Source organism: Carcharodon carcharias, chromosome 11 (assembly GCF_017639515.1).
Source record: "Carcharodon carcharias isolate sCarCar2 chromosome 11, sCarCar2.pri, whole genome shotgun sequence".
NCBI classification, from domain to species: domain Eukaryota; kingdom Metazoa; phylum Chordata; class Chondrichthyes; order Lamniformes; family Lamnidae; genus Carcharodon; species Carcharodon carcharias.
Genome location: NC_054477.1, coordinates 59896236 through 60040414, shown reverse-complemented (window position 1 = coordinate 60040414; position 144179 = coordinate 59896236). Strand labels below are relative to the sequence as shown.

General features: G+C 42.2%; 1 protein-coding gene across 2 annotated transcripts; it reads right to left on the bottom strand.

Moving 5' to 3' along the window:
• Positions 1 to 24703: 24703 nt before the first annotated feature.
• On the bottom strand, positions 24704 to 139669 carry LOC121284249 (rho GTPase-activating protein 20-like). 2 transcript variants are annotated; one of them, XM_041199572.1, is made up of 15 exons: positions 139394 to 139669; positions 124567 to 124649; positions 101045 to 101215; positions 82202 to 82351; positions 81391 to 81432; positions 74557 to 74641; positions 72030 to 72107; positions 70128 to 70194; positions 57306 to 57494; positions 50704 to 50882; positions 46510 to 46671; positions 42344 to 42453; positions 35886 to 36075; positions 32908 to 33025; positions 24704 to 31172 (listed from the first exon to the last, which is right to left on the bottom strand). In XM_041199572.1, exons 1-15 carry the CDS (start codon positions 139487 to 139489, stop codon positions 29347 to 29349), a joined length of 3546 nt encoding a protein of 1181 aa, XP_041055506.1. In that variant the 5' UTR covers positions 139490 to 139669; the 3' UTR covers positions 24704 to 29346. The 2 variants fall into 2 exon arrangements, with proteins under 2 accessions (XP_041055506.1, XP_041055507.1); XM_041199573.1 differs by lacking the exon at positions 101045 to 101215 and having other exon boundaries at positions 139394 to 139660.
• Positions 139670 to 144179: the final 4510 nt, after the last annotated feature.

Genomic DNA, 144179 nt, shown 5'->3' with positions numbered 1-144179 from the left:
ACTCTGTCCAGCGCCTGATGCCGATTAAAGTGCGCTGCACTATTTTGCATTAAGCTGAGCTGTCTGATCATTTCACATTGTACACAGACACAGATTAACACTGAATCAAGACATAAATTGAGCCTTTGACAAATAGCACATTTGCAGCTGCAATAGGTATTCAGTGCTATCAAAAAGATAGGAGAAAATTTCAGACACTTTAAGAGGTTTTGTAAAATTCTGATTTCTGGCCTGAGTGCCAGAATTTTTATTTTTTCTCATCACTGATTACTGCTTTGCCATCTACCTTTATGCTTTCCACTGTGGGACTCCCATTTTTTGCCCTTTTTCTCAGGTCATAGGATCCCAATGGGTTTCTCGTTAGAGGTACCCTAGTATTTTTGTTTTTGGAAGTAGATTAAGAATAACAACAGAAAAGTCAAACTGAACAGGCGCCTCAATAGGCATTTAGCACACATCTGGCAATGTTCTCAGTCCAGAATATAAAGTCTGTGACATTACTACCTCCTGCTGACCCAGCAGCATTACTTGTGGATGATGTGTTTCATAGGAAAGGATATCAATAAGTTATACCATATGCTGCAATACAATTTACTGTATATCTCCATGGTTAGGATAGCATTGTTAGTGCCTGTGAATATATGTGCTGCAGCATCATTGCTGGCTGGCAGTGGAGAGATGAGTGGTTTGGCCAATCAACTGTGCATAAATGCATAAAGCAAGTTCTAGATGCAATATTCCCTAGAATCAGCTAATTTATTAGATTCCCATGGCAGCAGCATGCCCTGACATCTCAATTTCACAGAGTGACAAGTTTCCTTGAGGGCATAAGAGTCATAGATTGCATCATGTGCTGTTCTTGCTGTGTTAGCTGCTACAATGGGAAGACCAAACATGGATTGGGTGATTGTTTTGTGTAGCAGCTCTGTTCAGTCCACAAATGTGACCCCACGCTTCTGGTCACCAGTTATTTTAATTTTCTGCTCCAGTCCCACTCTGACCTTTCTTTCTCAACCTCCAATAATATTCCAATAAACCGTATTTGGTAAAGGCTGAGTTGTTTAAATCCCAGAGGGAAACTTGAACAACTGTCATGACCTATATTTTCAATTGGTATGTTTAAGATGCAGCTCTGAATTCAGGAATAAAACCACCAAGCCTCAAGAGGTTTTTTTTTATAAAAAACTAAATTAAGCATTTATTAATTTAACAACAAATTTAAACACATACACATGTCTACAAATTACTACCATAATAACTTTTAAACAAATCCCCAAATTAATCACACCCAGCTAAATCTTCACCAAGGCAACAATAACCCATAGACTTTAAACAGACAACAGGCAAAGCACATTTGACCTTATGAGTTCAAAATGAACTTCCTTTGCGGACACAGTGTAGGCTTCCAGGCTGAGTAGATCTTAAATGCCTCTGACTCACACACAAATTCCTTTCTGTTCATAACTAGCTTCCCCTTTGAATGTAAATTTTCCATTGTAATACCAGGTTTTTTAATTTTACCTCTCCTACCAATAAACCCTTTCATTCTACCAATTTTATTAGTAAGCTGAAAAAAAACATTGCTTGGCGTCTTCTAGCTAGATGTAAGATTTCACCCATTCTTTTGAATGGCTTATCCAACGAATACAAATATAATCTTTACCTTCTATTCCTACTGTACACCCAATTAACATCTCAAACTACTATACATCAACGCACCCAGACTAGCTGGCTTTAATCTAATTAAGGCACACACCTTACTACAATTCCAATTTAAAAATAATTTCCAATAACATTGTAGACGTTAATATCTTTTCATGACAACCGCAATATAAACCTGAGGAACAGAACTTCATGTTCCAATTAGGCACATTACAGCTTTCTGGACTCAACACTGAGTTCAGCAATTTCACACATAACCACTGCCCCTTTGTCATTTTTTTCTTTTTGTTTTTTTTTGTTTTTGGGTGGCAGTTGTTGGTGATGATTCTGCTTTTCAATTTACCCCCTCTAGACCCATCTTTTGTTTCTTTACTTGTTTCATTACCACATCCTTCTTCATCTTGTGCCATCATCTCTTTTTGTCAATGGGCTGTAATTTCCGAGCTCCCCAGAGTCAGATTGTGGGAGTGCCCCAAAGATGCACTGGGGAACCCCTCTCAGAAGTTCCCAGGTAAGGTTTGCACGCCAATGCCCAAAGCGCAAACTTCCGATGGGCAATTGCCCTGCATAGGGAACCATCCGAAAACACGACTTAAATCACAAACTTTGGATGGTTCCGACTGGATTACATTAATAGTTACCCAGAAAAAGTTAAAAGAATTAAAACCTCTTACCCCTGCCCCAACCCCCACTCCACCCAACACCCAACCTCCCGCATGGGACTCACCCAACCCCCAAGGGACTACACCAGCTGACAGGAATTCCCCAACCCATGGGATTCCCCGCCCCTTAGGACTCTTCCCCTTGCCCTCCCCGCCTGGCCTGACTCTCAACCCCAACCCCTCCCCCAGGCCCAACCTGACCTAACTTGATACTACACCCACACCTCCCACCCATCACCCCCCCCCCCCCACCCCCCCCCCCTCCCCCCCCGCCACTGTTAAGGCCCGCTGGCACCCACTTCCGCATGAGGTCTAACACCCACCCCTCTCTGAAGGCCTGACACTGCACCGCCCCCACAAGGCCTGATTGACCTGAGGCCCATTCTCCATCCACCCGACACCTCCCATACAACCCCCCTCAACTCTCACCCCCAACACCACCCCCCCAGGCCTGACCCAACTCTCACCCCAACCCAACACCGCCACCAGCACCCATCAAGCCCGATCCGACCCAACTCTCAACCCCACATCCCCAGGCCTGACTCGACTTGACCTGGTCCGACACCACAGCCCCGCCCCCGACAAGCCCAAACCATAACCTTCCCGACGACTCCCCAATTCCTCCACCCACTCTCCAAATCCTACCCACTTGACTTATACACTTACCTTCTCCCTGGCCTGTCAAAGACCTTTAAACTTCACTGGACCTTTAACTTACCTGGTTTACAACAGCTAGTGTCATAAAAAAGGGGGTGTGGCCTCCTTCACTTTGACAGAGCTACGCTCGATTCTGGGCCCCAGGGATGAGCTGCACTGCCCGGATCTCGCCTGGCCTGAGTCAGAACGTTGGGCGAGACATGGACAAAAATGAATGTAAAAAACGAAGAGTGGAGTGGCGTTCCGCCACTCGTAGCAAGTTCAGGCCCAAATCCTCCCTGCTTTTCATTCTAAAAAAAAGCAGTGCTGTTGAAAGGTCATCAACCTGAAACATTAACTCTATTTCTGTCCACAGATTCTGTGTATTTCCAGTATTAGCGTTCTTATTTCAGATTTCCAGCATTCATAATTCTTCCCATCTTTGTCTTTCTCACCCTGTTATTCCTGACAGTCTTCTCCTTGTTAAAGAGTGGAAAAATTTAGAATGACCTTTGGGTAGTATGATTCTTTGCAAAAACTGAGGTATCAGCCAGTAACCCCTCACAGGAATGATCCATCATTCAATCAGAGTCCATACGAGATCTTTACTGTGGTGATTGTATGTAAGGCTACGAGTAAAGGAGCACTTGGAAAAGAAGGCTGAGGCTGGAATTTTCTGACCCTGTTGGCTCGGGCGTCATGGTGGGTAGTGGGGGGACAATATGGTGAGAAGACCAAAAATCAGTTTTACGCTGTTGTGAAACCAGTTTGCCAACAGTCACTCCACCCGTCATCGGCCTGCTATATTTCCTGCCATCGCACATCAGGAACATCATTTTAATACATTTGCATCTCATCATAAGCCCTGCTCACCAGAATCATCCCTTCATGTCGGTGTGACTTCAGAACGGCGTGCTTCATGACTCCCTTTAAAAGGCATGCACCTGGCGACATGAACTTTGAGGTGAGTGCACACAACCTTGTGTAGCGTTCATGAGCATTGCCCATAGGATATCAAGGAAGGGATGCCCCGCATTCAAGCGGGGGGTGTGGGGGGTGGTGCAGGGGGTGGTGCGGTGGGGAGGGTGCGGTCAGGAGCATAGGCAACTCGCTTTTTCCCAGCTGGCTTTCAGTTCGGTGCCGTGGCAACGGCTCCAGTGCAGGTGAGGCCTGGGCAGAGGGTGGAGAGCAAGGCAGCACAGACTGAAGGAAATACTGAAGCACATGCCATGGGTGTGGGGGGAGGTGTGGGTAGGGGAAGTGGCCACACACTTGTTAAAGCTTGTCAATAGTGAGCATTCTTCCGTAGCTGAGACCATTCAGCTGCAGTTCCATTGACATGCTGGGAGTCGGGCCTCTGAAACTTTTCTGCCCACTCAAGCAATGCAAAAGCTTGAAGGTGCCACCAAATGCTCCAGAACTTTTCACCCCTCGGGCGCAGACTGCAAATTAATGTGTGTTTTCGGGGGAGCAAAGCAATTGGCCAATTGGGTAACTTGTAGAATCCCTTTGTGAAAGCTGGACATGGAGCAATAACTGGTGGAGGTGCTCACAGCCCCTTGCAATGCCTTTATTAAAGTTTGAACCAGAATCCATTATGGTTCAAGCTAACAGCACAGCCTTGCAGTGCAGGTTAGGAGAATGCCCATACCTGAGCTGAGAGTACAGCATGCAGTCCAGTGGCCAAAGCTGCAGCCAATCGGTCAAATGGAGCAGGTCAGAGGTGGGTGGGGCTTCGGACAGCCAATGAAGCACTACACACTGGCCATCCAAGTGGTGACCAGCACTCTCCTGCATGCATGAAGGGGCCTTCAGACATAACCAAGGGAGGTTCTTAGGACACGTATGCTAACCCATGTGTCTCTCTTTGTTCCTTCAGGAGGACAACATCAGGATCATGGAGCTTGGTGATTTAGCATATGCCTTATGGCTTACAGAGACCAGAGAAGAAGAAGAGAGTGATGGAGGCACGTGGCTCAGCAATGGGAGGAGCATCTCCTTCAAGATGAAGAGGTGGCAGGGCCTGCTGCACACTCAGCTGAAGATCCACAGAGAGCCGTCGCTTGTATGCACCTTGCTGGACTCAGGGACCATTGATGGTGCCTGTCATTTCTGCAGATGATGAGACCCAGTGTCATCCCACCTGCTGCAGGATTTGGCTTTTTCCTTGTCGACAATGGCCAAGTCTACCTGTCATTTTAGATGTTACAGCAAATACACAAACTTTGGTTTGACATTATGTGGTCAGGAGACATGGTGATAATATTACTCAATTGAAGAGTGCAGCTTGGATGGGCCCTACTGCCATATTCTCTCATTAAAAAGGTTGCAACTATGGAAAGATAAGAGTATTGCAGTCCAGATATGTTTGGCGCCACAGGGACATGGAGGGCATCCACTGCCAGTGGCCATGAAAGTGACCTTGGCACTCAATTTTTACATCAGTGGCAACTTCCAGGGCTCCACAGGTGACCTATGCAGGATCTTGCAAGCCTCTATGCACAAGTGTATCCAAGAGGTCATGGACATCTTTGCGAAGACACAGAATTTTGTGCATTTCACCTGAGATCAGGAAGGCCAGGAAGCAAGAGCGCTGGGATTTGTGCAGATCTCTGGTTTTCCACAGGTGCAGGGTGCCATCGACTGCACTCACATAGCATTTAGATCTCTGTGGCAACAAGCAGTTTCCTACATTAACTGCAGTGTTCAGCTGGTGTGCAACCACCACAAACACATCCTACAGGTCTGTGCATGATTCCCAGGGAGTGTCCACAACTCCTACATCCTCAGCAGCTCTCAGATCCCTGACATTTTCCAGGATCCACGGAGGCTGCAGGGTTGGCTCCTTGGGAACAAGGGCTACCCACAGAGGACATGGCTGATGATGCCCGTGTGACAGCCTCAGACTGCAGCAGAGAGATGGTATAACAAGGCTCATGCCGCGACCTGGGCTTTGGTGGGGCAAATGATTGGCATTTTGAAAATGAGGTTCCGGTGCCTCGACAGGTCTGGTGAAGCACTGAAATATAGTCCCCAGAAGATGTCACACATTATCATCTCTTGCTGCATGCTCCACAACCTGGCGCTGCAACAGGAGGAGAACCTGGCTGAAGAGCAGATGGAGGAGCTGCACTTTTCCTCTGATGAGAATGACATCGAAGGGGATGACGATGATATCCTTGAAGGCGAGGATGCTGGCGGTGAGGCCATTGCACTGGCTGGCCAGATGAGGCAGGCGCGATCGGGAGGCCCTCAAAGCCGTAAGATTCGTGGGGGATGATGACGACATGTAGTGAGGACAGTCCATAGATCTTCACATTGCCACAGACTCCTGTCTGGCTGAGGGCACCACTTGCGCTCTGTGGTGCATACCATGGAGATGCAGCTGTGAAACTTTAAAAGCACCTGATCCTTTGTCAGCCTTCAGCACCTGACCCCTTCAGGAGCACAGCACCACTGGTCACAGATGCTGAAGAGATGGCGGCCAGTTCCAGAGAGAATGATGGATCTCTGTGACACCTGCCCACAACAATCTGGCAGCAATGACCAGCACCATCAAGGTGCAGGCATCAGTAATGTGTCCAGTGAGTGTGAGGTTAGACCATCACTTTGGGCTGAAGGCTGCACAAAGCACAAGGTAGACGTCCTGGACTGAGACACCTGCCTTTATTTTGTGTAGGAACCAAGGTTTCACATCTGAGTGACACGAACACTGCTCATCAGAACAAGGAGCCATAGACAAGGAGACATTCTTGGGAGTTTATTTACAATAGTGAACATTGTGTACAAGTGATTAACACCCGTGCCCATGCTGTGCAACTAATTCTTCTTAACCTTCCTAACCCTGCCGCTACGTCTTGGTGCTCCCCCGACATCCACAGTGGAGGTGAAGGCAGCCTGATGACTGCTATGCCCTGTCTGTGATGACCTTAGCCGGCGGCCTCAGGAGGGCCGAGACCTGGAGGACCCCAGCCCGCTTTCGGGGTCCTGCTGTATGGCAGTGGCACCCTCCTCGGCCTATGGAGCTAGAACACTGGAGTATTGGTGCTGACCACCACTGCCACTACCTTCCATGCTGGATTGGTGACCTTGCTTGCTGGTCTTGGCCCAGAGCTGGGCTTAGAAGACTTCACGGCGGGCCTCCACTATGTCCAGTAGGTGCCCAAGGGTGGTGTTGCTAAATCTGGGGGCAGCATGTTTCGTCCTTTTGGCAGCCATGACTTTGCAGCAGCTTTCAACCCCTTAGACCATACTAGGTCTGTGCAGGGCTGCCTTTAAATATGGCACCAGGATTACTGGAGGCCTGAGGTATCGGTGAGGTGGATGAATCATCGGCCCCTACCAGTGATCCGGCGTGTTTTCCGGGAGTGCATTATTCATGAGGTGGAATGTGCTGGGAATGGGACGATATGGCGTGAAAGCCTGCCATTGTGACCAGCGGGTGAAATGTCTTGTTTTCCTGTCTGCTACTGCACTTTGTACAAATCTGGGACAATTCAGCCCTGACAGTCTTCTTCCAAGGCATTGATGTCAGATAATTCACTCAATTTAGCATAAAATGAGGAGTCGACAAGTAGCTGACATACTTAATAAAATATATTCTTGGAGAGTGTGGCTGATTCCTTTTAGGACATAAGAAATAGGAGCAGGAGTAGGCCATTCAGTCCCTCAAGCCTGTCCTGCCATTCAATAAGATCATGGCTGATCTGCCTCAGGCTTCAACTCCTCTTTCGTGCCAGCTCTTCATAGCCCTCAACTCCCCGATATTTCAAAAATCTATCTACCTCCTCTTTAAACACTTTCAGTGATCTAGCCTCCACAACTCTCTGGGATGGAGAATTCCAGACATTCACTATCCTCTGAGAGAAGAAATTCCTTCGCATCTCTGTTTTAAACGAATGCCCCCTTATTCTGTAACTATGTCCCCTAGTTCGAGATTTCCCCACTAGTGGAAACATTTTCTCAACATTGACCCTGTCAAGCCCCCTCAGAATCTTTTAGGTTTCAATAAGATCACCCCTCAATCTTCTAAACTCTAATGAGTAAAGGCCTAACCTGTTCAGCCATTCTTGATAAGTCAACACCTTCATTCCAGGAATCAGCCTAGTGAATCTCTTTTGAACTTCCTCCAATACCAGCATTTCCTTTCTTAAATATGGGGACCAAAACTGTACACAGTGCTCCAGGTGCGGCCTCACCAACACCCTGTACAATTGTATCAAGACTTCCCTATTTTTAAACTCCAACCCCCTAGCAATACAGGCCAAAATTCCATTTGACTTTTTCATTACTTGCTGCACCTGCATGCTAACTTTTTGTGTTTCATGCACAAGAGCACCCAGATCCCTCTGTGCTGCACTTTTTTGGAATCACTCTCTATTTAAATAATAGTCTGCCTTTTGATCCTTCCTAACAAAGTGCATAACCTCACACTTTCCTACATTAAACTCCATCTGCCAAGTTTTTGCCCACTGTTCCAACCTGTCTATACCCCCTTGCAGATTCCTTATGTCCTCATCACAACATGCCCTCCCACCTATTTTTGTATCATCAGCAAATTTGGATACGTTACACTTGCCCCCTCTTCCAAGTCATTAATATAGCTGACCTGTTAATGTCATTAAATATCTTTCGGCACTGACATATATGTGGCATCCTTGAGGAGGAACTTTAGTCCATATAGCAATCTCCTTCCATTGATGCCTCAAAAAATTGAGGGCTATATGCTTTCCAGCATGTCCCTTAGGTTTTTAATCCCGTTTATCAAAGTAAAAGGCTGATTGCCTACCTCCTTAAGCTAACGCAAGCATTTAAATCGTATATCATCATGCCATTTATTTTGCTTCCAGTTCTGATTTCCCCATCAAAAGCAAGGATAGAGCACGGAGCCCATCTGCATTATTTAAATGAAACTGAATCTGGAAGAATTGCTGGGGTCAGTGCTGTGTCAGGTGGGCAGCAATCCTAGCCCATTCCGCATAAAAATAATCCCACCGGAAAGGATAATCTTGCCTGCGATGTGCTAATATTCTCTATTTATCACAGAAAGCATGCATTCTTCCATGATATCCAGATGAAGACTCCTCCAGGTGTTCATCATACAGAACACCACAGCAAATTTACCGCAGTTCACTTATTCGCCTCACATTGCAAAGTCTGCTGTCCTTTGACTCAGACCAGACAGTCTTGTTTAAGTAAAAACTAGTTGTACAATATGGCAACATTTCTGATCTTCTCAGATGCCAGTTTTGCAGTTAATCAACCGCTCAAATAAGTAACAATACAACTTTTTTGAGGATATCCATTTATCATTTCTCAGGGATTTGTCATTCATTCCAGAGAGGCGTATTACAAATTATCTGTACGCAGAGGGATAGAATCATTATATTTGGTGAATACCATTGGACTGATCATCCGTATCTCCACGTACATACAATGAACCACACCAAGAGCCAGCAAAGCATAAACCTTTTGTTGCCTGCCAACCGTCATTCAGAAATTCCTAGAAAAGTTACATAGCTTCCACAGCTTTCCAGAACAGTGTCACCTCTATGAATGAACAATTCCATAACCAGGAAATTTATAGTTATTGTCACCTTCCAGTCCCATACAGAGCAGCTGGAGTTAGTTATTTAAGGTCCCTTAATAGCAGTTGCTGTAAATGGAATGGGTTGATAATTGAATCCCTGCTGAGCCTAAACTTTTTTAAATCTGAGATTCTCTGGCAATTGATTGAATGTTCAGGGTAAGATTGGCTTATCAGCTCTCCCCAAGGCATCTCCATTTCAGATGCCTGTCTTGGTTCAGTGGGAGCACTCTGACTTCTGTGTCAGAGGATGGTAATTTTAAGCCCTATCCCAGAGACTTGAGCACATTACCTAAGCTGACACTTCAGTGCAATACAGAGTGAGTGATGGAATGTTGGAGGTGCTGTCTTTCTAATGTTAATCTCAGCTCCCATCAGCCCTCTCAAATGGATGCAAAATAAAACCATGTCATTTCCTATACAAATGGTAACTAGTTATCCATTTGCATTCTCTTAGTGCTCATTTTCTGTGTATTTTTTTCCTGTCCTAGTGTTTCTAGGCAATGCTGCAAAGGCTACAACTTACAGTGGAGGAAACTGCAGATGGTTTTGCAGGATGACCTCAAATGGCTCTGGGTCTTCACAAAAGCATTGCCACTCCCCCTGGGGTGGTGCCTCAGCAGTTCTAGCAATGTGTTGAAGGACAGTTTGTTGAACTGCTGTAACACCTGGCACTGTTTGAATACTGCTTTCCACTACTTTAGTGGCAGCAGTTCCAATCTCTGTGGCAGCACTGCATGGGTGAAGTCTGAGCTACCATGACAACCAACTGACCTCAATCTGATTATCCATTACGACACCAAGATGTTGGGTGGTTTCTGCCTGTGCTGCAATGGAAGCTTGGGCTTTGGCTATCGTATGTTGCATCATGGTTAGGTCTCCAAGGCATGGAGTTGGCCATCCATTCCATGCTGGAAAGAATGGGTTTCAAGCTCTGTGCAAAAATGTATGCCAAGTTGGTGCAGGATGCTTCCATGCTCTTTGACAGTGACTGCAAGCTTTCTGGCAGGCCTGCCAATGCAACCAGAATTTCAGCTTTCTCTTAATCCTCATCTGAGTCTTCTGTGTGACTTTGCCCTATAGTAAGCTGGCACCTGTGCTACCCTTTGTCCTCTTCCCTGGCTGCAGGCCACTCATGCCCAGTGTCACAACAGGTGCAGATCCGTCTCTAAGCTCCCTTTAGAGTAAGTGCAGTGTCAGTCTGATCTGTTTCTTACATTACAACAGTGACTACACTTGAATAGTATATATTTGGCTGTAAGGCGCTTTGGGACATCTGATGGTCATGGAAGGCATTATATTAATGCAAATCTTTCTTTTTTCTCTTTCTGGTGGCTGGTGTGAAAGCAAGTGATGGTGTTTCCTCTTCATCAATTCCTGGTCTTCCATGTCTTCCTGTTCTACCACTGCCTGGCAAGTTACAATTCTTGGGTATCTGAAAGGAGAATGCCACAAGGCTATGGTTGTGATGAGGAAGTGGGGGAAAGCGAGAAGTGCATGCTTCTGCCATCTGCAGCCTGTAAACCAGAAAAGATTGTGGGATGAGGGGGAAATGGGATGTGAGAGGAGAATTGGGTGTGATCAAAGCATCACCTTTGATGTTTTCAGCCCTGCCCCCAGCTAAGTACATGCAAGCCACTCACAAATGCAGGACCAGGGAGAGAAATCATTGGCCCTGGTGTTTCTCCCGTTTCTGGGCCCTTATTCCCCCACTGACCCCACCACCCCCTTAACCCACCCCCTCAATCATGCATGATAGTTTTTCTCCTTTCAATGTTCACCAATCAATTCACCAACAATCACAGAAAGGTCCTAGTAAAATGATAACTCCCACTGTTGGCATCTGGTTACAAATATTGTACAATATAGCTAGAGAATGGGTCATTAATATTAAGGTCAATAACAATATAATACAGTGTTAGTTTGTGTGCACCCTATAGGTGATCCCACCGTGACTACTAAACAAACCAGAGAGTAAAAATTTTTAATTTAACAGCATTGTGCAATATTGTTAATTTGACAGGAAAATATTTCGTTAGTCACTTATAACACTGTTCAGACAATATCACTGATTTTGGTGACTGCCTCAGCCCTCATTAACATGTTCTTTGCACTATATGGACACAGTGACAGTAAGTTCATATTTGGAAGAAAGATTAATTACTTGAAACGCAAATAAACTGCACAAGATCTTTTCCATTCTGTAGAAGTGGAAAACTTTCTCTTGCTTGGGCGCACAATACTCTTCACTATAATTATTTCATACAAGAGTGTAATTGGTTTCTAATTTATCTGTAATCTCACAGGGTAGAAAGATCAAGGGACTCCTGAGGAACAAAGTGGAATAATTGAACAACATACGTCTTCATTGTCAGTGAGAAGCATTGGAGCCCTCAGGCGTCTCTGTGTGATGCAACTTTAAAGAAGACAAAGACTGAATGGTTCACAACTGTATTTGTGTTTTCTTGATCTGCAAGTCTGAATTCTTTGCTGATAGCTACTTCTCACTACAATATATTTTCAATATCTACAAGGTAACACAGCTTTATCACAATATTTCAATACCCCCAAATACTCATAAAAGAACCAAGATAGAGTGGGATAATAAGTAAGTAGACAAAAGGACAAAGTTGAAGTCAATGGAAAAGACTCTTGACAATCATGTGTAGTGTAAAACAGGTTACTGGTTCACTATGAGCCTATTACATACTCCTGTCCTGTCAACTCTACCCCACAAAGCATGCTCACAGTAAACTTCCATTAGCAACAAAATAAACAGAATGCCAGCCATGATTCCACCCTCTGTTCACAAGATAATTATGGATGACAAAGGCCATCTAGCCCAGCGCATCTCATCCATCTAAATGACATACAAACATACGAATATATGTATTAGGAGCAGAAGTAAGACATTTGGCCCCAGTGGCTCTGCCATTTGATAACATTGCCTACAATATACCAGCAGCTACAACTCAAAAGTACTTAATTGAATGTAAAGCAATTTGGGATATCACAAATGGCATCTTTCCCTTTTACGCTAATGATACTATGCCCAGGATTTATCAATCAGATATCTAACGGCAGCTCAGGAAAAAATATAGATTGAATTCTTGAGCTGAATTTTTCAGAGAAGAATGATGCATGGTACAAAAACTCAGTACAGCCTTAACTCAAGACCTGTTTCCCCTTCCCCCAGAAGCTGTCATACAAGTTGTGTTGTACACTGTGAATTTACAGCCTATCAGGGGTGAACCTAGGATGATGTCTAGATTGGAAAACCTTTCTTTAAACAGTGCCCTAGTGACAAATATGGATTTCATTCCCAGACTTTAGAAGAATAATAAAACAAATGATAGTTAGTCAACACCCTGTATCATATCACTCTTTCTTACATTCATTTGGATGAAGCCCAAGATTCTCCAGCCTGTAGTACATCAACAGAGTAGGTCATCAGAATAGTGTCAACTTTAGGGCTTAATGAAAATTTAGACTGCCCATTATATGCTGGTTTAAATCTAAAAGAGAATTTTGAGAAGTGTACAGTATTTAATTTTGTGGTACTAAACCGGGCTCGTCCAACTAGCAGCTCACGGGCCAAATTGTGGCCCCCAGAGCCAGTTTCCAAAATGCCGGTAAAACAGGTAGGTAGAGTGGATGATTCTGCAAAGAGTTACTCCAACAATCACAGGCTGTTCCTCTCCCACCTATCAGCAGCAAATGCAGGAGAGAACCAGTCTGTGATTGGAGAAGCAGCAAACACCAGTGGCGGTGACTTTGCTGGGGAGAGAGAGGTTTCTTTCGGGTGTGGCAGGGCAGGGAGGTGTGGGGACCACAGTCCCCAGAGGCAGGCCAGAGTGCTGGGGCCCAGGGACAGAGCAGTGCTGGGGCCCAGAGGCAGACCAGAGTGCTGGGGCCCAGGGACAGAACAGAGTGCTGGGGCACAGAGGCAGATCAGAGTGCCGGGGCCTGGGGACAGACCAGTGCTGGGGCCTGGCGGCAGACCAGAGTGCCGGGGCCCGGGGATAGACCAGAGTGCTGGGGCCCGGGGATAGACCAGAGTGCCGGGGCCCGGGGATAGACCAGAGTGCCGGGGCCCGGGGACAGACCGGAGTGCCGGGGCCTGGAGGCAGACCAGTGTGCTGGGGCCCAGGACAGAGCAGAGTGCTGGGGCCCAGGACAGAGCAGAGTGCTGGGGCCCAGGGACAGACCAGAGTGCTGGGGCCCAGAGGCAGATCAGAGTGCCGGGGCCCAGGGACAGACCAGAGTGCCGGGGCCCGGGGACAGACCAGAGTGCCGGGGCCCGGGGACAGACCAGAGTGCTGGGGCCCGGGGACAGACCAGAGTACTGGGGCCCGGGGACAGACCAGAGTGCTGGGGCCCGGGGACAGACCAGAGTGTTGGGGCCTGGGGACAGACCAGAGTGCTGGGGCCCAGTGGCAGATCAGAGTGCTGAGGCCCAGAGGCAGATCAGAGTGCTGAGGCCTGGGGACAGACCAGAGTGCCAAGGCCTAGCGGCAGACCAGAGTGCTGAGGCCTGGGGACAGACCACAGTGCTGGGGCCTGGGGACAGACCAGAGTGCCAGGGCCCAGAGACAGATCAGAGTGCCGGGGCCTGGGGACAGACCAGAGTCCCGGGTCCCAGAGGCAGATCAGAGTGCCAGGGCCTGGGGACAGAGCAGAGTGCTGGGGCCTGGGGACAGACCACAGTGCTGGGGCCTGGGGACAGACCAGAGTCCCGGGGCCCAGAGGCAAATCAGAGTGCCAGGGCCTGGAGACAGACCAGAGTGCCGGGGCCCGGGGACAAACCAGAGTGCTGGGGCCCAGGGACAGAGCAGAGTGCTGGGGCCCAGGGATAGAGCAGAGTGCTGGGGCCCAGGGACAGACCAGAGTGCCGGGGCCCAGGGACAGAGCAGAATGCTGGGGCCTGGGGAGAGACCATAGTCCCAGGGCCCAGAGGTTGACCAGAGTGCCGGGACCTGGAGGCAGACCAGAGTGCTGGGGCCTGGGGACGGACCAGGGTCTCGGGGCTCAGAGGGTGGCCAGAGTGCTGGGGCCTGGGGTCAAACCACAGTACTGGGGTCTGGGGACATTCCAGAGTGCTGGGGCCCCAGAGGCAGGTCAGAGTGCCGGGGCCCGGGGACAGACCAAAGTGCTGGGGCCCAGGGACAGACCTGAGTGCCGGGGCCCGGGGACAGACCAGAGTGCCGGGGCCTGGGAACAGACCAGAGTGCTGGGGCCCTGAGGCAGATCAGATTGCTGGGGCCTGAGAACAGACCAGAGTGTTGGGGCCTGGGGACAGACCAGAGTTCTGGTGCCCAGGGACAGACCAGAGTGCTGGGGCCTGGGGACAGACCAGAGTGCTGGGGCCCTGAGGCAGATCAGAGTGCCAGGGCCCGGGTGCAGAACTGAGTCCCGGGACCCAGAGGGTGGCCAGAGTGCCGGGGCCTGGAGGGTGGCCAGAGTGCCGGGGCCTGGAGGGTGGCCAGAGTACTGATGCCTGGAAATGGAGCAGCATGGTAGGGCCTGGGCATGGAGTGTCAGGGCCCGTGAGCAGACTAGAGTACCGAGACCCAGAGGGTGCCAGAGTGCCGGGGCCCGGGCGCGGACCGAATGCCAGGGCCTGGACGGAGAGCAGTGCCAGAGCCTGGGCACGGACCAGAATGCCAGGGCCTGGACATGGATAGTGCTGGGGCCCCTGGGGAGAAGAGGTGGAGCAGAATGCCAGGGCCCGATGGTGTCCAGAGTGCCGGGCCCTGGTGACGGATCTGAGTGCCGGGGGCCTGGGGGCGGGTGGGGGAGATGAGATTGTCGGGGTCCAGGGTGGGGTGGGGGAGAGTGCTGTTGGGGGATGGGACCAAGAGTGCTGGGACCCAGGGGCGGATGAGGGTGCTGGGGCCCCTGGGGAGAAGAGGCTGGTGAGTGTCTTGGAGTGGTGTTCCCATGTGCCTGCTGCCCTTGTCTTTCTAGATGGTAGAGGTCATGGGTTTGGAAGATGCTATCTAAGGAGCCTTGGTAAGTTCTTGCAGTGCATCTTGTGGATGGTGCACACTGCTGCCACTGTTCATTGGTGGTGGAGGGAGTGAATGTTTGTGGATGGGGTGCCAATCAGGTGGGTTGCTTTGTCCTGGATGGTGTTGAGCTTCTTGAGTGTTGTTGGAGCTGCACTCATCCAGGTAAGTGGAGGGTATTCCATCACACTGTTGATTTGTGCCTTGTAGATGATGGACAGGCTTTGGGGAGTCAGGAGGTGAGTTACTTGCCTCAGGATCCTAACCTCTGAGCCACAGTATTCATATGGCTAGTCCAGTTCAGTTTCTGTTCGATGGTAACCCCCAGGATATTGATAGTGGAGGATTCAATGACGATAATGCCATTGAACATCAAGAGGGCGATGGTTAGATTTTCTCTTGTTGGAGATGGCCATTGCCTGGCACTTGTGTGGCAAATGTTACTGAATCGTGAATCGAATGTGGTGGGGTGGGAGGGGGGGGGGGGGGGGGGTGGTGGTGGGGGGTGCTGGAGTGTGTATAAGGGGAGTGAGAGTGTGTGTGGGGGTGCTGGAATGAGAGAGTGAGTGTGTGTGTGTAGAAGTGGGAGAGAGGGAGTGAGGGATTGAGTATGTGTGTTTATGGCAGTGAGAGTGAGTGTCTGCCGGCCTTACTCCCAGTCTCAGATTTCTCACTCACTCACACCACCACACACCACTCACAGTGGGTAAGGGTGAGTGAGCACCCTGAGACTGGGAGTGAGCCTGGCACAAACACTCTGACCCTCTCACACTCTGGTCATTTTTATTAAATACTATTTTTTAACTTAACGATTTATTGCTATAACATTACTTTATTTTCAACAATTGTTTCTTTTCTTAATACCTCAACTTTCTTTTAAATTTAGTTTGATGTTGTGCCAAACCTTATCTTTCCAAAATTTGACCTTTGGCCCATTGAATGAGAAAAAAATGGAAATGTGGCCCATCAAATGAAAAGGTTGGACAAGCCTTTTATAAATCGTAAAAGAGAACTTCCCAACCCCCCAAACCCCCCGACCCACCCCACCATTCCCCCATCCCCATGAAGCTATTGGATAGTTGTAAAAACCTACCTGGTTCATTAATGACCATTAAGGAATGAAATCTGCCGTCCTTACCTGGTCTGGCCTACATGTAGCTCCAGACCAACACAATGTGATTGACTCTTATTTGAAATATTCTAGCAAGGCATTCAGTTTCACCAAAATGCCGCAGTAAAGTTAAAAAGGAATAAAACTGGACCAACTGTCTGGCATCACTTAAGCACCAGAAATGACAATGACACACTGCCCTGTTGACCCTGCAAATTCCTCCTTGCTAACATTGGGGTCTTGTGCTAAAATTGGGAGAGGTGTTCCACAGATTTGTCAAGCAACAGCCTGATATGGTCATAGTAGAATCATACCTTACAGACTCCACCATCACCATCCCTGAATATGTCCTGTCCCACTGGTAGGACAGACCTACTAGAGATGGCGACATAGCGGTTTACAGTCGGGAGGGAGTTGCTTAGGGAATCCTCAGTATTAACTCTGGATTCTATGAAGTTTCATGACATCATGTCAAATATAGGCAAGGAAGACTCCTGCATGTAATCCTCCAAGTTGAACACAACCTAGAAGAAGCACTGAGGATAGAAAGGGTACAGAATGTACAATGGTTGGCGGGGCTTTAATGCCTATCACTTCAATGCCCAAGAGCAGCTCGCTAACAGGCTGAGACCTGAAGGACATATCTGCCAGATGGGACTGCAGCAGGTGATGAGGGATCCAAGAAGAGGGAAAAACTTACTTGACCTTGCCCTCACCAATTTACCATTTGGATCTGCATCTCTACATGACAATATTGGTGGGAGTGACCGCCACACAGTCCTTCTGGAAATGACACTAAGGATACAGCTCATCATGTTGAGTGGCACAACCACCATGTTAAATGGGATAGATTCAGAACAGATTTAGTAGTTCAAAACTCAGCAACCATGAAGCACTGTTGGCCATCAGCAGCAGAAGAATTGTATTCCACCACAACCTGTAACTTAATGACCCAGCTTATCCTCCACCCTGCCATTACCACCAAGTCAGGAGGTCAGCCCTGGTTCAATGAGTGCAGAAGAGCATACCAGGAGCAGCATGAGGCATACCTAAAAATGAGGTGCCAGCTACAACACAAGCATGCCAAACAGCAGAAGCAGCAAGTGATAGACAGAGCTAAGCAATCCCACAACCAATGGATCAGATCTAAGCTCTGCAGTCCTGCCACATCCAGTCGTGAATGGTGGTAGACAATTAAGCAACTAATCAGAGGAGGAGACTCCACCAAAATCTCCATCCTCAATGATGGAGGAGCCCAGCATATCAGTGCAAAAGATGAGTTTGAAACATTTGCAACCATTTTCAGCCAGAAGTGTTGAGTAGATGATTCATCGTGGCCTCCTCCTGAGGACCCGAGCATCACAGATACCAGTCCTCAGCCAGTTCAATTCACTCCATGTGATCTTGAAACACCTGAAAGCAGTGGATAAAGCAAAAGCTAAGGTCCCTGACAACATTCCAGCAGTGGTACTAAAACCTATGCTTCAAAACTAGCTGCATCCCCTAGTCAAGTTGTTCCAGTATAGTACATCACTGGCATCTACCCAACAATGTGGAAAATTGCCCAGGCATGTCCTCTGCACAAAAGGCTGGACAAATCCAATCCGGCCAATTACTGCCCATCAGTCTACTTTCAATCATTAACAAAATGATGAAAGGAGTCATCGGCAGTGTTATCAAGTGGTACTTACTCAGCAATGATTTATGCACTGACACTCAGTTTGAGTTCCGCCAGGGCCATTTGGTTCCTGATCTCATGACAGCCTTGGTCCAAATATGGAAAAAAAGAGCTGAACTCAAGTGGTGTACTGAGGGTGAGAGCCATTTGACCGAGTGAGGCATCAAGGAGCAGAGCAAAATTGAAGTCAGTTGGAATCAGGGGAAAAAGTCTTCACTGGCTGGATTCATACCTAGCACAAAGGAAGATGGTTGTAATTGTTGGAGGTCAATCATCTCAGCCTCAGGGCATCACTGCAGGAGTTCCTCAGGAAAGTATTTTAGGCCCAAACATCTTCAGCTACTTCATCAATGACCTTCCTTCCAACATAAGTTCAGAAGTGGGGATGTTCATTGATGATTGCACAATGTTCAGCATTATTCATGATTCCTTGGATACTGAAGCAATCCGTGTCCTTATACAGCAAGACCTGAACAATATTCAGGCTTAGGTTGATAAGTGTCAAATAACATTTACACTATACAAGTGCTCGACAATGACCATCTCCAACAAGAGAGACTCTAACATCTCTCCTTGATATTCAATGGCATTACCATTGCTGAATCCCCGACCATCAACATCCTGGGGGGTTACCATTGAACAGAAACTGAACTGGACTAGCCATATAAATACTATGGCTACAAGAGCAGGTCAGAGGCTGGGAATTCTGTTGCGAATAACTCACTTCCTGACTCCCCAAAGTCTGTCCATTACTTACAAGGCACAAATCAGGAGTGTGATGGAATACTCTCCACTTGCCAGACCTGCTGAGTTTCTCCAGAATTTCCTGTTTTTATTTCAGATTTCCAGCACCCGCAGTACTTTGTTTTCACCTCCCTGTGCAGTTGGAGCATTTTATGTTCTGCATCCACTCCCTCCAGCTCAACAAAGAATCCCATAACAGACTAAAGAATAAGGTCAGAATGTGGATTCAGGGGACAAGTGGTGAATGGATTGTTAGCTGGCTTTGAAACAGAAAGTAGAGAATGGAAGTAAAGGGTAGTTGTTCAGAATAGCAGAAGTTGGGAACTGGTGTGCCACATTGATCAATGCTGGAACACTGCTGTTCACAATCTACATTAACAGTTTGAACTCTGGAATCAAAAATACAATTTCTAAATTTGCAGATAACACCAAATTGGGGGAGATAATCATTACTGAGGCTTGAACAAACTACAGGAGGACATTAATAAATTTGCAGAATGGACAAATAAATGGCAAATGAAATTCAGCAGTGATAAATGTGAGGCAGTGCATTGTGGTAGGAAGAATAGGAAGATCACTTTTTACTTGGAAGGTGTAAGTACAGGTAGGAGCTAAGGGATCTCAAAGTACAAATACACCAACCACTAAAAGCAGTGCCAGAGGTTAGCAAGGCCGTCAATAATGCAAACCAGCTTTATTTCTAGAGGGATAGAATTGAAAAGCAGGGAAGTTATGCTAAACTTGTATTGAACCTTGGTTTGACTACAGTTGATGTGCATGCAATTCTGGTTACCGTATTATGAAAAGGATATATAGGCACTAGAGAGGGTACAGAGAATATTTAAAAGGATATCAGAAGTGTGTGGATACCAGAAAAGGCTGGATCTCTTTACTTTTGAAAAAAGACTGAGGGGTAACCTAATAGATTAAAATTATGAAAGGGTTTGATAAAGTGGACACAGAGAGAATGTTTCCATTTGTGGGGAAGATCATAACTAGAGGCCATCAATATAAGATAGTCACCAAGAAATTGAATTGAGAATGTGAAACACACTGCCACATGGAGTGGTTGAAGCAAATAGTATAGATGCCTTTAAGAGGAAGCTAGACTTGGGAGAAGGGAATAGAGGGTTGCAATGGTAGATTTAAATGAGGAAAGATGGGGAGAATCTCGAATGCACCACAAATATCAACATGGTCTGGTTGCACTGTGTTCCTTTGCAGTATATCCTATGTGATCCTAAGCCTCCTCTTCCTCCTTCTCATCCACTTCCCCCTCTCCTTCCTTGAATTCTGTCCTTCCAGGGCCTCACCGCCCTTAAGGTTCACACTTTTCCAGAGGACCATGTTATGGGGGAGCACAGAACACCACCTCAATGAGTGAGACCCTTGCAGGAGGATATTGCAGGGTGCCACCTACCTAACCCAGGCATCGGAACTGCATTTTCAGAAGCCTGGTGAGCAGATGGGTTTGGTTGTTTCACGTCTGTCTCAAGCTCTCATGGAGGAGTGAGTAACCATCTTTTCAAGGGATATTTCATGGCCCCTAGAATCTATCCATGGAGTTTGGTGGGAGGAGTGAAGAGTTGTGGCAGCCTGGACTGCCAAAGGATGATGGAGTCAGCCAGGAAAGCAAGCGGGCACATGGAGGAAGCTCTTGCCATAGTTGCAGAACAGGGGAACTTGGAGGGAGTGAAAGTCCTTCCTGTTGATGAATCTGTGTTGCCAGTCACTGGGTGCCTGGATAGACACATGGGCACAATTGACGATGCTTTCCACATGGGGAATCCAATGATGGCAGTGAAACCCACTGCCCTCTGTGCCTGCCAGGCAGTATCTGTCTGGAATTGAATGTACTGAGCAGCTTTGGCAAATAGGCCATCAGTGACTTCCGAGATGCTACCAAGGTCCAGAGCTGATCCTTAGAAAGAGCCACGCTGACCAGTGCTACAAGGTGCAAGGCCACAGATGGCTGTGACCATCTGCCTGGAGAGCATGGTCGCCTGCAGCACTAATTCCGGGTAATCTCTACGTAGCTCCAGCTTCAGTAGTAGATCCTATGCTGAGAATTTGGCCTCCTTGTCCTTCTTGACCCTTGTTCTTCTTTCCTGCCCTCCTGATGCTCAGGGTGTCACCCTTCCTGCAGAGTGTGTTGTTCCTCACTGCCTCTGGACCCAAAATCTGACAGTTGTGCCCCCATTGCCAGCTGGAACCTTCTTGTGCTCAGCCATCTGCCCAGTTGTGCTTGGCGGCCTTGACCCCTGCTCTCACACCCTCACAACGCAAGGGTGGGGGTAGGAGGGGCACGTTCCTCTTAAACTACCCAAGCTCTTACTGCCCAGTCTCCTCGCAACCTGTGTTGACCTGATGACACATCTCTAAATGGCAGAGTCCCCCTCGGTCCCATTCTCCTTTTCATGGCTTCATCCAGTTCTCTGGGGCAGCTATGACTGTGTACTCACCTCTAATCAGCTGGTCCATCCCAGACAGTGCATGTAACCCATGCATCCTGTGAAAATCATAACATCCCTTGTTAATGAGTTCTTAATGACCTCTTCAGCCAGTTTAATCAGCCTTAATCATGGATCGGGCCAGATCGCAGGTCTGCCCTCTACCCATTCTGGTGAAAATGGCCGGTGCTGGGAACAATCCCTGCTCACCTCCATTCCCACCATTGAAAATTCAGCCAAAAGGGTTTTGAATCTTTGGAATTTTCTACCTGAAAATAGCCAAGGATTTTCAGTTGTTGAGTACATTCAAGACAGATATCGATATATTTTTTAATGCTAAGGAAATCGATGGATAGTGCAGGAAGGTTGGCTTGAGGTATAAGTTAAATCTGATCTTACTGAATGGAAGAGCAGGCTGAAAGGACAGAATTGCCTATTTCTGCTTATATTTATTATATTCTTTAACAAGATTGACACACCATCCTTCTTCAACACCTCTCCTCCATCATCCAGCTGCAGAGGGGGCGATGCCCTTGCCTGGTTCCATTCTTAACTATCCAGTTGCAATCAGAGAGTAACCTACAAAGGCTTCTCCTGCTGCTCCTGCACAATTACCTCTTGAATCCCCATGGATCTACCCTTGGCCCAATCCATTTCTCTTTTACGTTGTCCCTTGGCGGCATTGCTCGAATACAAAATGTAATTTTTCAAATAGTGACCACACCCAGCTCTATCTCAAAATTGTCAAGTTGCTTGTCCAAGAATAAATGCCAGATCATCAGAAATTTCCTCCATCTAAAAATCAGGAGGATCAAAGCCATTGTTTCTTTTCCCTAGTCACCAACTCCATCCTCTCCCTGATCATCGTTTGAGACTAAACAAGCCCTTTTTCAAACCTGGCCCCCTTTTTGACCCCAAGACCAGCTTCTGAACACATGTCCATTCCAATAACAAGACCACCTACTTCCATCGCTATAACATTGCCCATCACCAGCCCTGCTTCAGCTCATAGAATCATAGAATCACAGAGTACAAAAGAGGCCCTTCGGCCCATTGAATCTGCACTGACACATGAGAAACACCTGACCTACCTACCTAATCCCATTTACCAGCACTTGGCCCATAGCCTTGAATGTTATGATGTGTCAAGTGCTCATCAAGGTACTTTTTAAAGGATGTGAGGCAACCCGCCTCCACCACCCTACCAGGAAGTGCATTCCAGACTGTCACCACCCTCTGGGTAAAAAAGTTTTTCCTCACATCCCCCCTAAACCTCCTGCTCCTCACCTTGAACTTATGTCCCCTCGTGACTGACCCTTCAACTAAGGGGAACAGCTGCTCCCTATCCACCCTGTCCATGCCCCTCATAATCTTGTACATCTCGATCAGGTCACCCCTCAGTCTTCTCTGCTTCAACAAAAACAACCTAAGTCTATCCAACCTCTCTTCATAACTTATATGTTTCATCCCAGGCAACATCCTGGTGAATCTCCTCTGCACCCCCTCCAGTGCAATCACGTCCTTCCTATAATGTCGCGACCAGAACTGCACACAGTACTCCAGCTGTGGCCTCACCAAGGTTCAATACAACTCCAACATGATCTCCCTACTTTTGTAATCCATGCCTCGATTGATAAAGGGAAGTGCCCCATATGCCTTTTTCACTACCCCACTAACATGCCCTTTCGCCTTCAGAGATCTATGGACACACGCACCAAGGTCCCTTTGTTCCTCAGAACTTCCCAGTGTCATGCCACTCATTGAATACTTGTCAAATTACTCCTTCCAAAGTGTATCACCTCACACTTTTAAGGGTTAAATTCTATCTGCCACTTATCTGCCCATCTGCTGCTAAGAACCACGACAACCCTTTGTTACCTTTAAAGTTGACTATTCTAATGTTCTCCCAGCCAGTCTATTTTGAACCCTTCATAAACTTGAAATGATCCAAAACTCTGCTGCCTGCATTCTAATTCACATCAAGTTCCATTCACTCAGTCACCATTGCTTGTTGACCTACATTGGCTCTCAGTCTAGCAAAGCCTCGACTTAAAACTTCTCATCCTCAGTTTCAAGTCCCTCCAAAGCCTCACCTCTCCCTACCTTTGTAACCTCTTGCTGCATTGAGTTCCTCTCATTCCTGCCTCTTGAACATTTCCAATTTTAATCACTTCCCTTCACTTCACTATTGGTGACCATGCTCCACCTGCTTAGGCCCTGAGCTCTGGAATTCCCTTCCTAAACTTCTCTACCTCTTTACCTCTCTCTTTTCCTTTAACCTTGTAACTCTTTCGAGTACAAACCCGTTTCCATCTGTTTCAGATGAAGTTACATTGTTTCATAGTTTGCCATTGTGAGATTTGAACTCTTGATCTTGGGGTTACAAACCCAGTACCATAACTACTTGGCTATTTAGGCCAAGCTCTCTTTTCCTTTAAGATGCTCCTTAAAATCTACCTGTTTGATTGAGTTTTGGGTCACCTGACCTAATATCTCCTGAAGTGGCTCATTATTTTAAAAATCTTCCTGTAAAGTTCCTTGGGAGTTTTACAGGGTTCAAGGTACTACATAAATGCAGGTTGCATATGTTCAGCCAACGGTGCAGTTTGTCTGCTCTGCTTCTGGTACAGGTTGTTAAAATTTTACACCTGGTACAAAGATTTTTAGCCAGGGTGTGCATTCAATGGAGTGGAGAGGCAGGCGCAGGTGAAAACAATCTGTTTTGTGATTGGGAAGCCCAGCTGAATGGATAGCCTTTTATTTATTTATTTTTTTCATTTTTCTGTCTTGGGCAGCCTGATAGACAGGCTAGAGATCTTTAAGATGGGGAAACCTGGAACACGAGGCCACAGCTGAGAAGTGCAGATGGGTCTTGGGTTGGGGCAATGGGGTGGTCTCAGGGGTAGTTCCGATTGCAGAGTGGTCCAGTGGTGGTCTGGGTGATAGGTGGGGGCCGAGGAGTGTGGGGGAGGTGGGAGTTGATGGTGATCAGGCAGAATCCAATGGTTATGGAGAGAGCATGCAGAAACAATCAAAACTGAAAACTGAATAAAATAATTAGCAAAAGCTCTAATGCCTCCAAAGTGGGACATGCATTAACTATACAGAATGAATACAATTTCCTTGAAAAGCTAAAAAGTTAAAAACAGAAATGCAAAATGTTTTCTGAAAGTTCAGACTCACTTTATTGTATAAATAAAATCACATTGATACACTTAAAGAGGAGTATATTTGTCATTAAGCATTTCAAAGAAGGGAAATGTGCCTTTTCTATTTACTGGTATCCATGTCTATGGAATACATACAATATAGTAACGACACAAAAGCACATAACTCCCCTTTTTGTTGCTTTTAATGCAATAGTAAAAGCAAATAATGTGTAAAATCATTTATTCATTAGCCTCAGAATTATTTAATTACAGAGCAAATGGAGGTGACTTTTTGTCAAAAAAATCCACAAATATACATCAATCATTTAAATCCACGCCATCAAAATGTCAATGTTGTATTCTTCAAAAATAAAAATACTTGCAGTATTATAACCTGGCTGTGAACGTCTACTAAAATGCCACGATACCATATAAAACTGGAACACGACTAAATGCAAAAAGTATAGATCTGACAGTAGTTAAAGGCATTTGTTTGGCAAATTTTGTGTTTTGACAAAGCCTTTCATCAGCTGAAAGTGATGTATAAAGTAAAATGAAGTTTTGTTCAGACTATGCATTGTTGACACCACAACAAAATGAAACAGAGGTAGAAATCATTGCAGTTAAATGTCACACTGACATGACTTGGGAGAACAGTTCTTATAAAATATGATGGTGGACCGGGATCCCAGTAATTATAATGCATCTGTCAAGAAAGGTACTCTTTTGGGGGTTGGGGCTGGCAGCAAACCTTGGTGGCATGAGAGCCAGGAGATTGCAACTCTCATCAGTCTCTTGCCTGAATCCAGCAGGTCAATGGGCAGGTATTAGACATTGGATAGAGGAAGCCCACTAGTGAGGATCCAAAGGAATGATTCTTAGAAGTCAAGTGGTTGGGAGAAGATTTGGGAGAAGGTATGAGAGGGCCTGACAGTAGGGGGAGAGGGGAGGAGCCCAGAGCATTAAAGGCCTAAACTTGCTTTGTGGAAAAATCCTGCTGGCTTCCAGCGAATGTCCCTCTCACTTGCTTAGATGAACAGGTTAAGATCAAAAACCCCAGAAAGCTGCAGCAGGATTGGTGCGGATAAGTTCCATGAGCCCTTCTTACATCCCACCCCCTCAGGTCGGTTCTCCTCTAAGCTTTGGAGCTGTCAATACATTTTCTAGCACTGAGCTGCAGAATGGTTTCAGGGCAGCATCATGTATAACTCAATATTCAAGTCTTAAACTAAGAGCTGCCAATTGCACCATCTGATTGGTAGCACATTATTAAGTATCAGTGGTATCGAATCAAAGGCTATTTTACTCGTTATCTAATAACCCTGTTGGATCATAAAATAAAACATTATACACTGTAACCTCTCTAGACCAGAAATATATTGTTCGGAAACAACAATTGTCCGGAAATGTTTTGAGGAGAATCACCTGTTCCCTCGATGCCATCAGCATCATTTTAGTACAGTACATTAGGAGAGGGAAAACTGGAAGATACATTATTTGGGTAAATAAAGCAATTTTTATTACTGCTTTATAAAGTTTTATTAGTGCTTTATGCTTTAGGTAAATATTTATATCTAGGGTGTTTTCCAGTTCACACACTTGTGGTTAGGCATTCTATCATCCTATAATCCAGAAAATTCTTAAATCCAGAAAAAACGTGGTCCCAAGTATTCCAGACTGGAGAGGTTACAGTGTACTTAATATAAAAAAAATTGTATCCTTAAGAGTGGGAGCACCATAACATGAACTGAGAATAATTTGATTTTGTTCATGGAATGTTTTATTTGCAAGAGTAAATGTTCCTCTACCATCAGCTGCCATTTCTATCATGAGTTGAGAGCCGTACCCTCATTTTTCTGTTTATCAATGTTTTCCTCTCTCCTCCTTATCTTCATCTCCAGAATAACCAGTTGATATTTTGTACAGTTCTGCAATCATTGGTCACCAACCCATCCCAGCCCCTGCAGTACCTTTCCTGGCTGCCATTATTCATGCGAGTCTTGACAGTGATTTTTCAGATTATTTGGCCAATAGGAAGTGTCATAACCAGTTCTTTCCTCACACATCTTGCATACATATATATTTCCAGTCGAGGGTCATAGCAATTTGGAAAAGGAACAGATTGATTTACCCCCTTTGTAGAGAGACACTGCTACAATGGAGATCAATTAACTCAGCATGAAATGGAGATTATGGCTTCTACCTGTAGGGCCACTTTTGGGTATGGAGCCCCATTCAATGAAAGCGCACACTGGAGAATTCCAAGTCACCTGACTGGAAAAATCATGACAATCACAAATTCCGTGCACTGACTCCAATCTGTAGTCCAGTCAAATGAGCTCAAAATCAGGAAAGGAGCTTTTTAAACTGGAAATCATTGTCTTCAATTTATGGTAAAACTAGCATTAACTTCAAACACAGGAGCAAGCAATTAAACAATTTCACCGATAATATAATGCTCAGCCCATCCTACACATATCAGCAGCAGCTCTCACATTAATGTACTTTAGCCTAATATTGTTAGCAGGTCTTTTAAAAAGGAAATAAATATTATCGCTTATGGACCACAAACGGTGCATTTTAAAGCTACAATATTTAACTTTTAATAAACAAATGACACATTGTCTATTTTCAATTATTTATCATTTTCCTACTTAATTTAAAATTATTTACAATGTATTGTAGCAGTTCATTGACTAAAGACCTCTTCTTCTAAGCCAGTCCCAGGGCACTGGCTCACAGGTGCAGGGACTCTGAATGAGAGGGAAAGATGATGAGAGAAGTTGAACAAATCTACATCAAACAGAATAATGAAATTCTCTGGGAAAGAAACAGTGCAATCACAGATTTGGCTTTATGTTACTAAAAGTGCTTCAATAAAAGGAGGAAAGGAGAAAGTGCTCAAAATCTGTAATAATTAGCCAGATGCAAAGCAAAATTTCAGTCAGGAGGGTTCAGGTAAAATAAAAATGTGAATCTATCATCTAGGCAACCTGGTTGTACAACATATCTAAATCTTTGGCAGGATATGCTAAGAAATGAACTCATGATAACATCATGAATTCAAACTGTGATATAAATAATGGACTAACCCAGCAACCATGTAGAATACAAAACAAACCAGACTTAGCCTATTGCATTCATACCTTTCAGATTATGCTTTTTTCCATATGTCTACATGAAAATAGATGTAATTGTTGCATTTTAAGCAGAATACATATGTTTAAATAGAGATGATTTGTAAGTTTATTTTAAAATTTATTTTCAGTCCCTAAGCTTTCTCCTTATCAGGCACTGCTCCTTGTCCAATGGGTCAGACAGAAGGCAGCCAGCTCCCAGACTCTTAAAATGATGCCAGATGTTGCATGACAGGGCTCAAGGGTAAATTGTATCTGATTTCCTCCATTCCCTGCAAAGGGAACCGTCTGACCTAGTCCCACAATAACTTCTATGTTGTTGCAGCCTAGATTTCAAGCTTACCAATTTTGTGGAAATATAAGGTCGGAATTCATGCTCAGTTAGTCCATGCTTGGTGCATTGAAATATCAATGTACTTATATTGCTACCAAGTGTCTACCAAGCCTACATCCTCAGCCTCGAAGGTGGTGAGATCTGGACAATATGTGCTAGGCAGGAGAAAAGACAACAGTTTTCATGTTCACCATCTCAGACATATCCTTGGAATCTCTTGGCAGGGCAAGATCACCAACTCAGAGGTCCTTGAGCATGCTAATTCCATCAGCAGCATACACTCATTGCTAAGCTAACGAGGTCTGTGCTGGCTCAAGTCACACTCATCGGATGGATGACAGCTGTAATACCAAGAGAGACCTTCTGTACAGTGAACTGGCTACTGGGTCATGACCCCCTGGGTGTCCATATCTCCGCTACCAGGACACCTGCAAGTGAGGGATGACACAAACTGACAACTGTCAGAGACAGTCGCTGACGGCCATGAATTCTGGAGGTTGACTGTTTGGAAGTGCATTGGAGGAAGCGAGCAGAAAATGAAAGCTCAACTGGCTGAGAAGAGGGCCCAGAGAAACAGGGGCCAGCACATTATGCACCTTCTCAGCCCATTCTCTTCCTCTGCAGCAAGTGCAGCAGAGACTGTTATGCCAGAATGAGATTGCTGGGCCACACCAGGTGATTCTTAACACAGAGTCAGCCACCACAGCGCAACAGGATGGAAGATTGCCACAGAACACACCGTTCAATGCATTCACTTTTCTGTAGCCAAGGGGGTGGATGTTATTTCACTGGGTGTGGGTCTGGGAGCCAATGTTGATAATTCATATATATCCTCTCTAATGTTATTTCAGGGTAGGGCAGAAGTGTCAGAACAGTTCTTTGCATATCCCCACTTAGCAGCCATTATTTTTAGAATATAATAGTATTTCTAAACAATTTATGTTTTTTTAAATGTATATATTTTTTTGTTTTGCAGAGGACAAGATTACTTTGTACAACAGCTGTAAATATCATAAAACATACCTGTAAAAAGTCAAATTTGACATTACCCCAAAAAATGTACTCACAGCTATTTAGACTGTGTTACGAGCAATGTTGTACTGTTATAATGCAGCTTGAATTGAACCAGAGTTGACATTTTCAAATAAATTTTTAAAGAAATAATATGACACCATTTCCAAACAAGTCTTTACACATAAGACTCCTCGGAGAAAAACACTTGTTCAAAGTCTTCAAATTTTGGATCACTGCAGCACTTCTTTTGCCATTCCTTCTTGCTCTGGAGCATGGCATCAGTCACTTCTTGTGTTTTTATCAAACAGTTCTCAGCATCGATCTGAAAAAAATAATCCTTAACTGCTTTAGCTGCACTATGGGAAAGCGCAATGGAGCACCTACTATGAAACTCCTGCTCAGTTGTGTATGGTCCACTTGTTGATGCAAATGGTTTCTTCTCTTGGAGCATCCCACCCCTTTTTGTAGATAGAACTGTATTAGGCACATTCTCACAGATCTCCCCAGGGCTCTGAGGGTCTGTGTGAGCAGGAGTTACCAATTCAGACGTGCGTTGATTAGTTTTTCTTTGGGCAAACCTTTCTCCCAGCATGAATGAGCGTGACTGTTGACATGGTGTCAACTGAAGACATAACTCTGAATTCTGCCCATAAAAGACAGTCCGAGGAATTTGATTAAGTTCACTCTGTCCTGAAGGAATCTGATCAGCTGTACTCAAAGGAGGAGATCCACAAGCAATGGAGCTGTCCTCAAGTTCCTGAGAATCAGAATGTCCCTGTTGGAGGAAAAGCTTTGAAGACTGGACCATCAATCCTTTTCCCTTGGCTACTGTATTTTGCAATGGTGACCTGATTGGCTCGTGAAAGGAATGTGGTTTACCTGATTGGCTTCTGTTCACATTTTGAGCCATACCTTCTGCAGTCACTGGGGAAGCAGCTAATTTGCCATAGGCCAGTTCTTTATCTGCAAAGGGTGGATCACGCCTGCCTTTAAGCTTTTGTCCTTTCTCCTTTCTTCTAAGTGTCCAGCTTCCATTTTTCTTCAACCAGCTATTGGGATGCAGTGTAACTGGGCCCTTCTCATTGATGCATTTAGAGCTTTCCTCGATCACACTAGTAGTTCTCTTGTGTTTTTCTACTGCACTGGAGGAGGAAGTAATAACTATGTCAGGACCCTGAACAGGAGATAGGCGGCCAGAAAAGTATTTAAAGATCCTGGGGCTAGCTAGCAGAGCTGGTTGGCCTTTCTGATCCTGCATGGCAGAACAGGATGGTGAGAAGGTTTCAGCTGGGCCGAACACATAGTATTCTGTGTTATGTGTGAAAGCACCATCAAGTGAGCTCAGCGAGGAGCCTGAGGGTGAAGTGCCAGGCGAAGACAAACTAGAGCTGCTAGTCTTTGAGGGGATATTAAGTTTGAGGGGTGGAGGTGGCTGAAGTTGGTTACTGCAGTTTGCCCCTTTCTGTGCAACGTTATGACTGCCGTTGCTGGGCTTGTCCAGGTCAAAGCCCTTGCGTAGGTTGTTGCTTATGAGTTTCTGGCCCTCAATCTGTAGCATTTGCAATTGAGCAAGGTAGTTCTCATCCGACTGCGTCATGACAGCATCACAACTAGTTTTACGGACCATAATCTCATGATTCTGGCAAAGTTGAGAAAACTGTGAACCAGGAGGAAATATATTGGGCTCTGAACACCGTCTGTCTCTTCTGGAGCCTTTGAGCCTCTCACAAGTGGAGTATCCATAAATGATGGAGCCCAGGAGGTCATTTTTAGAAAACTGACAGCTCACATTTTTACTCTGGGAAGCTGGAACCTTTACATGACTTCCTTCATCTTCAGGTTGATCAAGATCACAGTCACTCCAGGTCAGAACAGAGTCCCTGCTTCGATTGTCTTCATTTCTCTTTGCTATTAGGTTAGATGATGGAGAATCAGCATCATCATTGAGCTCATTTTCCAGACTATCATAAGAGGAGTCATGCATTTGAATTGAAGAGAGATCTGCAAGAGGAAGTAGAAAACAAACTTTTGTCTGACAGTGTTATAACAGAAGAACTATAAAGAATAAGATAAGTTCATTTGTCCCTAAAAGGCTGTCCTTTTATAATAGATCAGCCCCAATATTCCATTTTCTCATATCTCTCCCTTCCTAACTTGAGAGATGCACTTAACTCCTCCTTGTAATAATTTACTAAATCCATTCAATCATCAGTCCTGTTAATTTATACAACAAGCCTATTGCCTTTGGATGAACATGCTCCTCCCAACTTCCCTTCCTAATTCTTGTTTCCAAATGTGGACCTTAGTATTTGAATCCTCCACTATCATAAACATTTTGCTTAGGCCAAGTATTCTTCATAATCTTGAAACTCTCAGATAACATTGATTTTTTTCCTGGCAAATAAAGAACCTGCATTCCTATAAAACTTTTCACATCCTCGGATATCCTAAAATGCTTTAGAGCCAATGAAGGACTTTTTGAAGTGCAGTCACTGTTGTAATGTAGGGAAACACAGAGGCCAATATGCATGCTGCAGGTTTCCACAAATGGAAATGAAATAAACGACCAGATAATCTGTTTTAGCTATGTTGGCTGAGGATTCACATAAGATTCATATAATGCCATGGGGTTTTTACATTCACCTGAGGTGGGAGTTAGGACCTCAGTTTAACCTCTCATCTGGTAGACTACCCCCAGCAGTATAGGACCCCTTAGTACTGCACTGGAGTGCCAGCCTAGATTATGTGCTCAACTCTCTGGAGTGGAGGTTAAACCCATGGCCTTCAGACTCAAGAGGTAAGAGCATTATCAAAGATCAAGGCTGATGCTGTAATATAAACTAATTTTTAAGAAGTCAGAATTCTTTCCTGCTCTACTCAGTACAAGTTTGCATGTGATATTGATGTCCATAAGTAGGTTACCCACAGCCAGCACATAAGACTACCTTATGTAACATGACCTTCATTGCATTATACAAAAGGCTTTCGCTAAGTTTTTGCTTTAGTTACCAGAGCTCTCTAGGTCATTAAGATGCAGAAAAGGAGTGCAGCTAGAATCTGCAGACAAATCATGCCAGCTTCCTCATTCTCAGGATTAAAATTCTGCTTTAGTGATGAACACCATTTCAAAAGAAAACGACAAAATGAGAATTTTCAATCTGTATATAATTACATTTCTACATAACATTTTAATAAGCCTTAATACAGTGATAGGGGCCTTTGTATTTGGTGCAATACTGTGTTTGGTACATCAGATCACAATGGTGCCCCTCCTCTGCATTTGGTACGCCAATATAGTGAAAGGTCTAAACATTCTCTCCTTTAAGAAATTTCTACTTATTTTAATGTTATTCTTCAGCTGGTCATCTAGTTAATTTTGCATCAGTTACCAGCCTTGGGGGGAATTGCTGCAGGTATGCTCCTAGAAACGCCACTGAATCAGTCAATTTCAGGTAAGCAGCTTATAAGCAATCCCATGTTCTCTGGTAAATAAAATAAAAATTTAAAGGTGATCTGCAATACCCAGGATCACTTGCTTGTTATTTGTAACTTTGTGCCATAAGGTAGTTCAGGAAAAATATTCTTCATCATTGTATAGGCTCGTGCCAGAGGGAAGGAAAATCAGTGATTAATTGTAGGTTGATTGTGACCCTTGATCTAAACACAAATTTGTTTTTAAAAATTACTTTATGTGGCATTATTTTAAATATTGTTGACAGGATAACAGCTTCTTTACCTGACCCATCATCTCTACTTTCACACTTCCTTGATGATAACGCTCCAAAAGGGGAAGTGAAGGCATCTCCAAAGATCCTGCAGCAGTTTTCGATTAGAAACTGCACAAACAAGGCAACCTGCAGAAGGCGAAAGGCCAGAAGTGTGAGTTCATTGTTGTAAAATTCTGCTCCAAGAACTCATGCTGGCACCACATGCTTCACATTGTCAGCAATCAGATGACAGCAGGACACGGAGCATTTGCACGGAGTCAAATGCGCAATTGTTCTGCCTTTTCCAAAAGTAGGAAGGTAGTGCAGCAGATGTGGCACGTCCCTTCAAGCCACAATATGAAGCTTGAAGCAAAGAGAAGCCAAGTGCTGTTAACCTACACATTCCCCATTAGCAGAGCTGTACAAAAACAAGTAGAGAATTCTTGGAAAAAATATTTTAGTTGGCTTGCTTCAAAAATATAGATACTTGAAATCCCAAAGCAATTTAAGGCTAACCATATAAACATTAAACTTGCTTCTCACAGTTTTGAGTCTTCAGAATGTGTGAAAAGCTGAAATTGGGAATAATTCACACAATATGGATGTTGTTTAACCATGTCCTACAATCAAATAATTTTCTTCAAATTCACCTAATGTAAAGGGAAAACACATTGGGAGTAAAATTCAGCTTTGGCAGGGGCACAAGGACGGTATGAGCAAATCGGCTGTCTGCAGTGATCAGACTTCTCCAATAGTGCAGAGCGTCTTCAAGAATGTAGGTCCACTCAATACTATAGGATTGCTCAGAACCACCCCAATGCATATTAGTGCATTGAGTGCAATGAACAGGAAAATTGGGCTGAGTGTGTAATCAGTGGTGACAGACCCACTTCTGTCTGTTTTCTTCCCTTGCCATACTTTACCCTCAATTCTTTCCAAATATACTTTTAAATTAAAATACTTGATTTAATTAATCTCTTGGTAGTGAGGTAATCAGACGATTGTCCATCACTTTTCTTCTGCAGAGGCTGACCTCTATTCATTTAGAATTGCAGAATTGTAATGCTGCTAAAGTTTGAAACATAAATGTATGCTATTGGAACAGGAGTGATCCCACATTATATGAATAGACCATCACCCTTGAAGAGGCCTCTCAATTATTGGAGCCGTCCCACCCGCAAGCAGAGCGGCGGCCCTGTCCCTGTTTCTTGCTGAGTTTCCTGAAGGGAAATGGCAGGTTCTAAAGAAACTACAACTTGTTTTCAATGTCATTGTCTTGAGTTACTCTTTCATTTAGTCCATGAATAATACTGGAGAACAATTGCAAGTGGCTGCAAGGAACAGATACCCAGGATGCTGCTCTTCCAGTTCAAGAAAAGGAAGAGAAATGCAACTTCTCTCAATCTTCTCCATTCCTCACTTAAACACAGACACTATTTCTTTCCTGCAACAAGGATCAATAGATGCCAAAAAGCATTGGGAATCCTGGCTAAATATCCTGGGGTAACATTGAGGCTAATTGCAGTACTAATTCTGGAACTGCTGACAGTACAGATGGAGACTGAACCACTGCTCTTCCTTGTCTATTTAACTTCTAAGCAATAGGGACAACTCTATAAACAGACTTCTATTCACTACATAGACCATTTCTTCAATATTTAGCCTGTAGCACATATTCCATTTTACCTTTTCATTGAAACAACAAAAAGAAGCTTTGAAGTGAATGTTTTATGCTCACCGAGTAACTAACAATTGATTGCTCTGGGTGAGACCAGCATTTGTCTCCATCCTTGGTCATATTTCAATTACGTAAAACTCTTTGCATTTCTGAGTTTAAATTCATTTATTTTTGATCAGTGTGTATGATAATCATTAACAATTTTACAAAATGCTTGATCCTGACAAAACCTCACCTCCTTATGGGTTGATAGTTGGGATGGATTGTACTAGCTTTGATGTGTTGTATGGGGAATTCTGCACCTGTACCACTATTAGCACCTTCTACATTTTCCTGCCCTTTCCTTTTATATTTTCCCTTTTCAAATCCTTACCCAATTTCTATTTAATGGATGTTCTAGTCTCTGCCTCAATAATCACTTGTGATAAAGTATTCCACATAATAACTCATGGTGTGAAAATGTCTTCTAACTTCCCTCCCATGTTCTTTTGATCTTGAGATGATATCTTGCTGTTACCAATTTGCCAATCAGGGGAAACAATCTTTCAATGACTACACTAATAGTTCTTTTGGTGTGAGGCAAGTTACTTGGGGGAAAATGCTGTGTTATTCATGACTTTTGAGGTACTACTGGAATGAGTAGAGGTGATGCTTTATTTGGCAAGGATATTGGGAACATATGCAAATAACTTATCTCTTGAATGTTTTCATCATTTATGCCTTACAGCTGAGAATTTTCTGGTTGGGGTCACTTTCCTCACTGATTGCTGCTTGCTCCATGGGAAACTTCTTTACAGGGCAATATTATGTAAGCAGCAAGCAATAATAATTTCAGACATTTTAGCCAGGCTATAAAGCATATCTTCTCTAATGGCGTCCTTCCTGCTCCTGAAGCAGTCAACATCTTAAGTTTACATATTAAGGAAAATGAAGCAAAGATAAAATTAAATGTACTTATCTTATTCAATAGCACAACCTAAAGTGAAGCTTATTTATTTTCAATGGCTGTATTCCCTGATGTAATCAGATTTCCCTTTTCCCCATGTTCTTAACAGTAACATTGACTCAACCTTTTGTACCTTATGTGACTCAAATTACATACAAAAAATTCTTCTGGCCTCAGTGTTAAATGAAACAGGGTTCCACTGTATGTGATAGATGAGCAACTTAAATAAATGTAGATGTTGAGAATCTGGTAAAATTGTTAAACGATCTCGTACACTGAAAGCACAGCATGATTTGGAACACTTTACACAATGCTTTCATTGTGAGCTTTGTGTGTCACACCACCTTGTGATCACCTGACTGTTGGCAGTAACAACCTCTCACCTTTTTTGTTGACTCGCTCTCTATCTTGGGACTGCAGGGTGTGAGAGGCCACAAGATGCTGGGCGTGATGCAGACTGCCAAGTTAAAGGCGTTCATCTGGTTTTCGTCAGCCTGCTGTTCAATGTTGTGAAGCACTCTAAACACATGATGTAGGAGGAGGGTATTGAGTTTTGGAAGTTGCTCCAGCAATCTGGAGAAAATGAAAAGTTAAATCAGAACATTGAAAGACTCTGGATGACACTGTCACTTTAGGGAAGACAGGAAGGGCCAACTTTTTAATTGATCAGTGATATTTTTCCCTTCTAGTAGAGGCATCAAGAATTCTTACACCATAAGAATGAATACTTCTAGAAATTACTTTTGCACTTGCTTTCTTTATCATTTAATATGTCTGAGATATTATTTTTATTTTCAGTCCTTCAGAAGTAATTCTGCAATCCAATGCTCGAAGTGGGGAGTGATACTCAGAGAGCAAATCAGGGGAAAAAACGGGCCTCCACTCCTTTCCTCAGGCATGCTATGGGGAGCACAACTTCCCGTTGTGGATCACGGAATCATGCAGATATGTCTCTTTTTAGTTGTAAAGAGGATTATACAATGAAGTCTTGTTATGACAAAAATTTGTTAATTTGCTGAAAAGTTAAAAAGATTTGAATATCGAAGAGCCTCTGCTGTGAGTGCTACTGGGAATTACTATTGTTGGATTAATATTTTTACACCACTGAGGCACAACTGCTGTATTTAAAAGTTAGAGACAACCCGACACTCTAATACATATTAGAATTACTGGGAGGGTCTTCTCAAAACACATTGAAACGCTTATGTCAGGTTAATCAGTGGAAAATTCCATAAGTGTCATTTAATTGCAGTACTTGTTACACCTCTAGGTGGCAATGTCATAAAGTGTCTTTTTTAAAAATGTTAAATCTCATCCAACCTTTAATGCCAAAACAGCTGCAACTTTGTATATTGAGAATTAACACCAGAAAAACTAGTTGAATCTGCTTTCAGTTTCATGCCACCAAGTGTGACTGTGAAGATTTGAGTTTCTGATGCAGTCACCTGCAGCCATGTTGGTGCTGAAAAGTATATTTGGATCTCTGCATTCTGCCAATGATGGCTTTTTGCACATCTCCAACTTTCACTGCTCCCCCATTGGCAGCCATGCCTTTCAGCTCTGGAATTCTCTTCCTAAACCTTTCCACTTCTCTACCCCACTCTCTTGAAGGTGCTTCTTTATAGTCACTGGTCCTAATATCTCCGTACGTGGCTCAGTGACAAACTTTGTTATGTTAACACCCTGTGAAGCACCTTGGGATGTTTTATCAGTTGTCCTGGACTTCCTCCCATTTCACTCCGCTAGCTATCTCCCCTTTGCGTTTCTCATCTTCAATTCGTTCCCTCTCATTGTTCAAATTTAGCAGACAGCGACTCAATCACTTGATCCAATTGTCTCTTAAGGCTCCTCTCCTGCCTGTCCACCTAAACAACGCATTTGAATACACAGTCCAGTTGGGAACCCGATTTAAATTCAGCAGCTGTGGACGGGTTTCCCAGAGCTCAGGAAATCCAGGGGTTAAATGGAGATGGAAGCAGCCCGATCTAGCAGGAGAAATAGGAGTGCTTCCTTTGGCCCCATGAGCAAACCTTTGGCTTCGCTTTTGTTGATTTACAGCCACTCACTCCAGAGATAAATCTAACAACCCTCCACCAACCTCAGATCCACCCCTTCCCTACCAAGTCGTTAGATTTCTCACAAGCCACGGCAGCCTCCTGTCATTGGCTTTCCTGCCTGGCAGCTAGCGTGGCCAGCTGCTGGGTGAGATACAGAAAATGATAATGAGGAAATGATAACGAGAGGAACTCAGCGTCCCCAAGGTTTCTGGGATTCCCTCAATCGTCACATTCCCCTATGTTTGAGTCACATACTGTGGCTAAAAATGCAGTTTATACAATTATATAGCCTGCCTTTACTAAAAGTTCTGTTGTAAAATGGAGGTAAAATACTTCAAAGATTGGCTGAGTAGTGGATAGTGTAGAGGATAGCCATAATCTCCAAAACGATATAGATGGGTTGGTGGAATGGGCGGTAAAGTGGCAGATGGATTTTAATATAGAGGAGTGTGAGTTCATACATTTAGGAAGGTCAAACAGTTACCGGGATTACACAATAAATGGGAATATACTAAGAGGGGTAGATGAAGTGAGAGATCTTGGCGTGCAAGTACACAGGTTCCTGAAGGCAGTAGTTCAAGTAGACAAGGTTGTAAAGAAGGCATATGGAATGCTCTCCTTCACTGGCAGAGGTATAGAATATAAAAGTAAGGATATAATGTTGAAATTGTATAAAACACTGGTGAGGCCACAACTGGAGTATTGCGTGCATTTCTGGTCACCACATTACAGGAAGGATGTAATAGCTCTGGAGAGAGTGCAAACGAGGTTTACAGGGTTAGAAAAGTGTAGCTACGAGGAGAAATTGGATAGGTTGGGTCTATTTTCCTGAGAACAAAGAAGGCTGAGAAGTGACTTGACTGAGGTGTACAAAATTATGAGGGTAATAGATAGAGTGGACAGGATAAAATTGTTTCCCTTGGTGGATAATTCTTAAGTGCTATAAGCTGCAGGGCTCAGGAAGGTGGGATTAGAAAGGGCACCCGGGTGTCCTTGGGCTGGCATAGACAAGATGGGCCGAATGGCCTCCTTCTGTGCTGTAACTTTTCTATGGTTCTATGGTTCATATTTCAGACCCAGATCTTCTCTTTGCTTACTTATATATTGGACTACTAACCCAGAGGCCTGGATTAACGATCCAGAGACTCGAGTTCAAATCCCACCATTGCAACTGGGGAATTTAAAATCAGTTCATTGAATAAATGTGGAATAAAAAGCTAGCATCAGCAATGGTGAGACACAATTACCAGATTGCCGTTAAAAGCACATTTAGTTCACTGATGACTTTAGGAAAGGAAACCTGCCAGTCTGGTCTATATGTCACCCCAGATCCATAGCATATGGTTGACTCTTAATTGTCCTCTGGCCTAGCAAACCACTCAGCTGTACCAAACCACCACAACAAAACAGAAGAATAAAACAGAACTGACCACCTTGCATCAACCTAGACATCGGAGTTAGGCACAACAAAGGCATGCCCTACCTGGTCAACCCTGAAAGTCCACCCACTAGTATCTGGGAACTTGTGCCAAAATTGGGAGACCCATCCCACAGCTTAGTCAAGCAACACTCCTGGGTATGCCCTGTCTTATCGAAGGTGGCAGTACAGTGGGAGACAGTTGAGAAGGAATAGACCTGGAGCCTTCAACACTGATTCTGCACCCCATGAAGTATCATGGCATCAGGTCAAACATGGGCAATGAAACCTGAGGTATGAGTGACTGCCCTTAAAATCACATCATCATTTGGCCAGGTATGGCATCAAGGAACCCTAGTAAAATTGAAGTCAATCTTCTAACAGCAGCGGATCACAGCCCCAAATTAATTTTGGGCATATTGAACCTTTTAAGGAAGACGTGTTTTTTAAAAAAACATCCAAGCAACAGTAGGCATATAAAGTATCCACTTTCTGGAAAATTCCATGTGGATTATATTTGACCGACTAGTCCAGAGACAACTTGGAATGTCGCACCTAAAAGGTGTCCAGGCCTACTTCAGACAGAGACACTTGAAAGGAAGAGATGCAATGCAAAAGGCTGAACTTTAATCTCCTGGGGTTGCGGAAACAATGGAAACTAATTACACATCTCAGCAGAAACCACATCATGTTGAGTTATATCTCAGAATGTAGAAATGGTCAGACTTGAAAGAAAGCAGATTCTGGATAAAAGACATATTTGTTTTGTCCCTCCCAGGAATACACAAGTAAAGGGGTGAAAAAGCTAGCTGAAAACCTGACCTGTGTGATCTAGTTCTGGTGTGCTAGTGTGTGCTGTGAGAGTCACAGCGGAAGAACAGAAACTAGGCGTCCAAGCAGCTTGCAGGTAAAAGCCTCTCCTGGTGCTCTGTAGTGGAGGCAAGTTAGGAAAGCCACAGTCAAGAAGAAAATAGCACAGCTCCTTCAGCTAACGTGCTGAACCAAGTGTCTCCAAACCAATTGCTCAAATGCCAAAGGCAGCTGCACCAGAATCACCCATACTAACGGCCGCAACATTCTGCCATCTACTCCTCACAGAAAAGCCAAAGACTGATTCGTATATCTTTTTAAACTTTTATTTTTTGACTCAAATTCTAATTTCTGATCTGTGTGTATGTGTGTTGTGTTTTTGTTATTTTGCTTGGGTTTTTAGTAACTAATAAACTTATTCTTTCATTGACTCAAGGAAGCCTGGTTAAATTGGCTCCTCCTAAAACATAAATACATTTGGACTGGGAAAAGGTATCCATGAGGGAAGGGATATTTTTTAAATTTACTTTGTTGTGACCATCCGAGGGGGCCAAATAACAAAGAGGAGTCAGCTCATTCCTCCTCATCCAGGAGCATAAAAAAATTGGTGGCCCTGTTCGGGAAGTTAGCAATTTGGGGTATTTCATCTGGAATCATAAAAAATTGGTGTACCTCGCCTAGAGACCGGTCGTAACATTGTGAATCAAGAAGAAAACTCTCCAGTAGTTGGAGTCATACCTAGCACAAAGGAAGATCATTGTGGTTGTTGGAGACAAATCATCTTAGCCCCAGGACATTGCTGCAGGAGTTCTTCAGAGTAGTGTCCTAGGCCCAAGCATCTTCAGCTGCTTCATCAATGACCTTCCTTCCATCATAAGGTCAGAAGTGGGGATGTTCGCTGATGATTGCACAGTGTTCAGCACCATTCATGACTTCTCAGATACTGAAGCAGTCTGTGCCCACATGTAACAAGACCTGGACGATATTCAGTATTGGACTGATAAGTGGCAATTAGCATTCATGCCTTGCAAGTGCCAGGCAATGGATATCTTCAACAACAAAGAATCTAATCACCTGGCCTCAAGATTCAATGGCCTTACCATATTTGAACTCACTACAAGATCAGGTGAGAGGCTGGGTATTCTGGGGTGAGTAATTCACCTCCTGACTCTGCAAAGTCCGTCTACCATCTATAAGGCACAAACCAAGAGTGTGATAGAACATTTTCCACATGCCTGGGTAAGAGCACCTCCAACAATACTCAGGAAGTTTGACAGCAACAAGGACAAAGCAGCCCATTTGATTGGCACCCTATCCACAGCCACCAGTGCACCATGGTTAAAGTGTATGCTACCTACAAGATGTACTGCAGCACTTCCCAAACCCGTGATCTCTACTGCCTAGAAGTACAAGAGCAGCAGGCAAAAGCCAACACCATGATCTCCAAGATAAAAGCGAAAAACTGATGCTGGAAATCCAAAACAAAAATAAAAATACCTGGAAAAACTCAGCAGGTCTGGCAGCATCTGCGGAAAGGAACACAGTTAACATTTCGAGTCCGTATGACTCTTCAACAGAACTAAGTAAAAATAGAAAAGAGGTGAAATATAAGCTGGTTTAAGGGGGGTAGAGCTGGATAGAGGGCTAATGATAGGTGGAGATAGCCAAAAGATGTCATAGACAAAAGGACAAAGAGGTGTTGAAGGTGGTGATATTATCTAAGGAATGTGCTAATTAAGGGTAGAAAGCATGACAAGCAAGGTACAGATAGCCCTAGTGGGGGTACCTTGCTTGTCCTGCTTCCAACACTTAATTAGCACATTCCTTAGATAATATCACCACTTTTAACACCTCTTTGTCCTTTTGTCTATGACATCTTTTGGCTATCTCCACCTATTATTGGCCCTTTATCCAGCTCTACCTGTCCCACCTCCCCCTAACCTCCTTAAACCAGCTTATATTTCACCTCTTTTCTATTTTTACTTAGTTCTGTTGAAGAGTCATACGGACTCGAAACGTTAACTGTGTTCCTCTCCACAGATGCTGCCAGACCTGCTGAGTTTTTCCAGGTATTTTTATTTTTGTTTTACCATGATCTCCAAGTTCCTCCCCAAGTCTCACATCCATTCTTGGAAATATACTGCTGTTGCTTTATCATTGCTTGATCAAAACCTTGGCACTCCTCCCTAATAGCCCCATGGGAGGACCTTCATCACAAGGACTGGAATGATTTAAGGTGGCTTCTCACCACTATATTTTCAAGGGCAATTAGGGATGGGAAATAAATGCCAGTGAAACTAACACACCATGAATGAATAATAAGAGATTTACTGAGCTGTGTGTTAAGTGAATAATTGACTATTTTTTCCTTGTGTCGTGGTTGGAAGCGGAGGAGCTTATTTTTTTGCAACACAGCTTTTGTCTGTGGATCCTCAGCTTTCAGTATCCTACAGCCCTCTTCCCTCCTTGTATCTGCCTCACTGGTTTCAAGATCTACTGGCTTCCCATGCAGCCATACATCACTGAAATGGCATTCCCATTAAATAACTTTACCAACCTTTGAATCTCCTTTATCTTCTCCTCATGATTTCCCTTTTCTATCGCTGCCATCCAATCATCATAGAGGCCTGAAGAAAAGATGCTTCCAGGAATATTCCGAAGAAAGTCCTGAATTTGCAATAAGTAAAAATATATTCATGAACAAAAATAACTAAAGGTTAAATATTACAGCCCTTGAAATTTCAGTTTTGGAACTTTTCAAACAATCTTTCAAGCATACTAAAGGTCACCTCACCACCAGGCAGCCATATATTTGAAGCTCATACTGCCATGTTCACTTGCCCTTGTCTGTACAGTGGGTGACTGCCATTGATACTCTCTCATCTCAGAATTGCCCATCTCAGGACACTGGATTGATACAGCTAGGCTGTTAAGTGGTGTCTGAAACAGCTTATTGCTTCCTGAGGGATGGGCAAGTAGTCAGACAGGAATTTCCTGAGCTCACTCAAAATATTTTTTGTCTGGTAAATCAGAAAGCATTTTAATAATTGTCATATAAACTTGGTCATGGACACCAGGACCCTTCAGAATGAGAATGGTTATGCACATTGTATGCTTTGGTAGAGTACCTGCCAAAGGTTCTGCAAATGGCTCAGTATTCCTGCTCCAAAGAAGAGACAAAAAGATCAGGCAAGGCACCTGTCCCTCACCAGTACTGAAATAATCTTACTGGAGAGTATGCACGTGTGAATGGGAGATGAAGCTAGAATCAGACATAGCTGTGATGCCCCCAAAGTCCAACAGCCTGAAAAATCTCTGTTTGGGTTCACACTTGACGATTGATTACTTGGATGTGGTAGTGGAGGATTGCTGCCTGTAGACTGGATCTCCAGAAGCAGTTAGCAAGTTCAAGAGAGGGAGAAAATTGTGCTCATTTTGTGAAAAAAATGTAAATATTTACCAAACCCCAACATGAGTTATTTTTTGGTATGGACAACATTTCAGAGCTTATCTCCTGTTGTTATCAAAATGAGCAAGACTGCTTAAAAGATTATTGTAAGAAGTTCACCAAAGTTGATGTAAAAGTGGATGATTCACTAGACAATTAGATTAGGGGTGGGGGGAAAGGGAGAGATATACACAATATGATACACACTCACACACACACACACACACACACACGGGTTGTAGGTTCAAGTCGACCAAAAAATTTAAGTGTGTAACTTTGGCTGGCACTTCAGGAAGGAATGTTACAATGTTGGATTGTGTCTTTCAGATGAAATGTTAAACAAAGGCTTTGCCTGCCTGTTCTGGTAGATATAAAAATCCCATGGCACCATTCAACAAACAGGAAAAAAATTGCCCTAGCTAAATTTTAGTCCTCAAACAAAACAAATTATTTGGCCTTTTATCTCTGTTGTTTGTGGGATCTTGTGATGCATTAATTTGCTGCTGCATTTGCCTACAAGACAACAGTGAACGTGCTTCACAAGTAATTAATTGGCTGAAAAGTGTTTTGGAACATTCGGAGAAATGAAATTCCTTCTGGAGTGAAATGGCCTTTCCCTCATCATAAAAATGCTTGTGTTTGTTTTTTAAACTTTTTCCATTTCAATGCCTGAGTCACAGTTTGCAGTTATACATGTTGCAGACTCAAGGAAGCCATTTAGAAGAAAAACTAAGATTATTTTCTGAACCACTTTGATCAAAACAAATCTTCCCAAATTTTCTTTTTACTTCTATTGAAATTTTCCACAGCTAATGATTTACTATAATCTACACATAACTCAGGAATCAGAAAATTGTAAAAATATTTACATTTTTAAATTCTTGATGTATTTAAAATTATTTTACCTCTACAAAATGAATGACACCGCAATTACTCATTTTCTACCAGACATGATTTTACAAGCAGCCTGTGCTGATGGAAGGTGCTTATCATGGTCCTATGCCAAGAAATGCATGCTTAATAGGTGGATATCCATTTACCGAATCAGGCAGCAGAAGACATTCTGGGAATCACAACTGTTTTATTGTTAAACTATAGTTCAGTACAAATACCAGTTTCCACTCTTCCCTTCTGGATCCTTTCCCTGTCCAGAGGCAAAATCTCCCTTCTAGGGAAAAACTGAGCTCTTAAGTATAGGCTTCAATGAGCATCACCTGCACTCAATTCACTCTGAAGCTTGTCCTGGTTTACTCTTAAAGGAACCTGCACTTCTAACATTGTGAATGCAAACTATCTTTAATGAAGCAGTTGCTCTATTCCTAAATTGAAATATCTTTCTTGACATGTATGCTGAAAATGTGGAATTCAAGTTTTATTCTGTTTTCTCTGAATTGATTGAACAGTTTGATATATGCTCTTCATTTAGTGAATAAAATGGAAATTATAAACATTTTTTATATGTTTTTCTTAATTGCTCATTTTTTTCCCTATTTGCTTTCCTGTCTCCTATGTGGCCAATCACCTTCATGGGCTCTTCCTCTAGCTGACGATAGAGGAGGAGAAATAAATTGATCAAGAAATATATTTATCAGTGATTACATGCAGAATAGTTTAATATGTATGTATTCAATTGGCAAGATAAGCAATGGGAGTCAACTCACTGATTAGTTATTGTGCCATCATTGCAGCCTTTGGCCAGTCAGACATTCATATAGCAACTGGTAAAATTCAGAATACTTGCAGCACTGTGACCTCTATTCCCAATCCCTCTGGAGTACCTAAGTTTAGTTGGCATCAGGTAACAAATATTTTCAGGAGTACCGTACCCATGTGGCCGTTGCTTGGAGGCCCGCATTGGGAACAGAGAAGGAATACATGGCATTGTCAAACCACATATGGGGAAAGAAGCACAACCAACTTAAAATAATTTTAAAAACTGGCAGTTTATAAGAGGGTTGATTCACTTGATACTGTAGGCAGGCCTCTGGGATGTTTGAGACACAAGCCTGTATTGACCAGGATACTGGCATCTAAATCATTAAGAATTTAGAGGGTAGGAGTCACAAGAACTCCACCAGGCTCCTTCCTGCTGGCCCTACCTCTTTCTGACATATCTGCCTCTACCACCTGCAGAAATTTCCTTTAGTGTCTCTTCTAGCAGGGCAACCACTGTTTACAGGTTTGACCTGATTGCCTGTCTCGGCTAGGGCTCTTCTGCCCTCTTTCCCTGGATACTGCTCAACACACCCTGAGGAAATTGGGAACTCCATTGTTTGGACTCAAACATGGTGAGAGACAAGCTGCCGCCACCAACTGTGAAATCAGGCCCCAGTCTAAGTTGACAATTTCAGCAGAGTCAGAGAGAAACGTAGAAAAAATATAATCGCAATGTTCCCTTTGAATATTAATTTGATATTTTATCCATTTTTCTAAAATGTTTCACTGAGCTTTGATTTAAAGAAGGCCATATATTTCATTGAAAAAAAAGTAATGGATTAATGCTGTGTGCTGTTTTGGCCAGGTTTATATCAGTAAATTAGAATGGATGGAAATCTCCTTTATCCACATTACCTCCTTGCACATTTTCTGCTGCCTTTCACTGACCAACATGAAAGCTGCTCACTCACAGCGGGAAACATTTACTGAAATACTTCAATCCAGCGTTCTCAATGAGCCGAGGCAGCTGAAACCAGAAATCATCATCTGGAATCTACAAATTAACACAATAAGCTCTTTGTAGACACTTACGAATAAGTTTAGATAAATAGGAGCTCAGAAACTAATTTGTTCAAGCCTTATTTACATAATGGTAATTAAAGACCATTTTATGTTCAGTAAGTTTATTAATATATCTTTGAAGACAGTAGGGTCTCTATACATAATGATTGCTATCTTCATTTTACTCAGGATAAGTAGACAGGCCAAACCTTAATAGAAAAGCTAACTTAATCCTTGTCTCAGTTTAGCTGATCTTAGCCAATGTGATAGTTGGGGAGCAGCAATTGGCCTCAGCAACTTGGTCACTGCTATTCTATTCCACCTAGGGGAGAACCACTTGGTCTTAGCTTTCTGACTTCCATTGAAAACTCATCCAAGTTTGGGAGGAAAATATAGAGTCCTTAGGGTGACCCTGATGTTCTAGCACAGCATTAGTGTACCAACCCACTAAACCACCAGGCTACCTCATTCTTAATGCAGTTAATGTAAATCTGTATAAAGAAGTCTTCGGTATGGAAATGGAAATAAAATGCAGTTTGGATTCTGAGTTAACATACTTTGAAGACAGCAGCTATCACAAACACAGATTCACTTGCTAAGTGCACTTCAGCTCCAGAATTCAGCTTCTCTTTCAGTTCTTTGCAGGCTTTAGCATTGGCAGAACGTCTGAAAATGCCCCTGGTGAATGGACCTTCATGCAACAGGAAGGAAAGCATATCCTAAAATATAGAGAAAAATGGAAAAGCATGATGAGGGTGTGATGAAACTCATTTAACTGCAGGTTACATACCTGCCTTCTGCTTTAACACTCAGACAACACAGCTAACAACTACGCTCACCAGAGATAACAGAGAGAAGCTTCATTTTGTGTGGTAAAAATTACTGACATTCCATATTTTAAAATTATGGGCTGCAGTGTGTGGAACTAATATTGTATGACATTCAGGTCTACCGCTCTACCATCTCTCAATATCTCAACTGACTGTATGTTAGATTCCTTGGGCTCGATTTTTAATTGTCAATGGTGGCAAGGTCACAAGGCCAGATGCGGACATGCTTTGAAAATAGTGCTCCCTCCCATATTTGGGGAGGGGGTGGGGGAAGGAAGAGATATACACAATATGATATACACATGATATGCTATACACATCTCTCTCACATCCAATCTGTGACACCAGGGACCCACACACCACCAATTAACTGTCTGTTAAGCTCCTTCAAGAGCTTGTTAATGGGCTGGGAGGGCCAGAAGATGTTTTCCAAATTGCAGATCAGCAACATTGAGCAGTCTGTTGCATGGCAATGCAGGGAGTCATCAAGTAATGTTCATTCTGAAGAGAAGTTTTTGGCAAGCAGGGTTTTGTGCCAGATTGGATGTTGTATCTTCTGCAAAAGGCCATCTCTCTGACCCATGAAGCTGCTAACCCTCAACTCCAGCCTCCTCTATTATACAAGGCAGTGGCAGGCCCCGTCATGGCTGTTATCTGCCTTTGAGGATTGTGCTCAGCAGTTAGTTCTCACCTCCTGCACTAATTGACCCATAGCTCAACCACAGCCCATTTAGGGCAATTGCATTTGAGCAATGCAGACGCAGAGCTGGGTCAGGACGCAGAAATGACCCAGGCGTTGGGTTCCCAACACGGATGTCCATCTATGAATAGCCTTGGGACATTCTTCATGTTAAAGGATATTCTATAAATGCAAGTTCTTGTTGTTATTAGCTTGTGGGGTTTCAACCCTTGGTGTCTTCCATCCTGCTGTGTAAAGCAAATAATAAATCAGTTGGACACATCTCAGTCACTTTCACTACGAACCATTCACACTTGCTTGTAGATTTTTTTAATACTCATTCATAGGATGTATGCATCACTGGCTATGCCAACATTTATTGTGCATTCATAATTCCCCTTGATGCAGTCATTGCCGGCACTTGTGTGGCACAAATGTTACTTGCCACTTGTCAGCCCAAGCCTGGATATTGTTCAGGTCTTGCCACATTTGGACATGGACAGTTTCAGTATCTGAGGAGTCACAGACGTTGCTGAACATTGTGCAATCATCAGTGAACATCCCCACTTCTGACCTTATGATGGAAGGAAGGTAATTAATGAAGCAGCTGAAGATGGTTGGGCCTAGGATGCTTTCTAAATGTTTTACTTCACCAAAGCAATGGCTCATCAAGCAAATTCACCGAGTAGTGTTTAGAACTTTATGACAGGCCGATAAATAGTGTTTCGCTTTCCTTACTATTGTGCAGAAAATATTGAGTGAGGGTGCTCACAGATTTTTCTTTTAGTCTAATTGAACCATTCAGGATTTAATGATTTTATTGTTTACAATTGTAAGAATAACATACAGAGACTTGTTTAAAATTATAGGGGCCTCTAATGGTAATCTATTTATTTTGAAAGAATTAGTGCTGGTGTTAAAATAATACTAGCTGGACAATGTAGGCTTAAGATCCATGGTGCTGTTAACAGCACTCGAGCAGCTAACACAACATAGTCTGCCCTTTGCACCCAGTATCTTAGCCAATATTTATCTCTCAACCAACACCTAAAATCAGATTATCATTATTTCATTGCTATTTGTGGAACTTTGCTGTGTGCAAACTGCCTGTCATATTTTCCTATCTTACAATGGTGACCACAATTCAAAAGTTACTAGCTATGCCTGTCTCTTTATGGGGTATATGGAACATTCCTTGTTCCAGTCCTACTCCGGCCCCCTTCCACAACTCTTTCTCAGGTACATCGATGATTACTTCGGTGCCGTTTCATGCTCTCATCGGGACATGGAAAAATTTATTAATTTTGCTTCCAATCTCCACCCCTCCATCATTTTCACGTGGTCCATCTCTGACACTTCCCTTCCTTGACCTCTCTGTCTCAATCTCTGGTGATAGACTGTCCACCAATATCCATTACAAACCCACCGACTCCCACAGCTACCTCGACTACAGCTCCTCACACCCCGCTTCCTGTAAGGACTCCATCCCATTCTCTCAGTTCCTTCGCCTCCGTCGCATCTGTTCCGATGATACCACCTTCAAAAACAGTTCCTCTGACATGTCCTCCTTCTTCCTTAACCGAGGTTTTCCACCCACGGTCATTGACAGGGCCCTCAACCGTGTCCGGCCCATCTCCCGCGCATCCGCCCTCACGCCTTCTCCTCCCTCCTAGAAACATGATAAGGGTCCCCCTTGTCCTCACTTATCACCCCACCAGCCTCCGCAGTCAAAGGATCATCCTCCGCCATTTCCGCCAACTCCAGCATGATGCCACCACCAAACACATCTTCCCTTCACCCCCCCTATCGGCATTCCGTAGGGATCGCTCCCTCCGGGACACCCTGGTCCACTCCTCCATCACCCCCTACTCCTCAACCCCCTCCTATGGCACCACCCCATGCCCACGCAAAAGATGCAACACCTGCCCCTTCACTTCCTCTCTCCTCACCGTCCAAGGGCCCAAACACTCCTTTCAAGTGAAGCAGCATTTCACTTGCACTTCCCCCAACTTAGTCTACTGTATTCGTTGCTCCCTATGTGGTCTCCTCTACATTGGAGAGACCAAACGTAAACTGGACGACCGCTTTGCAGAACACCTGCAGTCTGTCCGCAAGAATGACCCAAACCTCCCTGTCGCTTGCCATTTTAACACTCCACCCTGCTCTCTTGCCCACATGTCTGTCCTTGGCTTGCTGCATTGTTCCAGTGAAGCCCAACGCAAACTGGAGGAACAACACCTCATCTTCCGACTAGGCACTTTACAGCCTTCCGGACTGAATATTGAATTCAACAACTTTAGGTCTTGAGCTCCCTCCCCCATCCCCTTTCTGTTTCCCCCTTCCTTTTGTTTTTTTCCAATAAATTATATAATTTTTCTTTTCCCACCTATTTCCATTATTTTTAAATATTTTTAAATCTTTTATGCTCTCCCCACCCCCACTAGAGCTATACCTTGAGTGCCCTACCATCCATTCTTAATTAGCACATTCGTTCAGATAATATCACCAACTTTAACACCTATGTGTTCTTTTGTTCTATTGTTGGTGACATCTTTTGATGATCTGCTTCTTCACTGCTTGTTTGTCCCTACAACCACACCAATCTCCTCCACTTCTCTCTCTCACTCTCCGCACCCCCCCAACACACCTTAAACCAGTTTATATTTCAACTCTTTCTTGGACTCGAACTCAAGTTCTGTCGAAGGGTCATGAGGACTCGAAACGTCAACTCTTTTCTTCTCCGCCGATGCTGCCAGACCTGCTGAGTTTTTCCAGGTAATTCTGTTTTATTTATGCTTTCAGATGCTTGATTGTGCTGCATGGACATATTTTGCAGCATTTTTGTTGTTTTGTTTATTCTGTGGAAGACTGCAGTTCCCTGAGGCAGCTGGCTGCCTTTAAGGAGCTCAGTGGAAGCGCTTACTAGCACCAGAGGTGACATTGGCACCCATCCTCTTCCCACCCCCACCGGCAGTGCCGAGCCTTTCTCAGCGCATGTTTCACATGGGCAGCCAGCATGAAATCATGGTTGAGGGCCAATTGCAGTCGGGGGCCCATTTCCTGTCCGCTCCCGGGCCCACCGAGCCAAACATTCAGGCTCTTCTCTTGTTCTTCTCTGCAGATAATGATCAGTAAATCTTTTAAAATGACCTCCCTCTCAGCATGTATTTCATGTATTTCAATACTCACTGCTTATAGATAAGCTACTTTTTCTCCCCTTCTCTTATCATTTTGTCCCTTACCATGATTGGCTTTGGGAAATTGTCATCCTCACAAATGGCTGGCAGTGGAAGGCCGAAGAGTCTGCCTGGTGTTATGCAGGCTTGGGACAGAGGCACGTTGTCTAACTGAGTACTAGAACCACGCCAAAAGGCCCAGTTCATAATTGACTTTTTCCTTTTGTATTGCTTTTGACTTGGATCTACAAAAAGAATTAAAAAAGCAAGAGGTAAGAGGATCTTCTTGCAAACCATATTCCGGAATTTGCTTTTCAATGTCGCTATGATTATATGAAAATTGCTCGCACATTAACATCTCAGTGACAAACTGTTATGATTTGGTAAATTTGTTGTAAGGAACATTTTTGCTTGCAATTACAATTCAAAGAATTCAACAACCAATCCTACAACTAACAAACACAGTTGTAAAGTGTTTTGGTGTCTTAGCTCTATGAGTTCATTATTTTTGTAAGAGCTGTTGGAGGATAGGGTTTAATGAAGTAATGCAGCAATCTTTATTAATTTATAACATTTACACATCTTTTATCTAGAATTATGATCTTCTAAGGATATATTTTGTGTTATATGTGAATACCACAAATCAAACATAAAAGCTTATATTGTATTCATCTGCAATCAATGACTCTGCTCTGTAGTCTCTTTGTGTGTGTCTCTTTGAAGTGCTGCCACTAATTATTCACAAAGTTTTTTTAAACATGCTTGCTAACAGGCCAGTTTGACTAAATATTTTGTTTCAACGTTAGGGAGTGCGCCATTGAAAATTATGTGGTATAACTGCAACAACAACGTTATTTTTATATTGTGCCTTTAATATAATAAAACATCCCAAAGGGCTTCACAGGAGCATTATAAAGCAAAATATGACACCGAATCACATAGGTCAGATGACCAAAAACTTGGTCAAAGAGGTAGGTTGTAAGTAGTGCCCTAAAGAAGGAAAGCAAGTTAGAGAGGTGGAGAGATATAGGGAGGGTACTCCAGAATTGAATGTCCTAAGTAACTGAAGGCACAGCCACCAATGATGTTATGGTTAAAAATCAGGGATGCTCAACAGTAAATAGTACTGCAGCTAGTGACGAGCCACAGGGATCAGTGTCTCAGTTGATTCTGGGATGAAGGGATCGTCATATAAGAAAGGGTTGAGCAGGTCGGTCCTATACTTGGTGGAATTTGGAAGATTGAGAGGTGATCGTATTGAAACATATAATGATGAATTTTACGGCCCCCATCAGCATATTTGAAGGGGGTGCCCATAAAATAAAGCGGGTGGCCAGGCGACCATCTTCCTGCCCGCCCCCAACCTTTCCCCCATATTATGGGGGTGGATAGGGCATCAGGCAGCCCACCTGCCCTTAGGTCTATTGGTGCCCTTAAATGAATAGTTAACAGCCACTTAAGGCCCTCATTCTGCCTCCACTGCAATATTTCAACCTTGGGGTGGGGAAGGCAGAAGAGAGGTAGCCAGCTCAGCAGGTATGACAACATGGGCTGCTGTCGGGGAGGAAGGAGGATTACCTCCTTTGGCGTGGTCCCCTGTGCCCATCGGGGCTATCCCCATCCTACAAGATCATATCATCCCCTTTGTGGCCTCTTGCTGGTCTCTAAACCCCAACATCCCACCTGCCTTCCCCCCACTTTCTGGGTCTCCAATTCCTGCCCGGTCAAAATGTCTGGACTTAGCTTCAAGGTCGGGAGACATCATCTTCCTTCTTAGGGACTCTGCTTGTTGTCTCAGCAGTGGTCACAACTGTAGTCCCAGCAGCAGCTGAAGACAGAGTTGCCAGCCAATCAGATTGGCTGGTAGCTGCCTAAAGCAGGACTTTCTGTCTCTGGGGGATGGAATTCCCACTCTGAAGTAATTAAGGCCATCCCTAGCATAATATCACTGCAGGGCAGAAGAATTTAAAGTTGGCGAGGTGCCAACCAACTTTTAGCTCATGCAGGGGTGGGTAATCTAATCCATAAGACTCTGAGCTCAACAGGGGAGATGTTGAGAGGATGTTTCCTCTCATCGGGGGTGAAGGGGGAGGGGGTGGGGGGAGGATCTAGAACTGGGGGCACACTTTTAAAAATAAGGGGTCAGCCATTAAAGATGGAGATGAGGAGGATTTTTTTGTTGCCCTCAGAGGGTCATTAGACTTTGGAATTCTCTTCCCCAGAGAGAATTGGATGCTGGGTCATTGAATGAACAAATTCAGGCTGTTAGATTTTTCACCTACAAGGCAGACAAGGGTTATTGGGGGGGACAGGCAGGTAAGTGGACTTCAGCCACAATTAAATGATCCATGGTCTTATTGAATGGCAGAGCAGGCTAGAGGGGCTGAATGGCCTACTCCTGCTCCTATTTCCTATGTTCTTGTGTAAGATGCCAGAAATAGATGAGCCCAAATACCTCTGAGGGTTTTTGAAGCTGGAGGAGGTTACAGGGATAGGAAAGAGGGAGGCCATGGAGGGATTTGAAGTCAAGGATGAGAAATTTAAAATCAAGACATTGCTTGACCAGGAGCCAGTGTAGGTCAGCGAGCACAGAGGTGACGGGGATTGGGACTTGGTGCGAGTTAAGACACAGGCAGAGCTTTGGGTGAACGCAAGTTTACAGAGGATCAAATTTGGGATGCCAGTCAGGAGTGCATTAGAATAGTCAAGTCTAAAGGTAACAAAGGTAATAAAAGGAAACAAATCTATACATAAATATCAAGAGCTGAATTTAAACAAATCCAAATTGAGAGCTAATTTGGACACAGCCAAGTTCCACAAAGAGCAATGAATTTTCACGCAAAATCAGAGCCGGATCTGATTTTGGGTTGAAATCCTCCTTTAGAGGTCAGATTATCATGCGGGTGAATCCTTGAAATGGAGATAGGTTTCCTGCCCAATTAGAGGCTGGAACAGAGGTAGTCAAGTTTAAGACTCATTTAGACACCATGGCAGCCATCACCAAGGCTGCTGGTTGTCCAAAGGGAGAGATTTGTGCGATATGCCAAAGCTTTCCACAGCACCAGGGGGAAGTAAGAGGTCACAAGGGAACTGGAAGCCCGGCCTTTGGGGCTGGGCAGGTCCTCACTTCATCGATGTCTACCTGGATCTAATCCTGAAGGCCATAAGGGGGAGGAGGGATGTCCTCTTTCTGGATGGTGGCAGGATAAGGCCACCTAGTAGTGCCTCCAATTCAACCTCCTCTCTTACCTCCCACAATAAGCTGTTTCCTTCCAGGAACTCGCAGTCCTCAAGGTCCCTACCTCCCTGGAGAGCCGTATTGTGGAGAGCAGAGCAGACCTACATATTGACCGGGACTCTTGCAGGAGGGTATCAGAGGCCGCCACCCAACCAGTCCAGGTACTGGAATCCCATCTTCAGAAACCCTATGGCCTGCTCAATAGTTGTTCTGCTGAGCAGGTGGCATTGCTCGTGTTGGCTTTGTGCCTCTCTCTGGGGCTCCTTTAGAGGGGTAAGTAGCCATTATTTCAAGGGAATTCCCTTGTTCCCTCAGATCCATCCACACATTTTGAAGGTTGGAATGAAGATCTGAGGCAGCCTGGATTGGCGGAGGATGAATGATGTCATGGCAGCTGCCAGGAAAGCTAATGCACACGTGGACGAACCTCTTATCATGGTCACAGACCAAGTGAACATCAAGAGGGTGGAAGCCTTTCCTGTTGATGGTTCTCACTGGCCGGTTGCTGGGTACCTTGATGCCCTGGGGAAATGAAATGATGGAGGCAAAATGCAATGCTTTTTGTCTCTGTGAGGCCAAGTCCATCATTAAGTGAATGTACTGTCCAGCTCTGTCAAATAGAACATCAGTGACCAGCGATGGCATGCAGTCATTTTGGAGATGCCACTAAGGTTGGCAATTTATTTTTGGAAGGAGCCAGAAGGGATGAAGCTCAGACCACAGCAACTTTGACATCTACTGACAGGGCACAGCGACCATTACTGCGAGGTGCAAAGCTTTTGGCATCGAGAGCACTGATGTTTGTGACCATTCACTTGGAGAATCTCAGTCTCTTGCAGCACTGGTTCCCAGACATCTCCAGGTGGTTCAGTCTTTGGCGATTGATCTTGTGTTGAGGGTTTTGCATCCTCCTTTCCTCTCCCGCACCCTCCTGATGCCTGGGGCTCTGCCCTTCCAGTGTAAGGTATTGCCCCTCATCGCCACTGGACCCACAATCTGACAGTCATGCCCCCATTGCCAGCTGAAGCCTTCCCTGTGCTAAGGTGGCCACCCAATTTTCCTTGGTAGCCTTGTCCCTGCTCTTCAGCCTCTGGGATGCTATGGGTTGCTCATCCTGTTCAAAGTTCTGGCATTATACCCACTCTCCCTATCACCTTGTGCAATGCCAAAGGCACCCCATTACCAAGTGTCCAATCCTCCTCTTAAGGGGTCAGGGTGATGTCCTTGGAAGCCATGACTGCACCCCACCCCCACTCTATCTGCCTTCCTTCAGCTATTCAGAAACTGACAACTTCTGAAACTGGTGTACCTTTAAATATTCCATTCCTCCCTTCAACAAGCTCTCAATAATCTTTAGCTTAATTGGCTTCAATAGGGAGGAGAGTAATTTTCCTGTCCTGTCCTACCTCTGCCTTTGCGATTATTGCTGGTGCCGGGACTGTCACCGTGAAATTGACAAGCTGCTTGGTTGCTGGTATTTTCATGTTCCAGCCCCCTCCCCCTCTGTCTTCTTCATTCCCACCTTTGGAGCACCCTAAAAATGAGTGATGTTGGCTAATGGATAGGTATCAACAAGGATACTTGGGGGAACTGCCCTGCTATTCTTTGAATAGTGCTATGGAATCTTCTACATCCTTGGAGAACTGTGGAAGTTGCAGGGGGGAGAAGAAAAATAATTGTTGAAGATACATTAACCGGCTTCGGATAAATAAGAATTGAATTAGGCAAGGGCAGTTCCTTAGAGCCGGATGGACAATGGCATAGAGTCAGAAATATATAATGCTATGGGAAGGTTGGGGAGAATGAAGGCAAACAGCATATGATGGACTTTGGTACAGAGAAGCCATTCATGATTTTGGCTAAGGCTGTGGGACAGGGAGTTTCAGGAAAGGTGGACAAATAATCGGGAAGCAATAATGCATTAGAGAGCAAAGGGACTTAGGAGATGGATGATAAAAAAGAGGATGGAATTTTTGAGATGGGAGGAAGACAGCAGAAAGGAAGAAGGATGGTGCCTGGAGAAAAGGAGCCATCAATAATGTCAGCTAGCATGGGGTGATGAAAGGGTGTTGAGTACTCAGGAGTCAAATGGGTAGGGATTTAAAAGAACAGGTGTTGGGTTTCATGGATTAAATGACAGAGAAAACTTGAGGGGAAAATAGGTGAAGAACTGCAAAAAGATGCACGCCCTGAGCTAGAAAGAATGGATAGATGCATGGAGCTAGTGGGCAGGTAGATGTGGGAGAGGCAGATAAATGGATGAATTTGGTGTAGAGGAGCTTACAGAGGTGGTTAAAGATGGGAAAAAAACCTGGAGTGTCATTGCATTTTAGGATGATCCAGTTGTAATAAATGGGTTTGGGAGAGAGAGGGAAGTTCATTTTCACTTGTAAACATCAAACTAAGAAACCTCCCTTCTAAATAGTCAATACATGTCCATATTTTACATTGCATCAACATATATAAAACTGATATGATGACAAGTCAAAGTATTTTCAATTATGCTAACTTGACTGAAGTAAATAATTTAATAGAAAGATTACGTAACTGGTTATTTTTGATCTACTATTCATAGACAGCCTCAGTATTGATTTCAGCAGAAATCTCAAGTATATGGCATGTTTAACAACAAATATGTCTTAACTCTGGATAGAGAGCACTCCAGTGATGGTGAAGTGTGACAAGGAGAGCTTTTCCTTTACTCTGAACGTTCACTTGACTCCACTTCTGCAATCACATTTCGAAGCTAATTGGCTTATTAAATTCAAGTGCTGACTTCCCACGCCCTCATTCCCATTTTCTCCTGTGCATTAGGACTGCTTCTGGTCTCCGGACATACTGTGGCTGACACCACAGTACCACAGTGTCTGCCTTTCACGAATAAACATTTTTATGCTGGAGAAGTAGACTGAGACACTGAGTTCACCGTACATTTTAATAGTCGCAAAAGGAAGATATGACTATACTGAAACTGATTTTCTTTTCCCCTATTTATCATGAATTGCAGTTATGGTTTAAAAATCCAAGGGAATTTCAGAAGGTATAATTTTTTTTTGGATGTATAATGCTGACTCTCTGTGAAGGTCATTTCCTGCTTGGCAGAAAGCTACAAGCTTTGCAGCTGAATTTTCCACAAACCAAAAATTGGCAGGAATTCACAAGGAAAGTTCTTACTTTCACAGTTTCAGGACTATAAATGTTTTTCCTGTAATCCCAGGGTGAAAAATTCCAATAGTTTTTCCCTCATTCCAGAGAAAAAGAAAATTCTCTGAGTGTTTATTTCGGTAAAAAACAATGTCTGTATAAAATCAACACATTCTCTTTAACATCTACACCATCTGCCTGGAATTTGAAACTCAGTTTTACAAACCAATATAAATAACAAACAAACAATGGTGCATTTATTTGCACCATCTATGAGAATACTTACCAGCCATCTGCTGGCATAATGCCAGGCAACTTGGCTTCAAGATGAACTGACACTGCATCTCCACAGGCAACTGCTCTATGACGAAGGGCCCCTGGAAATCCAGAGGGCAGATTGAGTCTTTCGATCCTTGTGTCTGTGCAGCTGCATTTTGAATGTGACTCATTTTAATACCGAAAGGATATTCATGCCCTGTTGAGAAAAATCAAAAGCAACTTTCAAGGTTTAATTCTGTGTTACGTTAAATTAATTCATCCCCATGTCATCCCACTAACGCTTTTTATTACAGATTCTAATTATGTTTTTGATGAATGTCAGTCTGTGAAATTGTTTGAAATATCCATGCTATTCATTGTGTAGTTCAAAAAGCAATATTTTTTTTTCCATTTTGGCCTGCATTGGATTTGCCTTTTCATAGTGAAATGACTTTAAGTGGTTAAGATAGGATCAAGAGTGCGGCCCTTAAATAAAACAGCATGTTAATAGAAAATAATCCTCAGAGTCGAAAGATACCAAACCAAGAACCACAAGTTAGTTAGTACCACACCTACTTATTCAGGTTCGTAATATTCTGTAAAATAAATCTAATAGGATTACCAAAGCTTTTCAAAGTCTGTGCAAAAGCATACTGATTTTGTTTCTAGACAGTTATATCTGCCACATTGATATCAAGGTCTGTTCCTTTGGATTTATTAGAATGCTAGATATTTCTTAGCTCAATATTGCATTGCACTGACCATCTGCTTATCAGCAGCATTGGGTGTGATCTCACAGGGAAGCAAAGTAGATGAAGAACCAAGTCTGTTGAGGGCTTGACATGACAGAGCTTGACACTAGAAATTTGATCAATCTTAAGCAAAATAGTATCCAAAAATAGTTTTAATACTTTCCATGCCCAAACATTATGTAATTGCATGCCACCTATTTGAGTATAATACTTTAAATTTAGTGACATGCAATACTTAAATTAACTTCACAATCAATTTGTAATAGTATTTACAAGCTGCAGTAACATTATATACCCTGTATCCAATGGCTTTTAAGTAAAAAATCTTTCCTAGGAATAATGTTTCATTAAAGTGCCTCAATTGTTAATTCGGGAGGTGTAGTTGGAGGGGATTGCAGATTAGAAGGATGGCTGTAATAAGTATTTTATACCTCCATGGGTTTTTGCCAGAAATCAAAGATTATTCATGGAGTAGCCTGGCCATCTCATCCACGTCCACTCTGATTCTAATTCAGCCTTTTTCCTACAAGCAAAAGGTTGCTGGTTGTTTCTGTTCTTAATGCAGAATGCATAACAGGCATTGCTTCTGCTGAGCACAGTTATTTTTCAGCTGAGCATTGCCCTCCTTCCTCATTGGAAATAGACCTTTCTTAATATTGGTTGTCAAAAAGTTGCAGAAATATTTTTCTTGCATTTTCCAACATCCAGCCTTTGCTACCAACATTAGCAAAATATCCAGCAGATAGATTTTCATAGTGACTGCCATCAGCTTATTCCAGCAAATTATGCCAGGATTGTAGCCAATCCAAATGCATTAAACGGACGAGAAAAAGTGAAATGCCTTTTCTACAGTCAATTTGACACAATGTAAGAATCCGTTTTGTATTTTTTAAATCTGGCTTTTCAGCAAATTATTGTTCCTTCAAGACAATCAGTGTTTTTTTATATAGGTAACCTCCCCCATTATATTGCTGGTTGGCTACAATGGATAATGCAGCAGCTGTCACATTTATACTCATCACCTTCTCAAACTATGTCAAAATCACAAATTTAGTCCAAAAATCAAGAAGTTTACATACAGGCATGTACACATTAAACATTTCACTCCAGCTGGCTAAACTGAATAAACTCCTTATTTAGCCAGCAGACTTTCAATGTTTCTATTGCAGCTCTCACCTGATCCAAGGTATTGATGTTTCTCAAGTAGCTCAAGCTCTTTAAGCAACTTGACCCGTATCCAGCTTATGGTTGTCTAGCTTGATACAATACTCTTTCTATCATTCAAGGATATCAGATCCAACTGTGAGGAGCTTTCCTTCTGTGTTTTATTATGCTTCACTCCACTGTACAAGATCCTTTCCTTGTTATCCGTTTGATCTTCTGGAGTATGCATGTTGTCTTATTGCCTTTAGTTTTGGCACTGATTATTTAGTTAACCTTTCCAATGTTCAATCATTTCCTCCTGTATCTTGCATATCATCTCATTGTGATTTAACTTCAGTTTTGGATGGGTATTCTTCTGTTTTTCTTTGAGATGTAATTTTTCATTAAGATCTAAAATCTCCTCCAAGATTTTTTTTTTGATTCCTCTTGAATACGACAGCTCCTTCTGCAAAACTCTTCAGGAATTGTTAGCAGCCACAACTCCGCCACATGCTAACTTCAGAAAATCTAGTTCCTATTGCTAGCTTGTATTCTTATATTGTCGAGACTTAGAGCTTGGGTGCAGTCACTTCATTTTGCCCAACTTCACAAAAAAAGTGAAGAAGGAATTAGTAAAAGTTTATGGTCAGAATCAGTGTATTATCCAATACAGACCCCTAGGGTACCTTTATCTTGGCCATAAAACAATAAAATCTTTGAGCTGAAGGAGTTAACTATAAATATTTAGCCAATTCTTGTACTTCAGTCATTTAGGGTGATATGACAAATGTTCCCAAAGACAGGCTTCCAAGCTATTTTTTTTGTTTTGTCCAAGTATTCAGTTGTCATTCCAAAAGATTTCAAGCTGACCTAATTGGAGTTTACAGATTCTGAGGGAGATGGACCAAGTTAATCTAGCTAAATGGCTCACACTGATAAAATTGGAGGACACTATTTCAAATGTCAAAACACTAACAGTAGAGAACATAGACTGAATCTGTACGTTCGCAGGAAAGATTCGACCTTAACTAGGATCTTTGATGCTAATGAAGCAAAACTGACTCAAAATGTGGTTGGTAACTTTACCAACCCCAATAATATGGTCTGAGCAATTTTAAAAAGGGCCTACTACAGGATATCTAAAGTATCTGCCTCTTTCAGGTGATATGCCCATTTCAACATGCTAATTCTAGTCATAGAACCACAAATGTCACTTAGTTCAGACTCTGATAATTTCCACAGGCAATAGTCGAGAAGAGGATCAACTAGGGTATGTTTGATTTGGGCTGCTTTAATCACAATCACCTCAGCAGTTATATTTCCTGGCCAGAGAAACTCAGTTTTATTTGGCTTCAATCTGGCACATTGCATCTAGAAGCCTGTTTGGCGTCCCACAGCTCACTGATACGATGATAATGGGACAGCCTAAAATCACTGCGGTGTTTTCACTTCAAGTGCAGATGATGGCCAGTTGGTTGTCCAAACACTAAAAGATGCTCAGTGGTATTAGGTACGGAAAGACCATTAGGTAAATAGTATAAATGGGCCAAGAGTTAATTACCTATGTTTTTAAAGCAGCAATACAAAGATATGCTGAGAAAGTCAGTTTGAGATTACCAAAAAGCAGATGGCTTGTTGGATTATGTAATCTTTTCCTGTTCCTAAAATTTCCCACATTGGATGCTGTAAATGTGTAAAAGTGTGGAGCTGTAGATAACTTGTACTCTGACATTTAACAGGAGAGAATTATAGACTGTCTGGTAGTCACAAAGGCAGTGAACATCATCTTGATAGTAGCATTCTCACTTCATCCTCATGTTATTCTGATGTTGGTACCTCCCTGACATTTCTAACTTTCTTGGCTGCAAAGCCATTTGTAATATTGTAATAACTATCAGGAATTTTGGTTTTCTGACTTCTAAGGACAGAATATAGTGTTCTGGATTTCTAATAGTGAGGACAGGTGGTGGTCTTTAATGTCTAGTGAACATACATCTATTTAGTATCTTTGCAAAGTTTTCATTAGTTGAATATTGTACAAATACTGTATTGGAAACATTAGTGATTGTTGGAACCTCAGATTTTGGTTAGCTGTTCATTTTCTACTGCATCTATCCTTTGCAAAATTTGCTATTTTCATTATTTTCATAACAGAATTGTTGGAAAGTTATGGAAAGCCATAGATAATTCTCAAGCTCAGCAGTGCAATTCTCTCCTGTAAGCACATCCTACATCCTTTACGGTATGGAGTTGACTTGCAGTGCCCAATATCTACATATATAATAGTCTGACCTCAGGGGTGTACCAGTACACCCTTGTTATACACAAACTAGATACCAAGTCTTTCACATGTGTCACCACTTCTCCAATAATATTTCCCATAACAACGCAAAGTAACAAAAGTACTATGCTATCCTGAATATTCACTTCTTGTTGGACTTCCATTCAGGTCAGCATCCAGCTGGGAAAATGGACCTACCAGATCTTGATTCTCAGCTCAGGGCACATCCTGCCTTCTCCCCTCTTTATTAGACTTGGCTGACCCAGAGTGTGGGTTTTTCTTGTTCGCTAATTCTAATCCCCAGGAGGTCTCACTAGTTGATCCAGGTAACCGGTCCTGCTAAGCTGAAATTAATTGGGTTATCACAACAAGAATAACTGAGCAATCACTAAATTCTTCAAATTAATTTACTTATCTGAAGCACATTCATTCAGACACCACCCCAACACCACCCCCCCCGCCAACACCCCCCCACCCTCTGAATCTTAATCCACATGTGCAAGCACACTGTTCTGTGAAGTTAACCCCTTGAGAACAAAATTCAACTCAAGTGGTAACATATATTACACCAAAGCCTCCCCTCCTTCCTGACCCATGGCAACATTTGGAAAAGTGATAACAATGTAGGTAATTTCCAATTTCCTGGCACCTTTGATAAAGCCTTCCTACGCTGTAATTACTTATTCATGTAGATCCATTAGGATGGTATTAATTTGCCAAGTTAGTTATGGGATGAAAATACACACTCTTAAATACAAGGATGATTGCACAACACAATTATTTCACTGTGGGCACCACTGCTGTGAATCTGCTGACTGGAGCTATCCAGCTGTAGCAAATACTGCCCAATTTTCTCAAGGCATAGAGTGTAAGATGGTGTTTTCTTTTCAAATCCTCTTCATTATTATTACAATGTTAATTTTTCTTTCTTAATATTCTCAGTAAACAAAAATATTGCAGTGTTGTGAAAATCTGCAGAATGTGTAGGTTTTTCAGTACACAAGATTGCAACTGTTGTAACCATTGGTTTTAAATATAACCTTTTGATTTACCAAGGCTTTGCAAAATAGTGCTTCATTATAAGCAAGAATGTTTAACTAAATGTTTTCCTGAGAGCATAACCCTTGCTGACACAAAGTGAACGAATTTTAGCTTTTTGGATCCTACACTGGAAGCCTTGAAGGAAGGGACAAAGGAGGAGAGACCTCATCTAGCCACAGGTAGTCTGGATACCTTCCAGCCACAAGCTCAAAAGACAGTGGGATCAGAGAGCCATGGATAGGTTTTGAGATGAGTTACGATCTTATTCAATGTCTCAGCTTCCATTACAGCACAAGTAGCTTCTACCAGAAGTCTGAGTGTTGCGGTGGAAACACAGACTGAAGTCATGCAAGGTCTGCTTATTGCCACAAAAGCTACCATTGTGGCTGTGGATTACAATGTGCAATGGGGACTTGCAGGGTGTCACAGCAGTCCAACAACCTGCCATCCAACAGATTATTAAGATTGCTGTGCTGCTGCCCAGGGGGAGTGGCAGTGACTCCATGGAGCCTGCTGACCTCTCTCACGAGATGCTCCCTTGCTGTTGCCTGTTAGCCACCCAGCCCAAACCGCTGCCAAGATGGTGTCATCTAAAGCTTGGATTCCTAGGCCTAGAGCTGCTAGAGGTCATCCTGAAGGCCATCTGCAGTCTCCTCCACTGAAAATCAGCAGACTTCCACCAGCCATGCTGCAGCCACTGGGATGGTGGAAGGAGCAATAGGACAGGCAAATGTACATGCAAAACAGGCACCAAAGGAACGCACAGGGTGACTAGTTGAATTTTGAATGCAAATGGCATGATCTGATTTATAAATTTGGCTTGGAATATTTATTTTATGTTGGGTTTTATTTTTGCATTGTGATCATGCGAATGCTGTGACAGTCAGTGACAGAGGAAAGGTAAAGTGTGAAACTGTTGGTGAACGGGGAATCGGTGTTGCATTTACTGGTATTGCACTCGGATAAATTCTTCATGGACAGCCCAAATAGAAATGGGCTCTTTAGGTTTCCTTCTGTCTTCCTTCTCTTCATGATCTTGAGCTGTTCACCATCATGATATTGAGATTGTAATATGATGTATGTGGCACAAAGAAGTTGCCAAGTACTAAAGGGCTCCTGAAATGTCCAAGCAGTGGAAGTCATGGTCAGCTTGATCACATTTTGTCTGAGAGCATGGCTTTCATTGGACATGTGCTGCACGTGTGAATGGGTTGCACACTAGCATCATCAGCCATTTGATCAGCAGATAGTCTTTGTTACCCAGTAGCTACCCTTTGGTTTGCCATGGTGGCTCGAATGCAGGAAGTGCAGTGTACTGCCGCAAAAATGAAAGCATCATGACCACAGCCAGGTTACTGGGCATTGACCTGCTTAGGATCACACACCAGCTGGATGTTGAGAGAGTGGAATTCCTTTCAGTTCTGGAATAGAGCAGAATTGATATGCCGTATGTGCAAAACAACTTGCATGCAGTCAGTGGCAATTTGAACCATTGCAAAGCCGGAGATCCTCACAAAGCCGGAGATCCTCACAAAGCCGGAGATCCTCACAAAGCCGGAGATCCTCACAAAGCCGGAGATCCTCACAAAGCCGGAGATCCTCACAAAGCCGGAGATCCTCACAAAGCCGGAGATCCTCACAAAGCCGGAGATCCTCACAAAGCCGGAGATCCTCACAAAGCCGGAGATCCTCACAAAGCCGGAGATCCTCACAAAGCCGGAGATCCTCACAAAGCCGGAGATCCTCACAAACCCACATGCTCTCTCCATCTACTCCTTTCTACCATAAGAGAATGAAATGCAGTGAGTTGTCAGTGGGAGGGGGGGAGGGGGTGGGGGGGGTGGGGTTTGGGGGGTGGTCTGTGACTTCCCTTATGCAACAATGGATGCCAAACAGCAAGATGTTGCTAACATCTACAGCATCAGCCAGGAAGGAGCCAGATGTATCAAAGTTCATTGCCAAATTCACCATCAAAGCCACTGGCCATACAGTCCTTGCCCTGCTCAGGCTCTAGTTGTGGCTGCAACAGGAGGAGGACATCCTTATGGAAGTGCAGACATCTCATATACTTTTTCTCACTGAGGTTCAGGTAGGGGAATAACTCCTGCAATACGCTGGGCAGATAAGACCTCCTGCGGAGAGACCTTCTTCTCTTTCTTCTCCTCCTACTTCCAGCAGCTTGTCCTGTTCTATGTGCCCCCTGCACATTCTCCAAGTCATGCTTTATTCCTAGGGAATACTTACCAGCAGACTCTTATCTGGGAGCAACTAATTTGTGCTGAAGTCTGAAGTCAGCAACAAGTCCTTCAGCACCTGATACATTACACCCTGTAGACTTTTGCAAATTGAATCAACTAAAGAAAGCATTAAACACTTGTAGAATCATAGCAACAATGACCAACTGATCTGTAAGAAGTTGATGATCCCTTTGAATCGCACTGGTGGGTTCATTCCTGCTGCTGAACATGTATCTTGCCATGTAAGATTAAGAGAGGGCATTAGCTGGATAGTTGAGCTTCAAAATGCCAAAAGTGGCATCAAATCAGTGTTGTACAGTGATTGATATGATGATCTGCAGATTCTGCGTACTTCCAACAGGGTGTTCACTGGGTGCAAACTAATGCCCTAATCAAAATGGTGTCTAGTACAATTTGCCACCAAAATATGCACGTGCACCTTGGATGCCATTTTGGATCTTTAATTGCACCTATTGTGTCCAAACAATGGACATTACCAATCGGAATTTCATGCCATATATCTTTTCCTAGTTTGAACAGAAGCGAATTTAAAGATTAAGGTAAAAGCAATGCTTTTAAATGCTGGAAATCTGAAACAAAAACAAAAATAGCTGGAAAAACTCAGCAGGTCTGGCAGCATCTGTGGAGAGGAAGACAGAGTTAACGTTTTGAGTCCATATGATTCTTCATCAGAACTAGATGATTCTGTTCTGATGAAGAGTCATATGGACTTGAAGCGTTAACTCTGTCTTTCTCTCCACAGATGCTGCCAGACCTAAGTTTTTCCAACTATTTTTGTATTTGTTAAAGATTAAGGTTCTCAATATGCTAGTTAATTGTTAATCAATTGATAATGCAATGCTTTCTTAGAGACATGCTTACTTAATGGAAATTATTTCAGTGTTGCCAGGCTAATTTTACTCTTAAAATGTCATAATTTTTATTATTTCACTATAATATTATTGTATCATGAGTTTGAAATTCTGTTTACTTAAATAACAAGTATCTCCTAAAGTACACAAATAAATTTATGTATGACTGTAAAAAGATATTCTGGAGATATCAAATGAATATTATTGGTAATATAGAGACAAACAAAATGCCACTCAGGCCCACAATATAAGAGAATTTATTATCTGATATCCAGTTCTTAAGAGTTGTCAAGGAATACAAGACTAGCATCCACCGGACTAAGTGGAAAATTGACCAGGTATATCCCATGCAAAAAAGCAAATCCAATCTGGACAATTACCACCCTATCAATTATCAGCAAGGAGGGTTGTCAACAATGTTATCAAGTGGCATTTGCTCACCAATAACTTTGTCACTGATGTTATTTTTGGGTTCTGCCAGGACCATTCAGCTCTCAACCTCATTACAGTCTTGATCCAAAACCTGGGCAAAAGGGCTGAATACCAGAACTGAGGTGAGAATAACTGCCCTTGATGTTAAGGCAACATTTGACCAAGTGTGGCATCAAGGAGCTGACCCAGCAAAATTGAAGTCAATGGGAAACAGGGAAAACTTTCCACTAGTTGAGTCATACCTAGCAAAAAAGATGGTTGTAGTTGTTGGAGACCAATTATCTCAGCCCAACCACCTTCAGTTACTTCATCAATGACCTCCCCTCCATTATAATGCCAAAAGTGGGAATGTTCGCTGATGATTGCACAGTGTTCAGTCCCATTCACAACTCCTCAGACACTGAAGCACTGTATCCACATGCAACAAGACCTGGACAACATTCAGGCTAGGGCTGATAAGTGGCAAGTAGCATTTGCAACACACAAATGCCAGGCAATGACCATCTCAAACAAGTCTAGCCACCTCCCTTGACACTTGATAACATTAGCATTGTTGAATGCCCCACCATCAACATCCTGGGGGCCACCATTGAACAGAAAATTTACTGGGGCAGTCAAAAAAATACAGTTCCTACAACAGCAGGTCACAGGCTGGGTATCATGTGATAAATAACTCATCTGACATGGTTGAGGGAGGGGCAGGATTGGCAGCTCAACATTCCAGGATATAGAATCTTCAGGCGAGACAGGGGAAGGGGTAAAAGAGGAGGAGGCATTGCATTATTAGTTAAGGAGACAGTTACTGCAGTAAGGAGAGATGATATCTTGGAGGGGGCATCGAATAAAGCTTTGTGGGTAGAGCTTAGGAATAAAAAAGGGGCAGCCACATTGTTAGGTGTTTATTATTGACCCCCAGATAGTCAGCGGGAAATTGAGGAGCAAATATGTGCACAATTTGCAGAGATGTGTAAAAACAATAATAGGGTAATTATATTAGGTGATTTCAACTTTCCTAACATTAATTGGGATAGATGTAGTGTTAAGGGCTTGGATGGAGTGGATTTCTTGAAATGTGTACAGGAGAACTTTTTAGGTCAATATGTAGAGGGTCCAACAAGGGAAGGTGCAATGCTAATTCTGGGGAATGAAGCTGGACAGGTGGCCGAGGTGGTGGTGGGGGAGCATTTTAGTGATAGCAACCATAACATAGTACAGTTTAAGTTTGTTATGGACAAAGAAATAGACAAGTTACAAAAAAATGTTTTGGATTGGGGGAAAGTGGATTTTAGTAAAATAAGGCAGGATCTGTTCAAGGTAGACTGGGAATAGCTACTTGTAGGGAAAGTCTATAGAGGAGCAGTGGGGGGCAGGAGCATTCAAAAAGGAAATGAGGAGGGTACAGGCGCAACATGTTCCCTGTAGGGTGATAGGAAGGAGTAACAAGCCCAGAGAACTATGGATGACCAAAGACATTCAGGTTACGATGAGAAGGAAAAGAGAGGCTTTAGCAGGTACAAGGGAAGCAAATCAGTGGAGGCATTAGTGGAGTACAGAAAGTGCAGGGTGGAGCTTAAGAAAGCAATTAGAAGAGCAAAAAGGGGATATGAGAAAGCTCTGGTTGGTAAAAGTAGGGAAAATCCCAAGATATTCTATAAGTATATCAATGGGAAGAGGATAACCAGGGAAAGAGTAGGGCCCATAAGGGACCAAGGGGGCAATTTATGGGTGGATCCAGATGACATCGTTAAAGTGTTGAATGAATACTTCACATCTGTCTTCACCCAAGAGAATGAGGATGAAGGTATCAAACTCAGGGAGAGAGCCTGCGAGGTTCTTAGCAACTTGATATAGGGAGTGACAAGGTATTGGAGGTGTTGGCAGGCTAAAAAGTGGACAAGTATCCAGGTCCGGATGATTTGTGTCCCAGACTGCTGAGGGAGGCAAGGGAGGAGATCGCAGGGGCTCTGACCCAAATTTTTATTTCCTCTCTGGCCACGGGGGAGGTGCCAGAGGACTGGAGAACAGCTAATGTAGTTCTGCTATTTAAGAAGGGTTGTAGAGGGAACTACAGGTCAGTGAGTCTCATGTCAGTGGTAGGGAAACTAGTGAAGAAAATTCTGAAGGAGAGATCTATCTCCACTTGGAGAGGCAAGGTTTGATCAGAGATAGTCAGCATGGCTTTGTCAGAGGGAAGTCATGCCTAACAAATTTGATTGAATTTTTGAGGAGGTGACCAGGTGTGTAGATAAGGGTAGTGCAGTTGATGTAATTTATATGGATTTCAGCAAAGCCTTTGTCAAAGTCCCACATGGGAGACTTATAAAGAAGGCAAATGCCATGGGATACAGGATAATTTGATAAGGTGGATTCAAAATTGGCTTAGTTGTAGGAGACAGAGGGTGATGACAGAAGGATGCTTTAGTGACTGGAAGCCAGGGTCCAGTGGCGTACCACAGGGATCTGTTCTGGGTCCCCTATTATTGGCCATTTATACAAATGACATAGATGACTTTGTGGGGGTTAGGATTAGTACGTTTGTGGATGACACAAAGATTGGCCGGATGGTTAACAGTGAGGTTGAGTGTCTTGGGCTACAGGAAGAAAAAGATAGGATGGTCAAATGGGCAGATAAGTGGCAGATGGAATTTAACCCTGAAAAATGTGAGGTGATACACTTTGGAAGGAGTAATTTGACAAGGAAGTATTCAATGAACGGCATGACACTAGGAAGTTCTGAAGAACAAAGGGACCTTGGCGTGTGTGTCCATAGATCTTTGAAGGCGGAGGGGCATGTTAGTGGGGTGGTGAAAAAGGCATACGGGACACTTGCCTTTATCAATCGAGGCATAGATTACAAAAGTAGGGAGGTCATGTTGGAGTTGTATAGAACATTGGTGAGGCCACAGCTGGAGTAGTGTGTGCAGTTCTGGTCGCCACATTATAGGAAGGATGTGATTGCACTGGAGGGGGTGCAGAGGAGATTCACCAGGATGTTGCCTGGGATGAAACATCTAAGTTAAGAAGAGAGGTTGGATAGACTTGGGTTGTTTTCGTTGGAGCAGAGAAGACTGAGGGGGTGACCTGATCGAGATGTACAAGATTATGAGGGGCATGGACAGGATGGATAGGGAGCAGCTGTTCCCCTTAGTTAAAGGGTCAGTCACAAGGGGACATAAGTTCAAGGTGAGAGGCAGGAGGTTTAGGGGGGATGTGAGGAAAAAGTTTTTTACCCAGTGGGTGGTAACAGCCTGGAATGCACTGCCTGGGAGGGTGGTGGAGGCGGGTTGCCTCACATCCTTTAAAAAGTACCTGGATGAGCACTTGGCATGTCATAACATTCAAGGCTATAAGCCAAGTGCTGGTAAATGGGATTAGGTTGGTAGGTCAGGTGTTTCTCACGTGTCGGTGCAGACTCGATCGGCCGAAGGGCCTCTTCTGCACTGTGTGATTCTGTGAAAGCCTTTCCACCATAAGATGGCATAGGAGGGTGGTAGAATGCTCTCCACTTGCCAGAAAAGGGCAGCAAGAACAGTCAAGATGCTCAATACAATTCTGGTCAAAACAGCCTGCTTTATTGGCACCCATCCCTCACCTTAAACATTTACTCCCTCCACCACTGGCACACCATGTCTGTACCATATATCTACCATCTATCAGATACACTGCAGCAACACATCAAGACTTCTTTGGCAGCACCTCCAAAACCTGTAACTTCTACCACCTAGACTGATGAGGGCAGTAGGCATATTGGAACATCACCACCATGTTTCCCACCAAGCCACATACCATCGTGACTTGGAACTATTCACCATTCCTTCAGCATCACTGGGTCAAAATCCTGGAACTCCCTCTATAACAGCATCGTGGGTGTACCTACACCACATGGACTGCAATGGTTCAAGAAGGCAGCTCACCGCCACCTTCTCAAGGGCAATTAGGGATGGGCAATAAATGCTGTTCTAGCCAGTGACATGCTGATAATATATTTAAAAAATAATATTGACAATATAAATGAGTAAAACAATACATTAAATGTTCAGTGTGCCAAAGGACAGAAATAAATGATAATCACTTAAATTTTCTGAAACTTACCAATAAGAGGATAGGGGGCATCTTCTTTGCCAGAAATGACCCAAAGTTGATAATCTTTAGGATTACCCTATAAACAAAGTGAAAGCCATGTGATTACTGCAGGAAAGGTTTTGAGGATGAAGGTCAGTGGAAGGTAAAACAAAGAAACATTAATATTTCCACTCATCACCATGAGCTTACAACGCAATTTTATAAAAACAGCAACTGATTGGAACAAATTGACTGGGAACATTTTGTGGTAATTTTGACTTTGGACAATAGTGTTGGATCTGAGATGCATCTCTTCTGATTTTTATTTCCGTTGATGTCAGTGGGAATGAAAATAGGGAGAGACATTCAAAGGGAACACCATCCAATATTGTCTACCCTATGCTATTGTCCCAAGTTAAAATTAGGCTCGTGACCTGTATTTACAAAGCTTCAGGAACTCAGTAGAAACATGGAGGCCCCTATCAGTAGTTTTGTCACAGTTGGTTAAATGGGTCATGAAGTTGAAAAATATTTCACTTAGTAAACTAATCCAAACATAGATATGAGTTACACCATGGAGTATCGAAGGTAGTATTATTCCATTTGGAGTCATTTTTGTACATTTGGCGCTCAGCTGTTGAAAAGTGAAAGATCATACTGAAGAAGTACCAGCAGTGAGATAACCATTGTGGCTTTATCAAGTTAAAATGAACAGTCGATTAAAAGTACAATGAGTATTCTTCACTTTTTTCACTTGTTCATGGGGAATGTGGGCATTGCTGGTTAGGCCAGCATTTATTGCCCATCCCTAATTGCCCTTAAGAAGATGGTGGTGGGCTGCCTTCTTGAACTGTTGCGTTCCATGTGTTGTAGGAACACTCACAGTGCTGTTAGGAAGGGAGCTCTAGCATTTTGACCCAAGGACAGTGAAGGAAACGCGATATAGTTCCAAGTCAGGATTGTGAGTGGCTTGGAGGGGAGCTTGCATGTAGTGGGGTTCCCATGCATTTGTTGCCCTTGTCTATCTAGGTGAAAGAGGTCATGTGTTTGGAAGGTGTTGTCAAAGGAGCCTAAAGGAGTTGCTGTAGTGCATCTTGTGGATGGTACACACTGCTGCCACTGTGCATCAGTGGAGGAGGTAGTGAATGTTGGTGGTGGTGGATGGGGTGCCAATCTAGCAGGCTGCTTGGTTCTGGACAGTGTCAAGTTTCTTGAGTGATGTGGGAGCTGCACTTGTCAAGGCAGGTGGAGAGTATTCCGTCATACTCCTGATTTGTGCCTTGCAGATGTTGGACAGGCTTTGGGGAGTCAGGAGGTGAGTTATTCTCTGCAGTATTCCCAGCCTCTGGCCTGCTCTTGTAGCCTTACTATTTACATGCTGGTCCAGTTCAGGTTCTGGTTAGTGGAAATCCCAGGATGTTGATAGTGGGGATTCGGCGATGGTAATGCCATTGAATTTCAAGGGAAGATGGTTAGATTCCTTCTTGTTGGAGATAGCCATTGCATGGCACTTGTGTGGTGTGAATGTTACTTATGATGTTACCCTGTGCTTAAAGGCTTTAGTAATATTATATCCAGCTCCAGGTCTGGGGTAACACTTCGCTATAAATTTAGAACATGAGAAATTCTTCACGTAAAACTATTTGACCATCTGAAATCCCATAAAATAAAATTAGGATATATTTTGATTTACTATTCTTGGTTAATGAAGGTTTTGAAATTTAGGGGCATCAGTTATAGAATTGTCATATTGAGTCATATGATTAATCTAAAATAATTGAATCCTGATGTGAATTTGGAGAACTTCTAACAGCTTTGAAAGGTTCCAAAAGGCAAGGTAGCTATAAATAGAATTAATTAGGCTATAAAGTTGAAAAATAGTAAATTCAGTAAACCTAGTCTAAAAATAGATGCAATTTGTTATCGACTTACTGTGATGCCAGACTGCTGAAGTGTCATGGCAATAACATCATTTGCTGTATCTGTGTTGTTCACAGTCAAGACCTTTGACTGAAAGAAATAGGCGAAAAGAACTTATTAAAAATGCAACTTAAATCTACAGTGATGCCTCCATAAAAGGACAGTGAACTCTTTAGTCTCACCAGGCTATTTTTGTACATATCTCAGATTGTGTTTTATGTCCCCAGTCAGACTTATATGAGGGCATTTGGTTCTGTATTTGAACTTGGCAAAGCTCTGACAGAATGGCCTCTGTGACCTTGTTGTTATAGTCTGTCTCACAAAAATATTTTTTACTGACATTTTTTTCAAAGATGTGTGGAGTTGAATTTTACTCCCAAATAGTTTCAGGTGGCTGACCAATAGAATGCACTGGCCGGTAGTCCTGGTGTGTGATCTGATCCATTTTGAGGGCTGGAACTCATCAGCAGCCAGCCAGCAGATCAGTGAACAGAGAGGGAATGCCCTGGAGCAAGTAACTAAAGGCAGGATAGGAGCAGGGAAGGAAAAGGGAGAGGAGCTCCGATCTCTGGAAGCAGAAGGAAGCGGAGCAACAGTAGTCCAAGCCGATTCTACAACCCCACAAAAAGGGAAAGGAAATTATCTTAGAGATGTTCTTCGGCTGGGCTGAGCTGTCAGCTAATGCTGATTGAAGGGACACAATCTCAATAAAACGCCCAATAAAAAGGGAATATTTATAGTTTTCTTTTATTATTAAAAAATTATTAAAAAGCCTATACTAGGCACAGTGCCCTGGAAAGCAGCTCAGCCAGTGAGATTAATTATTCCCTGGAATATTTAAAATTCTGCATCTGTGGGCTCCCTATCTAGATTACTGTAGGCTCTGAACTGGTAGGTGAAACTCTAATTGTAACTGGTAGGCTTTGATCTCTTTCTTGTGGCAACCTTCTCCTATTCATGCAACATCTGTGATACTCGAGTAAATATGAAAGTAATGGCCTTCTTTTGTTCTAATTGTTACATTGTGTATATGGATGTTGTTGAATGTTAAGTAAACAGGACGGAGAAACATCACATTGAAACTTGATTTTCTCCACTTCCCTATGAAGGAAATCTCTGGTACTGTGGGTTGCAAATAAAAAGTTTACCAAAAAAAAATCAAAGTCCAGCAAATCTTATGATTGTCCCTTGGGATTGATTTTGCTCATCTTTCCAAAACAGTGCACGCTTTTAAAATGCGAGCTAACATTGAAACGTTTGCCAAAATACATCAAAGAATATTTCACTATTGCGATGTACTTATATGGAAGCTTGAGGTTTAACAGGATAGTGCACATTACACCCATCAGCCATACAGCTCATTCAGTACACGAACTTCACAACTGTCAGAAATAAAAGACAATAATTTGACAATGTGATATTTTCCTCGACATATCTGAGAGCAGCTACACACTTTAACCCTTAGAAGTTACACTGACTTTTAGACATCATTTGAATTTATTTAAGATTAAAACAGATATTAATAAAGAAATGCCATTTAATCAATTGCCCCCATCCTGTTCCTCTTTAAACAACCTCCCTTGCTTACATAGGATTGGAAAATAAATTGGTCAGCTGTGGAATGCTGAAGGCCAATTCAGACCTTTACATGGAGAGGGGTGAAATATTTCACCCCTCTCCTTGTAAAGAAGAATCAGTTCTGTTGAAGGGTCATGAGGACTCGAAACGTCAACTCTTTTCTTCTCCGCCGATGCTGCCAGACCTGCTGAGTTTTTCCAGGTAATTCTGTTTTTGTTTTGGATTTCCAGCATCCGCAGTTTTTTATTTTTATCAGACCTTAACATGGTTCACATTGATTAGTTTCAAAAGCTCACGTGTATGGAAGCAGGTTAGTGCTCCTTTTGCTTTCCTCTTTTTATGCTTTTGGCAAGAATAACTGTTCACAAACCTTCTACTCAGTGAAAATTACTTTTTTTTTAAAGGATTACATGCAAGATATTAACTTCAGAAGTTAAATCAGAGGACAGATTGGTAAATTCACTAGGTAGCAAGTGAATTGCAATGTCTTAATCTGATATATCTAGGCAAGGTTGTCAGGAGCAGACACAGTGCTTAGGTGAGAGTCAGTCACTTTGCCTCCCTGGATTTGGCTGATGTGATTAGGCTGAACAAGCTGCTGACAAGGCCTGCAAGAATTCTGATTGTTGACTCTTCAACAATAAGGAAATGAACCAAAAAGATGTGCTTCTTCTGCTTTATTTCATTTTAAGAAGTTTGTCCAACTGTTTTCTCAATAACTCAAGACTTCAACACCATTTGCTAATGTTTGAAAAGAGCACAAGTGAAGTTAAGGTGATCAAATGGTGCAATGAATGAAAGGAAGAGAATTCCAAGCTGTACCGAACTTAATTAGGCTTATTTCATCAACATAAGACTAAATAACTTGTTTAATTCAGGAAATATGGAAGATGACATGAGAAGTTGCTGAAGCTAAGCATGTTAGACTGCAGATTGATTCTATTATTGTTAAGTTACTTACATATACACAGCTTCTAACATTTCTAATAATGATCTTCAAAGGAATACTTTTAGGATGCTCTTTTTCTTTCTCTTCTTTAATGCATCTGAAAGTAACAGAGTGGGTGAGGGAGAGACACAGGTAATGTTTAAGAAATTGGTATTGAGATAATGCAGCAATATATTTCTCATTTGAATGATTTTATACAGGTAATTGAGTTACAACAACAGCAACATATTTTACAAAATTAATGAAAGCTCATTTGAAAGTAAAGGAATTTGTAATTGTGAGGCATAGCTGTAGAACTCCATAATATACTTTTATTGCAGGAAGATTTGGCAAAACAATGAATTTAAAAAAATCACAAAAATAATCTTAGTATATAAACAGCTCAACTTCTCCTTAGCTCCGATATCCAACTTCCTGTGTGTGGGTCCAATATTGTCATGGTAAAGGAGCCTATATAATGTTTCATTATCTTTGAAGTGACAGACATGCCTGATTTTAATTGCCCCTCACCTAGCAGAAATTAGACACTGGTGGGGTGGATTGGGGGGGGGGGTTGGTGGTGGTGGGGTGGTGGTGGGGGGCGCGGTTGGTGGGAGTAGTTAACATAACAGGAGTTACTGACTCTAACTAATCCTACTTCCTGCCCGCCATGTTCCACACTGCTGGAAGGAAGTGGGATCCTGTTATAAGTGCAGATCGAGCCCGATGATTGGGGTACAGTAGTATAGTGATTATGTGACTGGAGGACTAATGATCCAGTTCAACTGCCATCATGGCAGCAGGGGAATTTAAATTCAGTTAATTAAATAAATCCGGAATTTAAAAAGAAACTCAATCGTATTGACCATCCAACTACCAGATTGTCCCAAAAACCCATCTGATTCACAAATGTCCTTTAGCGGAGGAAATCTGATATCTTTACCCAGTTTGGCCTAGACCCACAGCAATATGATTATCCTCAACAGTCCTCTGAAATTATCTTTTTTGTATTCATTTATGGGATGTGGGCTTCACTGGCTATGTTAGCATTTATTGCCCATCCCTAATTCCCTTCGAGAAGGTGGTGGTGAACTGCCTTCTTGAACCACTGCCGTCCCTGTGGTGTAGGTACACCCACAAGTGTTGTTAGGGAGGGACTTCCAGGATTTTGACCCAGCAACAATGAAGGAATGGTAATATATTTCCAAGTCAGGATGGTGAGTGGCTTGGAGGGGAACTTCCAGGTTGTGGTGTTCCCATGTGTCTGCTGCCCTTGTCCTTCTAGATGGTAGCAATTGTGTGTTTGGAAGCTGCTGCCTGAGGAACCTTTCTGAATTCCTGCAGTGCATCTTGTAGATGGTACACACTGCTGCCACTGTGCATTGGTGGTGGAGGGAGTGAATGTTTGTGGAAGGGTTGTCAATCAAGTGGGCTGTTTTGTCCTGGTTGGTGTCAAACTTCTTGAATGTTGTTGGAACTGCACTCATCCAGGCAAGTGGAGAGTATTCCACCAACTCTTGACTTGTGCTTTGTAGATGGTGGAAATGCTTTGGGGAGTCAGGTCAGTTACTCGCCACAGGATTCCTAGCCTCTGACCTGCTCTTGTAGCCATAGTATTTATATTGCTAGTCCAGTTCAGTTTATGGTCAATGGTACCCCCCAGGATGTTGATAGTGTGGGATTCAGCGATGATAACGCTACTGAATGTCAGGGGTGATGGATAGATTCTCTCTTGTTGGAGATGGTCATTGCCTAGCACTTGTGTGTCGCAAATGTTACTTGCCACTTGTCAGCCCAAGCCTGGAAATTGTCCAGGTCTTGTTGTATTTGGATATGGACTGCTTCAGTATCTGAGTTGTCGCAAATGGTGCTGAACATTGTGCAATCATCAGCGAACATCCCCACTTCTGATCTTATGATGGGAGGAAGGTCATTCATGAAGCAGCTGAAGATATTGGGCCTGCTCCACTGATGGATTTTATGTAGCTTGGCAATCTTTCTTAGAATACTTTGAGGAATTACAGCTCTCTACTTTCACATAACTGACTCCAATTAGGTTTTCTGTATTATATCAGGTGAAACTATATCTGATTGTTGTTGACTTTCTTATTATTTATTTTTGGGGGAGGTTGAGGAAGGTTCTTTCTTTTCTCTTCTCCCTCCTACTTCTCTTTTCCTTTCTTTCTCTTCCAAATTTAAGTGTATTGAATGAACTATTGCTGCACTGTAAGCTTTTTTCATGTATGGTTACCCATAATGATTATTGCTAACAACTTTTTAACTAAAGAATTAAAAGGGGGGAAAAAAAAGATGGTTATGCCTAGGACACAACCTTGAGAAACTCCTGCAGTGATGTCCCAGAACTAAGATGATTGACCTCCAACAACCACAACCATCTTCCTTTGTGTTAGGTATGACTCCAACTAGCAGAGAGTTTTCTCTCGATTCTCATTGACTCCAGTTTTGCTAAGGCTCCTTGATGCCACACTCAGTCAAATGTGGCTTGATGTCATCAAGGACAACCACACTCACCTCACCTCTGGAGTTCAGCTCTTTTGTCCATGTTTGACCAAGGCTGTAATGAAGTCATTCAGTTGTATTTAAGAAGGTGGCTCAGCATCACTTTCTCAAGGACAATTAGGGGCAGACAATAAGTGCTGGGATTGCTATTAATGCCAACATCCCAGTGAATGAATAAAACAAACATTAGCAGGACCTGATCCGCAATATAACCAGAGGTCTGAGCAGGTGATGGGGGTGGGTGGACTGTGTCATCTTTCCTATCAGCCAAAACCTGCTGGGAGCCAGATCTTGGGTCATAAGAGGCCTAGAAGGTTGAATGTAAATTTAACTTTCAGAGCAGGAGGGGAAAGAGTGCTTGGCTTTCCCTTGCTAACTGGTCTCCCTGATTGTAGAAAGATGCCCCACCCACCTCCAATCCTGGGACTGACCTCTTAGCTTCACCCTTCCTCCCAATCTCTGAAATGCTCCCTCCCTTCCCAATTATGGCCCAGAGTTTTCCTGGCCATTAACTGCTGGCCACTACACCCACAGATCCCCGGCTGCAGCCTCCTGCCACATTTGTGTTCATGCCCACCTGCCAGGCTGTCGATCTGGTCAGCTGTCAGGCAGGAATCTGCAGGAGGTCAAGGCAAGAAGTCACTTGTGGGAGTGATGTACAGCCCGCTAATTGCAACTACATGGGTAGGGCAGAGTATAAAAGAAGAGCTAATGGGAGCTTACCAGAAAGGTATAGCAATAACCACGGGGGATTTTAATTTACATATAGATTGGAAAAATCAGATGGGCAAAGGTAGCGTAGATGAAGAGTTCATAGAATGTTTTTGGGTTAGCTGCTTAGAACAGCACATTCTGGAGCCAACCAGACTGCAGATTACACTATTGAGTAATGAGATAGGATTAATTGATAACCTCATAGCAAAGGTACCTCTAGGTAGCAGCAATCATAATATGATTGAAGTTTACATTTATTTTGAGGGAGAAACAAATGCATCCAAACCTGGTATTTTAAACTTAACTAAGGGCAATTATGAGGGCATGAAATCAGAGCTAGCTAAAGTGAACTGGCAAATGAGGTTAAGGGGTAGGTCAATAGAGGTTCAATGGCAGACATTTAAAGGGATATTTCAGAATACACAGAATACATACATTGCAATGAGAAAGAAAAATTCCAAAGGGAGGGCCCACCATTCATGGTTAACAAAAAAAGTTAAAGACAATATCAAATTTAAATAAAAAGCATACAGTTACACAAGGATGGGTAGCAGGTCAGAGATTGGAAAGAGTATAAAGAACACCAAAGAATGACAAAAGAATTAATAAAGAGGGAAAAAATAGATTATGAGAGAAAGCTAGCTAGTAATATCAAGATGAATAATAAGAGTTTCTATAGATATTTGAATAAGAAGACAGTTAACAAAATGAGCATGGTCCTGTGGAAAGTGCATCTGGGGAATTGATAATGGAAAGTAGGGAGATGGTGGATGAATTAAACAGGTATTTTGCTTAGGTCTTCATTATAGAGGACACAAATAACATCCCAGAAATAGCTGTAAATCAGGAAATGGAAGGGACGGAGGAACTCTGGAAAATAACAATCACCAGGGAAGTGGTATTAAGCAAATCGTTGGGGCAAATGCCCAGATCTTGATGGACTTCACCCTAAGGACTTGAAAGAAGTGGCTAATGAGATAGTTGATGCATTGGTTTTAATTTTCCAAAATTCCCTAGATTCGGGGATCGTTCCATTAGATTGGAAAATAGCAAGTGTAACTCCTTTATTCAAAAAGAGAGGGAGACAGAAAGCAAGAGCCACAGGCCAGTTAGCCTGACATCTGTCATAGGGAAAATGTTAGAAGCTATTATTAAAAAAACTCAAGGCAATCAGGCAGAGTCAACATGGTTTTGTAAAAGGGAAATCAAGCTTAACCAATTTATTGGAGTTCTTTGAAGGAGTCACATGTGCTGTGGATGTACTGTACTTAGATTTCCAGAAGGCATTTGATAAAGTGTCACATCAAAGGTTATTGCAGAAAATAAAAACTCATGGTGTACAGTGTAACATATTAGTATAGATAGAAGATTGGCTCGCTAACAGGAAGCGGAGAGTAGGCATAAATGGGTCTTTTTCTGGTTGGCAGTGTGACCAGTGGTGTGCACAGGGATCAGTGCTGGGACCTCAACTTTTTACAATTTATTTAAATGACTTGGACGAAGGGAGCGAAGGAATGATTGTTAAATTTGCTGATGACACAAAGATAGGTAGGAAAGTAAATTGTGAAGAGGATGTAAGGAGGCTACAAAGTGACATGGATAGGTTAAGTGAGTGGGCAAAAATCTGGCAAATGGAGTATAATGTGGGCAGCTGTGAAATCATTCATTTTGGCAGGAAGAATAAAAAAGCTTATTATCTAAATGGTGAGAGATTGCAGAACTCAGATTCAGAGGGATCTGGGTGTCCTAGTACATGAGTCGCAAAAGGTTAGTATGTAGGTAATTAGGAAAACTAATAGAATGTTATAATTTATTGTGAGGGGAATTGATTCCAAAAGTAGGGAGGTTCAGTTGTACAGGGTATTGGTGAGATCACATCTAGAGTATTATGTACAGTACTGGTCTCCTTATTTAAAAAAGATGTAAATGCGTTAGAACCAGTTCAGAGAAGGTTTACTAGACTAATACCGGGAATGGGCAGCTTGTCTTATGAGGAAAGGCTGGAAGGTTAGGCTTGTATCCAATGGAATTTAGGAGAGTAAGAGGCAACTTAATTGAAACCTTTAAGATCCTGAGGGATCTTGACAGGGTGGATGTGGAGAGGATGTTTCCTCTTGTGGGAGAATCTAGAATTAGGAGTCACTGTTTAAAAATAAGGGGCAGCTCATTTAAGACAGAGATGAGGAGAAATTTTTTCTCAGAGAGTTGAGAGTCTTTGGAACTCTGCTTCTACCATCTTTGAGGAAGAGAGTCTTTGAATATATTTAAGGCAGAACTAGATATATTCTTGATTAATAAGGGGGTGAAAGGTTATCAGAGGTTACTTCAGATCAGCCACGATCTTATTGAATGGTGGACTAGGCTAGATGGGCCAAGTGGCCTACCCCTGCTCTTAATTCATATGTTCTTGTGTTCATATGTTCGTATGTAGGAGGTTATTTAAGGACCTGTCACCACAATTAGCAGAGCTGTCCCTGGCCTTGCCAGCTTACCCCCTTCAATTTCACTGCCTACACCTTCCCATTAATATCAGGATGAAACTACACCAAACAGAAAAGCAAATTGGGAAAAAAAGGAATGAATGATGTATAAATTTCAATTTATTTTCAATCTTCCTCCCTCTCTGAACTTGGATCATCTGTTCTGAGGTGTCTCATGTACTGTGAGCTGGTTGGAATGTGAATCGATTACCTTCTGATTTCATGTGGCTCCCTCAGGAAAGGTGCCTGTACCCAATGGAGTTTAGTTGAATGAGAGGTGAACTTATTGAAACATATAAAATCTTGATGGGCCTCAGCATGGCGAATTTTCTTGTGGACCAGAAGGTGAAGGAGTGCTTGGTTTTCCCTTGCTAACTTATCTCCCCTGATCGTAGAAAGATGCCTCACCAATCCTGGCACTGACCACTTAGCCACCCTCTTTTAATCTCAGAAATGCTTCACCTCTTCCCAATCATGGCCTTGAGTTTTCCTGACCATTAACTGCTGGTCACTACAATCACAGATCCCCAGTGCGGCCCCCCGCCACTTGTTTGTGTTCATGCTCACTGGCTGGGCTGTCAATCTGATCAGGCGGAAATCTGCAGGAGGATGCTTCCACTTATGGGCGAGACTGGAACCAGGGAACACAGGTTTCAAATAAGAGATCTCCCATTTAGGATAGAGATGAGGAGAAATTTTCTGAGGGTCGTTAGCCTGTGGAGTTCACTACTTCAGAGAGCTGTGGAGGCTGGGTCATTGAATATATTCAAGGCTGGGTCATTGAATATGTTCAAGGCGGAGTTAGACAGATTCTTGATTGGCAAAGGAGTCAAGTGTTATGGGCGCAGGCAGGAAAGTTGGAAGGATCTGCCATGATCATATCAAGTGGCAGAACAGGTTCAAGGGACCAAATGGTCTACTCCAAATTCAGATGTTTGTATGCATGTGCGATGGCTCCCGTGACACCTTCTAGGTTGACCACAACCATGCAGTGGATAGAACCCAGTGGAAACAGCTTGAAATGAATTCACTAGCTTCCCTGTAAACAGTTTGATCAAAAACCATTTCTTTTTTGCAGTTTTTTCTTTTTTGCTTTAAAGCCTTACAATAATGTCAGATTGCTGGATTCCCAAAATGTTACAGGGTTTTGTACCTGTGGAGGCAGGACAGCCATTTCTCTCTCTGTTCTGGTGAGCTGTAATGAAAAAAAATCTATTAATTTTCAAAAATAGCACCAAGTCTTCTTAGTGTAGAACATAATTCACAACAAAAAGAGTTTCCTCATATTAAACTATATGATCTAGATGTCACATCAATGTCTAAAATACAGGATAATACACTTCTTGGAATACACTATTTAGTTTAATTATAGACAGAAAAGGATTTTATTTTTTGCCTCCCTTAGAACTTTTTATATTAGTTACTGGCAGTTCTACAATCAGCTAAACAGACAACAGCAGCACGATATAAAGCAATCTTTCAAGGATTTGTAAACATTGGTCTTTTTGCCCTGTCCAATGTGAGTAAGCATGGCATAAATTTCAAGTTCTGCCTCACGTCATTGAACAAATACAGCCCCTGGTTTGCTTTCTGTCTTTGAAATACAGCATCCTTAACTGACCTGTATTTTCCCCTTTCAAAACTAGCTCAGCTTATTATATCTGATTATTAATTTGAAGCTCGTTGATGGATATGTTCATTAATTCCACATTTAGATTATACCTATGATAGCTTCAATTAAAATGCTGCCTGGAAATGACCTAGTTTACATCACACCTATACCATGATCACAGATACGAACGGCTAGTTCTTGGCACCTGCGGAACTACGATCCTAATAAAATTAAGTACTGATCTACACAAAATAAGATCGCTAATTATGTTTAACCAAATCAAAAAATGCCCATTGAGCAGATTGCCATTGTTCTGATCCAATCAGCTTGGATCCTAGAACTATATCCCTACCTGAAAGTAGCCACACAATTAGTCGTGGGCCAACCCATCACAAAGGAAAGTTCTGGACTTGTGCTCCCTTCACACACTTCATCCATGCAGGTCGCCATCCACACCTGGCAAATTTTGACACGTTTCTTCAGCTTGAATTGAGATGCAGATCTACAAATGTAACCAATATATTGTACGAGTTATTTTAAACCATCCTATCACTCATTCACCCTTATTAAACAGGCCATCAACAATTTAGTGTCTTAACTTGCCCTCTTCCATACATTAAAGCAAGGTGTGACTTTCCTTTTACTATTTGCTGAGCTCACTGATCAATCAGCTTCTTTCCAAATTTTCTCAGCGTCACACTCACTTTTCCTTCTACTGAGTTAAAATGGAAGTTTCTGGTGAGTCTGGATTTTGTCAATTCACTGACAAGACCTAATCATAATATTGGTTGTTTAAATAGCATATCTGAATTAAAGGTGCGTCTATTTTTCTTAGTATTCTATGTTGACCTTTCCCTGCAAATCAATGTTTAGAATTCCGTGCAGGCTCCTGTTATTTTTTCTGAATTGAGTTTTACTGGGATGATAGAAGTTCTACCGCTGGTGCCAAGAGTGGGACGTGAGGGGATGATTCCTGTTGGCCGACACTGGAACTCGGGGCATATTCCCATGGGCGGCCAATTAAGTGGCCACTGCCATTGCCGTTCCTTTTAAAGAGTAGCCCAATCCCAGGAGTTGCCTGCTAAATCTCAGGGCTAGCAGCTCCTTTGAAGAGGGCTATGCAGGACTGGGGATTTCCAGGGCCAGGGAGGCTGGGGGAGGCAGTGGGGGGAGTGATGTGGCGTGGGTGCTGGGGGAGGAGGCGACGTTAAGTACCAATGGTGCTGTTGCTGCAGGGTGGCTATTGCTGCCAGGGCATGGAGTGCTCAACAAAGAGGGCACCTCCCATAGCCCACTAGGTTTCACTGTGCAGTTTGTCAACATGACAGTGTGCACAATAACATGGGCATAATGCTCCGAGGCAGGGAGTGGCCTTTTCCACATCTGGCAAAATGGCATGGATGTGGGAAGACATTGGGGATGGTGGGGTGGGGGGAGTGGGGGTGTGCGGGAGGTGCACATAGAGCTGGTAACATTCTGGTCTGTACTTCACTTTAGTTATTTTTCTGTGCATAGTAAAAGATATGGACTGCCGAACCCCTTACAGGGAATTTAGTCCCTGAACTCTGCTTGGCATTTTCATTATCTTATCAGTATATGGTCCAGTTTTGTACCATTTTGGGAAGGGCTGTATAAGAAAACACACCTGTTTCACAGAAGCAAAAGAGAATTGTTAAAGGATTAATAAAGTTTGAACTGTATCAGAAGTTACATCCAGCATTGAAAGGTGTTTTCTAAATACAGAAAGTAACAAAAATTTCCTTATCAATGTGAAGCTAACTGTCATAAGTCTAGCCATATTTAAATGATAAATGAATAGTTTATTCTGTGTCCAGGAGTTTAAAGACAAACACACAAGAAGAAATGTTGCAATTTTCTTCCCCCTCACAGAGACAGTTACATGGGTATGTTTTACCACAGATTCATCTCAGGTTGCTGGTACCCATGTTGTTTATGTCCTTTCCATAGAAGCTCCTTTTATCCTCTATTACTTTTGTGAAATCTCTAGAAAACATTACAACTGAACTCTTCTATAGTTCGTAATCCACTCGAACTCTAGGTTTGATCCTTATTTTGGGCTAAGCTAGCTAATCTTCGCTAGGAAGATGTTGGAGTCAGTGCCAGAGGAAACACGATTCCTACTTCGGATCATAATTCAATGACCCTGCTGGAAAGTAGAAGTCAATGTCAAGTGAGGTCAGGGCCAGTTCCCATGTTCCTGTGGCTGCAAGGCATGCTGGCGCCGAGTGTTTGGCCACACACATAGAATGACTGCTCAAAGTAGAGCATCAAAGATTTGCTGGCACACATAGGATGGTAGCCCTGGAAAGTTAACTAGTCAATAGCAATACTTTCTAGATTTCTGATGAAAGATCATTGACCTGAAACATTACTCCTGTTTCTCTCTCTCTCCACAGATACTACCAAACCTGTTAGTATTTGCAACATTTTCTGCTTTTATTTCAGAGTTCAAGCTACCACAGTATTGTGCTTTTATTTATGGGTAACTAGCTTGACGAGTTGAGGAAAGGAATAGGGGAGGAAAAAAAATCAAATGCTGTTGTGATCATGCCACTACACTTTATTTGGTCAGTTTACATTAACAATTAATTTTCCTTTAATATTCCATAGCAAACAATCTGTTGATTAAATCAACCTTGAAATGATATATAAATGATGTATAATTTACTGATTCAAACTTGAAAATATTTTCCCATCAGCTAAGCTTATATTTGGTAGACTGTCTGGCATGATTTGCTGCAACATTGCCCCAGTGCATATGTAGGAGGTGCTGACACATAGTAAATGGAACATTTTGTGCACGGAGAAAAGTAACACGTCAGAGGTTCAGTTGAGTTTTGAAGATTGAACAAACCAAAAAGAGTAGATGAATCTAAAGGTCTCATATTTTAACAAAAAGACTACATTTTGCACATAAATCAAGTTTATTCAGAATATAACATCCTGTTTTATTGCGGTATTTTGGGGTCGCTCTCCTAGCCTATGTAGGCTGGCTGCTGATTTTTACTAATTCCTTACTGATTTTTCAGTGTGAGACATTCATAGAACATGGGTGAGAGGCAGCACTATTCCAATCTTCCCCATACTCTGAAGTTGGGCTATTTTCTATCAGGAGGAGAAACCAGTTTCAGAGTACAAGGTGCACTGGGATACCACTACTTCTCAGCAGTTCTCTGAATCAGTCTGTGAGCGACACAGCAGAAGGGAGAGCTGATTGGCACAAACCGGAAGGCCAGAAAGAGGCTAACTGACTCAACTTAAAGCTGGGGTCAAAATACCAGGAGACTGGAATAAGGAACTTTGAGAAAAATCAGGCCAGATAATGAAGGAACGCTATGTAAAAAAAACACACAGAAGAGGGACAAAGGCATGAGGAGAAGCATAAGAGGCGTGAAATACAAGGAGAAATCATGAAGAGCTTTAAAGGTATAAATAACTCACACTAAACACTTAAGAGGTTAGAGACATTAAAAGGAGGGAAATTATTTTTCCCTATGAGTTGAAGAAGAGTGGGAACAGCTTCTCACTACTTACCCCATCCATACCCCTCAGGATCTTGAATACCTCAATCAAGTCTCCTCTCAGCCTTCTTTTCTCCAAGGAAACACTCCCAATCTCTCCAATCTATCCTCATAGCTACAGCTCTTCATCCCAAGAATCATTCTTGTGAATCTCCTCTCTACTCTCTCATTGCCTCTGCATCCTATCTCAAGTATGGTGCCCAGAATTGGACGCAGTACTCCAGATGAGGCCTAACTACTGTCTTATACAAGTTCAACATGACCTCCTTACTATTATACTTAAGGTCCCTATAATAAAGCCTAAGATATTAGATGCTTTATTAACTGGTCTCTCAGCATGACCTGCCATCCACCGAGGTCCCTCTGTTCCTGAACCTCCTTTAGAGTTTCTCCCTTTATTTTATACTGTCTTGCCATATTCTCCCTGCCCAAGTGAATCACCTCACACTGCTCTGCATTGAACTTCATCTGCCATTTGTCTGCCCAATCCATCAACATATCCATGTCCTTTTGAAGTTCAAGATTATCCTCATCACAGCTGACAATGTTTCCAGTCTTCGTAACATCTGCAAATTTTGAAATCATGCCCTGAACACCACAGTCTAGGTCATTAATATGTATCTGGAGAAGCAAGGGTCCCAATACTGATCCCTGGGAACTCTACAATAAACCTTCCTCCAATCTGAAAAACACCCATTAATCACTACTCTTTGTTTCCTGTCACTCAACCAATTTCTTATCTAAGTGCCTACTCTCCCTTTTATTCCATGAGCTAGAATTTTGCTCACAAGTCTGTTGTGTGGCACTATCAAAAATCCATACAAACCACATCTGCAGCATTGCCCTTATCAACCTTCTCTGTTACCTCCTCAAAAAATTCCAGATAGTTAGTTAAATATGATTTTCCCTTAATGAATTCAAGCTGGCTTTCCTTAATTATCCTGCACTTAACTAACTGACTATTGATTTCATCCCAAACTATAGTTTCCATAAGTCTCCCTACCACTGAAGTCAAACTGACCAGTCTGTAGTTGCCAGCTTTATCCTTGCACCCTTTTTTGAATAAGTGTATAACATTTTCAATTCTCCAGTCCTCTGGCATCATCCGTGTGTTTAAGGAAGACTGGAAGGTTATCACTAGTGCCTTTACAATTTCCACTCTCACTTGGATGCATCTCATTCGGTCCTGGTACTTTATCATTTTTAAGTAAAGAGAGCCTTTCTATTTCTCAATTCCTTCTCAATTATAAAGTCTTCTAGTGTGCCAGTTACCTCCTCTGCTAGAAATACACAGGAGGTCTGTCAGCAGCTGTAAGGACAAACAATGGGTTAATGCTTTGATCAGTAGCTGTAATTTAAACTATCTTTTGGTGCCATATTAGTGGCACATTGATGTGGCACAGATGACAGCTGCAATATAATATACTTGCCAGTTTTGCTAAGCTCAGTAACTGGGATCTGCTGGGCTCCAGCTGGGATCCCAGCCTCTGTCTACAGCTGACTGACCAGCATTGTGTGCAATTAGAAAAAAAAAAACTGCAAATACAGAAAACTGAGGGTTCACCTTTAGAGAGGGAATGACTGACACCGTAAATTGTCCTTTCACCTCTAGCTCAGACATGATATTCGAGATGTGGTCTCACCACTGCCCTGTATAACTGAAGCACAACATCCTTACTTTTATGTTCAATTCTTCTCATAAAGGATAGCATTCCATTAGCCTTCTTGATTACCTGTTATACCTGCATACTAACCTTCTGTGACATGTACAAGAATACCTAGATCCCTCTGCACTTTGGAATTCTGCAGTCGTTCTCCGTTTCAGCAATGTGTGTATTTTAATTCTTTCACCTTGGCCTGGTTAACATCTTCTTATTTTGTAAAGGCAGGTGCAAGGTATTTGTTTAGTACCTCAGCTATTTCTCCTGCCTCCACATGCAAGGCCCCTTTTTTTAAATCAAAAACAAAAATACCTGGAAAAACTCAGCAGGTCTGACAGCATCTGCGGAGAGGAATACAGTTACCGTTTCGAGTCTGAATGACTCTTCATCAGAACTAAGAAAAGATAGAAAAGAGGTGGAATATAAGCTGGTTTAAGGGGGGTGGGACAGGTAGAGCTGGAGAGAGGGCCAGTGATAGGTGGAGATTGCCAAAAGATGTCATAGACAAAAGGACAAAGATGTTGATGGTGGTGATATTAGCTAAGAAATGTGCTAAAGGTGACATAAAGGGTGGAAAGCAGGACAAGCAAGGTACAGATAGCCCTAGTGGGGGTGGAAGGGATCGAAATAGGCTAAAAGGTAGAGATAAAACAATGGATGGAAATACATTTAAAAATAATGGAAATAGGTGGGAAAAGAAAAATATATATAAATTATATGAAAAAAGGGGGTGGGGAAGGAGGAGAGAGTTCATGATCTAAAGTTGTTGAACTCAATATTCAGTCCGGAAGGCTGTAAAGTACCTAGTTGGAAGATGAGGTGCTGCTCCTCCAGTTTGCGTTGAGCTTCACTGGAACATTGCAGCAGGCCAAGGATGGACATGTGGGCATGAGAGCAGGGTGGTGTGTTGAAATGGCAAGCGACAGGGAGGTCTGGGTCATGCTTGCGGACAGACCGAAGGTGTTCCGCAAAGCTGTCACCCAGTCTGCGTTTGGTCTCTCCAATGTAGAGGAAACCACATTAGGAGCAGCGAATGCAGTAGACTAAACTGAAGGAAGTGCAAGTGAAATGCTGCTTCACCTGAAAGGAGTGTTTGGGCCCTTGGACGGTGAGGAGGGGGGGGGGAAGTAAAGGAGCAGGTGTTGCACCTTCTGCGGTTGCATGGGAAGGTGCCGTGGGAGGGGGTTAAGGTGTAGGGGGTAATGGGGGAGTGTATTCTTCCTTAAATAAGGAGACCAAAACTGCACATGATATTCGAGATGTGGTCTCACCATTGCCCTGTATAACTGAAGCACAACATCCTTACTTTTATGTTCAATTCTTCTCATAAAGGATAGCATTCCATTAACCTTCTTGATTACCTGTTGTACCTGCATACTAACCTTCTGTGATATGTACAAGAATATCTCGATCCCTCTGTACTTTGGAATTCTGCAGTCGTTCTCCGTTTCAGCAATGTGTGTATTTTAATTCTTCCAGCCAAAGTGAATAGCTTCATATTTCCTGCATTATACTCCATCTCCCAGATCTTTGCTCAATTACTCAACTTATCTATATCTGCCTGCAACTTCCTTATGTCCTCTTCACAACCTACTTTCCTACCTTTATTTGTGTCATCTGCAAATTTAGTTATCATGCCTTCACTCCCCTCATCTAAGTCATTGATGTAAATTGTAAAAAGTTGAGGCCCCAGTACACACCCCTGTGGGACTCCACTCATCACATCCTGCCAATCAGACAAAGACCCATTTATGCATACTCTGTTTTCTGCCAGCCAATCTTCTATCCAGGCTAATATGTTACCCCCTATGCTATGAGCTTTTATTTCCTACAATAACTGCACCTTATCACATTCTTTCTGGAAATCCAATTTCAGCATATTTACATGTTCCCCTCCATCCACCCCACATGTTACTCTTCAAAGAACTCCAATAATTTGGTTAAACATGATTTTGCTTTCAATAAAACCATGCTAACTCTTCCCAATTGTCTTGAGTTTTTCCAAGTGCCCAGCTATAACCTCTTTAATGATCGACTTTAATAACTTCCCCATGACAGTCATCAAGCTAACTTGGTTTATAGTTTCCTGCTTTCTGCCTACCTCACTTCTTGAATAGAGGGGTTATATTTGCTACTTTCCAGTCTGATGGAACCTTTCCAGAATCTAGGGAATTTTGAAAAATTAACAATGCATCTACTACCTCAGCACCTCTTTTAAGACCCTTAATTTAAAACCCTCTCTGCTTCCCTATTTATCCTGTTCACAAGAACACTGGTCCCAGCCTCTTTCAGTTGTAGACCATACCAACAGTACAGCCCCCAATATCCCTGTACTAGTCCCAGTACCCCACAAACCGGAACCCACTTCTCCCTCACCAATCTTTTGAGGCACGTATTCATCTCTCTAATTTCATGTAACTTATGTCAATTTGCATGCAGCTCAGGTAATAACCCAGAGATTATAACCTTTGAGGTTCTGCTTTTCAATTTAGTGCCTAGCTCTCATACTCTCTATGCAGATCCTATTCCTTAATTCTACCTATGTCTTTGGTACCTACATGGACCACAACAGCCAGATCGTCCCCCTCCCACTGCAAGTTCCTCTCCAGCCCTAAGCAGATATCCTGAACCTTGGCACCAGGCAGGCAACACAGTCATCTGGACTCTCACTCTTTGCTACAAAGTAGTGCCAATCCCCCTCACTATACTATCCTCTACCACCACTATGTTCTTTTTTGCTCCCCCAACTTGAAGGGCTTCCTGTACCACAGTGCCATGGTCAATTTGCTCATCCACACAAGCTGAGAGAACCTGAAACCTATTGGACAATTGCAGAGGCTCACACTCTTGCACTCCTACCTCTTGGGTCCCCTTATCCACCTCACTAGCAGTCACACCCTTCTGTTCCTGACCACCAACCAAATCAGAAGACCCCATCCTAAGTACAAAGCATCCAGATAACTTTCCCCCTCCCTGATATGTCACAGACTCTGCAGCTGAGCTCCAGCTCAATGACTCTGAGCCAAAGTTCCTCAAGTCGCAAACACTTACTACAGACAGGTTTGCCCCAGATCACAATGTTATCCAGGAAGTCCCACATGCTGCAGCCTTGACATCACCTGTCCTGCCATCCTTACTGTGTTTTAAATAATTACTTAATTATATTAATTACATATGTTGCTTTTTAAATATATTTTAACTTTACCACCAATTTGTGTGCTTTTTTAAACCATAGGAATAGAATAGAACTTACCCACTTAGCAGATACTCACCAAACAGCTAGCTTTTTTCCCTATGGTAGAGCAAGAACAAATTCCTATTGGGTGAAAAAGATAGAAAAAGGAAGCAAATACCCCCTTCCGTTTCTTCATGGAACTCCCCTTCTCATCAAGTTCCAAGTCTTTACTCAGTTAGCTCAGCTACACTCCCTTTGCCTTGGCTGCACTAAGGAACCCTGAATTTATAATAAACTGAACTGGGACAACAGTAACCAGATTCAACCAGTTAGCTAATTAACTACTCAGCTCCTACAGCTGAGAGTGAATTTACCCTTTCTAAGCTGCAAGAAAGAACAAATTTAGCCTGCTTACACAGTATTTTCCAATTACCGCTAATTACAGACTAGATTAGATTTTAAGAGCAAAATTTAAGAACAAAATGAACAGTTAAAACTCCCCCTCTTACCAAATCCAAGTCTTCACTCAGTTACCTAAGCTGCGCTCTGTTAACATTTGGCTCATATTTCTACGATGCAATGGTACATATCAAAGTACCTTGGCACTGTGTGCAACAATACAAATTAAAAGTGTTGCCCCAATTGATGAAGACTTGAGACAAAACGGATGTCTAAGGGGCCAATAAGTAATAAATTGGAAGGAACATGTACACACATTGCAAGCTTGGCCTAAATAGCCAAGTGGTTATGGTACTGGGTTTGTAACCCCAAGATCAAGAGTTCAAATCTCACAATGGTAAACTATGAAACAATGTAACTTCATCTGAAACAGATGGAAATGTGTTTGTACTCGAAAGAGTTACAAAGTGGTAAAGGCAGCTGGCTCGTTGGTCTAGCGGTATGATTAAGCTTGGCCTAAATAGCCAAGTGGTTATGGTACTGGGGTTGTAACCCTAAGATCAAGAGTTCAAATCTCACAATGACAAACTATGAAACAATGTAACTTCATCTGAGACAGATGGAAACAGGTTTACTCAAAAAGAGTATCAAAAGTTCAAATCTCACAATGGCAAACTATGAAACAATGTAACTTCATCTGAAACAGATGGAAACAGGTTTACTCAAAAGAGTATCAAAAGTTCAAATCTCACAATGGCAAACTATGAAACAATGTAAATTCATCTGAAACAGATGGAAATGGGTTTGTACTCGAAAGAGTTACAAATGGACTCAAAAGAGTTACACACATTGCAAGTTTTTCAACTAAACAAAATAGGTGACATTCCCTGGTTAATTCCCCAGGACAACAAGAGAGCCAACCTGCCTGGTTTGAACTTAAACCAATCTTGGCAGTCAACAATCCGTTATCAGTTAACTAGTACATTCTCTATGGCAACGCCTTTACCAGAGTCCAATTGCCAACCAATCAGCACTCCTGTCTCATGCAGCATAATTTGTTATTCCCTTTATAATTTGTTATTTTTGTGAATTGCCCTGATGAGTGCAAAACAAAAAGCTTTGCCAGCATGCGCCATTTTCCAGCAAAACTTATATAATAAATTATTTTTTATATTCAAACTGAATCAAAGAGGCCATTGAAACCAATCAGCTCTCCCCTTCACACACTGAGCTGGAATGGTCATCCTAGGCTTACCCATAGCACATTAAGAGAAATACCTTTTAGTATAACCACTAAAAAGTTCCTTTACACAAGAGCAGATAATAAGCTATAATTGTCTCAGCAGCATTACTTTTTAAACAGATTTTTGTCCCCAGTGTTCATAGTCCCAAGCAGGAGTCTGGTTTAAGGATCACCAGAATAATCCAAGATATTGCACCATGAGTGATGGGATAAAGATTACATTAAATTAACAAACTCACTCAGAGGCAGCAAATGCCTGACTTGGGGAAAAAACCCGCGAGTGCAATAGGGGACTTCTGAGATGGGCACATTGAGCATGTTACTGCATTCAACCAATGATGACAGTGGGTACTTTCAATGAAAAGTATTCTGTTCTCCAGTGCTAAGATCGTGAACAGAAAAATGAATTTAAAAATCTTAAAGAAATGGAAAAGAAGCAACTGAATGAACCATCACAAGAATTCCAACAATTTTAAACATGAAAGGTTGCAATGAAACAAACAAAAACTACTCTACACTGGGATACTGAGCAGAGGTGACCACTTTGTGAAACACTATGTTCTATCCAGAAGCTTCATTGCTTGCCACTTTAATTCAGGGCCCCACTCAGACCTCTATCTTTAGCCTTCTATAAATGAAGTTTAATGCTTGCTAAGGCACCTTGGGCTGGATTTTGTGGAGCCCACCGGAGTAGGCAAGATGGCAGACAGGCTCAGGGAATCCTGCGGTAGGCCCACATGCCAAAACCCTGGCTGCGGGAAAACTGCTCCCGATTTTGTTAGCAGTGGGAGGATAATGAAGTGACAAACTCAGTGCCAGCTGCTCCAGTGAGCTCACTGCGCCAGTGATGGTCTACTGTTCATTTTCATTTTTTCCACTTCTGACGAATGTTCGCACCTAAAATATAAACCTGTCTTTTCTCTTCCCAGATGCTAACTAACCAGTTAAGTGGTTCCAGCATCCCTTTTCCTTTGGTCCTGGACAATATTCCTTCCTTAATCAAATACAGCTGGAACAGATTATCTAATTTTCCATTTGTTGAGTTTTATTTTTTGGAACACCGATGTGCATAATTTACATGCTTTATTCACCAATACCACCACCAATACCATCACAGTGTCTTTAATGCAGTGAAATCTCCAAGGAGGATTATTAGGCCACAGGAGAAGATATTAGGACTGAGGACTAAAGTTTGGTTACATTTTCAACTATCTTCAGTCAGAAGTGCCAACTGAATAATCCATTTCATCGTCCTACTGAGCTCCCCAAAATCACAGAAACCAATTCAATTCAATCCACAATACATGAAGAGGCTAAGTGCACTGGATACAGCAAAGGTTAAGGACCCCATCAACATCACAGCTTTAGTGTTGTAGACTTGTGCTCAAAAAATAGCTATGTCCCTGGCCTAGCTGCTCCAGTACAACCACAACAATCACCTCTACTTGACAAAAAGGAAAATTGCCCAGGTACATCCTGCCCACAAAAAGCAAGACAAAGGCAGTTTCATGAAAGACTTCCCAATCTCATTCAATCTCCACTTGAAAAATATTTGCTCCTCTTAAGTGTAAATTTGTCAAAATAAATAGCCAGTCAAAAACCATTTCAAAGAAACATAATTCTATTACATAGAAATATAGAGCTGTCAATCAAACAATGCACAAAGTTCCCTTGATAGCTGTGTCAATGAACCCTGCTGAGCTGTATCTATTAGTTCAGTTTAGGACTCAGCCAAGCGTTTATAATGAGATTCCATTACACAACTGTATAACCAAACCTTTCAGAGCTGAATTTTGCAGAGCCTCTGAAGTTGACTGAGCAGATGACTAGCTATCTGGTCAGTTTTTTTAAAAAAGGCTGAACAGATGGGCTTTCAAAAATATTGGGCATCTGTTCAATTCTTTCAAAGTCTTAGATGTCTGGTCTTTAAATCAATGTAAAAATCAAAGCCCAGGGTCTGTATATCTGATTCTCGATACTGTTGAATGCACAAGAGCCCTTTATCCAGTGGAGAATGCATCTGAACACTTACACAATGCTGGTCAATTTGCTGGCACTTACCTGTTAAAGGAAAGAGCCCTATGATCAATCACTTCATTAAAAACATACCTATCATATAGCATATGGAAAACTAGGCTAGAGGATAGATCAATACAGAAACAATGACAGACATTTAAGGGGGTATTTCAGAGTATTCAGAATAAGTACATTCCTACTATAAAGAAAAACTCTTAGGGGAGGACCCACCATCTGTGGTTAAATAGGGGCTGCATCTTCTAGTCGGAAGGGCGGAGGGCAGTGCCTGCTCGCTGAGGCTCAAAATGATGCGGGGTGACATCGGGCGGGTGGACTGCCGAATTGACTCCACGGTCACCAACCTATCAACAGCCTATTAAGGCCATTAAAAAAGTAATTGAAATCATTAATGGATCCGCCCATCCAAACTTAAGGTTGACCGGCAGGCCGGGAGCATGGGTGGGCTTCTGAAAAAACATGAAACCTCATCCACGGGTGGGATGAGGTTTCATGAGGGATTTAAAAATTTCAGAATATTTTAAAATAAAAGTAATGGACACGTCCCAACTCATGTGACAGTGTCACATAAGGGGACATGGCAGTGAAATTTTCTCATCTTTATGTAATATTTCAAACCTGAGCCAATCTTCCTGAGGCAGCACTTTGCCTCAGGGAAATCTGTGCGCTCTTTTGCGTGCTTGCGCGAAAGACTGCACTCCTGGCTCAGGGAATCCACTCCCGCCCACAGATAGTGCTTCCTGGTGGACATCATGCTGGGTGGGCCTTAATTGGCTCGCCCAAGTAAAATGGTGAGCACGCCCAACCGGGGCGCCAATCAGGAACCCACCCGCACATCCCCCCACAACGGGGGGGGGGGGGGGGGGGGGGGGGGGGGGGACATGTTGCCCTAGAGATGTTAAGAAAAGCATCAAACCTAAGGAAAAAGCATACAACTCCACAAAGATGAGTGGCAGGACAGATGATTGGATGAGAAAGAATGGTTGGTTGATCAGGAGAAAGAAATTAGAGTATGAGAATAAGCTAGCTAGAAATGTAAAAATGGATAGCAAGAGTTTCTACAGGTATTTAAAAAAGGAAAAGACTAAGTAAAGTAAATGTTCGTCCTTTACAGAGTGACAGTGGGGAGTTAGTAGTAGATAATAAGGAAAAGGTGGAAGAAATGAACAAATATTTTACTTCTGTGTTCACTAGAGGAGACAAATACATTCCAGTAATAGCTGCAAATCAGGAGGTGAACAGGAGAAAGGAGCTTGGTGAAATTGAAATTGCTAGGGAAATGGTACTGAGCCAAGTGATGGAGCTATGGGCTAGCAAGTCTCTGGGTCCTGATGGACTACATCCTAGATCTTAAAAGAGGTGGCTAATGAGGTAGATGATGCGCTGGTGTTAATTTTCCAAAATTCGCTATATTCTGGAAAGGTTCTATCAGGTTGGAATGTAGCAAATATAACCCTTCTATTCAAGAAGGGAGGGAGGCAGAAAACAGGAAACTACAGGCCCGTTAGCTTGAGTCTGTCGGAGGAGGTTATTAGAATCAATCATTGAGGTTATAGCTGGGCACTTAGAGAGCTCAAGGCAATTGGGAAGAGTCAGCATGGTTTTGTGAAAGCAAAATCATGTTTAATCAATTTATTGGAGTTTTTTGAAGGAATAACATGCACAGTGGATAAAGGGGAGCCTGTAGACATACTGTACTTGGATTTCCAGAAGGCATAAGATGCCACAAAGATTATTATGGAAAGTAAAAGTGCATGGTGTAGTGGTTAACATATTAACAGGGATAGAAGATTGGCTGGCTGGCAGAAAGAAGAGAATATGCATAAATGGGTCTTTTTCTGATGGGCAGGATGTGACAAATGGTGTCCCACAGGGGCTGTACTGGGGCCTCAATTTTTTACGATTTACATCAATGACTTAGATGAGGGGAGTGAAGACATGATAACTAAATTTGCAGATGACAGAAGGATAGGTAGGTATGTTGTGAAGAGGACATAAGGAGGTTGCAGATGAATATAGATAGGTTGAGTGAATGGGCAAAGATCTGGTAAATGGAGCTTTATGTGAGAAAATGTGAAGTCGTTCACTTTGGAAAGAAGGACAAAAAAGCAGAGTACTACTTAAATGGCTGAATAATTCTGGGGTGCAAAGAGATCTAGATGTTTTAGTACATGAGTCACAAAAAGTTAGTATGCAGGTGGAGCATGTAATCGAGAAGGCTAATGGAATGCTACTCTTTATTATGAGAGGGATTGAACATAAAAGTAAACATGTTATGCTTCAGTTATACAGGGCATTGGCGAGAGCACACCCCAAATACTGTGTGCAGTTTTGGTCTCCATATTTAAGGAAGAATGTAAATGCATTGGAGGTAGTTCAAAGTCAGTTCACTAGATTGATACCTGGGATGAGTGGGCTGTCTTATGAGGAAAGGCTGCATAAACTAGGCTTGTTTCCACTGGAGTTTAAAAGAGTGAGGGGTGATTTGATTGAAGTATACAAGACCCTGAACGACAAGGTGGATGCTGAAAGAACGTTTCCTCTTGTGGGTGAGTCCAGAACTAGGGGCCACTGTTTCAAAATTAGGGGGTCACCCTTTTAGGACAGAGATGAGGATAAATTTTTTTCTGAGGGTTGTGCGACTTTGGAATTCTTTGCCTCAGAAGCTAGTGGAGGCGGGGTCATTGAATATTTTTAAGGCAGAGGTAGATAGATTCTTGTTAGGCAAGGGAATCACAGGTTATCAGGGTTGATGGGAACGTGGAAATCAAAACACAAGATCATCAGCCATGATCTTATTGAATGGTGGAGCAGGCTCGAGGGCCGAATAGTCTACTCCTGTTCCTATTTCTTTTGTTCTTACATAATTGTGACATTTAAAGTTGGCAACACCTTTTTAAAAAGTTACCTGTCAAAAGGTTCCTGACTCCACAAAAGGTTCACAAACTGACTGACCTGATGTGTTTCACACAGACTTCAAAAACCTACCCATCTTGCTGAAGATCTCAAACTCAGGGAAATTCAAAATTGAGGCAGGCATTTAAAAGGCTGAATCCAAAGTCAGTGTACATCAGGTTGCAATCCGCAACTTGTCCCACACTGGTCAAAATGACAGCCGGCGGGAATTTGCTGAGAAATTTAAATTTACAATTCCCCCACCTCCACTTTCGGCCATTCAATGTGCGTTCGCTACGTGACAGAAAGCAAAATCCGGACTGTGGAGCCAATGTGTTTTTGGATGGTGTCAAGTGAGAAGTAGCATGTAGATGAGCAGGTACCTCAAAATACTGGAGAAATACGACCAGCAGTTCCTTTGCAAGATACTCCAAATCCTCCAAAGTGGCAAGAAAGGTAGTCCAACGGCGGTGACCTCTCCCAAGCTGATCTGCCCAGCAATGAAATGCTAATCCCTCAAAACCAGCTCCACTGGGCAGGACATGTCGTCTTTATGCTTGACATCAGACTTCAAAAGCAACTTCTCTACTCAGAACTTAGTCATGCCAGGAGACACCGCAGAAGATAATGGAAACACTTCAGGGATGTCCTTAAAGCATCTCTTAAGAAGCCAAACACCCCTCTCCCCTGATGCATAGCATCCTAGGATAGCATAGGAGAACTGGCTTGTGACTGACCAAAATGGAGAAGGCTCACTTGAGGTGGCACGAAACACATCGAGAAATTTTATTGGGAACACACAGACCTCCCAACAATTAATCTACCTAACCATGTCTCACATGTGGCAGAGCCTACAGATTTACCAATCATCTTAGGGCTCATCGAACCAACATGGAAGCAAATCATCTTTGATCCCAAGGGACTGACCGAGAAGGAATAGATAGTGGTTTGGTACAACTGTGTGGCTTGCTAGGCAATTAAGAGTCGAGCACATTATTGCAGATCTGGAGTCACATGTAGGCTACCAGTGAACCAGATGGGTTTTTATGACAATCATTTCATGGCCATCATTAGACTTTTAATTCCAGATTCTTTTTTGAATTCCACCATCTGCTGTGGTGAGATTCAAACCCAGTTCCCCAGATCATCACCCTGGGTCTCTGAATTACCAGTCCAGGTGGCAATACCACTATACCACTGCCACCACCTTAGGGTCAGGGAGTGGATCTTTATGGGGGGTACCAGAGGTCACAACGTAGGAGCAGGAAGCAATGCTATTGCAATTGATTCGCCAGCTATGACTGGAGAAATAAGAATGGAGCTGGAGCCAGGATAGGGCAAAACAACAATGATTAGGCATTAAAAGTCCAAGTACTTTGGGACAGTCTGATGACTCGAGAGCGTACTATGTAGGCACCAGTTCCTTTTCCTTTGATAAGTTCCAGGTAGAGAAAGGTGGCTTTATTTTTCATTCTTGTACTCAAAGTTTCAATAAGTATCTAAAGTCCAGAACTGGATGTGCAGGAAATCCATCATATGCTTAGAATGATTTCTATCTGTCCATAGTGCTTCCTCTAGATGCCTCATCCCTATGCATCATCCTCAAAACCGAAGGCCGTGGTTATGCAGGCCATAATTTCCAAATCTCTCACCAATACAGAAACACAAGTCAAGCGGGACAAAAAGCACAGAAGTTTAGGATAATATGATGATGTTACTAACTTGCATCTGTTTGTAATTGGAGCTGTGGGAAAATAATTTCTATCTTAAGACACTTTGGCTGGATAAATAACATGAGATTTTCTCTTTGGCTCAACTTGTACATGGTGGGATATACGTCACATCTCATGGGATTCATCGTCCGGGAATTTCCTCGGTCTGCCACGCTTCCGTCATGGCAACTGAGTGGGAGTAAATTCATCTATGGACATACATTACAAACAGAATAATGAATTAGGTAGAGTAGCATAAAGGGTGAGTTGAATTGTCCTATTTTGTAGTTTGGTCCCAAAGTACCTGGAGACAATGGGCTGGATTTAATGAAGGTGACAGGGGTCTTGCCCCCTGACTGGAGAACCTGCAGCAGCCCTGCTCTTTTAGAAAAGGCCCACTGAATTAACTGCCACTCAGGCACTTAACTGGACAGTGGTGGGCCTTGCCTAGGATCAAGGACCACCGGGGTGGAAGTCCCACCTGCCAAGAGCTGCCAACCAATTTCAAGCCAACAGCTCTTTTGAATGGCAGAATCACTGGGGAGGCAGTTGTTGCTGCCGGTACGGCACTCACCTGAGGCCTAGCATTGTCACTAGTTCCCAGGCCATAGGTGAATGAATGTGGGAGGGGGCTTGGTAGCAAGGGCAAGGGGGTGGTCTCAGTGGGCCTTCCTTCCAGATGCTGGGTCCTTCGATCAGGCACGGAGTGCCTTTGAATGAGGGACGACCCCTCCCCAACACCTAGGATTCCGCAAGTAATCCCACACGGGATTGCTTGTAGTGCTCCTGCAGGGCGAACCCCCCTGGTTACCTGCCACTGAGTTAATACCAGTGGCAGCAGGATGAGGCCCTTAAGTGTGCATTAATTGCCCACTTAAGGGCCTTAACTGGCAACGGTTGGGAAGGCTATGGGATAGAGGTGGGAAGATGGCAGGGTTCCCAGCCACCACCCTTCTGCCTGATTAATTGCACGCCCCCCCCCCCACCCGCACCAACAAGCCTCCAAACCCTCCACAAGACAGGGCATTAAATTCCATCCAATGTTACAGCTAACTTATCTAACTAACATAGCTTTAGAATATTTATATTATGAACAAATCCACCCATGTTTGGACACATGGGTGGGAGGAGGAGCAGAGGAATGATCCCTGTGCCTGAATGGTGAGACTCCAGGTGCCACTGATATTGGGCCTCAGGCTTTATTTGCATTGAGCTGCAGACTAACAAGCTGGTGAAGAGTGAATGCACAATGGGTTTCTCCTGATATCACAGCAACTCTCAGATTAACGAGAGGGCAACAGATCAGATATGTAGAGCGTTATTGAGCTTGGATATAAGCCTGACTCATGGGAGTCTCAGACAGGTATTAGGTCCCTGATTTACATATGCAACAGGCCCTACATTTGTTTCAGGCATGGGAACAGTACTCTGAATTTTTGGTCTTTACCAATATGGTGGGCAGTGCACTTCCAACTTGTAATAGTTGGAATTTAATTCAGTTTCTCACCAAGTACTTTTACCACATTTTTGAAAAATACATATTTCCATAGAGGGATTTAAGTATCTAAAGATGCATGCAAGCAATATCTTGCACAGGTGCCTCTGGTCTGCATTAGTTTATTTATATGTTTATCTTTCTCTTTATCTAATGCTCTGCAGCGAATGTTGATTTTATCCTGCAGAAATTTACAGATTGCTTTTCACTGACGTTTTAGACAGTTTAGATTACCATTAATGGGTTCCAAATCAGATGTTTATTCCCTTTTTCTGTTTCAACAAACCGCAAAATTGTAATGGATTTTTAAAAAACTTTGGCACCCATTTTAATTAGTTTATTAGCACTTCACACAGTCTCCACTTGAAGTTGTTTTTCCCAGGACCACAATACTCTGGAATTCCTTCACTTCCTCTTAAATAGCCTTTCAAAATCCAAACTTGGCCTCCACTATGCAGAGTTTTAAAGGAAGCAGCTTATGAGGGGGACAGCTCACAGGGAAGCAGCTCCATGGTATCTCACCCAAGTCATCATTTTCAGTGCATGAACCCAGGTGATGAGTCTATTCATCCAGCATCACTGACTTGTGCCCACCCAAGGTCAACACATCTGCATTTGCCATTTGGGTTCAAATGATATCAACCTGGAGCAGGAAGCTTGGTTTATTTTTCCTCTCCTTAGCCTGATGCCAGTTGTGGTCCCCAACTGTTGCCCTGGTTGAGGTCAGTTACTTTGAAGCTGGGGTCTTCCTCATTTTAATGTTCTAGTGCTATACTAACTACTTTTCCTTATTAGGAATTAGGGACCAATAGTACTTGATTAACCTCCTCTGCTCTCGTACTCTTTGCAAGATGGTCCCTAAACTTGCGGCCTCAACAAAACCAAGTTCAAAAGAACAGTAAAAAGCAAATACTGCGGATACTGGAAATCAGAAATAAAAACAGAAAATGCTGGAAAAACTCAGCAGGTCTGGCAGCATCTTTGGAGAGAGAAACAGTTAATGTTTCAAGACCGTATTACTCTTCTGCTCTTTTCTTACTTTGATTTCGCAATGACTAAAACATCATTGAACAGGAAGAGATGTCGGTCTTGGGTTTGGAGACCAGTCTTGAGCTGGGCATGTCCTTCCATAAGAAAGGCTCTGTACGGTCCTATAATTGACTGAACGAGAGGACAGACCTCTGGGCTGACAGGAGACAGGCAGGTTTCTCTGCAAAACAAAGCAAAATGAAAATAAATTGAAGGTCAAGTAATTGAACAATCGAATTTCAATAAACTGAACCCATTTGTTAACTCAGTAAATGATTAATTCTAAGCACATGTTGAAGCGCTAAAATAACTAAAAATAGAAGTTGCTAAATTTAAGCACAGCAACCACAGCAGGAGTTTGTTTCTGTTTCCCTAAGCATAAAGCTTGTCCAAATACTTCTCACTACAGTGACATCTCACCCTTTAAGCAGCAGTACCATTGCAACCTATACCCCAGTTACACTACAAGCCTTCGTCAGTCCATAGTAGATTTTGCACAATGTTCTGCTGCAAGCCTGCAGTCACAGTGGACCTGGTAAACCACTTTGGAGAGGCAACCTCATAATAGGCTTAATATCTACCCTTTCATCATTGGCACACTGATTCCTTATGTACAAATACTGGATGTACTGCTTTGACTCTCCAAGCCTCGTTCAACAGCATTTCACTTCACACTGACCTCTACTGCCAAGAAAAACAAGAGCAGCAATGTTATGGGAATACCATGACCTGCAAGCTCCTTTCCAGGTCATGAACCATCTTAATTTGAGATGCAGACAACCTTTCCTTCATCATTGTTGAATCAATATCATGGAATTTTATACCTAACACCATTGTGGGATCCCCATTGCCACAAGGACTGCAGTGCTACAAGACAGTGGCTCAGTGCTACCTTCTCAGTCAACAATAATTCAACTGAGAGGGGTGGGGGTGAGAGGGCTGTGGTGGAGAAAGTTGCTGTTTCTTTGCTGTTAACATGTCCCTGGTGATACAAGGACTGTCCATGGATCAAAAAGTAAATGCACAATGGTACTGAACCATTTAAACCAGGACAGTCCCAGGTTCAATGATTAGTCAATTCTTAGGTTTTCTCAATGGGTTTGGTACAGGAGGGTCCAAGCAAGAAAATCATCCAGGGTTGGTGTATATTACATATTACAATCATGTGTCCCCTGCAAAACAGCAGGGCCAAGAGATGGTGAACAGAAGTTCTTACTAGCTGAAGAGTCTGAGCATTGCTGAAAGAAAGAGACATATCTAAGCTTTTTATCTTGCATTCATCAGGACACATGCAAAAATACCAATATAAAAGGAGGAAAAACAACAATTTATACTGAATGTGAAGAGTGCATTGATTGGCTGGCAAGTGGCATTGCCATGGAGAATGCACCACTGATGGTGACTGACAGCTAACTGCCAACCATTGTTTGAAATTTAAACCAGGCAGCATGACAAGGATGGATCAAGGCATTGTCCCGAGGAATGAGTCAGCAAATGGCTGTCACTTAATTTTGTTTAGCTGAAACATATACAGTGAAGGACTCCTTTACATTTGCAAAGGTCATACAGGACTTCCATACCAATAGCAATGCGGTATCCACATGCTCATTTGACATTGCTAGTCTATTCGCCAATGTTCCACTTAAGGATGCCATAGATATTTGCGCTGCAGCACTATATCATAACGATTGAGACCCGTCATCGCTGCATGAATCAATATTCATTGAACTTATGAACTTGACAGCTCACGCATTTGAGTTCAGTTTTAATGACACCATGTCTGCCCAAATAGATGGTGTTGCTATGGGATCCTGTCTAAGCCCAGCTCTCAAAAACATCTTTGTTGGGTGCCATGAGAAACGTGTCTTTGATGGAATGACACCTAAACTCCTTCCCTTTGCATATTTCCGATATGTGGATGATATGTTTGCATATTTAAATCCACAGCTGAATGTAACAATTTCTTTACATGCCTTAATGGGCTCCATCCTGCGCTCAAATTCACCCATGAAATGGAGCAGTCAAATGAACTCCCCTTCCGTGATGTACTAGTTGAGAAATGTGCCAGGAAGTTCTCCACCACGGTCTATTGGAAGCCTACCTTCACTGGTCAATATATGCATTGGGATTCTTATAGTTCCACATGGTATAAGATTATTGGCAATCTTGTAAATAGGGCCCGAGCCATTTGCTCACCATGGAAGTTCGATGCTGAAATATGGCGCATCAAAGTCATCCTGTGGGATAATGGCTGCCCTGATCAGATCATTTCTCGCTGTATATCATACACAAACTTCAAGCCAAGGCTGTCACTCATAGCCCTGAAAAGTGCCCAGTTTATCTCAGATTACCCTGGAAGGGCAAGGTATCTCAAAAATTTGAGCAACAGGTGAAGCTGGCTGTTTCATGCTGTACTATGCAGTATCAACACGAGTGATATTCACCACCAGCAGGATGCTGCTGTCAAGCCAAAAAGACGTTCTACCTATCACACAAATGAGTAATGTGGTATATGAATTTCAGTACCAATGTGATGCTAGAAATGTAGGCCGTACGTCCCAAAGACCGGTGGATTGTATCAAACAGCAGGTCCCAGTCACTGTTCGCATTGGGCAGGGTTCAGACCGTATCCAACTAGTCCATGCTTGCAAAACTCAAAACACAATTCCAATATTAGATGTGATTCTGCGATTGGACAACATTTGCTAAATAATCTTCAGTGTGCTAAGAATTATGCTGGCAATCAATTTAAGATTGTCAGTTGGGCTCACAATGTGACGCATTTGCGTGTACTGGAAGCTACATATATTAACAGACAGGGCCCTGTCTTTGTAGGCAGAAAGAACATGTACACACATTGCGCCTGTTTCAGCTAAAAAAAAGTGACAGCCATTCACTGACTCATTCCTCAGGGCAATGTCTTGACCAATCAGGGTCAAACTGCCTGGTTTAAATTTCAAACGATGCTTGGCAATTGACTGTCAGTCATCATCAATGGTGCATTCTCCATGGCAACACCACTTGCCAAGTAATCAGAATTCTTCACATACAGTATAAATTGTTGTTTTCCCCCTTATTTGGTATTATTGAATGTCCTGATGACTGCAAGACAAAAAGCTTAGACATATCTCTTTTTTCAGCAAGACTCTTCTGCGATGCCACCTGAAGTTGGATAGTCCACCAACATTTACTGTTCAGACTCCTAAGTAAAAACTTGGTACTGTACTTAGACAAGATATTGGAGATGTGCCAATGCCTATTAAGCTGTGCTCTAGCATGAAAAGTAGGATTTGGGGGCACAAGAAATATTTTAAAATCACATCTATACATTTGGTAGCAAAGATCAAGAGTCACGCATGAAAAGTGTGCAAAAACTTGAACTACACCAATAATACCTGTTCACTCACTCACTCAACAATGATGAGAACTAAATGTTAGCCAAACTATTGATGTTCACAACCCATAAATGAATAAACTTTTACAAATTTTCTTAGCTCCTGTTACTCACTAATTGATCACTTACAACATTGTCCATCATAAATCTGAAAGTATGGTCACACTATAACCTCTGATGTCTTCATGGCGTTTCCTTTTGTCTCTTCTGTGCGGTCTCATTCCCACCCTATAGCTCTTATCATTTCTCTTTCTGTACTTTCCTGCTTCCTTTGTCTTTTTTTTTCACTATTATTCATTCTCAGCCTATGGGTGTTTTTTCAGAAGACCAGCAATTATTGTCCATCCAAAGCAATCTGATACAACTTAGTGGTGGTTTTCTAGGCCACTTCAGAGGATAGTGAAGATATGACATGATGGCATGGGACTGGAGTTACATTTAGGCCAGAATAGGCAAGAACATTAGTGAACCAGACAGGTTTTAATGAGAATCTAAGAACTCAACAGTCACTTATACTGACATCAGCTTTTTAATTAAGGGTTTTAAAAAAAAAATTCTCAACTGCCAATCACAGAATAGTTATGATGTAGGAGGCCATTCAGCCCATCATGTCTGCACTAGCTCTCTGAGAATTTTAACTTAGTGCCAATCTCCTGCCTTTTCCCCATAACCCTGCATGTTGTTTCTATTTAAATAATCATCCAATGCCCTATTGAATGCCTCAATTGAACCTGCCTCTCCACCACACTTCCAGACAGTGCATTCCAAACCCTAACTATTTGCTGTGTGAAAAAAGTTTTTCTCACCTCGAATTTGCTTCTTTTGCAAAACACTTTAAAACTGTGCCCTCTGGTTCTTGATCCATTTATGAGTGGGAACAGTTCCTCCCTGTCTACTCTGTCCAGACCCCTCATGATTTTGAGAGCTTCTATCACGTCTCCTTAGCCTTCTCCTCTCCAAGGAAAACAATCCCAACTTCTCGAATCTTTCCTCATAACTGAAGTGTTTTATCCCTGGAACCATTCTCATAAACCTCTTCTGCGCTCTCTCCAATGTGCTCACATCCTTCCTATAGTGTGGCGCCCAGAACTGTACACAGTACTCCAACAGAGGTCTAACCAGAGACTTATATAAGTTCATCATAACCTCCCTGCTCTTGGACTCTATGCCCCTATTAATGAAGCCTAAAATACTGTATGTTTTAGAAACCTTTAGTGACTTATGTACACATACACCCAGGTCTCTCTGCTCCTGCAGACCCTTTAGAATAGCATCCTTTATTTTATACTGTCTCTCCATGTTCTTTGTACCAAAGTGTATCAGCTCATACTTCTCCACATTGAACTTCATCTGCCACCAATCTGCCTGCTCCACCAATGTGTCAATGTCCTTTTAAAGTTCTACACTGTCCTCCTCACAGTTTACAGTTCTCCCAAGTTTTTTTGTCATCCGCAAACTTTGAAATTGTCCCTGCGCACCAAGATCTAGATCATTAATATATATCAGGAAAAGCAAGGGTCCCAATACCGAGCCCGGTGAACTCCACAACAAACCTTCTTCCAGTCCAAAAATGCCCATTAACCATTACTCTGTTTCCTATCCCTCAGCCAATTTTGTATCCACATGAACTTATATTCCATGAACTATAGCCTTTCTCACAAGTCTGTTGTATGGCCAAGATAGAATTTGAATTCACATCCTGTACATTCATGGTTACAAGTCCAGTAACACAACAATTACATCACCATAGCATATTTTGTTATGATCCCAGCTGATGTTACTACTGGACAAGCCCCAGATCCCAGGGTGGAATGTGGCTTGATAGATCCTAAAATTTTTTGTTCAGATACGTGGACAGTGGCGACTGACCAGGGTCATAGGAGTCAGCTGATGAACTTTTAACAAAAGAATAAAACATTAAACAAAAAAAGATGAACTATACAATGCTCCTTCACCCACAACTATAACTTTACAGATATATACAGATTTGCAAGTATAACACAAATTACAAAGGCCTCCTTATTCGCTAATGCTCCCAATAAACCAATAGGTGAACTGCGGTCAGGCACATGACACTCTGAAACCAAGTGACAGATACTACCCCAAACAGATGCTATGGATCTCTCAAGCTCTGCCCATCCCCCGGCCCACCACCAGACGCTTGTCCCACTGTGAGCCAACCAGTCTCACTGAACTTCACCTTTCACATGAGGGTTTCTAATCTCCAATCTCCAAGAACTCACTTTGGAATCTTCTCCCAAATAAATGCATTCTCTCAGATGCCTTCTGCAAGGGTCCACCTCCAAGGTTTCAAGCTCTCCTGGATCATCATGTGCATTCAAGCTTCCTTCCACACATTCTCTCTCACTGACTCAAACATGCCAACAGAACACCATCACTTCACATGCCCATAGTAAAGAGTTACACACCTTTAGCTGTCCCCTTGGATCCTCCAGCTTCTCCCAAGCCTATAGTGCTTTTAATCTGCGTCCTGCAGCTTTCTTCTCTTTAAGCTTGGAGCCTTCCTCTCTGCTCCTTACTTTCACTTCCATAGAACAGGATCTTTTCCAGATTCATGTCCTTCCTTTGACTAGGCCTTCCTGGGACTTTCTCCTGTGAGTCCCTGGTTTTTGGGACTTTCTACTTTACTTTCTGGAACCTGCCCCTGCAGTTTCCTGCAGGTAGGTGTATGCTTGTGTGTCTGTCACAGACTTCCACTTAAGGGTCATAAAACACGTTAGAAATGCAGGTATATAAGCAGATCCTTAGACCTGGGGCAGAATTTTCTGCCTACCGGGTGGGTGGGCCCGACCCAATCTCTGGCAGGTGGGGAGCCTATCCCCATCGGAGAAACGGGCCCTGCCGCCGGGCCAATTAAAGCCCACGCAGTGTGATGCCTGGCAGGAAGCGCTATGCGTTTCCTGTGCGGGCGGGGGGGGGGGGATTCCCCAAATGCAAGAGTGCACTCTTTCACGCATGCACACAAAAGAGCGCACATCTCCCTGAGGCTAAGTGCTGCTTCAGGGAGATCGCTGACAGTTGTGAAAACATTAAAAATAGAAAAAAAAAACCTCAACAGGTCCTCCTCATGTGGCAATGTTACAGGAGTTGGGACATGTTCATAAATTTCACTAAAATTTTATTAAACTTTTTAAATCCCTACATGAAACCTCATCCCACCTATGGATGAGGTTTCATGTTTTTTCTATTTGCCGCTGGTCTGCCTATCAACCTTAAGGTTGGACGGGCAGGTCTTTTAGTTGTTTAAATGATCCTGTCAATGGCCTGAATTGGCCATTGACAGGTCGGTAGGCCTGCAGCTGATTTTGCTGTGCCCCCACCTTCTTGAAAATTTAAATGGGGCAGGATGACGTCGGGGATTCTGCATCATTTTATGCGTCAGTGAATGGGCCCTGCCCCCTGCTCGCTGACAGCAAAATTCAGCCCCTGCTGTCTCGACTCAAAAATGAGACTAGAAGCCAGGTTTCACCTTTTAACCCAAAAATAGAACAAAATATAAATTGAGCTTAAACTTAAAAAAGATATATTATTCCTAACACACACATATAACTTACTTAAACTATTCCCTAACAATTTGGAAAATAAGAGAATGGTGGCAATAAAAGAGTCACCAATGATTGTACATTGCAATTGTAGAGGTGGTCCAGGAAAAATGTAGCCCTCAATGGCTTCCTTCCCACCTCTCTCAGTCACTTCTACTTCTTCCCATCTAATCGTTCATTGCATCCACTATTCCTTCACGTTCCCACAACCTTGTTCCCTTCTTATTAACCCATCATTACATTTACCTCTCCTACATTGAACTAGCCACTCAAACACTAACTTCCCCACCACTCTTCTCCACTGTCACACAACTCATCCTTAACCCTCCATCAAACCCCCTCACAACAGATCAAAGATCTTCCTCAGCTTCAATCTATTCCTTTAGTGCCCTTTCAATATACAACATACTTGTTTCTTAAACAAAAATAATTCAAATTGGAATGAAGAAAGATTCTGTCAACCTTTCTTTCTATCTAGTTTACTGTCTCGGGTTTAAGGAATTGTCAATTACTTCTCTAATTATCAACAAAACAAAGGTGGAGAATTAATAGGCTTCAAAATTCAACTGGTGTTCTAGGAACTTGAATTAACATGAACATGTGATGCAGCTTAATTCACTTTCTGATGTTTACAGTGCTCAAGACAAAATGTACAATAGATGTCAATTTTATCTTAGACAAAAAACAGAGGTTGTGTGTGTTAAAAATTCCTCATGAAGTTTGTTATTTTGTTTTTCAAAACTACTTGGAGAAAACCTACCAAGTAGGAAATACTAGCAGCTAAATGAAAACTTTTGCATTGGTATAGCTGAATGAATGGTACCGATTCCTCCTGCAATAAAATAAACAGACTGCACATGCTCAGACTACACATGCTCAGACTACACATGCTCAGACTACACAACACAAATTCACTTGGCAGAGTCACAGCCCAAAGCAAAAATGGCAAATCAAAGAAACAGGCTTTTGGAAAAGGCAAAGGCCTTCAAATAAAAATTTTAATGACGACATTAGAAAACTCAAAAATCAATTTAGTCACTTCATTTAATCAGCTTATTTTGAAATATGTATCTTTTGAAAATTGTTTAAGTGTGTTGTATTGGATGTTAAAATTGCAGTTACTGAAAAAAAATGGTGGCTGAAAAAATTTCAATAAATATTTTGAACAATTTGTGAGAATTTGGTTCCCAACATGCTTGATTTCAGTATAATTTACTGTCAGTATAACACAGCAGTTGCTGTGTATCACACAGCATGATATCTTTAACATTGAAAAGCCCTATCTTGAGAGTCACAATTATTTATCATGAGTTTACAATGAGAAATGTGTCCCAAGAATTGATATTTATATATAAAAGGGATAGATTTTAACCTAACCAGCCAAGCGAGAACTGGGAGCGGTCAAGTTTCTGCCTGTTTCACACCTCACCTAATTTTACTCTCCATTAATGGAAAGTAAAATCAAGCAAGGTGTGAAGCAGGCAGCTGATTCAAACCCATTTAGCTGATTAAATTAAAGGTTCCTCCAAAGATGGCAAGACGTGTTGAGAGAGTAGTTAGTAAAGCTTTTGAGATCTTGGACTTCATAAATGGGTATATTGAATACAAAAGCACATGTTAGGCCCCAACTAAAGTATTGTGCACAGTTCTGGTTATCACACTTTAAGAAGGACGTAAGGACACTTGAGAAGGTGCGGAGGAGATGAACCAGAATGGTTCCAAGGATGAGGGATTTTAGATTCAAGGTTAAGTTGGAGAAGCTGGGATTCCTCTCATTGGATCAAGGGAGGTTGATTGAAGATCTGCTGGAGGTGTACAAGATTATGCCAATTTAGATAAGACAAAATAAAGCTGTTCCCATTAGCTGATGGTACAAGGATTTGCAGACACAGATTTTAAGGTTTGGGCAAGAGATACAGAGAGAAGAACTATTTTATCCAGTGAGCAGTGATGACCTGGAACTTTCTATCTACAAGGATAGTGAAAGCGGCAGGTTAAAAGGAAAATAGTCATGATCCGATCATTACCGTTCGGTTCTTGTTTAACTGCCTAATGGGATGGAACATTAAAGTTGGTGCCTGTTTGTCCAAAATGTAAAGTTTTCCATTTCTCAATATCAACATTTCTAACTTTGACAAATAGAAAATTCCTCTCCAAAAAAATTGTTTTTTTTAGCTTAGTGGGGAGCCCTTTGCCGTATAATTCCCAGTAATGTACTGTTGTCTCTGTATGTATTGTACAGAATACAGAGTATGATATATCACAGCAAATTGGTATACAGACTGGTGATATTACAGATGAAAGTCCTATCAAAAAATGTAACAATATCCATGTGTACAGAAATAGTCCTGGCAGGCATTACTTTTTATGGTATTCATTCTTCTTTTCCAGTTGAGGAAGCTTATGAGAAATGTGTCCTTTTATTGTTAATCTATACATTTAAGATATTATATTTGTGACTGAATACTTTTTAGAACAGGAATAATTACAAGTAAACAGGACAAACACCCTGGGCAGGGAAGCAGGTTTTTAACTTATCTGTCAGCATGAGGTAGATTTGTTTTACATGCAATAGGTCAACTCAGGAATTCATATTCAAAGCAGCCAAGTGAAACTAAACCAAAGTTGCAGAAATGAGTACTCTGCGAAACCTCTTGAACCTCTTGACCCTGAACAGCTATTAACTTGCTTAACAAGGGAACTTCAAAGATCCTAAACATTGCACATTAGACAAAATGCAAGAGTATTAGTCAACATGATTGCAAATTGAAGCAGTAATTATTAATATGAAAGATTAAGATCAATTACCTTATCTTTCTATAATGGTTAAAGTGTCAAACCTAAAGGAATTTAGCTGCTATTGAATTAGAAATATTTCAACAGTAAGGTAAATATTTGGACTCCTACTGAACAAGAACCAACAACCCTCTTCACTCCCACTGAATCCCACTGTTAAACATTGCACTGAGTTATCGGAATTAAATGTTGATTCCTGTTAACTTAAACTTACATGTTTATAAAAATCAAGCATTATCTTTATAGAACATCTATTAATCCAAGTTTTCACCGAGTTAATTGTCAGTTTTCTGATCAAGTTGTAAAAGGAAGCAAATTGTAAAAGAATACTTCGTTAGTTATGCAGTGATGTAATTCATTTTATTGCACCGTATTTTAAAAGGCTAAGCAGTAAAGTGTTTTCTATTCCATTGCTAATAAATAGGACTATTGCCAAACTGAATGGATCACTTGACACAGTTAATAACAGGTGGCCACAAAAATGTATTTTTATCTAACTATTTGCAGTGATATGGAATCATTACACTGCTATGGGGATCGGGGTAGCGGTTTCAAGAGAAGAAAATCGTGTTTAATATATTGCAACACATTTTTCAGTGTTTCCATTTTTGAATATCTGATCAAAAAGAAATTGCTCAGTTCTTGCTTGCAGCACCTAATGCTAGGTTTTAAATATAACTCAAATTTTCCAATGCCCTGTGGAAAAATGTTCCAAAAAAAAGAAATCCCAAAATATGACAATAGCATTTGGGAAGTTTCCATTATGGAAACGTGCCATGCACTGGCTCCCAGCACCAACGTGTTGCACTGTCACAGAGGCAGAATTTTACAGTCCCCCACCAATGACTGTAAAAGACTGGAAAAGTCCTCGGGTGGCTTTCTTGCCATCTTCGCAAATGCCCCTGACCTGACTGCAATTTTACATGGAGCAGGCAAGGCCTAGGACACTTAACCAAAGGCAGAAATTGCTGGAAGGGTTTTGTAGCATCTGTGGAAAGAGAAGCAGAATTTGGTTTCAGGTCAGGGCCCTTGGAAGATATGACAGTTTTTTTTAGATTAAGGACTGCTTTCTGCCCTGCAGCCTCAATTTTGAGCCTGGCCAGAAGAGTTCAGAGGCAGGGGATGGAAACTCAGCAGGTCACCCTGTTCGGGCGTGAAGGGGGTGCACTTCCCCTAAGGGACCCCTTTTCCATATTAGACACCACCCCCACGATCTCCCCTACAGGCGCTCCCTTTTGTCCCACACCTCCTGCCTCTCCATCAATATCCCCAAGCCCTGCTCTCTACCCCCTTTGGCCTCATTTCTCTGCCTGCCTGGGAGACCCCACACCAACATCCCCCCTCACTCACCTGGTCCTGAACTCTGGGACTTAGAATCTGGGGATTGCTTGTATTCCCAGTCCTGGCCACTGCTCTCATGGAGTTGCTGGCCAATCTGATTGGCTGGCAAATCTCTGAGGCGGGCTTCCACCTGCATGAGAGGAGGAAATCCTGTCTCCATCCAATTAACGCTCCTCACCAACTCCTCAGGTGGCAGGATTTTCTACCCAGCCATCTGCAAAATCCTGCTCAGAGTGATTGAGAAATAAAATAATGCCAGGAATTTCTTTGGAACTTCTTACACTTCACTGATGAAACACAAGAAATGCAAGACAAGAGGCAAGAGAGAAGTTTCACATCTGTGGTTTGTTGACAGAAATGTTCAGTGTTAATTGCTTGCACCTGAGAGACATTTAACGCCTATGAGACAGAGAGGAAAACAACACAAATAGAAAGGTAGACAGCTCCTTTCTTTATTCTAATTTGACTTCTTAAAAAAAAACACAAGTTGAATTTATGAAAACAAACAAAACCTCTGAGGGAGACAGGTAGGGGAGAGGTGGAGAATAGCCAAACAGCTTGAAGGTAAGGGAACTTCTGACCATCCACCCAAGCGAGAGAGCATGGACGTTGAAGGGAATGGATAGAAGGTTGAGGCTTAGTGACAAAGGAGCAAGGAAGGCAGGACAAAAGGGAGAGGTGAAAGGAAAGAGGAATTAGAGAGTGAAAGAGTAGGGGATGTGATGAGTGAGAGAGGATGGAGAGAACACAATTATGGAAGGGAACCGTAGAGGGACATATTGACCTAAAATTTACCCCCCCCATCTCCCCCCCCCATATGGTGCAAACAGAGCTGGTGAGCCAATAAATTATTAGGGAGCCATGTTGGGACTGATAGGAAGCTGCAAATCAACTGCCGATTCCACGGAGGTGGGCATAAATAGGGACCCTATGGGGGCTAGTAACTGGGGCCACTGGCATTTTGCCAGAGGTGAGGTGGGGTAGTATCCCCACTACATGAGGAGGCTACCAGCTTTTTGGAGGCTGCCTCCCTGTGGAAGCTTGGTAGGCCACTGGAGCCTGGAGCTTCATGCCCCACAGTCGGGCAGGTAAGGCATCCCCTGTAACTCCAATAATCCCTCTGGACGGTTGTCCCATCCAATCGGCAGAGTCTTCTCCCTCAACTATCCAGAATTTAAATTATACGTATTTGTCTAAGGTTCCTCCATGCTGAAGGCCCTCTCGATCCTGGACTTGACTGGCGAGGTCGCAGCTGCTTGCTCACCATCCTTAATTGGATGGCGGGTCTACAGGCAGTCAATTAAGAGGCCATCTCCGGAAAATTTGCCGAGCCAGTCCCTTTGCCAGCAAGTGTGGGCTCTGGACCTTCAAGTGGTCCCAGTAAAATTCAACCTATTTTCTCCCCAACCCCCTCATCCAATGCAGCCTTTAGCCATTGCTGGTTTATTTTTCCGTCATGTTATATCATAAACCCACCACTTCCCTCCCAAAGTGTAAAGGAAATAACAGAGAATGAGAGGCAGAAGATGAGACAGGGAAGCAAGAAGATTCAAGGGAATGGAGGAGGAGGGAGAAACAAAACAAGAGAGAGACAGAGGTGCCTGAAGACAATAGAACCAGGTAAGAGGAGTGAGATTGGTGTGATGGGAAAGGGCCGGGAAGGGGTTTAATTTGCTAAATATGTGAAACCCAACAACAACAGGAGATCATTCTAGTGCTGGGTTACAAGTCAGAGAATAAACCTGTTTTTAGTTCCTAATTCCAGTGCTTTCAAAATTCAATTAAGGATTCAAAAATGAAGGGGGCTTGTGAAATCTATAATCAATTTGCAATAAATTATGATTTTGCTCAAGCTAGCATTTTCTATTCTCAAATACGGAGGGCTAGAATTTTACTCTGAGATGGGGAAGAGGTTGGTTTGAGACTGGGCAACCCAAAAGAATGGGTTTCCTTAGGCCCTGCAGGATTTGATAGCAGGACCTGAATAATGGTTATTTTCTCCATTTCCCTGCTGCAATCCACCAGATTGGGTTGCCAGTTGAGTAGACTTACGGCACCAGGCCACAGCCAGAGAATGGAGAGGATGGAGGGATTGGAGGCCAGGGTGGGAATGGAGATCGGAGGGTCAGGGATGAGGTCAGAGGGTGTGGGGGAGGTCGGGGGTATGGTGTCCAATTATGGGGTTTGGCAAAGTAGCTGTGTGGAATCCAGTAGATAAGTGGAAAAGCACTTAACTCCTACATTTAATAGTCCTCGCCTTCCTTTAGCTTCCAGCCAGAGTTAAATTTAAAGTTGTGGATCAGTAGAGATTGCCAGCTTCATTACAATATTTAAATTGCCAACTTGCCTCCTGTGAATGTGTTGGTTACTAAAAGTGGAAGTAGGCAAGTTGGAGATAGCTTGGAGTCAAATTTCAGATTTTTAACACTAACTTCGCACTTGACCCAAACCTACTCTTTTTTTTAAAAAATCTACCTTTTTTTAAAAAAAAGAGTTAAAGATCCCCCCATAATACTACAGAAGGCAAAAGTGAATATGACTTTTGTCAACATTGTTGTACATTTGCATCCAAAATAAATATTATTTTCATCCAATTGCAATTATACTCATGATTAGCTAATCAAACAAACTGAAAATATGTGGACAGTAAGTTCTGAAAGGAACACATTATTTTCCTACAAATATTACGCAATTGACCAGCGTTCCACACAAATAAATATTTCTGGTCTTGCAGGGAGTGAAGAAACTGAAGTGACTTTTGATAAACTTGAACCATGGAGATTGGCTCATGCAGAAAAACTGTCCTGTAGGGTGAAGTTTAAACAGCCAAGACAAGCACAAAGCCCCCACAGCAGTGAAAATAACATTTTAAACAAACCTAAAATCAATTTCAAAAAAGAATTTTGACATTTTTAGTAGAGTAGAGGAAAAAATATAAAATGACCAATCAATTATAGCGGCTCATTTTGAAGTATTTAACCTGACTTCAGAATGCAATTGAAATGTTATAAAAGTCAGTAATATATAACTATTTGTCTGCATTGAACAAAATATCATTACCATTTTGCATGTACCTCACGAGTATCTTGAAAGTATGTATGACATCATTTCCATTGTTTTTTCAGTTAAATTCACATCTGTGTGTTATATTCATAAATCCACCCCGAGTTCATTTCAGAGCACATTCGAAGTTATGGTATATTTGTTTGTCTGGGTGATTTATGACCAATGAACTCTAATTAGTTCACAAACTATTTGTTCGAGTGCCTGGCTCCTTTAAATTTTTCTGTTTAGCCACACGCTTCATGGTAACTTAAAGGGGCCAACTTGTGCGCAGTGTGTGAGGGAACTCTCAGGCTGCTGTGCAGTCATGCATCTCAGAGGAAACATTTGTTTACAACTGTTGTCATGCATAAGGTAAAAGATGACAATTCCTGAAATTTAACTTTTATTTAAAGTAACCTATCTGAAGAACCACGGTTCAAAACACAGGGCATCATTAAGGTTGTAAAGAATGAGAGAAATTAGGTAAATCATTTGGTAGTGGTCATGCGATAGCAAGTTTGGTCTTTAAAAACCTGTAGATTGTAGAATGAACCACACTTAGATCTGTACACTCTGGAGATATGCAAGATCAGGCTGTTCACGATGGTCAAATGACCTATTATACTCAAAGTCTAGATAAGTGTGATAAATGTCACTGGAGGGCGACTGGGAATGTATCACATTCTCAGCTATCATCTTCAAAAAAGCAGAAGAGGGGAGAAAATAGAAACAAGAAAATGAGGCAGAGCTTCCTTTTGAATTAGACTAGTCACTTTCACATTAAACACAACCTACTGGAGTTGCATCTTGCTATGAATGAAATATTAGAGCAATACTTCAAATAAAAACTTTTTTGAAGAAGGAAAACCTTCCCAATGTGTCTGTCCATAAGTGCTTCGTTCAGACTCTGCCACCAAGTTTCAGATTCACTCCATGTCAAGAGACCTGCGAATGTCCGCAGTCCAAGTGCTCACCCAAAAAGAACGCTAAAAGCCAGTAAAACACTTGTTATAGCATTTGATTTAATGTATGCTGTCATGGGATCTTTAAGCAGTAATCTGAGTTTTAAAATATTAGCTGGCTATACGGTCAGGTTTCCAATGGCCCCTTCAGTTGATATTCAGCAGTTAAATTAATAATAATAAAGTAAAACATCTGCTTGAGTGTATGGATCCAGTTAACTCTTCTGCTGTTGCTTGCCAAAAAAGTCAAGAATTTCCTCTGTGCAAAGGAAGTTTTGAACAGCCAGCCATCTCAAGGAGCAGCAACGGACAAACTCAGATAAACCACAAGACTCAGGCGATAATAGCTATTGGGAGGTAAAGGAGAAGAAACAAATCCCAAGTGAAACTTGTAATCCAATCCCTGCCAAAACAGTTGAAAAGATTGTTCAATTCCCATTGGAAATAACGGAATGGCCTGGAAAGTCTGGGTGCAGAACCGTTGACTCTAGAATTTAGGGGGTGACATTTCTTGTTTTGATAACTTTAGCAAAGATAATCTGAATAAAGTTTGTGCCAAAAGAGAGTATTTCGTAAATTCACAGTTTGGTTTTCTGAGTGATAATTTCTGTGTACAATGCACATCTCATATAAGATTACATTTTCTGCCCGCTTGCTAGGTTAAGAACCTTGTCTGCTTGATGTGGTTCTTGGGAAATGAAATCTGTGCAATCTATCAATGGTAACCGTGACTAGTACTTGAATAATTTCCCGAGAAGTGTTCTCAATGGCAGCAGCTTTGCAATGGAAGTGAGAACAGATGGAAAAATTATCCTCTAATACATACTTGTGTATATTTTTATGATCTTTATAGAGCTTTTTAATAGAATATGTATCCTGACAAAAGTGCACCTGATTTTTCTCTAAGTAATGGAGCTGTTAACATGGTCCCAGAGCAACCGAGTTGTCAGCTCAGTAAAGTTGTCTTTCTGTTATAAAGCATGGTCAGTCCATTTAAACGTTAGTGTAGCAATCAGTATACTAAAGAGCAGGAATGAGATTTCAGGTGCAACTGCTCTTCAAAGATTGATGGCTTCTTTTAAAGCTGCTGTATTAATAGAGGAGAAATGGTAACATCCTATGGCGGGTTTGGTGGTGGTGGGAGGGCACATTTAATCAAGTAGTAGAGGGCAGTTAAGGGTACCACCTCCTTCCTGCCTCCATCCCAGATTATGTTCAGGGCAGGAAGACTCATGGATAGCCTTCCCACTCCACTACCAATTGAAGCCCGTAATTGGACAATTAATGCCCACTTAAGGGTTTCACATGACTATCGCAGGTATTAACCCACAGCAGACAGGATGGGGTGGGGGGAGTGTGGAGGGGGTGCTCTTCATGTGGGGAGAATGACGAGCAAACCCTGGCATGTTTGCTTGCAAGCGGGTTCCTCAATAGAGGATTGAGTGTCTGATTGAGGGACCCGGGCATCAGGAAGGGAGTTCTGCTGAAAGCCACCCCTCTCCTGCCATCACTCGCCCATGCCTGGGTCCCTCCTCAATTGAAGGGCTTGAGTAGGTGTAGCATCAGCAGCAGCCACCATTGCTGTGGTGGCACCGCTGGGTACAGGAGAGCTGCTGGCCTTCAATTGTCCAGCCCCTGACGTGCCTGATACCAGGGGAGGCTCACCGCTAGCCTGTCAAGTAGCTGAGTGGCACTTAATTCTTCCCCAAAAGAGGCACTGTAGGGCTCCTGCCAGCTGTCCAACCTGCAGGCAAGACCTTGTTGCCTCTATTAAATCCAGCCCATTGTGACAAAGGAGAAGCACCAGGAGGAAATATATCACCATTTTTTTTTTAAAAAAGGCATAGAATTACGTAGAATATATAGCACAAAAACAGGCCATTCAGCTTATCTAGTCCAGGCCAGCATTTTTGCTCTGCTTGAATCTCCACCTGTTCTTCCTCATGTATTCCTGTCTTTATCATATGCTTATCTAGCTGCATTTATACTATTCATCTCAACTATGCGCTGTGGTAGCAAATCCCACATTCTCACCACTCTCTGGGTAGAGAAGTTTCTTCTGAATTCCCTATTCAACTTCTTGGGGATTATCCTGTGTAATTGGTCTCTTTCCCCATAGTGGAAACACTCCATGTCTACTCTATCAAAACCTTTCATAATTTTAGAAACCTCAGTTAGGTGACCCTTTAATCTTCTCTTTGCAAGAAGAAAAAAAAAAAAGAGACTCGGCCAGTTAATCCTTTCCTGAAAAGGTAGAACCTAAGAATTCTGGAGTTATCCTTGATTTTTTTTTATATATACACCCTCTCCAGTGTCTCTATATTGTTTATATAATATAGCGACCACATTCTGATATTGTACTGCACCCTGCCAGTTCTTTAGCCACGAAACAGGTTAATGTAGTTGGTGGGGAATGCTGTTGTATTCAGTTGTCCTAATGAAAGTCAATGGACATGAGGCTTGATTTTACTACAGTCCTGCCAGCATGTGCAGAAGATTGTTGTGCTTTGACTATCGCGTGCTTTTGGAAAGTATTTTCTACTCAAGTATGCTTTAGCATTCTTGGTAACTGCCTAGTTAAAGAAATAAAATTCTCAATGATATAGCATCTTTCATGACTTCAGGATACTCCAAAACAGCCTACATACGATGAAGCACTTGCTGGGCAGATAATGATTCTTCACAGGGGTCAACATTTGTCACTGATTCATGCTGCCTATCTTCTCTAGCCTGTTCCGTGCTAACATCTATTCGAGGGTGAAGCTGTGCAATATGCAATAACAATTTTGGACACGTTTGCAGGCCTCTGCTGTGGCATACTGCTTCATTGGTCCAGGCGGCAGAAACTTTGTGGAAGAATGCCAAAGGGTTATTCCACCTAAACCTCAGTAATTCCACATGCCTCACTATGTTGTTCTACAGGTCCTCAGTGGGTTTCTGAGTGGGACAAAGTGTCATGGCATCAGTGAATAGCCCTGGTCACTCAGTTATACATCTGGGCACCATATTTTGATATGAAATAGATTATCGAAACCCCATGGGCACTAATATGCACAATTCAGTGCCTTTAGTCACTGACTAACTGCACAATCATGTTTACCTATACTATTCCTTAAGGATTAAGTGATGATCTATTAGATAGCCATAAGCTGTTTTGAATCCTTTAACTAAGTTATGTGTTCATGCTCCAGTCTCTATACCAACAGCCTTTAGTGAACACTCAAAATGCAGTTTTGAGCGACATGAACAACATCTCTAACTTATCATGTACATACCACAATGATATCATATCAAAGCACATTTCAGGCGTTGGAAGTGCTGCCTAATTGTCAAAGAAAGGCATGCCAAAAATCTGTTCTCAAACAAATTTCTTGGAAATGTAGGTACATCTAAGCCTGCCAACTATCATCAGATTCATAGAACCTCACCCTGAAGTTTAACAGCAGACAGTTCATAACAAGCTTTTGCTTTACAACTGCAAGCCCAAGAAATCGAATTAAAACAAACTCACATTTGAATTGAATTACTGAAAAGCATGTGTGTTATCAGAAACAATTACATGGAAATCAAATTATGTACAGAAATGCCAGTCTTGCTGTCCAGAATTATGTCCGACCATGGATTAGTCAATAATAAAAGCTACAATGCAAAGCATCTCTCCTTAAATGAGGCAGCAAAATAATTTTAAAAAAGGAGGGATAAAATGGAATATGATGTTGTACTTGGCTGGGTCTAATTTTCTGCATAAATACCTCCTGTCGTCACTGGGCAGGGTATATGTTTTAACATGGTGGCAGCCTCCCATCTCTCAGGATGATGGTTTGTACCATGAGCTGGTCAACTGTGTGTTAAGCATTGCTTACTGTAACTCAGGAGCCTCAACTCTGGCATGGCAGTCTCTGCCGCATTTGTGGCAGAGGAAGACAATGGGCTGAGACAGTGTAGGATTTGCTAGCCCTTTTTCTCTGGGCCCTCTTTTTGGCTAACAGATCTTTTCATTTCTGCTAGTCTCTACCAATGCCCTTCCAAACAGTTGGCGACTCTCGCTCAGTCGTCAGTGTCAACGTCTGCCATCTTCATATCTCGCTTGCAGGTATCCTAGTCATAGAGGTATGGATGACCAGTGGCCAGTTCATCGTACAGAAGCTCTTTGGGTATACGGCCATCACCTATCCAATGAACGTGGATGAGCCAATGCAGACGTCCCTCACCAATGAGTGTACATGGATGAAATAGTATGCTTCAGAATCTCAGAGTTGGTGAGCTTCTTGCCAAGAGATGTGGAGGATGTATCTGAGGCAGCGAAGGTGAAAACTGTTCAACCTTTTCTCCTGCCTGGCATTTGTTGTCTCAGTACTGTAGAGGAGTGCTCTGAGGAAGCAAGCTTGGTAGACTCACAGGTTGGTGTTCTCAGTCAGGTTCCACACTCTCTTACTCTGCTTAGACATAAACTGTTGCAGCTTTTGCAATGGCCAGCATTAATTTCAGCACCAAGTGACTGATTGCTGGAGGTTGCAGAGCCACGATATGTGAAGCTATCAACAACCTCCAGCATTGCATTTGTCAATGCTGATAGATAGTTGTATAGCAACATCCTGGACCATGACGTTTATCTTTGTGATGCTGATGGTCAAACCAAATTCTTTACAGACATGACAGTGTCTGTCCATTTGTCAATGAAGGTGTTCCTCAGTATGGAATGTTAGTGTGGCATCGTCAACATAGGGTAACTCTCTGATGAGGACTTGATGCACCTTGGATCTTGGGACAGCAAGGCTGAACAGCTTTCTGTCAGTTCTGGTACGTAAGTAGATACTCTCTGTAGATGATCTGAATATGTCAGCATGACCTGAATATGTCAGCAAAGAGAAGAATATGCCAACAAGTTTTAGTGCCAGAACACACTCCTGTCTGACCCCACGGATCACAAAGGGATCCAATGTTGCCCTGTCTTAGTTGACCTTACCCATCATATTGTCCTGGAAAGAGGAAAGCATATTGAGCAGCTTCAGCGGGCAGCCAATTTTCCCCAGCAGCTTAAATAGACCACTTCTGCTCACATGGTCGAATGCCTTGGTGAGATTGATGAAGGCAATATATCGTGGGCACATTTATTCACAGCATTTGCTGATGGACCTGTTGCCTTTTTGATCCCTTCATGAATGCCCTAGCATTCCCTGTGTCGAAGGACGTCTGGATATTCATGCAGCATTGTAACCAGTAGTCATTGGTTAGCAGTCTATTGGACTTTTACTGGTTCTTGGTACCTCCTCACTAGTATCCCACTTGTAATTAATGAGAGTGGACCACTTGGCTTCAATGACTAGTTCAAGGCTACATCACTGTGATGGAACCTGTCAGTATTATCAACATACGGGAAGAAAGTTGGGTATTAAAAATGGTATATTGAAATATGTTCCATTTTGCTTCTGCACTCAGGTTTGGAAGTGCCCGAGTGCACCTGTTCCAGAGCAGAGGTAATGTTGCTTTTTACCTGGGTAGGCAGTATGGCTGCCATTAATACGAGGATGGCATTTCTGCTTTGAATGATAAATCTTCAAAGTTTGCATCCTAACTGTGGTGCACAACAGGGAGTGATCTGTATCACAGCCAGCTCTGTGGTAGCTGCATTTGTTGAGAATGCTGTTTGGAGAGTCACGTCTGATGGTGATAGGATCCAGATGGTGCCAATGCCCTGATCTTGGATGTCTCCAGGACATCTTGTGACAAGATTTGCTCTGAAAGGTGTTAGTTACACAAAGCTCACGGAGCAGCAAAGCTCAAATAGTCTCACGGTCTGTTCTCATTTATCTTTCCCAGGTCATGATGTCCAAGACAGGAGGACTATGCATCATGGTCCACGCCCACTCTTATGTTGAAATCCCCCAGTAGATAAAGTTGTTCTGACTTAGGGTTTCTGCTGATATCAGTTCTGTGAGGAGCTTTATACTGCTCTTTTGCCTCTGCATAACATTGGAGCATAGATACTCACGAGGTTAACCGGGCCTGTTTGAGTTGAGAGGTAGATGAAAAATAACATGTTTTGAACCATTTGTGGAGGGGATTCTACGAACTGTAATGAGTTCCTTTCAGCAAAGCTGACACCTTCTCATGTGTTTCCTCTGAACTCATCCCATGCCAGATGAACATGTAATATTTTTCGCTGTGATCTGCTCTCAGTTTCCCAACAAGAGACCAGGCTTACCATGTCAATGTTTGACCCTATCAAGTTCCATGTCGATCACAGCTGTCTTGTGCATGTTATCAATCAGCTGCAAGTCATCTGTCAGTCCTGTGCACATGATTCTGGCGTTCCAACTTGCCAATCAAAGAGTTGGCACCTTCTTTCTTTGTTTGTTTGCCTGCCTGGTGTGATGAATTCCACCCACTTGTTCAGCAGTGACTCTAAACTCCAAGCAGCCATTGAAGTAGGTGGATTGTGACTGGTGAGCACCTTAACATTCGGAGGCTGCCCGGCTTAAGGTGATGGCTGAGGGACATGATGGTCCCTCCCACTGTCAAAGACAGCTTCTAGCACTCATTCACTACACCAATTGAATTGAGCTCATCACTCATAACTGCAGTTACCCATGTTGTGTTAACACTGGGCAGTGAAATTGGAATGTTCTCTCTTGGGTGCAAGCCTGGGCAAAATTTACGGAGACCCCAGGCAGCCCAAATGTCAATGAAGCCCTCTTGACCTCCCTGTTTAGTCCAAAGGAATGCAAAACACTACATTTTGCACCACCTTGATTGCAAGAGTTGCTGATAAGATTACATATTTAGATATCAGACCATCTTTGGGATCTACTCCAGATTTTTGTCAGGGTTTACTCCCTCAGCCTTCAACCTTCGAGGTATCCACGAGGCAGTGGAACTATTTGCCCATAGCTGTGTGTTTGGTCCATGAATGCCAGGGTGTGTTCATATGTTGGTGGGACTGCACATTCCATATTTGGGATGGAAAGCTCCTCGGATTTCCTCTGAAGTTTTAGCCTGAGGCTGCGAGGGACCCAGTTTCCATGTGTCACCACAAGGAGGCAAAGTTGAGGACTTGCCGATGGAAAGGCTCCGTACTGACAAGGAGAGACTGACACATTTGGCTCTCTTTTTCACATTGCTGCTAGCCAGCGGTGTAGGCTGAAAATGGAAAGCAAAGTAGTTCACAAAAGCAGAAAGCATACTAACTCTCTACTCACACGTTGGGCACATCATACTGACCTGATGCACACAGTTTTAAGTCATGTTTTCATCCTTATAACATTATATTGCTGGACTGAAAAATAATACTGAAGGTTAAACAGACTGAAAGTTTCCTGACTATGAGGAAAGTCATGTGCCCAAAGCTAATTATTTGCAGTAACAGTAACAACCACCTGCCACTTTTAAAATACCACTATGTCTTCTGTCATTTCTAAAGGAAAAAACTTTTCCTTTACATTTGCTTCCCATACAATTACACACATTTATGTTAGTTTTTATTGGTTTTATTAGTAATATACCCCTTGAAGTAAGAAGCTACTCTTGAGTTATTACACTTTTCATGTTTATCCACAAGTATTTTAGTACTAGATTATGAAAATGCATAGTGCTTTCTACCATGTCACTTCCAAACAGACTTTATATACAAAGATTTATAGACCTGTAGGAAACTTGTAATGGGCTATGGTTCCTTTCCATTGAAGATCTCAACACAGCATTAAAAAGGGTGACTCTACAGGCAGGACATAACCACAAGATACTTTGTTGTTCCACATGTTCTGGAAATGACAACTTTCGATGTTTGCATGTCAAAATATGTAGGGTTTTTTTCCTACTTATTTTTCATGGCTAACAGGAGACTCCTGTTGTACCCATGATCCTCACTAGGTTTAATTTCATCCTGTATATGTGCTTGTGGCTTTACCAGTGGCTTCGCCTCCATGTCAGCACACATCATATCTCAAAATGAAAATATGTACTTATGTAGTATAACCTATCATTTTAATGCAGACTTATGTTAACAGTCCAGCAGCTAAATGTTTTGTTATATTGATGCAGTGTTATACTTAAAAGTTCTGGCATGAGATTCCCCACGTAGAAAACTCCCATTTTCCTCAAAGGAAGGAAGAAGGGAAAAGCTGAGTAATCATAAAACAGTACAATACGGAAGGAGGCCATTCTGCCCATTGGGTCTGTACCAGTTTTTTCAAGCAATAATCTAGTTAGTCCCCAATTCCCTGCAAAATTTTCTCCTTCGGTTATTTATTCAATTCCCTTTTGGAAACTTGAAGTGAATAACGTAATGCATTTCCACACTGCCTAACAACCCATTATGGATTAATCAATCTGCCTGGGAACAAGAATTCAACTCACCTCCTCAATCAAGGAATGATGCACAACTATAGGAGACAAATAACAAACAACAAAATAGAGGGCTGATTTGATTTACCTGGATAGTGTTCTAGACTTAAGTGCTTTGCTTATCACCAAAGAGGGTGCCGACTGTCGTCTCTGGGCCAGACTCTTCATTATCTGCATAAAGGGAAAGATAACATTGATTCATGCAAGTTAACTGCATCTATTTGTCCTCAGCCACATTTCTTACTAGGAAACCCACCAAAGTTCATAACTAATCAACATCAACAATTCTAACAATACCAGGCCTTGAAGTTTCATGGACTTAATTATAACACTGGTATTTCACGGTGTCAGAGTCAGATCAGGGAGTTTTGCTAGTTTTCATAAAAGTGCTTGAATGATGCGAGTTGTTCAATGGCCCATTCACAAAAAATAACATTCCAAACATTATGCAGGATAGGTGTTAAAAAAAAGGAAACGTAAATTTTAAAAATGCTGTCTTCAAAATCTCTTAACCATTGAAAATAGATTTTGATAGCTTCATGAGGTAGTCTGAAGGCATGGCCACTGTAGTTAATTACATTACACAAGAGCTGGTCTTTCAACCAGTATAAAATGGCATGAAGAAAAAGCCAAGTATCAAAATATTTCAACAAGTTCTGTGCTATTTACTAAAACAAAATAATACTTTCCTTTATAATGAATTATGAAATATGTCAAGGTTACAATTTAAAGTGGCTGCCTAATCAGATTTGAATACAAGACATCCCTCTATGTGTTTATAGTCAGTATAACACAATTACAGTTTGGTCATTAGTTGGCCAGGCTTATTTTGAAATGTAAAGGTGGTAATGGGACCAGTTGAATAGCTCTATCAAATTGCTGGCGCAAGCATGATGGGCCAAATGCCCACTTTCTAAATTGTAAGATTTATACATTTTAAAAGGGAGAAAGTGATAATATTTGTTTATCCTATAGTAAGCTTCTGTTGATTAAGTATGGTGTGACAAGAATTCTGAGGAAGGAGACTGCTACATGAAACATCTGTCATCCTAGCTAATTATATCTGCTGCACGGTAGTCTGCCTGACTAAAAGCTTCATGCGACAGACTGCCTGTCCCTCTAGTTCAAAAACAGCACAAATTTCCAGCTAAATAACCCGATAACACGAATCACCTGCCCTGAAAGGTAAACTATTCCGTAGCCAAGGTCATCTGGCTATCTGGCTCAGAGCTGTGTCAAACACAGAGGGAAATAATGACAAGGCACCTTGCTTGCATGGCTCATTAATAGAGCAATCTTTTAGATCACAGGATGGTAGCTTCTGAATAACCACATCTCACAACTACTTTCATGTTAAATTCCTATTCTTAAGAGAGACATCAGGGAGCTGCCTTAGTGGTGAATAGGAAGTTCATGGTGCATTTACACTCGAGTTATCTGGCACACTTCTATCAGCTGGCTATTGATCAGCATTGGCAAAGATCTGGACAGAGATTACTTATCTAGTCTTTCAGATTGGAATGTTGAATAGCTCAAAGAGGACCAGCAGAGGAGAAAAATAGCTTTAAAATGAAAGAAATCTACAGTATGAATAACGCCGCCCCCCCCCCACCACCCCCACCGGATAAATGCTTCAAGAACAAGGTAGGAGGGGTGAAATAGAATATAATGAAAATGAATTGCCTTAAAAGAAATTGAATGAAGCATGAATGTATAAACATTCCCCTTAATATGGTAGCTGATTCGAGTTAGGTTTTTATCATGTTGCTGCTGTCACTTGCCTCAGTTGAAATATTAGAATGAAGCTTATTATGAGGCTGCTGACTAAAATGGGTTGTGGGGCAGCTTACAAGTAATTTAAACAGCTTACATTGACAGATGGCAGGGATACTCCCTGCCTAAGCTTAGAGTCCATGTTACAGCATTTCATCACAACTCCAGCTTCACGTGGAAGGATGCTTAATGAATTTAATTATCAAAGACTTATTAAACATGACAGCTACTACAAAGTTCAATTTACTAATGATTGTTTGAATAGAGTGGTGGATATACAATTAAAAAGAAACTGATTTTCCACAGTCTTTTTAAAACATAATTTCACACTATTTAACATGCAGAAATATTGGAATTACAACGAATAATTATCTAAATCAGTCAATTATTGGACAAATACCAAACAGCAAATGTTCATCTATAATTAAAACACCTTTTTAACAATGAAAAATTACCAGTGTAATGTCACATCTTATGGGGCCATTGAGAATCAGAGCAGCAATAGGCATTGCTGAATTGTAGAGGTTACTGCTTTACACCCATAATTATAAGAACCCATGCTGAGATTTTTATTCAAAAACAACATGAAGCAAAAAATTTTATACAACAAATATATTGGTGTTCTTACCAAATTTGCTGATATGGTTCAATATTTATGTAGGTTATGGCCAGCCTTTGTGCAACTTTGAGGCTTATGTAATGTGGTCTAGTCTTCTTGCAATAAAATTTTGCAAAATGAGTCTAACAAGGAGCCAGCACCGTCACTACAAATATTCTTGTATATGCTTCAATCATCTGTACCAATGTAGTAGCCCCCACTTCCACTGTAAGGACATCGCTGATTGTTACTTCTGGTATAATCAGTGTGCTCAGATCACCATGTTCAGCCAGCGCATATACAGTACCCTCATCATTTTTTAGTCCGATATTTTATGTTATGTCTGATTTTTGTTGATGCTAGTTGCTCTCATACATACTTGACCTGGCAATAGTTATCATTAATTAAGGTGTAGGGGCTTCTTCTTGACTGGTAGGATCTCTGGTTCAATCCCTGATCTGTACTGACTTAATTTCAGCCAGAGTTATTTTAAAGTAAGAAGAATCTGCATTTTTTTCACATCTTTCACAACCTCAGGGTCATGTCAAAGTACTTCATGGTCAATTAATTATTCCTGAAGTGTAAAAAATGTTGTCTAGTTAGGGGTGCTCCACTTGGCCTCTCTGCCTCTGAATTAAGTGAGGAAAATCTGACCAGAGTTCCTACTGATGATAGCGACTCAATTATTTCATTCGGAAGTATCCATGTGCAGGTGTCAATTGAGGAAAAGGTTGGATTTGTCTACAATGCCCCTGGCAGTTGAATAGCCCACAGACACATATGTTGAGGTCCAAACTAAAATAATTGTTATTTGTGAAGCAAGTGTAAACTGACCTGCCACAAAACCATGCCTTAACAAGGAATTAATCAACAACAACTACGTACATTTATATAACACTTTTAACATGGGGAAACATCCCTTTGCCTTACAGTCAGAGAAAGATAGACCCCCAAGCCACAGGAGGAGATAATAGGAAAGCCGAACAAAGAGAGAGAGGTCGAGAAACAGGGGTAATTTCAGGACCTCAAGACCAGAGAGATCAGCCAGGAGACAATTGGAATAATGAAGTCTGCAGATGACAAGAACAGTGATTATAACAATGGCTACATTTCAAAAGTAATTCATTGGCTATAAAATTCTTTACTACATAAGTGCAAGCCTTCAGTAATAATTGATCGATAAAATAGCAAGTAACAAGTCAGATAAAACTGCAGGAGACTGAAAATTTAGTAGCAACATACAATGGGTAAATGCCTCAAATCATTTTACTGATGGATGAGTAGTCATTTTATTTTATTGTTTGCCATCAGAAACCCTAAAAGGATCACAGAAATAATCTTATGCTTCACCTATTGGGTCAGTTAAAATACCATTTTATCCTTGAGATATTGCTTTGTATTTTACTGGATAAAGTGTTCAATTTGTAAATGTAAGTTTTACAAGCATTTCAGAGTTGAGCATTCTATACTCAGATATCAGCTAGTATTTTTATATCTGCAGATATACGGTTTGTTATTTTGAAGTTACTTTATTCTCTAGCAAGAGTTGATTGAATAAAGTATTCAGTTTGTATGCTGAATGCACACATGCTGACTTCTGCCCTTAGTATCTGGCTCCTGCCAGTCATGGAACAGCATAAGGATTAGGAACAGGGATGAATTCCATACATAAAGATTAGGATACGGGCAGCAGAGTTTTCAACAAACTGAATTTTATAGAGTGGAAGACGGGAGATCAGCCAGGAGAGAATTGGGATAATCAAGTCATAAGTCCCACTCATCTACCACTCCTGTTATTGTGGACTTACATCAGCAGTCGTCTCCCAATGTCTCTTAATTTAAAATTCTCATTCTTGTATGTACATTCCTTAATGGCTTTGCCCCTCCCTGTCTATGCAACCTCTTCCAGCTCAATGCCCCCAGTATTCCGTGTTCCCCAACTCTGGTTCCTTGTAAATCCCCTCAACTTTTCCCTTACTATTGAAATCTACACTTTTATAACATGTTTCTGAAGATAGATTCCTGTTAGAAAACAATAAACAACCTACGAGGGGATGCTTGTAGCAGGACAATTATACTAACACATTTCTACAGTAAAGACAGAGAACATAGTATCAGGCACTATGGTCTTAACCAGTTTGGCTCCAATGTTGTTGGCTATCTTGTATAAAATACTATACAATATGGATACATGCTACACATGCATACTTTATCGGTTTTTTTAAACTGAAAATCAGTTTTTCATCCTTGTCAGTACTTCAGAAGAATAATAAGCTCATCTTTCTCACTGTGATTGAGGTTGTCAAGATGAACCAATCCTGTCAGTTGAAAGATCAAACTCAGAGCTGTTAGCAAAAAAAGTATGGGAAAACTAATGAGGCTAAAGGCCCAAGTCCCATGGACCGGAGGTTGTGCATCCTAAGGTCTTAAGATAAATGGCTGCAGAGATGGAGGATGCATTGGTTGTAACCTTCCAAAAATTCCTAGATTCTGGAAAGGTCCTACTGAATTGAAAACCTGCAAACGTAACACCTATATTCAAGAAAGGAGAGACAAGAAAGCAGAAAACTATAGGCCAGTTAGCTTAACATCTGCAACTGTGAAAATGCTATAATCCATTATTTAGGAGCAGGACATTTAGAAAATCATTATACAATCAAGCGGAGTCAAGATGGTTTTATGAAAAGGAAATCAAGTTTGACAATTTTATTAGAGTTCTTTGAAGATGTAACAAGCAGGGTGGATAAAGAGGAACCAGTCAATGTGGTGTATTTGGAATTCCAAAAGGCATTCAAAAAGGTGCCACATGAAAGATTAGATAATAGCTCATGGTGTCGGAGTAACATAAGCATGAATTGAGGATTGGTTAACTAACAGAAAAGGGAATGGGGACAAACGGATTATGTTCAGGTTGGTAAATTGTAACTAGTGGAGCCATGGGATCAGTGCTGGGGCCTCAACTATTTACAATCTACATCAATGACATGAGTGAAGGGACAGAGTGTATTGTAGTCAATAAGATAAAAGCAAGATACCGAGGATGCTGGAAATCTGAAACCAAAACAGAAAATGTTAGAAAAATTCAACGGTTCTGACAGCTTGTGTGGAGAGAGAAACAAAGCTAACTTTTCAATTCTGAATGACCCTTCTTCAGAGCTCTGAAGAGTCATACGGACTCAAAACGTCAACTCTGATCTCTCTCTACAGATGCTGTCAGACCTGCTGAGTTTTTCCAGCATTTTCTGTTTTTGTTGTATATTTTAGTCAAATTTGCTGGCATTACAAAGATCAGTGGGAAAGCAAGCTGTGAGGAGGGCACAAAGAGCATGCATAGGGATTTATAAAGGTTAAGTGAGTGGACAAAATTTGGTAGATGATGTATACTGTGAAGTATCCACTTTGATAGGAAGATTGAAAAGCAAAACATTATTCAAGTTGACAAAGATTACAGAGTGCTGTGGTACAGAGGGATCTGGATGCCCTCGAACATGAATCATAACATGTTAGAATGCAGGCAGAGTTAGTAATTAGGAAGGCAAATGGAACATTGCAGTGCAGGGGGGAATGGAGTATAAAAACAGGGAAGTCTGGCTAGAACTGTACCAGCCATTGGTGAAACCACACCTAGGGTACTGCTTACAGTTTTGGTCTCCTTATTTAAAGGGGAGATGTATTTGCATTTAGGTATGAAGGGGATGTCTTATGAGGAAAGAGTGTGTATGTTGGGCCTATATTAATTGGAGATTGAGGGGACTTAACAGGGTAGATGCTGAGAGGTAGACACTGAGATCCTGCGTGGAAATCGACTACTTCCCTTATCTAGGATGCAACATCACCAGAGAGGGCAATGTAGAGATTGACATCTACACAAGAATTAGCAAAGCAGCATCAGTCTTCCAGCAGCTTCACATGGTCTAGGCATCCAACACCATCAATGTGACCATGAAGCTGCAACTCTACACGTCCATAGTAGTATCAACTGCAATGTCTGCCAGCGAGACATGAAAGAGAACAGCAAAGGTGTCACATAAATTGAATGACTTACTAAGATCCTGGGCATCAAATGGAGAGACAATATCACCAATGAAGAAGTGCCACAGAGAATTGGTCAGAAGAGCCTGCATGACGGAGAGACGACTAAGACCGGCACAACACGTATTTCACCTCGCGGATGCATGTTCCACGAGAGTAGCAGTAAAATGGACACCACCAGATGGAAAAAGAAGACAGGGCCAGCCAAAGAAGACCTGGTAAATATATTTAAGGAGGACATTCAAGAACGGGACACCACCCAGGCTGAAGCAAAAGAAATGAAGATGGACTGAGGCCAGTGGTGGGGTCTTGTTGCCCATAGTTCCTCTGGTCCCGCGTGGGACAAAGGTTAAGTCAGTCAGTCAAGTGTTATGTGGGGGCAGGCAAGAAAGTTGGGTTAAGGACACGATCAGAACAATCATATTCTTAGAGAATGGCAGAGCAGGCTTGAGGAGCTGAATGGCCTACTGCTGCTTCTACTTTTTGTGTTCTGAACTTTTTTCTCCTATTTTGGTTGCACAAAAACATGGAACAGAAAAATGTTAAGTTGAATTGACACGAGCAGCATCAGTTTCTGATTATTTTGTTTTCGTGTCTGTCCCTGAACAAATTGCATATCACAAATAGGCTGCTATAAATACAACTGTTAAAGCTTTGAATAATACTCAATTAAATTTTCAGAAGCTGTTAGCTGATATAATGTTTTGTTTTCTTCAAATCTGATGGTAATTGATTTTTTTTTAGGTAATGATTGACGTTTCCTCTTGTGAATGTGTTATAAACAGGTTACTACACTGGTGGAATTGCCACTATTTGGAAGTGATAATTTTTTAAAATGCACTTTGATTCACATGTTTAGGTTTTACTACACTGTGCTGCTGCTTCGGGTAGTGTGGATCACTGACTCCTTTGTGTGTCAGGTTCAAAAAGTAATCAAAAAGACTCATGGAATGCTGAACTTTATCTCAAAGGAGTTGGAATTCAAAAGTGAGGAAGTGATGCTTCAGTTGTACAGAGCCTTGGTCAGATCACATCTGGAGTTCTTCATTCAGTTTGGACACCGAGCCTCAGAAAAAAATGCATCAGCTTTAGGAGTACAGTGCAGATTTACCAGAACGATGCCAGGGTTTAAAAGGTTTAAATTATGAGACACAGTTGCATAAACTTTATTCCTGTTTCCTTCAGTTTAGAACCTTGAGGATTGTAATTTTGAGGAGTGCTGCATTGTCAAAGATGCTGTCTTGTACATGAAAGATTAAACTGAGGTTCTGCCTGCCTTTTCAGGTGAACGTAAAAGATCCCATGGCACCATTTTGAAGAAGAGCAGGGGACTTATACCTGACATCCTGGCCAATATTTACTTAAGAACATAAGAAATAGGAGCAGGAGTAGGCCATGTGGCCCTTGGGCCTGCTCCACCATTCAATAAGATCATGGCTGATCTACTTGTGGCCTTAACTTCACTTTCTTGCCTGCCGCACATGACCTTTAACTTGATCCCTTGTTGATCAAAAATCTATCTAACTCAGTCTTGAATATATTCAACGACTTTGCCTCCACTGCTGTCTGTGATAAAGAATTCCAAAGACTAATGACCCTCTGAGAGGAGAAATTTCTCCTTATCTCTGTCTTAAATGGGTGACATCTTATTTTTAAACTGTGCCCCCTAGTTCTAGATTCCCCCACGAGGGGAAACATCCTCTCAGCATCTACCTCGCCAATCCCTTAAAATCTTACATATTTCAATAAGATCACTTCTCATTCTTTTTCACTCCAATGATTATAGCCCAAACTACTTAAGCTTTCCTCATAAGACAAACCCTTCATCCCAAGAATCAGCCTAGTGAACATTCTCTGAACTGCTTCCAATACCAGCATAATATTCCTTAAATGAGGAAACCAAAACTGCACATAATTCTCTAGGTGTGGTCTCAACGATGTCTTGTACAGGTGTAACAAGACTTCCCTACTTTTATACTCGGCTGCCTCACCCTTGCAATCAGGCCAAACATCTCTAAAACAGACGATCTAGCAATTATCATATTTCTGTTTGGGGAGCTTGCTTTGCATGAAATTGTTGTAATGTATGAAATGTGACAACAAAATGACCACACTTCAAAAAGTATTTATCAGTTCTAAATCACATTGAGATGCCCTCTCAAATGTGCCTATTAAAAGGCACTAAGTTTTTGATCTAATTGAGCCATTGAAAATGAAGAAGGGTTTTTGATTTGATGCAGAGGAACTAATTCCTCTAGTGGGAGAATCCAGAACATCAGAGTATTATCTCAAGATTAGAGAATGGCCATTTAGGAGTGAAATCAGGAGGCACTTTTTCCACACAAGGTAGAAATCTAGAATGTTTACCCAAAAGGCTATAGATATCAGGTCAATTGAAATTTTTAGGACAGAAATTGATGGATTTTTGCTGGGTAAGGGCTCAAGGGAAATGAAGCAAAGGTGGGTAAATGAAGTTGAGGTACAGCTAGCCATGATCTAGGTGAATGTTGGAACAAGCTGAATGACCTATGTGAATTGCAGTGCCTGGTTACATTCTGTAATTTAGTTATTTTCCAATTAGTTGTATGCACCTAGTTCAGGTCCTTTTGTCATTGTGAAGTAACCAGAAAAAAAATCCATACCACCTATATCAAAATTAATCATAATTTACGGGCAGATATGAGAAATTGCATTAATAATCACTATGACTGTTCTTGGGAACCACAGTCCCAAAGTTCCTAGCTTGGAGAGAATATTAAGCCTCATCTTGATTAGGGAGGGTCTGGAATCTGAAGTGGACATCAGTTATACCAGGATTCTTCCTCATTTGTTGACTTTTCAAAGTCTAGTTGGAGTGTACTGGGCAGTTCTTCATCACATTAAAAGAGCATGTTGGGGAGAGTTCACTGGCCATTGATTGTCTTTGACAGGTCTCAATGGAACTCACACCAAACCATTTACCTCTTCGAAACTAAAATAATCAATCTTGGAGATGACGGAATACCTCTTCTGAGGTGAATGGTTCATTTTTGGAGCTGAAGGCTGAAAAATATTAATCATTTCTTTGGCACTAGATGGGACCTCAGGCAGGACGTTGTGGGCTTCTGCACCTTATAAGAGTGAATCAAGGCAGATACTGCTGATGTGCCCTTGCAGATGCTAGTAGCCCATGTCAGTTATGCAAGTGATCCCATCCCTGGGATTTGGGGAAACTCTCTGCCAGTCATATTAGTGAATGGATTAATGAATAGTAAAACCATGAATTTAGAGGCTTACATTCTTGAGCGCTTTTTTTTTTAAATGTTCACCAAGTGTAATGGGTTTTATTTTCCAGGTGAGGAGCAGAAATGAATGCTGGCAAAAGTAATGGGCGATCATGTTATAGTATTTTCATGGTAAAGCATTTTATTATTTTAAATATAATTATACAGGATAAAGTTAAGTCCATAGACCTAATTTCATAATTAAAGTATATTTAAGTGGATGTTAGTTGGGACATGGTTAGAACTAGTGATTCCTTCTTCCTGATTCAACAGTGTTTACATTCCTAAAGCACTGAAGAGAAACTCCAGACTCTAAGCAACCCAACACAGAACACTCTTGCTCTAATTACTTCCCAAATCCAATTGTACCTTCTACACAGCAAAACACATTTGAAAAAGAATATATTCTTAAAATTTGATGTTGGCTACCATTAATTGCAATGTAGACTTTCAGCAGTTTTGCTTCACCTGGTCCCGATCTCTTCTTGCTGTTTACTGATCACAGAAAATCTCATAGTATTGAAAGTATCTTATTTTTGAGGCAATTCTTTTCAGCTTTTCTTGATGTGTTGAACATAACCAGTTTTCTATTTTTAAAAAGACCTGAACTTTCCTCAAATTCTCCTAATTATAAAGTACTCCACTTTTGTTGCATTATTTCCTTCTATATTGTGACCAACCCTACAAAAGAGATACTGTTATCTAGCGCAAAACATTTTATTTGAAACTTGTTTCTCTTCCACCCTCCTCACCCTCATGTTTTAATGAAATGAGAAAAATCTAATTACTACAAAGCAACTACAGGAAGAGGGTCTGCCCAATAAGTACAAGTTACTTGGAGCCTGGGACTTTGTTTTGGTTGCAATGATTTGACACATGGTTCCAATGATTTGACACATGGTTCCATCTGTTGTACAACCCTGCACTGGCTTCACATGGATACAACTTGTTTCCCACTATAAAGAACCAAAGGAGTAAGCCTTCTGTCCTTCAAGGTTACTCATCACTTCAATTACATCATGGCTGATCTATACTTTATCCCTATTTACACTTCACCCCCTTCACTCCTTATCCCTTGATACATTAACATGCACATCAAAATCATGGAATGGGCTGATCTAGCATTTTACTGAGATGCTGATCGGTCATCTGCCATTACTTACTCAGGGATACTGTTGAACAAAGAGCAAAAGAAAGTGAAAGAGAGCAATGTCCCAGAGTCATCTCATGATAGGAACAATATTAGTGCATTTAGTTACTTGTCCATTGTAATAACCACAAGTGTGTGTGTGCTCCTAGCAACAATGAGGGTGGGGAAAGATAGATCAATAATAAAAATTGCAGCAATTTTCATTTAAAGCTTGACAGAAAAAGTGTTCCAAGAAGAAAAGAATGTTGAGCAGTCAACCAGCCAGCAGGTCACTTCAGTCACCTCCCAGGAGAATTTGTTCTGCTCTGATCTATGGTATCACAGAAGATTAAGGGATATAAAATTAATGGGAGGGTAGAAAATTGGATTAAAGACTAACTTGAAGGGAGGAAGCAGAGAATAGGATTAAGGGCAGTTTCTCAATGGATGGCAGTGGGTAACTGTGCCTCACAGTTTTCTGTTCTGGGACTGCTTCCGTTCACAGTATGCAATGATCTGGATTCCAAGTTAGATTTTCAGATGATACTCAAGTAGAGGCACAAATAATTCTAAGATTCAAAGGAAACTGTAAGGAGTTATTGATATGATGGTGAAATGAACAAGGAGATACAGATGGAATTCAATATCAGTAAATATGAGAGGTTGAATTTTAGTTTAAAAAAATCGAAAGTAATAATTATACTTTGAATGGGGAAAAGCAGGGTGTAGTGGATGAACAGAGGGATTTAAGATTTAAGTTCACAAGACAATAAAAACAGCCCCTCAGGTGGATAATGCCTAAAAATATGGAATACCCTGTGATGGGTTTATGGCAAATCATATAGAATTATAAAAGGCAAGATATAATCGCAAATCTTTAACAAATCGGCCATGAGATCCATTGAACTTTGTGTCCCAGGGTGCTAAATCAGCAGTTTGTGGAGACTGGAAAATTTAAAAAAAGATACAGGATGCTCCAATGCTTGTTACTTTGGTTCCTGCCGTGTAACAAGGGTCCCACCCTCTGGGAGTGTTTTAATATGTCACCAGCTCAGTTCAAGAGCCAGTGAACAGCAGTTGGCAGTCAGCCAATTTCAGGAGAATCAGGTGTAGGGGGAAGAAGCTCCATGTAGCCCAAGTGCTGCTGTTAGCTCTGAGGAGCTGAGAAGAGGGCTCAGGGGAAGCCCCAGTAATCAAACAGCAGAAGCCCTGAAGATCCAAGAAGGCAGCTGAAGGTTGGTGACTCTGTACTGTGGGCCGCTGGGGCAGAAGTACCTCTTTGGAGCAGTGGTGTTCTACTTAGCGTGGCTGAAGAACTGAAATTGTGCTTGTGAGCTACTGTTTGAATGTACTCAGAAATCCAGGGGAATGGAATTTTGGAAGGTGAGATTGAAACCCTTCGAGGTGGGCTTTCATTCAAGCTGTCCAAGTGGGAGCGAGTTCCAAGGACATGACTTCAAAGGTGAAGATTGAAACCCTCATGAGAAAGATGATGTTTCAGTGAGATTGGTTGACTCAGTGAGACTAACATTTGGGTGGGTTGTTGAGAAATCCACAGAATCTGTTTTCAGTTGCATCTGAAATTCTCTCTGTAACATGACGCGTCTGACCGCAGTTAATGTTAATTCACACATACCTCATACTTACCCTGAATGTTGAAGTATAAGATAGTTCTTGTAAACTGTTCTATCTTTCTGAACTTGTAAAGTTTATTTTTGTTGGTTGAAAACCTATGGAATCTTGTGGCTTTATTCACTCAGTAAGCATCTTGAAACTCAAACTTTATCTACTTTAAACAAAATGTTATTTGTCCCTAACTGGATCACTCCCCATGACCTGAGGTCTGGCCAAGGATCATGACAAACCTTAGTAAGACCAAATTTGGAGTGCACTGTGTAGTTTTGAGCTCCTCAATTTATGGCATGTTGAGGTTATAATACCAAATCAACATAATTTTACTAGTATAGTGTCTGCAATGAGGAAACATAAATATGGAAAAGGACTTGTAAAAAAGTGTAGAGAGGAAATTAAAAAAGGGTGATTTGAAAGGGTTGTTTCAAAGTATAAAAGGATGAGGCACACTAAAGAGAAATGGGTTCTTTCCAGCGATTGAGTAACTTAGAATCAAAAGACAGGAGATAAGAATAGATTTAGGACAGATAATAGGAGAAGCATTATTTTACAGAGGATTGCTAGGTTATAGACTGCACTACCAGAGTTAATGTTTGAACAGAGCCCATAAGTGGGATTAGGACTATTGTTCATATTGTGGATAGACACCAAAACCAAATGCTTGGGTCGAACGTTTCCATGTTGTAATTTTATAGTAATTTCAGAAAGGGGCACATTTGTGCCTATACGAAGAATGTAAAACCTTTAAAAATGTCATTCCCATGTTTAAAAAGATATTTTTTCAATATAATCATTTCAGAAACTGTTTATGGAGCAAATATTGACAAACTAGTCCAAAGGGAGGTTAAGCAATGTTAAACATCCCAACAATGCATTGCTCACACTGTTCACTCTTTGCCAGATTTACGTTTACAATCAACCTCCAATGAGACAGAAAGACTGATTAGAAGTGTTAACTGTCAGTTAGCTATTTTCATCATGGTGATTGCTCACATGACTGCGTGTTTTACTACATCAAGTAATACCTATTAAAAAGGTGAAACATGAAATTATTTTGCGGCTACATTCTCAATGTTTAGAATAAAACTGCACATTTATTATGCAATTAGCCCCTCTGCAGGAGGCAATGCAGACAAGCACACATTTACAGACACACAGCATTTTATCGGAAATATAAACAGACAACTACATATTTGGGTCTTCACATTTTTCTAAAGTTCGGCATCACAGACCAATTCCATGTACAACTTTGTGTTCAGAATTTTACCTGCTCAACATCTAGGTAACCGCAATTAATTCAGGGGTCAAACAAAACCTTTATCGCCGTATTTTGGCCGGCCGGATAGTTCGGGTACTGCTGCTTATCAAAGGGAAAGGAACGATTAGTTATTGTAATTATATAACTAATTATACCTCCTCGGGAGATAGATTAAAAAACTACATTGCTATTTCTCCTACTCCAGCACCCAATGTAGACACGAACCTCAAAACCTTGTCTTCGATTAGTTTTACATGCAGTTTGTTACCATGGAGTCTCTGACTTACCCTCTCTTTGGCAGTCTCAGATATTACATTCAAAATCTTCTGACGATGAATCAGAACAAACGTTCTTATTAAAAATTGCATCTCCCATAACTACCTTAGGTGACCAGCCATCCAAAAACAGTGTTTTTCCCCCACACAATTACTGCTGACAATCAAACAGACCCACGGAGTACTGCTCTTCGAACTGAATGACCTGGCCCACCCTACCTGAGGCCAAATGACCCGCTTGGGCTCGATTCGCGCTGGAACAATCCAATTATCACCTGTTTGCAAAAGCGTTTTGGATCAGAACAGTCCCGATCAAGCCACAGAATAGCCGGTTACAGATGCCCTTCTCAGCCATGCCTGTGCAGTCAAACTGCTGGGTTGTTTTCTTTTCTATTCAACTGGATGACCATTTGCTATTCGAACAGGAGCCAGAAAATTAGTCAAAAATGTTGCATTTTGCTCGCATAATATTTAAATTGTCTGCTTTACCAGCCATCAGTTTTGATTCATTATGTTTATAGCCCTCATAGAATTTTAAACTTCTCTGATATGTCTAAGTATTTGTTTTCACGTCAAAAATTTAATTGACGTTTGCAGAAATGCTGTTTACTCCATGGACTGGCAAAACAGCAATTTTGTTATAGTATGAGAGCTTGAAGACGCTTATTCTGCTGTGACTTTACCCTAATCCCAGTTTCAATCAGGTGAGCCATATTTATTTCGTGAACTCCACTACAAACCAAAACAGAAAGGCTAGAAACAACTCACTCTGTTTTGGACAATATTCGATTGACTAAACTACATCAGAACAATCTGACAAATGACAGTTGCCCAGAACAACAAGCATGTACTTGTCTAAAGAACACGGTAAGGTGGCTCATATCCTGTGGAGAACCGGGTTTCCCGAAAGCAGACCGATCACATTTTGTACAGAGCTGTTTAAATTCGCGGCTACCTTCTTTTCTCCTGTCCTTCCGCAGCCCGATATTCGAGATTCCCCCGTCAGAGAAGAAGAACGACTCTGACCAATGTTATCCTGTTGAGGCGACATAGTTTGAAGACGTGTAATTCCTTAATCGCCCTCTGAATTCATTATAGAGACAAGACAGATATTCGCCAAACTGGGAGCTGAGATTCTTGGTGCTGTAGCTAACGGTAGCTTCATTCGGACGAGACTGAGCCTCTCGCACAGAAAGCAAGCTAACAGTTTCAGCAGAAGTTCCGAATTGCCTGGCTATCTGATGATCGTGTTATTAAATAAGCTTTGTTAAAGTCAGCGTCATTGCTTTACCATGGATACACCTCTCGTCTCCAAGTATCCGGGCTCTGGGTCTTAAAGCCCCACGGGTTACCTACACTGCTGCGCGCAAATATCAGATGGAAATCTCTGCTTATTAGTCATCTGGATAGGCGCTGTCTACAGGTCCTGTCAATCACAACTCATTCCTCACCAACCCAGCTCACACATGGTTTGGTTACACAAGTAACGCGACTATCGTTGCACCAAACTCACTACTACTCTTTATTTTCGTATTATGTCTTACTGACCGACAGAATAAACTTCTGTTTGATTAAATACCGCACATAGTATTATTACACAGAATACTGCCTGTTCTCTTTCTGGATTCCAATGTTGAGAGATGAAGTTGCTAATAATTAGATTCCAATGGGTTGAAATGAAATTCTGGGAGCTAAATCATTGCAGAAATTGGAAAGGGTGTTCATAAATGTTATCATATGTCCTCGTGTCTCACAGACAAGAAAGAATCTGTTTGGCTCTGACCCCACTCTTCAAGATTGCTGTCATGTCAAACCCTCCTCAAAAAATCCACCGTTCATCTTTGCATCCTTACCATATACAGTCCAACCTCCAAACTTCATAGGGACATAGGGCATAGGAAATAGGAGGAGTAGGCCATTCAGCCCCTGGAGCCTGCTCTGCCATTCAACAAGATCGTGGCTGATCTTCTATCTCAGCCTTTTCCCTGCATTAACCCCATTTCCCCTAAACTATCTAGAAATCTCTCAATCTCTGTCTTGAATATACTCAATGACTGAGCCTCTACATCCCTCTGGGGTGGAGAATCCTAAAGATTCACCAGCCCTTTCTCTCCCTCTCTAAAGCATTTAAGTGTTTCAGTACCAACCAGTTTCATGTCCACCTATTCCATTTCTCCCACTTGAAATCCATTCAATCCTATTCCCATCCTACCCCCTGGTCAAAATCACCAATATATCCTTTGTGACTGTGACAAAGCATGTAAATAATCCCGACTCAATTGGTTTTTAATGGTATTCAACATGGTTGACCATTCTGTCTTTATGCACTGTCTCTCCTCTGTGAGCTGCTTCCATGGCACTGCCCTGCCCTGGCTGCACACCTAATTGCTTCAATGAAATCAGCACATCTGTTGCAATACATTGTGCTTTCACCCTTCATAATCAGCCTTGTTGTATCCTCAGTTGTCATTCTTTCCCTCATCTACATGCTATTCCTTGCTAACATCATTCATAGGCATGGGGCCAGCTTTCATTTTCTCAAGCACCTAGGCAGTAAAACCCAGATTTCCTATCCCTGCACCATCTTTAACTCCTACTTACCTTGGTCGTGGATAAAGTAACAACTTCCTTTAACTGAATGTCGTCAAGCCCTACCAGAATCCTGTGCCTTACCCTTAATCTCCAACCCTCTCCCTAGCAACCACTCACAGTGAGCCCAATTGTGTGCAACCTCAATGTTCTGTTTTAACCCTGAGATAAGTTTTAAACCCCATTTTCCAGTCAACCAACAAAGACCACCTATTTCCATCTCCACAATGTTGGGTTTCTTCACCTTGATCTCATCATCATTGCTTCATTGCCTCCAAACATAACTCACCTAATAATGTTTTCTCCAATCTGCTGAATACCACCATTTGCCATGTTTCCAACACAGTTCCCCTTGCATCTTATCCCTGTTAAATTCCATTCTCCAATCATTCCTGTCCCATCAAAATCCCCTCACATTCCCAGAGAGGGGAAATGGTTCTGGAGAGGGGATATGTAGGCTAACAAAGCAAAGGGATATGGCAGCATTGTAGGGCAGCTATTTAGGTAATGATACCCAGAGTGTGACAGGAAAGGACAGAGTGTACAAACATTAAAAAAAGCAGCAAATAGAGTCAAAGGGGGAAAAAATGGTAAAAAGGCAAAATTAATGGCTCTTTACTTAAATGCATGTGGTACTCAGAACAAAATTAATGAATTTATGGCATTAATAGAGGTTAATGGGTATGATCTTATAGCCATTACGGAGACATGGTTACAAGGAGATCAAAGCTGGAAACTAAATATTTAGTGGTATGTGACTTTTTGAAAGGACAGGCAGGAAGGAAAGGGTGGTGGGGTATCTTTGTTAGTACAAGATGGAATAAGTACGATAGCAAGAAATGATCTTGGATCGGAAGATGTAGAATCCATATGGGTGGAGGTAAGAACTAACAAGGGAAAGAAGACATGGTGGGCGTAGTCTATAGGCCCTCTAACTTAGCTATACTGTAGGACAGAGGATAAATCAGGAGATAATGAGGGCATATAAAAAAGGCAGTACATTAATCATGGATGACTTTAATCTTCATGTAGATTGGGAAAATCAAATTGACGGAGGTAGCCATGAGCAAGAATTCATAGAGTGTATTTGGGACAGTTTCCTAGAACAAAATGTTATTGATCCAACCAGGAATCAGGCTATTTTGGATCCAATAATTTGTAAAGAGGCAGGTTTAATAAATGATCTGAGTAAAAGATCCCCTAGGAAACAGTGACCATAACATGGTAGAATGTAGCATTCAGTTTCAGAGTGAGAAACATGGATCAAAAACAACTGTGCTAAACTTAAATAAGGGTGATTACAAAGGAATGAGGTCAGAATTGGCTGGAGTGGAACCTGGAAATGGCAGAGGAGTTGAATAAACACTTTGCATCAGTCTTCATGGTAGAAGACACTAACAGCATTCCAAAAATACTAAATAATCAAAGGGCAAAGGTTGGTGGGGGTGGGGGGGGGGGGGTAGAAAATAAATACAATAACTATCAGTTATCAGAGAAAAAGTACTAGGGAAACTAATGGGGTTAAAGGCTGATAAGTCCCCTGGACCTGATGGGTTGTATCCTAGGGCATTAAAGAAAGTAGCTACAGAGATAGTGGATGCCCTGATAGTAATCTTCCAAAAACTCTTAGATTCTGGAAAATTCCCAGAGGATTGGAAAACTGCCAATGTAACACCCTTATTCAAAAAGGGAGGGAGTCAAAAAACAGGTAACTATAGGCCTGTTAGCTTAACATCCATCATTGGGAAAATGTTAGAGTCTATTATAAATTATGTAATAGCTGAGCATTTAGAAATGCATAATATAATCAAGCAGAGTCAACATCATGAAGGGGAAATCATGCCTGACAAATTTATTAGAAATTTTTGAGGAAGTAACAAGCAGGATAAAGGGGAATCAGTAGATATAATATATTTGGATTTCCAAAAGGCGTTCAATAAGGTATCGCACATAAGGCTATTTAATAAGGTAAGAGCCCATGGTGTTGGGGGTAGTATATTAGCATGGATAGAGGATTGGCTAATTAATAGAAGACAGAGAGTTGGGATAAGGGGGGCATTTTCAGGATGGCAACCTATAACTACTGGAGTGCCACAGGATTCAGTGCTAGGGCCACAATTATTTACACAATTAATGACTTGGATGGGAGAAGTGAATATACTATCGCCAAATTTGCAGATGACTTAAAAATAGGTGGGAAGGCAAGTGGTGAGGTTGACACAAAGAGTCTACAGAGGTATATAGGCAGGTTAAGTGAGAAAGCATAAACTTGGCAGATGGAATATAATGTGGAAAAATGTGAGGTTATGTACTTTGGCAAGAAGAATAGAGGGGCAGAATATTATTTAAATGGAGAAAGACTGCAGAAAGCTGCAACACAGAGGGATTTGGGGGTCCTCATGCATGAATCACAAAAAGCTAGCATACAAGTTCAGCAGATTAGGGGAGGCAAATGAAATGTTGGCCTTTATTTCAAAGGGAATAGAGTATAAAAATAGGGAAGTCTTGCTAAAACTATACAAGCCACTAGTTAGACCACAACTAGAATACTGTGAACAGTTTTGGTCCCCTTATCTAAGGAAAGATATTGGAGGCAGCCCAGAGAAGATTCACTAGGTTGATCCCAGGTATGAAGGGATTTTCTGATGAGGAGGGATTGAGTAGGTTGGGCCTGTACTCATTGGAGTTTAGAAGAATGAGAGACGACCTTATTGAAACATATAAGATTCTTATGGGGCTTGACAGGGTAGATGCTGAGAGGTTGTTTCCCCTTGTGGGAGAGCCTAGGACCAGAGGGCATAATCTCAAAATAAGGGGTTGGCCTTTTAAGACAGAGACGAGGAGTAATTTCTTCTCTCAGAGGGTAGTGAATTTGTGGAATTCTTTATCGCAGAGGGCCATAGAAGCTGGGTTATTAAATATATTCAAGGCTGATATAAGCAGGTTTTTAATCAGTAAGGGAATCAAACGTTATGGGGGAAAGGCAGGGAAGTGGAGTTGATCTCATTGAATGGCGGAGCAGACTCAATGGGCCAAATGGCCTACTTTTGTTCCAAGGTCCCATTGTCTTATAGTCAAACACATTGTTTTCATTTACAAGTACCTCTGTCACTTCACTCCTCCTTACCCCTCAACCTTCTTAATACCTCAAC

Excerpts from the sequence above, each read along its gene's own strand:
- LOC121284249 (XM_041199572.1), bottom strand. The coding sequence starts at position 139,489 with ATGTCGCCTCAACAGGATAACATTGGTCAGAGTCGTTCTTCTTCTCTG. Across the intron at positions 124,650-139,393 it reads GAAGGACAGGAGAAAAGAAG|ATAATGAAGAGTCTGGCCCA; the intron begins GTAGCCGCGAAT and ends CCCTTTATGCAG. Across the intron at positions 101,216-124,566 it reads AAGTCTAGAACACTATCCAG|AGAAACCTGCCTGTCTCCTG; the intron begins GTAAATCAAATC and ends TTTGTTTTGCAG.